This window comes from Durio zibethinus, chromosome 17, assembly GCF_047325235.1.
Source record: "Durio zibethinus cultivar Kanyao isolate XHJ-2024 chromosome 17, ASM4732523v1, whole genome shotgun sequence".
Taxonomy (NCBI): Eukaryota; Viridiplantae; Streptophyta; class Magnoliopsida; order Malvales; family Malvaceae; genus Durio; species Durio zibethinus.
This window is the reverse complement of record NC_143178.1, coordinates 5456936-5597987: the sequence shown is the minus strand read 5'-3', so window position 1 is coordinate 5597987 and position 141052 is coordinate 5456936. Positions and strand designations below refer to the sequence as shown.

General features: G+C 31.3%; 14 protein-coding genes and 3 pseudogenes across 31 annotated transcripts; 8 read left to right on the top strand and 9 right to left on the bottom strand.

Annotated features, from left to right (window-relative positions):
* Window positions 1–3329: 3329 nt before the first annotated feature.
* LOC111279526 (B3 domain-containing transcription factor NGA1-like) lies at window positions 3330–5831 on the bottom strand. 2 transcript variants are annotated; one of them, XM_089746245.1, is made up of 2 exons: window positions 5149–5831; window positions 3330–5069 (listed from the first exon to the last, which is right to left on the bottom strand). In XM_089746245.1, the coding sequence occupies exon 2, from the start codon at window positions 5015–5017 to the stop codon at window positions 3953–3955; it is 1065 nt and encodes a 354-aa protein (XP_089602371.1). In that variant the 5' UTR covers window positions 5018–5069; window positions 5149–5831; the 3' UTR covers window positions 3330–3952. The 2 variants fall into 2 exon arrangements, with proteins under 2 accessions (XP_089602371.1, XP_022722210.1); XM_022866475.2 differs by having other exon boundaries at window positions 3330–5803.
* Window positions 5832–29600: 23769 nt separating this feature from the next.
* Window positions 29601–31156, top strand: LOC111279515 (mitochondrial import inner membrane translocase subunit Tim13-like). The gene is made up of 2 exons (XM_022866467.2): window positions 29601–29796; window positions 30712–31156. The coding sequence occupies exons 1-2, from the start codon at window positions 29680–29682 to the stop codon at window positions 30859–30861; spliced, it is 267 nt and encodes an 88-aa protein (XP_022722202.1). The 5' UTR covers window positions 29601–29679; the 3' UTR covers window positions 30862–31156.
* Window positions 31157–31174: 18 nt separating this feature from the next.
* Window positions 31175–33307, bottom strand: LOC111279504 (putative F-box protein At2g36090; annotated as a pseudogene).
* Window positions 33308–53904: 20597 nt separating this feature from the next.
* On the bottom strand, window positions 53905–54531 carry LOC111274082 (nascent polypeptide-associated complex subunit alpha-like protein 4 pseudogene; annotated as a pseudogene).
* A 2834-nt stretch (window positions 54532–57365) lies between these two features.
* On the top strand, window positions 57366–60051 carry LOC111279482 (protein DMR6-LIKE OXYGENASE 2-like). The gene is made up of 4 exons (XM_022866449.2): window positions 57366–58274; window positions 58364–58611; window positions 58718–59039; window positions 59755–60051. The coding sequence occupies exons 1-4, from the start codon at window positions 58056–58058 to the stop codon at window positions 60004–60006; spliced, it is 1041 nt and encodes a 346-aa protein (XP_022722184.1). The 5' UTR covers window positions 57366–58055; the 3' UTR covers window positions 60007–60051.
* Window positions 60052–60195: 144 nt separating this feature from the next.
* LOC111279472 (caffeic acid 3-O-methyltransferase 1-like) lies at window positions 60196–62270 on the top strand. Its single transcript, XM_022866444.2, has 4 exons — window positions 60196–60927; window positions 61022–61332; window positions 61729–61793; window positions 61926–62270. The coding sequence occupies exons 1-4, from the start codon at window positions 60416–60418 to the stop codon at window positions 62226–62228; spliced, it is 1191 nt and encodes a 396-aa protein (XP_022722179.1). The 5' UTR covers window positions 60196–60415; the 3' UTR covers window positions 62229–62270.
* A 73-nt stretch (window positions 62271–62343) lies between these two features.
* Window positions 62344–65662, bottom strand: LOC111279455 (metal tolerance protein A2 pseudogene; annotated as a pseudogene). 2 transcript variants are annotated; one of them, XR_016329108.1, is made up of 3 exons: window positions 65425–65662; window positions 65047–65111; window positions 62344–63865 (listed from the first exon to the last, which is right to left on the bottom strand). The product of XR_016329108.1 is annotated as a metal tolerance protein A2 pseudogene, transcript variant X2 (transcript). The 2 variants fall into 2 exon arrangements; XR_016329107.1 differs by having other exon boundaries at window positions 65047–65116; window positions 65425–65661.
* A 1250-nt stretch (window positions 65663–66912) lies between these two features.
* PRPL11 (plastid ribosomal protein l11) lies at window positions 66913–69481 on the bottom strand. Its single transcript, XM_022866455.2, has 4 exons — window positions 69189–69481; window positions 68924–69096; window positions 68781–68844; window positions 66913–67259 (listed from the first exon to the last, which is right to left on the bottom strand). Exons 1-4 carry the CDS (start codon window positions 69421–69423, stop codon window positions 67051–67053), a joined length of 681 nt encoding a protein of 226 aa, XP_022722190.1. The 5' UTR covers window positions 69424–69481; the 3' UTR covers window positions 66913–67050.
* A 1916-nt stretch (window positions 69482–71397) lies between these two features.
* On the top strand, window positions 71398–76141 carry LOC111287507 (beta-1,6-galactosyltransferase GALT31A-like). 2 transcript variants are annotated; one of them, XM_022878120.2, is made up of 11 exons: window positions 71398–71917; window positions 73063–73162; window positions 73255–73301; window positions 73487–73698; window positions 73783–73846; window positions 73947–74019; window positions 74578–74698; window positions 74794–74881; window positions 74965–75090; window positions 75171–75280; window positions 75811–76141. In XM_022878120.2, the coding sequence occupies exons 1-11, from the start codon at window positions 71814–71816 to the stop codon at window positions 75957–75959; spliced, it is 1194 nt and encodes a 397-aa protein (XP_022733855.2). In that variant the 5' UTR covers window positions 71398–71813; the 3' UTR covers window positions 75960–76141. The 2 variants fall into 2 exon arrangements, with proteins under 2 accessions (XP_022733855.2, XP_089602369.1); XM_089746243.1 differs by having other exon boundaries at window positions 71666–71917; window positions 73063–73166; window positions 73259–73301.
* Window positions 76142–85720: 9579 nt separating this feature from the next.
* Window positions 85721–89037, top strand: LOC111279443 (uncharacterized). The gene is made up of 6 exons (XM_022866424.2): window positions 85721–86667; window positions 86920–87082; window positions 87246–87422; window positions 87542–87625; window positions 88110–88191; window positions 88459–89037. The coding sequence occupies exons 1-6, from the start codon at window positions 86345–86347 to the stop codon at window positions 88971–88973; spliced, it is 1344 nt and encodes a 447-aa protein (XP_022722159.2). The 5' UTR covers window positions 85721–86344; the 3' UTR covers window positions 88974–89037.
* A 2728-nt stretch (window positions 89038–91765) lies between these two features.
* LOC149513983 (uncharacterized) lies at window positions 91766–92306 on the bottom strand. The gene has a single exon (XM_089746242.1). It carries the CDS (start codon window positions 92171–92173, stop codon window positions 91919–91921), a length of 255 nt encoding a protein of 84 aa, XP_089602368.1. The 5' UTR covers window positions 92174–92306; the 3' UTR covers window positions 91766–91918.
* A 2938-nt stretch (window positions 92307–95244) lies between these two features.
* LOC111287497 (granule-bound starch synthase 1, chloroplastic/amyloplastic-like) lies at window positions 95245–99422 on the top strand. The gene is made up of 13 exons (XM_022878109.2): window positions 95245–95700; window positions 95883–95963; window positions 96095–96193; window positions 96305–96394; window positions 97016–97079; window positions 97172–97272; window positions 97370–97479; window positions 97593–97836; window positions 97916–98092; window positions 98183–98374; window positions 98513–98599; window positions 98712–98840; window positions 98985–99422. Exons 1-13 carry the CDS (start codon window positions 95353–95355, stop codon window positions 99099–99101), a joined length of 1839 nt encoding a protein of 612 aa, XP_022733844.1. The 5' UTR covers window positions 95245–95352; the 3' UTR covers window positions 99102–99422.
* Window positions 99423–101005: 1583 nt separating this feature from the next.
* Window positions 101006–103218, top strand: LOC111287487 (glucan endo-1,3-beta-glucosidase 11-like). 4 transcript variants are annotated; one of them, XR_016329106.1, is made up of 4 exons: window positions 101006–101163; window positions 101266–102371; window positions 102572–102746; window positions 103017–103218. XR_016329106.1 is itself a non-coding variant. In XM_022878096.2 (3 exons), the coding sequence occupies exons 1-3, from the start codon at window positions 101112–101114 to the stop codon at window positions 102635–102637; spliced, it is 1224 nt and encodes a 407-aa protein (XP_022733831.2). In that variant the 5' UTR covers window positions 101006–101111; the 3' UTR covers window positions 102638–103218. The 4 variants fall into 4 exon arrangements, 2 of the variants coding, with proteins under 2 accessions (XP_022733831.2, XP_022733823.2); XR_016329105.1 differs by having other exon boundaries at window positions 102569–102746; XM_022878096.2 differs by having other exon boundaries at window positions 102572–103218.
* A 1687-nt stretch (window positions 103219–104905) lies between these two features.
* On the bottom strand, window positions 104906–111925 carry LOC111279399 (ubiquitin carboxyl-terminal hydrolase 9-like). 6 transcript variants are annotated; one of them, XM_022866398.2, is made up of 15 exons: window positions 111727–111883; window positions 111280–111445; window positions 111067–111087; window positions 110827–110977; window positions 110265–110409; window positions 109872–109931; window positions 109663–109758; window positions 109185–109580; window positions 108923–109063; window positions 108198–108368; window positions 107505–107762; window positions 107263–107411; window positions 106175–106711; window positions 105791–106061; window positions 104906–105582 (listed from the first exon to the last, which is right to left on the bottom strand). In XM_022866398.2, the coding sequence occupies exons 1-15, from the start codon at window positions 111814–111816 to the stop codon at window positions 105418–105420; spliced, it is 2817 nt and encodes a 938-aa protein (XP_022722133.2). In that variant the 5' UTR covers window positions 111817–111883; the 3' UTR covers window positions 104906–105417. The 6 variants fall into 6 exon arrangements, with proteins under 6 accessions (XP_022722133.2, XP_022722128.2, XP_022722125.2 ...); XM_022866393.2 differs by having other exon boundaries at window positions 108207–108368; window positions 110827–111087; window positions 111276–111445; window positions 111727–111925; XM_022866390.2 differs by having other exon boundaries at window positions 110827–111087; window positions 111276–111445; window positions 111727–111907.
* A 722-nt stretch (window positions 111926–112647) lies between these two features.
* On the bottom strand, window positions 112648–119121 carry LOC111279374 (uncharacterized). Of its 5 annotated transcripts, none has more exons than XM_089746237.1 (9): window positions 118983–119121; window positions 117954–118829; window positions 117354–117730; window positions 115303–116430; window positions 115012–115170; window positions 114567–114882; window positions 114382–114452; window positions 114047–114257; window positions 112648–113425 (listed from the first exon to the last, which is right to left on the bottom strand). In XM_089746237.1, exons 1-8 carry the CDS (start codon window positions 118990–118992, stop codon window positions 114123–114125), a joined length of 3072 nt encoding a protein of 1023 aa, XP_089602363.1. In that variant the 5' UTR covers window positions 118993–119121; the 3' UTR covers window positions 112648–113425; window positions 114047–114122. The 5 variants fall into 5 exon arrangements, with proteins under 5 accessions (XP_089602363.1, XP_022722105.2, XP_022722110.2 ...); XM_022866370.2 differs by having other exon boundaries at window positions 112648–113428; window positions 114135–114257; XM_022866375.2 differs by having other exon boundaries at window positions 114135–114257.
* Window positions 119122–125592: 6471 nt separating this feature from the next.
* On the top strand, window positions 125593–130133 carry LOC111279323 (polyadenylate-binding protein-interacting protein 11-like). 2 transcript variants are annotated; one of them, XR_016329104.1, is made up of 12 exons: window positions 125593–125755; window positions 126013–126486; window positions 127197–127304; window positions 127421–127465; window positions 127543–127615; window positions 127720–127832; window positions 127953–128012; window positions 128090–128137; window positions 128235–128303; window positions 128529–128574; window positions 129583–129644; window positions 129782–130133. XR_016329104.1 is itself a non-coding variant. In XM_022866350.2 (11 exons), exons 2-11 carry the CDS (start codon window positions 126073–126075, stop codon window positions 129837–129839), a joined length of 1050 nt encoding a protein of 349 aa, XP_022722085.2. In that variant the 5' UTR covers window positions 125599–125755; window positions 126013–126072; the 3' UTR covers window positions 129840–130133. The 2 variants fall into 2 exon arrangements, 1 of the variants encoding a protein (XP_022722085.2); XM_022866350.2 differs by lacking the exon at window positions 128529–128574 and having other exon boundaries at window positions 125599–125755.
* A 254-nt stretch (window positions 130134–130387) lies between these two features.
* LOC111279313 (alcohol dehydrogenase-like 4) lies at window positions 130388–133731 on the bottom strand. Its single transcript, XM_022866340.2, has 10 exons — window positions 133453–133731; window positions 133225–133361; window positions 133076–133125; window positions 132647–132975; window positions 132456–132538; window positions 131909–131984; window positions 131431–131492; window positions 131246–131341; window positions 130918–131079; window positions 130388–130823 (listed from the first exon to the last, which is right to left on the bottom strand). The coding sequence occupies exons 1-10, from the start codon at window positions 133532–133534 to the stop codon at window positions 130713–130715; spliced, it is 1188 nt and encodes a 395-aa protein (XP_022722075.2). The 5' UTR covers window positions 133535–133731; the 3' UTR covers window positions 130388–130712.
* Window positions 133732–141052: the final 7321 nt, after the last annotated feature.

The following is a 141052-nucleotide window of genomic DNA, read 5'->3' as shown; positions in this document are numbered from 1 at the left end:
ATAATTATTTTTAAAAATTAATTTTAATTTTAATAAAATTTAAATTTTAACATCCTAACTTTTTTTATATCTCATATTAATTTTTTTATAAAAAAATTATAAAAAGTTCATTTTCTTGGATTCAGGGCTGCATTTGGGTCTCATCACGGCAATTATGACGTATGATTAAGCCTCTTTTTTTCTACAATTGCACCGTAGCTATCCATTTGGGTGGCAACATCATGATCTAATTGAGCTGGTGTGGCATCGGTGGGAAGGAGAATTTTTATTGAGGGGAAGGGGAGTGAGCCAATGCCGCTCATTTTTTACATTTTTGTCTTCTTAATTTTCTTTTAAACCAATTTTATCCCTATATTTAAATTATTAATATTAAAACAATTTTAATAGATTTTAAAAAATAACATCCTATTCTTATTGACATTATTTTTTTTCTCTCTAAGCAATTAATTTTTGAATATTTTAAACGTTAAATAAAATTAAAATATGTATCAAAATAAATTTTACTTTATTTTTAAATTAATACTTCCTCTGTTTTAACATATTTTTCATATATTAATTTTCACAGAGTTTAAGAAAAAAATTTTAACTTTAATATATTCAATATTTAAATTTACAATTTTTTTATAAATTTAAAGTTCCATAATTTTTAATGTTAAAAAGTAAAAAAAAAAAATTAAATAATTTAAAATTAAAAAAAAAGTTTTAGATGTTCAAAAAATAATATATAATTTTGAGACATCTCAAAAAAAAAAAAAAAAACCTAAAAAAATGAGATAGATGGAGTATCTTTAATGATATTTTTTATTTGTATTTCATCGATTGTTTTTACATTTAAATATATATTTTATTATTAAATTTAATCTTACCACTATAACATTCAATTTTATCATCATCTTCATTTTTAATCTTGTCAAAATCAATCTCCCATCCATCCAAATGATACTTAATCTATAAGCAACTGGCTGGCTCATTTCCATTAAAAAAAAAATTGGGAAGTAGTATCCAATTCAAATCAAGGAGTTTAAATAGAAATGTTTTTAATGGCTTGTTGACTAATGAACTGGAGACAACAAAATTAAATTTCTGTCTTTTCATTTCATTTCAAAAACCACAATTTTTCTTGTGTCCATCTGCTATTTTCAAATTTGCTTTGCGTTCGAGACTGTCCTACTCCTACATTTCCTTTCAGTCAAGTGATAACAGCAAAACCACCCATCAAGGGTTCGGGCAGTGAAAGGATTAATGTTCAAAACCAAACGATTAACCCACCAAGAAATAGATAGTAAGTTTATAGTGCCATATGCAGATTTTTTAAAAATCATTTACATGAATGATCATGCAGAAAAAAAGGTCAAATTAATAAATCATCCAATATAATGTATAGAAAGTATAAATGCAAACAAATATTCATGTACATGAACGGGTATATGAATGTAAAGATAACCATGTAGAGGCATTCTTTAGTCCTTGTTAACCGGTGAATTGTAATCAAAGATTGTAGCTGATAGCAAGTGTTGCTTTCCACTAGGTCTAGGGCAAGTAGAAACAAAAATTTTCTACAGATTTATAGTATGATATTAAGAGATTTTTCTCTCTCTTTTTTAATTTAATAAATGACAAAACCAACAAGAAAAACAGGATGTAATGCATGTGTAATTTAATTTGCAAGTCCAAGGGTAATTAACATAATAGAGCTTTATATGCAATGCATGTCCTAGGCTAATTGTACAAGAAAAACAGGATGCAAATGAAATTTGATCAAAAACTGTTGTCAGGCTGCTGGAACAAAGTTCTAGTTAAGGTGACCGATGAACAAAGATATGATGTTAGCACAGAATTACGAATTGGAACCTTATTCATCTTCATGTTTGTGTGTGTGTGTGTCCATATGATCAGTAATAGTTCATGTTTCATCTAGGGTTTTGATGTTGAGAAAAATAAAAGGAGCAATAGTCTGGAAAATCTTATAAACTATCAATAAATGAAATGGGAAAGTGGAGATGTACTAGATACAGGTCAACATCCTCTCCTAGGAAACTAAAATCAGTACTCTGAAGTCTGAACAAGTAAAATTGTTTTGAGAAAGGTTTAGTTGTTCAAAAGCTTATCATAACCAATTGGTGATAGCTTTAACTATTAAAGATTAATCATGTATTTCTTTTTTTTTTTTGTTTAGCACATATGAGGACTGATGATGAATTTTTTTTCTTTTATTGAGGAAAAGGACTAATGATGAACTTTGAAATCTATATTCAAAGTATAAACTTTCTTCAGTCTCCTGAAAGTATAATAGACCAAATTGAAAAAGTTTTTTGTTCCCATGCTGCACAGCGTTTGATTCACAGGTCATGTTTTTGGCCTTGGATCTAAGATTTCAAGCTATATATAGCAAACAAATAGGCAAACTGTAGTGAGGTCACTAACAGCTTCAAACAGTTATTGCTGCCAATATGCAACTTGCAGCGAAGGAATATCAAATCTAATATCTATAATTTTTTTCAAATGACTACACAGATAGTCAATAAGACACTATGACATAGTATTGCAAAATTACTATCTATGCTTCACAATCTTAAAAAATAGATTGGAAATAATACTTGTTGGTGGGAAAAAAATAGAAAAGCTACAACATTTTCAAAGTTGGAGGCCATTAATTTTGTTTTGGTAACTTTTGAAGGATTATAGGTATAAGTTCTTGCAAAAAGGCGAAAACATGTGGCTAAACTGAAAGATAAAGGTCCTGTTCTCTACTTCAGCTGACGCAATACATGGGATGGAAATTAATGATATGTTCAATACATGGGATGGAAATTAAAAAAAAAAAATTGTTGGTGCAAACAGTTTCATCTAAAAGAAAATGCAGTGCAAGCTAACCAGATAACTACTACAAAAGGAATAAAATAAATTTATATTTATGATGGCATCTGCATTCTCCGAGAGAGTTAACAGTATGTATCTATGTGGTGAATTGAAATGATCGAGGAAACGAGCAAATTAGAGATATGGGGAACATTCAATCTTGAAAAGAACAAAAAGGAAACATATTAATGTGTAAGGGGATAAACAAGTGAGAAAGAATTAATATATATAAACAAAAGGGTCCAAGAAAATTGAGATGAATCCTACCTTTTAAAAGCCCTGCAAATTTCTCTGCACAACTTGCGGGCGTGCCCAACGAAGCAGCGACAAGAACAACAACCTACCAAGGTAAAAACAAAAGAGAGCAAAAACTTGGATTACATCAGTTAGCTAGCACTCTGCTCAGTTACTGAGGAGTCAGGAAAGGTTGTTATTAACTAAACAACAGTGGAGAGAGAGTGAGAGAAAGATAAAGAAAGAGGAAGAGCAGTTACGAGCCAAAGGGGATAAAGATACTTGGGAACTAATTCAGTGGAAACAATGGGATGGATACCTTTAGGAGAGACCAGGCCCTACAAAAAGCATACATGAAATCTCGGGCCTGATGGATCTATGTCTTATATAACTATCTATGTGTAACACTTATATTTTATACACAAGTTAAAAGTAAAAGACTCTTGGTTTATAGTTGTGGTCATGTCATCTCTAACTAAACCTTCACAGGCACCCAAACCTTGAACTACCCTTCTATTCTAATTAAGCTGTAGAACAACAACATTGAAATGTGAAACTTTTTCCACTCAAATACTCATCAATATTCTTCCTTCCCTTTTTATTAAGCATAGATAAGGATATGATCATAAACCAGCATTGTATATTTCAACAGCTGAGTCTTCTCCCTCATAAGAATCAAGAAGAGATAAATTGAAAAAAGAAGCGGATTAGCTGCTAGCCTTGCTCTTCTTCTAGCCTTATCTTCACGCATATTGTTGTTGTTTGATGGTGGCGACGGTGGTGGCAGGCACTGTCGATTGTGGCAAAGGTAATTAATTTGGTCGTTGAATATACTGTAAGCCAAATCAATTTCTTATGGTCACATATCCAAATCCAAGGACATGGAAGCCTTCCCTTTGTTGGCATTAAGAAAGTCAGTGGGGGGCAGTGGGGTGCCATTGTAGAGCCTTAATTGGAGAGGATACTGGGACGATGAAGAAATTTGAGGAGGCTGCGATGCCATTGTAGCATTTGCTATGGTAGTTGTAGATAACATCTCACAATCAACCGACTCCGTTATGGGACATTCCATGTTCACCCCGAAAAGCCTTAACCTCTTGACTGCAGCCTTGCCTTGGACCACCGGCACCGAATCAAACACAATTGGCTCTACAACTCCACCTTGCTGTTGCCATTCCATCATTCCCGTTCCCATGTTAGGGGCTGCTGCAGCCACTGCTGATCTAAAATAAAATACTGATCCCATTGTACTTCCTGGATTCACCACATTGCTTCCAGTTGGATAACTACCGTAGTAGCTATTTCTGTTTAGAGGGTTTATCTGGGACAAGTGCAAGTGATCTCTTCCTGTTTTTGGTGGCAGCATAAGCATTGGATTCCATGGGATTGAGCGGTGCAAAGACAAGTGGTGTTGATGTGGATGAAAAGAAACCGGGTCTGGTGCATCAGGTCTCCGCCTCCAATCAATAAAAAGACGATCTTTACCCAACTGACCTACTCCTCTTTGGAAAGAAACAATATCGCCAGCATCAAGTTTCTTATCCTTGACAAAACGGCTCCAGCCTTTGGTCATAACATAGCTTTGGCTGCTATTCCAATAAGAGTACCTGAATCTCCACGGCTTCCCATTTCTGTCCTCGAAATTCAACAGAAGACCTTTCTCGTTCATGGAAGAATCCAACGGGAAATACTTCTCAGCGTGTTGTTTTGGAATAACAAGTCGATTGAGTTTCCCCACATCGCTTGGAGTGACTACTTTGTTGAACATGTGTTCTTTCTCGATGTTGGCACTTGCACTACTCCTGAGTTCAAGGGTTGAATCTGAGTCTACGCGTTTGGAATCAGCTTCACTTGCAGTTGCTGTGGCAGTTGGTTCGTTATCTTCTTCAGGTCCATACCTGTTGCCTAACCAGTTGGAACTCATTTGGTGGTGGCTGTCGTAAATCTGATGAGGCTGCTGCTCCCGTCGAGAGTTGCTAAGAGGAGGCAGCAGGGTTTTGTGTTGAGAAGAAGGTGAAGGAGAAGAAGAGGAAGAGTATTGAAAAGGGAGCTTACCTTTACCCATCTGTTCTTCTTCACTAAACCCTTCCCTGCCTGAGGACACAAAATCCATGGTTTCTTTAGCACCAATTGTGACTTTTCGTGGGGGATCTAAACGATAGAGATGAGGAAGAAAAATCAACCAGACAAACCTAACAAGAAAGGAAGAAAAGTGGGGACTAGTTGGGCTAGTTGAAATTAAAAAAAACAAACAAACAGACAAACGAAAAGCACAAGAAACTGTGCCATGTTTTTACTTGTTATACTTTTCTTGGTTTTGCTAGGGTTGAAGACTATTGGGAGCTAGGGGAGTACCAGGAGAAGCAGGAAGGGGGTTAGCTTAAGCTATCTCTCACCATCTCAGTACAATCAGAAAGTCGGTGCTTTGTTCTTTTGACCAGCAAGACCCAAACACGAAAACTAGAATTGGACAACAATAAACCCGCCCATCATGGACGTTTCAAGGAAATACAATGCAACTTCATCTAGTTGTTGACCTTGAAAGAAGAGAATGAAAGAGAAAGAAAAAGAGGTTTATTTGGTGTGATTTTATTTCCAGGAGAGCGCCTCCCTCGAACCTTCTCCTGTGCGACAATAGCAGTTTATTTCTTTTCCTTTTCCTTTTTCCTTGAATAAATTCTCTCTTCAATTTCTCTTAGCCTAGCTTCTATCTTTCTTTGTTGAGAGTTGAGAATATTAAGTTTATAGTAGGGACCCCATGTATTATCTGGTTGGGCTCATGTGAACTTGTCACTGTCATCATCCTGGGTGCTATGCATTTTTTTTAGTATTTTTGTAGGAAATATAAACTACTATAAGCCAGCTGTTTTTTAGAGCACGACACGACCTTGTTATATATTCTAACATTATTAATTCTATGCTATCTTTATTTTTCAGATTTTGTTAATTTTTACTGTAACAAAACACCAATATTTATTCTAGTTCCATTTCTGTCTTAATTTTGTAACTGGCCACGTTTATCTCCTTCTTGGTTCTTTTTTGGACTTTTGCTGTAAAAAATCGTGATTAATAACCCTAATTATTATTATTATTACTAGTAGTAGTAAATTTGCTTTCTAATTAAACAAACTCAAAAATAAGAATTTTAAAAAAAATAATGTTCTATAAGTATTAAATTTAGATTGATTATTTCAACACCAATAATTTTTATATTTTCATATCATGATTTTTTATAAAAAAAAATAACCCACAAAATAAAATAAGGAGCTGACTAACTTCTTTTTTCAAGGGCATAAAAGAAAAAAGCGGTGTAAATATTATCTAACCGGAACAGGGGTTAGGGTTTTGACTTGAAAAGCCTTTCAATTTGATCCTTACGGGGCACTCTGCCGTGGTGGCCAACCAGATGGAAAAGGATATCTTCGGTCTCTCAAAGGCAAGTTACAAATATAAAGGAAAAACAAGAGAAGGAAAATTGGTGTCTTTTTTTTTTCCCATGGGAATGCAGCACATGCAAGTCCCAAATGGACCCATCTATTTGCCATGCTTTTTCTATTTTGTTCGCAATTAATTTGCTTCGCCTCTTCAACCCAAACCTAGGTCTAAGTCTAACCAATCTCTCTAAACCTCAAAAGTAATCCTTTTTAACTTTTGTCATTATGCGTCGCAATTTTTCTGCTCATATTTTGGATGATGCGGCTTTAATTTTGGACCCCTGAATTAGCCCAACCTGGTCACAGTCCATCGCTGGTCCAGCACCCACGTTTCCCTGCTTCTTCTTTGCATCCTCCACACATAATGTCAGCAAAATTCATCCCCTTTTCTGCTCTTAATTTATTTATAAAATAAAAAAATGCCACTGCTCTTAATTCATCCTCTTATCCGTTATATTTTATTAAAAAGTACTACTAATTATTGCTTTTTCAAAATTGTTTACCAGAATTATAAGTGTTACTTAAGAAATGACGGTACACCTCATGTTGGAAGAAGTATGGGCAATGGAACAGTAGCATTATTATATTATATTTATAAGGTTCAGATATTTATTAGATCATATAAAATTTGTAATAATGAGAACTACTACGGTCCAATCATTTTAAAGTCACAATTTGTTCAGAAATTAAAAAGAAAAAGGAGAGAGACAATTGCTGCTCCAATTGTAAAGAATAACGGGTTGGGGCCAGTCCAGCGCGTAGCCAATTAGGGAACCCCAACTCACAAGCCGCTAATTGATGAAGATCACCTACTCAAATTGCGCAGATAGAGATATTCCTCGCTTCATTTCTTACGTCTCCACCCTTCAGTTTCCCGGAAATCTACTGTCTAAAACTCCTAATTCTATGATAATTTTGATACATTAATTTTAATTTTACTATTAATTACTGCCATAATATAAGCATTAAAAATTGAATAGATAGATAAATAGGGTGGAAATAATAAATAAAAATATATTGAATCTTGTAATACTAAACACTGTCTGTCTTGTGGTTGGCTCACCCTGCCACATGGTTTCATAAATGTAAAATCCATGGTGTAAGACCCAATTTCCTAAATTTTAGTATTACATTACTTAATTGTTTATTATATTTAATATTGGAGTAAGGTTTTCAGTTCAAGGGTATGCTTTCGTCACCTAACCTGATTACAGTGACGTTTAAGATTAAACAAATCAACGCTGGAATCAGTTGTTATGATTGACTAATTTTTCTATATAGAATTTCTCTTTGACTTTTTATCAAAATGGGGCCAGATTGCCTCCCCCTATTTTCTTCCCCCCTCCCCAACTTGCAACCCCCTCTCTCGGATTCCAAAACGCCCCCCACTGTGTTTTTTGAGCCATCCAACCATGCTCCTTCCTCCTACCATAATTTTACACGTTCCCTCAAAACGAAGCTTTTCCCAAGGTAACCATGTTGAATTTATGATTATGACACAACTATTGAGGATTTTGGGGCTGTTTAATTGTAACTAGCTAGGCATATGCACCAACTTCCTAGAACTATAAACCTCTGTTGCGTGCCTATCTCATTAAGCATCCTTCTGAAGTTACTACTACTTACAATAACGACAATATTGTCTTTGGCAACTTGCTATATATATATATATATATATATTAAACCCACACTACTTAAAGCTAAAGTTTAATTAGCTTTACTTCTTGTGTTATTCTATTCCGTCATATTGACCAATTTTTGTTCTTTATCTCTTCTTAAACTAATCAGAATGAGGAATGGAAGAAAAAACTCGACAAGTAATCCAAAATTTATGTTCATTTGATGTCAGAATCTCTCAAAATCAGCTAGCATGTGCCCTAATTAATGTTAACCCTTTAGCCTCAGAGCATGCATTAACATATTTTATTACCTTTGGACTAATGAAAAAAAAAAAAAAGAAGAAAAAACTGGATGTTAATTTGTGATTAGGTATATGTATGTCTTTGATGTAGCATGTGATGATGATGTACTTCAAAACGGAATTCCTTGAAGTTAACTTTTTGTGTTTCTCCTATTGTCTTTATTTAAGTTTCGCAGCCATGTGAAATATATCAAGAATAGCATGTACATCCAGCTGAGCCGCAACACAATCTATGGTATATCTCCCTCCCTTGCCTCACTGTCCTTCTGTCTTTAATATAAAAGTATTCAAACGATTTGTGGGGGTGGGGAATGGATGGCGTGGTGGGACAATATGTGAATTTGGGTAACAGCATTTGTCATGGAAGAATCAAAGATGATGATGATGATGATGATGATCAGTTGCAAAATGCAAAGATTAAGCCAACAACGTACTACCTGCCAAACCAAGTCCGCAATAGCCACTAATCAAACCTTTAATATATTCTAATTATCAAAGATTTTCATTAATTTCTAATGAAAGTTGTGTGAACCCGTCTAGTTAGACCATAATTCAACCAAATTTTTAAATCGCAGGATGGCACACAAAACTAATGGTTCTGGTTCAAATCAAACCAATAGTTTTCCTACCCCATTAATATAGGCCATCTGATACTTATGTTCTTAACTTTTTTTAATAATATAGAAGTTTAATTTTAGGATTCAAAATCAAATTGTTAGGTTAATGTCTAATAGCATGAAAGACACAAATTTATGAGAATAATTTCATTGTTTCTGTGTAGAATTATTTATAGTAATATATTTACATTATAGTATGAGCAAACATGTGAGCTACCAACATATATTATCAAGACACGTGATCATTTTCTTTTGATTTTGAGTTAAAATTAAAATATATGCAAGAGTGGAAACAAAAATAGTCGACATTTCAATCTGAACAAATTATCAAAATGAGAATCACACATGCTATTTCACATTAAAATTAACACAAAATTTTCCTATTTCTATTCTAATCAAATCCATTAACGTCGCGCCTTAGATTTCCGAGCTAAAGATAGGAACTTTCCGTCAACCTCCAGTCCACGCCTTTTGAACAATTTATTAGATATTCTTGGACTTTAATTCCAATCTAACAATATATAGCTGTTCTTTCCGAGAGATAAGGGAAGAACTGGGTGACCGCGTTAATGATCTTGAAAAAATAGGTAGGAATTGAAAAGCCATATGGACCCAAGAGTACAAATGTTGTCTAGAATTTTATTCAAAGTTGAACTGAACTATGAATATCGGAAAGAAGAAGATGAGAGATGAAATCGCAAAGACTGTTGCGTGAAACAGTGGCTAGTTAGCTAGCCTAGCAAACATCCATGAATCAAATAAATGTATCAAGGATTTGGAGAGCAGAATATGATGTTTAACCGATTGAAATTATTAGCCCTTTGTTAACATCGAGATGTTTGGCTTTGATAAAGGTTCAGGCCTTCTTTAAGCTTAGCAGGACATTCATTTGCATCCCTTTTGCTGTCTCCCCCAGGAGCCCTACCCCCTATAGGCTACGTGGGTTTTTAGGTTGTGCTCATGGAGAAATAGGGTCGCCAATGACCCCCAGTCTCTCTTGGCCATTATTACAGGAAAATGATAGTGATAAACCAGACGAATATATATGGTTTTATTGGGATGGATCTTTTGACAAGCCCATCTCTCCGGTCTCCATTCCAGATTAACCATAAAAGAATTCTTGACACGGTAGCTCTAGCACCTAATGAGCTTGGACCATATAGAATTGGTGTGGAGATGGGGAATATATTTCAAGAAACCGAAAAGGTGGAACAGCTATGCAATGTTTTTATATTTGTTATTTACTATTTAGTGTTATCGACTGCTTAATTATATATTTCATATGGTTCTGATAAAAGGTTTTAGAGCATTTGGTGGGAAAAAAATTAAAAAAAATGGAAAAGAAAAGAAAATGAAGACAGTTGATTGGTTACATCTTGGTCCATGTTGTTATAGAGCTGTAGGCATAGGACCACAGCTTCCAAACTCAACTGGACCATTGAGGGCTCTCTTACCTTCCAGTTGGCAGCCGCTATGTCTTGTTTCATGCTTCCATTGTCGGCTTCTTTGTCTTTCAGCCTCTCTCTCTCTTTCTCTCCTTTTCCTCTCTCTATATCGGGAGGGACTGTAAAGTGAGCTGTAACAATACGTAGCCCAGGGTTCTCCTGATCTAAGGATGATTGGTTAACTAGATTTTATTGGGGCCTAGATGATCATCCTGACATTGAAGGCATTTCCTCAATATTAAAGACATGATAAGACCCCAGGAGCTGCATTATCTTCTCAGAGCAATTCAATTCCTTGTTTGTTACTTCCTGTTTCCGTCACTTTAGTAATCGCATCATTTATGTTGTCAGAACTTAATAACCAGTTCATGAATCGTGTTGTATCCTGCCAAGCTAAGATGGAGGGACAGCGGGGAAAATTAATTAATTAAGAAATAAGAAATTAGAAGGAAAAAATGCCCCATGAAACTGTGTACAATTTTTTAACTTAATTTCTCGGTCAATGTTCATGGACTAAATATGCTATTTGTTTGGGCTCAATGCAATTGCAGGCCATGACTAAGTTTAAACTATTAGTTGATGCAACACACAGCACGGGCCGTTTGTTGAAGGTTCAAAAAGTAAAACCAGCCTTCTTGTATGCATCCAGCAGCTTCTCAGAACCTTACATTTAGTGTCGACACGATCTTTTATAGACTTTGTCTTCAGAATTTGGATTGCAATTTGAAAAACTAATTAAGACTTAACCCAGTCTGATTCTATTCTAGATTGACTACTACTTGACCACGTGTACGTGTAAATAGAAATATATATAATTAGCTTGCTCTATCACTCGGATTATGTTTATTTTATTTAAATTTAAATAAAAGTATAAATTAATATTATTAAATTATTTACATATTCAAAATATATGTAACATATAAATTATATAATTAAAATATTAAATCATAATAAAAATAAATTTTTTTTTTTTTAATTTTGCTGAAAGCTATATGAAATTCTCTGTTTCATAATTGCATAGTTATCATAGGATTTATATCTTTATTTTTAGAAATCTTGGTTAAAACTTTTATAGTTTTGAGATTTTTTAAAACTAAAATATAAATAAATTTGAAATTATTACTACTGATAAGATTATCCCTGAATTATTTCTTTTTAATTTTATTTTTTTATAAAAAGTAATCTCCTGATTTGAAATTATGTTACATGTTTTACAATGAGAATATGAGTTAAGAAATTATTTTCTCTTTGATTGTACAATTAGTACATAAGTTTCTGTTTAGGGCACATAACTCTATTATATTAATTAATCAAAGCATCATTTTTATTTTATACGAATGAGAAATATTGATTAAAAAATCAATTAAAAGACAAAATATATTACTTAGTTGAGTGAAGAATCCTCAAAAAAATAAAAAGTTTGTAAACAACACCGATAAAAATATAAGAATATATACGTTTTTGTAGTTTTTTTTTTAAATATTACAACTGATTTGAAAAAAAAACATCTTACTTGATGGAGTGAATAGTATATTTAGTGAAATAGTACCTATCATCAGAAAAAGCATGTTAGTTCCTATAGCAAGAATAAACTAATAAAAAGAAAGACTAAATTAATAGTAGAGAAAAATATATTTAGCTCAGTGGGACATTAAGAAAGCTATATAATTAAGAACTACTAACAATGAGAGCTTTACTGAAGTTGTTCTTGTATTTTTGTTTTTCACATTTTTTTGTGAAATATATTTAAAAGCTAAAGATAATACAATGATTATTTGTAAAAAAATATTAAAGATATTAAATAATATTTTTAAAAGTTGTGATAAATTTAAATACTCTTGTTAATTGCAGATAAATTGGAAAAGATAAATTACTTTAAATTTGGTTTTAAATTAAGATGAGTTGATGTATATGAGAAACTTTTTTGAAGTTGTTTTGGTATTTATATATATTTTTCACATTGCCTTTATGAAATATATTTAAAACTTGAAGATAATGTAAGGATTATTTATACAAAATATTAAAAATATTAAATAATATTTTTAAAAGTTGTGATAAATTTAAATATTCATATTAATTGTAGATAAATTAGAAAAGATAAATTACTTTAAAATTAATTTTAAATTAAGATGAGGATATGTATAGTTGAAACTTTCCTGAAGTTGTTTTGGTATTTATATTTTTTTTTATATTTCCTTTGTGAAATATATTTAAAAGCTAAAAATAATGCAAGGATTATTTATCAAAAATATTAAAAATATTAAATAATATTTTTAAAAGTTGTGACAAATTTAAATACTCATGTTAACTCTAGATAAATTGAAAAAGATAAATTACTTTAAAATTGGTTTTAAATTAAGATGAGTTGATATACAGGACAAAGAAATTTCATTAAAATTAAAATTTATTTTTTATTAAAGTTTAAAATTTTAGATAATTTAATAATTTTAAAAATATATTTATTATAAATAATTTAAAATTAATAAATATTTTATGTGTCATTATAATAATAAGTTTTAAGAATTATCTTACATGTTAAAAAAAAAATTGTCCACGTAAGTGTCCATATCAACAATTGTTATATGGTAACTATGTATGTTGTAATATAATATATATATATATATGATAAGCGACAAATATATGAAGTAGTTGTCATACTGTCATAATGATTATTTGTCCAAAAGAGTCGATTGTTAGATTTGGTGATAATTTTTAGAAGTCACCACAAATTTTTTGTGTAGGGTGTAATTGGTCACCCAAAAATATCATTTTTTAATAAAAATTTTAAAATTAATTAAGATTTACTAAAAGACGTTTAAGTTTACAAAATTAAGATTGGATTTAAGAGTACGGTTACGAGTGAGAAAGATATTAACACCCTCATATCGTTCGTTCAAAGAATGGTACCAATTAAAAATGTGTAATCCTTTAATCTTGATGATACAGTCTTTTTTATATTTAAATTTAATTTTTTAAATTTTATTTATGAAAAACATTTTTTTATGAAATTAGTATAATTATTGTTTCGTATTTTATAAATTCTTTAACGCTTTGATGAAATTTATAAAAAATCTTTATTTAAAAAATATTTTGAAAAAATTGACCATTTACAAAATTCTTGAAATTTTGTCATAGGATAGTTTATTTATTTATTTAAAATGATTTTAGGTATATCCCGATTCTTTGGTGAGATCATAACATTTATTAAGCAAATTTTAGGATTATTCTAACTCTTCGGTGAAATTCTAAAATTTTAAACAGATTTTGGAATCATCTTAACTTTTTGATGAGATCCTCAATAAAATCATTTTTTATGATAATGAAAGGATTTAATTAATTAATTAATTTTTATTGTGATTATTTTAATTTTTTTGCTATTATTTGCTGTTTATTATTTTTATCTTTTTTATTATTTAAATGAATAATTTATTTAGTAAATAAATTCTTTTTTTTTTTTTAGTTTTGGATTATCCTAACTCTTTAGTGAAATCTAAAAATATATTTTTGAATAATTAAGGGATTCATTTAAAAGAAGCACTTTTATTTATTTTTAATATTATTTTTTATTGTTTACATAAATCTTTATTCTAGTAAAAATAATTTTAGATTATTCCAACTCTATGAAGAAATCCAAAAATTTATTTTTACTTACAATAATTAAAGAGAATAAACTCTTTTAATTTTCTTTAAAAATGACATTTCAAAGATTAACTTAAACAATTCCTTAGTTATTTTATTTTATTTTATTATTTTTTGGTAAAAAATATTTTTTTTAAATTATTCCAACACCTTGGTGAAATTTAAGCAACATTTTGCTCAAAAAAATTTCAAATTTCAATTTTCATTAAATTATTATTATTATTATTATTATTATTATTATTATTTATTTTTTTAGATTTATGCATATTATTTTTTTTACCAAACCTACATTGTATTTTAACCTTTTTTATTTTTACTCATTTCTAATAACAATAATAATAATAATAATAATAATAATAATAATATTTTTTTTTATTATTATTATTATTATTATCATCATCCTCATTATCATCATCATCATCATCATCATCATCATCATCATCATAACAACTAAAATAAAAATAAAAAATCAACATAAAATAAATAAAAATAAAACAAAAAATAAAAAATAAAAAGATAAAGAAAAAAAAAGAAAAAACCTGCCAATTGAGCGAGTCACCTAGCAGGTCACGCATAGGTCAATAGGTCAAAGGCTCATAAAATAGTGTTGTTTTGTGACGCCAATAAAAGGCCTATTTCTATTTTTTTAATTTTTTTCCTCTCTCTAAAAACTCAGAGCCTTTATCTCTAAAAAATGCCTTCCCTACCAGTCGCAATGCAATCATAGTTTTCAGTTGGTCACCACCATTCAGTTATTGAAAATTTTAACCAATGCTGAAAAATTCAAACATAACCCAGATTTCGATGGGTTTCCCAGTTTTCGGTGGTCGAAAACTTTAATCGATCGTCAAAAAATTCAAATTTTTTTAGATTTCGATGACCAAAGAAAAAGTGAAAAAAATTTTAAATTAGTCCTTTTTATTTTCTAAAGATTCTTTCAAAATCAAATTTTTCAAAAAAAAAAAATAAACCTCATAGATCAAGAATTTCATTCTCAGAGGTTTTGTTATTTCTAATTTTTCTTTTTATGTTTGCTGCTTGTTCCTCTTATGAAGCTATGATGTTTGATATTTTGTTTTATTTTTTATGCTTGTGCGTGCCTCTTTGTGTAGGGTTTTTTTATCTTGCAAAGATTGACTTTATTTATAAAGTCATTTGAAGATCAAATACCAGATTGACTAGGACTTTTGTGAGATTCATGGAAAAAATAAATATTTGTTCGATGACTTTTAGTCACGAATTTCATGCTACCAAGTTAGGCAATGCAAACAAATTTTTAGTGCATTAAATGCACTGTGATTTTGTGTAGAAGATGAAGAAAATATGTCAAAAAAAAAGAAAAAAAATAAAAAAAAGTGTCCAAAGAAATGAAAATATAATAATAATAATAATAATAATAATAATAATAATAATAATAATAATAATAATAATGAAATGAGAAGAAACCAGACAAATAGTGTCTATAGCTGCCATTCTTTTCACATTACTAAGAATTAAAAATAGGTAAAAAATTGAAAAAACAACAACTTTGTTTGGGCAATTTTTTTTAAAGAAAATTTGGAAGGCTCATCTAAGCAGAGACTTGATAACATTTAAAAATTTAAAAGCTTCTTTAAGCAGAAGCTCGACAACTTCTGAAAATTTTAAAAGCTTCTCTAAGTAAAAGTGATGAAACTTTAAATTCAAAAGATTCATCTAATCAAAGTCAATGAAACTTTAAATGTTAAAAGGCTTTTTTAATCAGAGGTAATGAAACTTTAAATGGCTCTTTTGAATAGAGGCAATGAAACTTTAAATTTAAAAGGCTAATCTAATTAGAGGTTGTGAAATTTTAAATGACATTTCTAAGCAGAAGCAATAAAACTTTAAATTTAAAATGCTCTTCTAACCAGAAGTAATGAAACTTTAAATTTTAAATTTAAGAGGTTTTATAGATTATGCCTTTTGATCTTACAAATCATGTTTAATTTTGATGGAGTCTTTTGACTAGAAGTTATGAAACTTTTGGCTCCTCTAACTAGAGACAATGACATTTTAAAGAAAACTCCTCTAATAAGAGGCAATGAAACTTTAAATTTAAAAATTTGAGAAGTAATAATATTTGAAAGATTCCTCTAAATAAAGGGTTTACATTTTTCTATTTTAGACTTTTACTTTTGTTAGTCTTGGATTATTCTTAGACCAGTATATCTATTATATCAAATACGTGCATGAATGATATTTTCATGCTTTTGCAATGTCATGTGATAAATGATGATCAAGATGTAAATGCATTTATGATGCAAATGAAAAGGCCATCTTCTTTCTTTTTCATTTTATTTTAATCCTTGAAATCTCTTATTGTTTTTTTCTTTTTTCTTTTTGAATCCTATACATTTCAATAGCTGATTAAGTTCAGATAATAAATTTTCTCTCTTTGTTTTTCATAGTTAATATCTACCACTTTTATGACTTATAAGATTTTCTTCTCATTAACTTTAGTTTCTTACTATTTTGCTTATCATTTTAAATCTTTTTCAAAATAATTTATGTGTCTTTCATGGTAATTATTGTTCATTCATCATCTTTTGAATTTCATGACAATTATAACACATTACACATTTTTCTTTTTTAATAAAAGGGATAAAAGAAAGATAAATAAAAGTTATTTTATTTCAGTAAAAGAATGAAGTGTTTCAATAAAAGAAGGAAGTGTTTCATACATTATCCAAAAAGAAATAACAAGGAAGCAAAGACTATAAGTAATCACATAACGAATATTTAAATCGTCATGAACTAATTCATCATGGATTCTTTTTTAAAAACTCTTGATTGATGTGCCTTGACTTTTAAAAAACGTAGCAAACCAAGCTAGCCTAAAACCAATAAGATCTTTTGGCATATATTGAGAGTTGCCCCACTCCATTCAATGTTTCTTTATTTAAGTTACCCTTTTAGGTTTTCAACTCAAATGTCTTTTGGGTTCATTTTACTTTTTTATCTTTTTTTAAGTATAGTACTTGTTTACTGCATCGATATTAACTGAATTTGGTAGATCATCTTTATCCATTCTTGTTAAGATCAATGCCCTACCAAAAAAGACTTTTCTCACCATATATGGGTATTTCCAATTAGGAATCCATTTTCCCTTAAAATTCTATTGGTTGGGGAAAATCTTTTTCAATATTAATTTTTCTTCTCGAAATTATCGAAAGTGAACTTTTTTGTTATAAGCTTGCATCATTTTTTTTTGATACAATTGACCATGAAAAAGTGCAATTAGTCTCTTTTCTTCTATGAGATTTAACTGTTCATAATGAGTGCGAACCCATTCAACTTTTTCTAACTTGATTTTTATGAGAACACGTAAAGAAAGAATTTCAACTTCAATGGGTAACACTGCCTCTATCCCATAAACTAATGAAAATGGTATAACTCTTGTAGATGTGCAAATCAAAATTCGATAAGCATGAAATGCAAATTATAACTTTTCACACCAATTTTTATACACATCTATCATTTTTTCAGTAATTCTCTTTATGTTCTTATTGGTCATTTTAATTGCCCAATTCATCTTCAGATGATAAGGCACCAATTTATGGTATTTGATTTTGAACTAAACACATACCTCATTCATCATTTTGTTATTAAATTAAGAGTATTATTCGAAATGATCTTTTTTGAAAGTTTATATTGGTACATGATCTCTTTCTATTCTTTCGATAACGAAGGTTTTTCAAAAATGTACTTGATTAGATCCAGCTTTGCAATGAGTCAAGTGGTATGATACAACATGAACTATTTGAGCAGATGAGTTGTCCAAGCTAATGCATTACACATATTTTTCAATGGTGAATACTTGGACTCATAATTGGTAAACTTTTTGTTTAGGTAGTAAATGGCTTGTTCTTTCCTTTCTATTTCATTGTGTTGCCCTAAAACGTATCCCGTTGATTTTTTATGCATAATCAAATACAAGGTAAAAGGTCTTTTAGGGACGGATGTCATTAATACTAGTTAGTTTGATAAGTATTCTTTAACTTTTTCAAACTTCATTTGGCAATCTTCATCATATTCCCCTGACCCATATTTTTTAAGAATCCTGAATATGAGGTTATATTTGGCTATAGGTTGAAAAATAAAACGAGCAATATAATTCAATTTTCCTAAAAATCTCTTTATTTCTTTTTACGTGTGTAAAGGTGGTAGCTCTTATACGATGTGTATTTTATTTGGATCCATCTCAATTCTTTTTTTGCTAACAATAAATCTTAATAATTTTCTTGAAGTCACAAAAAAAGTGCATTTAGTTGGATTGAGCTTTAGCTAAAACTTTTTTAATCTTTCTAATATTTTTATGAGATTAGCCATATGATTTTCTTCTTCACAAGGTTTGACAATCATGTCATTCGTATACATTTATATTTTTTATGCATCATATCATGGAATAGAATTACCATGACTTTCTGGTAAGTTATCCTAATTTTTTTCAAACTGAAGGGCATGACTTTAAAACAGAAAGTTCTCCATAATGCTGTAAAAGTAATTTTTTTGATATCTTTTTATGCCATCTTGATTTGATTGTAGCTTGAAAACTCATCCATGAATGAAAATAGGGAATGCTTAGCGATATTATCCACTAAGGTGTTAATGTGGGGTAATGGGAAGTTATCTTTTGAACTCACTTTATTTAGATCTTGATAATCAACACAGATCCTTACTTTGCCATCTTTCTTGGGTACGAAACTATATTTGCTACCTATTCGAGATATTTGGCCATTTTTAAGAATTTCGCATCAAATTATTTTTTCATTTTTTTCTTTATTTTCAACAACATTTCAAGTTTCATCATTTTCAATTTCTGTTTAATTAGTTTGTATTCTAACTTCAGAGGTAGCTTATGCATAACAATTTCAATATCTAACCTTAGCATATCTTGGTACAATCAAGCAAATACATCTACATATTCATATAGTAACTTTATTAGCTTCTACTTTATTTATGATGGCATTGAAGTACCAATCTTAACCTCCTTTTTAGTTTTTTCATCCTCGAAATTGATAACTTTGGTGGCTTCTTGATGACGCATGATTTACTTTTCTTTTTATTCCATTAATCTTAACAATTCTAGGGATATTGAATCATTTTTCATATTCTCTTTATCATCAAGTTCACCAATATAAATAAAATTTTCAAAAATAATTCTCGAAATATTATCATGATGATCTTTACATTATTATTTGGTTACCTAAAAATAAGTGAAATGGACAAAATGTAAAGAGATGTATAGCAATGCAAGGAATTGAAATGAAATGGGCAAAAGGAATGTGACAAATACGCTATGCTTGTCATTTATTCAAATGAAAATAAAGAAACAAACACACCTAAGACACTTAATGCTTTTAATAAAAGCATTTAGATTAAGTTTAACATATTATTTTGAAGAAAATTTAAAGACAATAGGAAGCTCATCAGCATGTAAATTCTTCAATTCTGCATGATAAAGAGTAGGATACACCCATGGACTTCTTGGATCTTCGTTCACATTTTTTTCACCTACCATCTATATTGAAAATTCAGCAAAGATATCTTTTAATAATGGTGTAGTCTCCTTCTTTATGTTTTTTGCTATATCTAGATAGATATAATCAGTTGAGATGAAAATCTCATAGAGGGAAAAAATATAGGCTTTTAGGTTTTACATCTTGCCTTAAAAAAGAAGCCAACCTCATTTCTCTTTTTTATTTTATGAACTTCATCATTCCTTATCGAGTAGGCTTGTATCACAAACCAAACCAATTATCTTTTTTAGGTATCATCTATGGTCATTTTATCCCCTGTAAGTCAACCCATATTTGTTGTCATTTTTTTTTCACTTCTTTAAATGCTATCTTGGAAGCTTTGAATAGACATGGAATATGCACTTTTGATCATTCACCCATATAGGTTGCATTAACGAATTTAAAAGATTTGAAAGAACATTCTAAAGCTTATTCAGCTGTTTTAATATATAATACATTAGATAGTTGAGTCACTAGCAGATTTTTTTTGCCAATGATAATGAGTACCTTTTCATTAATTATGAAATTTATCCTTTGATGTAGAGTGGAAAGGATAACTATTACCAAGTGAATCCATGGCTTTCCTAAAAGATAGCTATAGGAAGAAGCGATATCTATGAGTTGGAAGACTATATCAAAAGTACATAGACCAATTTTGATTGATAACTCGATATTGTCTATCACTTCACAATGAGTCCCGTCAAAAGCTCTCATTATCATATGATATGACTCGTATTCATGTAAGACATGTTAACTGACAATCTAGATAGTGTAGTTATAGGCATGACGTTCAAAGAGGATCCATTATCAATGAGTACTTTGATCAGTGTGTGATCTTTATATTTTGTGGAGATATACAAGGCCTCAGCATCGTCCTTTTTACTAAGTGAAATCTCATCATTGCTAAATGATATAAAATTTCTCACTGTGATACTTTTCACTATGCAATCAAGTTTTTCTACAGATGTATTGTGAGCTACACAAGTCTCATTAAGTACTTTGAGCAATGTATTTTTATGAGACTCAAAATTTAACAATAATAAAAGCATGAAAATTTAAGCTGATAAGCAATTCAATTGCTCTGTCACACTATACTTATTGTGCTTAATAAGTTTTAAGAACTTGCAAGCTTTTTTTTTCATAATTGGATTCTTACATTCCTAGTTTAAGATTAGGGTTGGGTGAGTCTCTTAATCGTTGGGTGGTCTACCTTTTATTTTTAAACTCATCTCTTTTTTTTTTTATTTTTTCTTTTCATGCTCTCTCAAGTGCTTCTGAGATATAACATTGCCCACTTCGAGTTACATCCTTACACCAGTTATGTTTGCTGTGCTTACATTACATAAACCAAATTGAATGGATCCATTGTCCAAACCTTGTGATATGATATTACAATTATATTTTCAAAGAACTGTCTTATCAATTTTATATGAGAATGGGCTAAAGACCTCAATTGTCACCTTTGGTATAGTCTTACAAACTTTTTAGTACTCAATTTTTTATCATAAAAGATGATGACAAACTCAATATTCATATAAACTGGCTTATCAACCTTAACATGTTATTTCTCTTCATAAAATTTGGTAATGGGCTTAAAATTCATTCAATAAGGCTTATTTTTTGATGAATCTCTAGTTACAACATTCATTGAATTCCTTTTGTGTTCCTCATAAAATTCAAGTAGGAAAGAATCCATCATCCTTCGTAATTTTCGTCTAAAGACTTTATAATCCTAAAGCGAATGACCAACTACTCCCATATAAAATTCATAAATTTAATTAAGATTATAAGTAAAATTCTCATTTTTTGAGTTTTTAGGTACTGGATGAATCATATTGGCTTTCATTAGGGTAGCAAATATTTGATATATAAAGGTTCTAATCTCGTATACTTTTCTTTTAATGTTTTAAATTGTCTCACTACTTAGAGTATTTACTAATCCTTCACATGATTAAGTAACAGATTGACCTTCACACTTGGTCTGACCTTTGTTGTGAAATTTAAATTTTGTTATCAATCAAGCTTTGCACCTTAAGTTTGAAAGCTGTATAATTTTTTAGAAAATGGCCCTGAATCTTATAATAATAATCATAGAAAGCTCGTAGATCATATCACTTTGGATATTGAGGTTTTAAAAGCTTTATGGGTTGTCGGGCCATTAAGTGTTTTTAAAATAAATGAGGGAACAATTTCGTGCAAGTCATAGGAATTGGATTAAATCATTCTTGCTCTTGATTATTTTAAGTTTCCTTTTATTAAAATTTATGGTGTTTGATTAAGGGGATGATCGTGGTGAAGGTGCTCAGGGATGAATATTGATTTGAAAGGTAATTATCTGGGTTTACACTGGTTAGTAATGGTATAGGTTTTGGAAAATGTTGGAAATGGTTTGGTAAGAAGGTTGGCATGCAGGATATGAGTGGTATGGAGTAAAAAGTCTTAGTTTTGGTTTTTCAGTGGTGATAGCTTGCACTTCTACTTCTTTCTTCTTAAGTGGTCATTCTGGTTTTGATCCTAAAACATCACTTCCTTCGATCTTTGCATTCTTAATGGCGTTTTCTATTATCTCACCCATAATCAATATATCAACAAAGTTTCTCTTGGCATGACCAATGAGCCTATCATAGTACGATATTTGAAAGGTATTGATGAATAGAATAATTATTTCTTTCTCGGTGAAAGTAGGTTGAACTTAGGGAATAACATTTCACCATCTCTGAGCATATTCTTTAAAGTTTTCGTTAGCCTTCTTTTTCATGTTTTGTAACGAAAATCTATTTGAAGTCATATCTGTAACATGCTTGTATTAAGTAATAAATTCTTTGGCTAAATTTTTTCGTAAATAAATATAACTCTTATCTAATTGAATGTACCATCTGGCAGTAAATTTAGTAAAGCTATCCTAAAAATAATGGATGAGTAACTTGTTGTTGTATGTATGCTTAGTCATTTTTTTATAAAACATGGTGATATATGTTGGGGGGTATTTAGTTCCATCATATTTTTTAAATTTTGATACTTTAAACTTTGGTGAGTTACCATATTTGATACAAATTGAGTTCATTGGCATCAATTATACCAAAAATATTTACACCTTCAACAGCTTGCAGCCTTTCTTCCAAAAGATCTAATTTTTATTATGCTTTTATATTCTTAGATTGTTCAAACGTAACTTTTTTTAATTTTTCTTATTCTCTTGGATCATCTAGATCTGAGACCATAATGGGCTTAATATGACTTGCCCCAAATGTTTAGACCAATGTGTTTTTGACTATGTGGTTGAACCATGAAAGGAGATAAATTAAACTGAGCATGTGACTGCCTTTCAAGTTGTGTCATTTGTGGATACACTTGATAAGAGGCTTGAACAAAAGTGAAGTAAACCCTAGTGGATATAATTGATCTTTTTGGTCACTGGTATTTTCTTGGGCTTGAGGCTCTTTCTCAATGTTCACTTCTTCAGCTACCCCTTTTTCTTTAGTCATTTTTGTTATCATGTCCATCATTGCAGCCATTTCTTTTTTAGTCTCTTTTTGAGACCTAGTCATTTATTCTATCAACTCTTATTGAGACCTAATCATCTGCTCCTACATATCAAACTAAACTTTCTCCATCATTTTCATTCTAGATGCTTGCTCATTTTTCATGATTCTGACTTATGAGCAAGTGTTGTAACGATGATGAATGATCTGATCTATGTTTTCTCATAGCCTAACTAATTTTACACCTAGTTAAGGAAAACTCTTTGAGATTTGTTATTTCAAGGCCTCTTTCTTTTAATTATGATTTTTTTTAATTTAACATTGGATGAAACATACGTATGATGCATGAATGCATGAATGAAAAAGAATTGCTTGTTATGTATCAATATTTACAAAAGATTTTAAGTGTAAACTTGAACCACCATATCACAATGTCACATTACTCAAATTGTAATATTACAACTTTTTGTTTGCCACACTATCATAATATTACAATATTAAACTTTCAAAAGAAGCATTCTATATGCTTGTACTGTTTATAAGTGTTATCTAGAAAATTGGTCAAACTTTGGCTATGCTATCTTAGGTAGACTTCTTTCTTTACTTGTTTAGCTTCTTAGGTCATGTCACTTGCTTTGAAATTGACTTCTCTAATCTATTTTATCAAGTGAGTGGCTTGAGATTCCTTCAGCAGACATTCTTATTTCTAGTACTATGCTTTATGTTTAAATTGATCTCGTTCTACTCTTAAAACTTGAATGGCTTCACGTCAATAGTGCATTTACTATTTCAAGTCATTTATAAGACTTTATAGTATCTTTTTTTTTCCACAGATTGACTAAGTTTTTCTTTCTTAGACAACAAATTGAAGCAGAGCTGTTCTACATTCTTTCTGAATTCTTCAAACTCTATAGTCATTGAAATAATGGCTCTATGCCAACTTTCAGAAATCTCTTCTTATTTTCTTTCAAGCCTTCAAGAATTTACTTCACACTTATCAGTTTTATCTTTTCACTCATTAGGCTCATGCTGAAGCCTTTTTTTTTTCAAGCTCTTAAATTTTTTTTCTTTAAATTTATGCTTCATAATCTTCATGTCTTAAGGGACCTCTTTATGATTGGCATTTTTTTTATAGCATTGTCTTTTTCTTTTATGAGCAACTTTGCTTTTGATGCATTGCCTCTTTCATATTAGATATTCAGGTGTGATTTTATTTATATACCCTTTATGATATACTCTTCAGATATGCTTCCATTTTTTGATAATCTCTTTCATCTTTCTCATAAATCATGGTTCCTTGAAAGAGAACTCTAATTTTTGAAGGTCATAAGTCATCGGAATGAATTACTCTTATCTCAATTATCGATGAACCATTGCTAGAGCATAGCTTATATCTCTCCACGATCCTAAGAATGGTACCCATGGCTTGTTACCACACTTGTACAACATAGCTTCTTGTGGCATCCATAAAGCTCTCTATATAACTTGAGTACTTATGAGATTTTATAAAATCAATACCTATTTTTCCTTAGACTTTGATTTTGGCCATTCAAAATTATAGCATTCTTTAATTGGCCTACTTTTATTACTATAAATAGGATAAAATTTACCTATAAGATGCTGAAGATGACTTTTTTCCCAAATGTAGAGTAACTATGCACATCTTATGAAGCGTCATTCTCTTTTTTGACAATGATTTAATGATTTAAAAGTTTCTACTGATATAAAAGAAACAAGATTGATTTTGTTATCTACTTGCTCGAGGAAGTCAATTACTAATAACTCAATATGCCTCAAGACCTTCGAGAAAATAATCAAGCCATAAATTGCTAAAGCTATCATTCTTATACCTAGTTCATCACTTAAGTGTTTGACAATATAATCATACAAGACTTTTCACGAGATATAATCACTTTTACTTTTTGTTTAGATATATAAGTTCACATTCTAAATGGGGACCTCTATTATACAAGTAAGTTTCTTTTCAAGATCTAAGTTTTTGACCTCTTTAATATATTTTATTTAGATTTGAAAGATACAACCATAGCAATATAGTATACTCTTCGATCATCAAGGTCATGTCTATCTCATTGAATTATAAGTCCAAAATTGAACTAGAGTTTTTAGCAACTGATTTTCTGTAGGCACTTTAAGGAGTGAAGCAATATGACCATATTTTTTTCTCAAAAGCTATCTTCCTAGGAGTTGTTACACAATGCCAAATCTCGACTAACTTAAAGATATCATTTTATTAAAGCCCTAGTTTGATATTTTCAGGTAAAATTTCCTGTTTAGATTCCTTCAGATAGTTTCCCATTCTGCTTTGGGCTTCTAATGATAGAGTTATCACCACATTAGTCTCTTCACACATATTGGGCTTAATAGCTGAAAACATCATGGTGATGTTTCTAAAGCAAGATCGAAAATCTTCTAACTGATATTGGCACATTAAAAAGCACATCCTATATACATTTGTTTATGATGATGCATGATCATAAAACAAAAGGACAGCAAAACAAATTAAGGTTAGTAATTGTATTAAAATAAATATTCCTCATGTGTCCTAATTTATGGTATAATTTACAAAAATGGTATGATTTATTTAAGGTTAGTTTTTTAAGGTACACTATATGCATGGTTTGATTTTTAACAAAGGCTAAAAAGGTTTTCAAATTGATCTTCACTGTCATCCACTTCGTATTAGTAAGGCACCCTATCCTCACTTATAACGAGCTGCCGATGAAAATGGTTCAACTTGAGTGAAAGTATTTTGATAACCCAAGTAGAGATATTATAACTTCATAAAATTGTAGATATTCTACTCATTTCTACAAAGGGATAGATTTGGGAGTCGGGGTATAGAGCTCATGCATAAATGCAAATGTGCATGTGTGAGAGGGAATGTAACAATTATTAATTAAAATAAAATCAAACAATATAATTAGCAATAATATAAGACAAATAAAATAACATAATAAAACTAAATGAAACCATAAAAAATTTAACTTTTTTATTTTAATTTTATTTTTATTCTAAAATGAGATAAGAAATTAAAATTAAATATTGAAAAGACCATAAAATCAAAGTTTATATGACAATTATTTCAATTTTGGCTTGACTCTCTGGCGTCCCTAGATGAGTCACCAAGTTATCATAACGATTATTCGTCTAAGGGACTCAATCGTTAGACTTGATGATAATTTTTTAGAGTCACCATCAATTTTTTTTGTAGGGTGTGATTGGCCACCCAAAAATATCATTTTTTAAAAAAAATCTTAAAATTAATTAACATTTACTAAAAGACGTTTAGGTTTGTGCAATTAGGGTTTGGTCCAAGAGTACAATTACGAGTGAGAAAGGTATTAGCACCCTCATGTCACCCAGTCAAAGAACAGCACCAATTAAACATGTGTAATTCTTTAATCTGGATAATATGTTTTTTGTATATTTAAATTTAATTTCTTAAAATTTATTTATGAAAAACATTTTTTTTTATGAAATCAGTATTATTATTATTTCATATTCTATAAATTCTCTAACGTTTTGTGGGAATTTATAAACAATCTTTATTTAGAAAATATTTTGAGAAAATTGATCATTTACAAAATTCTCGAAATTTTACCATGAAAAATTTTATTTATTTATTTATTTAAAATGATTTTAGATATATTTCGATTATTTGGTAAGATCACAACATTTATTAAGTAGATTTTAGGATTATCCTAATTCTTTGGTGAAATCCAAAAGTTTTAAACAGATTTTAGAATCATTACAACATTCTGACTAGATCCTAAATAAAATTATTTTTTAATGATAATTAAGGGATTTAATTAATTAATTTTTATTGTGATATTTTAATTTTTTTTGCTATTATTTACTATTTATTATTTAAATTATCTAAAAATATTTTTTTAATAATTAAAAGATTCATTTAAAAAAAGCACTTTATTTATTTTTAATATTATTTTTTATTGTTTAAATAAATCTTTATTCTAGTTAAAATAATTTTATATTATCCTAACTTTATGGAAAAATCTAAAAATTTATTTTTACTTGCAATAATTAAAAAAAATCAAACTTTTTAAATTTTCTTTGAAAATGACATTTAAAATATTAACTTAAACAATTTCTTAGTTTTTATTTTTTATTTTATTATTTTTTAGCAAAAATTATTTTTTAAATTATCCTAATACTTTAGTGAAATTTAAGCAACATTTTGCTCAAAAAATTTTTCAATTTGTCTTAAATAATTATGATTATTTATTTTTTTAGATATATGCATATTATTTTTTTATTTTATCAAATCTACATTTTATTTTAACCTTTTTTATTTTTACTCATTTCTAAAAATGAATAATAATAATAATAATAATAATAATATTATTATTATTATTATTATTATTATTATTATCATCATCATCATCATCATTATCAAAATATTATTATTATTATTATTATTATTATTATTATTATTATTATTATTATCATCATCATCATCATCATTATCAAAACAACAAAAATAAAAATAAAAAATCAACATAAAATAGAAAATAGGAAAGAAAAAGAAAAGGAAAAAGGGAAAACTTGCCAATAGGGTCGAGTCACTTGGTGGGTCACACGCGAGTCAACAGGTCGATTCATTGGTCAAAAGCTCCTAAAACGGTGTCGTTTTGTGACACCTATAAAAGGTCTGTTTCTATTTTTTTTTTTCCATTCTATCCCTAAAAACCTAGAACCTCTCTCTTTGAAAAATACCTTCCTCGTTGGCCACCATGCAATCCCAGTTTTTGATCGATCGTTATCGTGTTGTCGTTGAAATCTTCAATCAACATCAAAAAATTCAAATGCAACCTAGATTCCGGTAGGTTTTCCAACTTTCGGTGGCCAGAAACTTCAAATGGTTATTAGAAAATTTAAATTTTTCTAGATTCTGGCGACCTAAGAAAAATTTTTAAAAATCTCAAAAAATTTTATATCACTCATTTTTATTTTCTAAACACTCTTTCAAAATCAGATTTTTCAAAAAACAAAAAGACTCAAACCTTTTAGATCGAAAATTTCATTCTTGGGGTTTTTTTTTGTTTTTGAAAATTTTTTTGTTTGCTACTTGTTCCTCTTACGAGGATATGTTATTTTGTGTTTTGTTTTGTTTTTTTGTGCTTGAATGCCTTTTTGTGTTTTTTTTTTTTTTTTTGCTTACAGAGATTGGCTCTATTATAGAGCCATTTGAAAAACAAATCTCAGATTGTCTGAGACTTTTGTGGGATTCTTTATGGAAAAAATAAAGATTTGTACGGTGACTTTTCGTAACTAGATTTCATACTGTTAAGTTAGACAATGCAAATAAATTTTCAGTGCAAGAAATGCACTGTGATTTTGTGTAGAAGATGAAGAAAAGATGTCAGAAAGAAAAGAACATATAAAAAAAGTTTTCAAAGAAATAATAATAATAATAATAATAATAATATTGAAATGAGAAGAAATTGGACAAATGGTTTCCACACATACATCAAACTTATGATATTTTTAAATGAAATTTTGTATATTTCCAACTCAATGATTTCCATTTGAAACATGTAAGTTAAGATGAAATGAAACTAGGAGAGTTTACATACAAAGAGATTTCGTTTTTGATGTACCCTCCATGAAAATTTTTTAACTTATCGCAAAGTAAGGTTAAGATGTCAATATATGTCTCATTTTTTAATTAAGTTTTATCTATTTATAAGTATACTTTAAGGTGTCTTAATTATCCTAATATCTCTATTTGTAGGGTCTTAAAACTTTACTAACAAAAAATAAAATAATTTCTCATAAAAATATATATATCAATTTCAAAGATGTTGTGGGTTGTCCTTCGTAGATTTTTTTTTTTTACTCTTCAAATTATAAAATAGGGTATAATTATAAATATTAAATAAATATTTATAAAATAAGTTATACTTTATAATCTTTAATTTTAAGTTCAATTTTAAACTCTAACTAGTTTTACACTATCAAAAAAATATTGAAAAAACATTTCACCCATCTCCAAAAAAAAAAAAAATCAACACTATGTAAATATATATATATATATATAATCAATCCTTTTTATACAGCTAAGTTAAAAAATGGATCTTCCAATTAAGAAGTCTTACTTTTTAATATCATAAAATTTCCTCAACCAAGAAATTTTATTTCCCTTTTCTTAAAAAAAAACACAGAATAAATATGATTAACTAAATCCAATTGAAATTGACCTTAAATTTACAAGCCCGTAATAAGTAGTGGGCCTTTGTTTAAATCCAACGCAAACGGATATAATCCTAAGCTGTGAAAGACCCAACCAACTGGACCATTAGGTGGGCCAACCACTCTTCTGGGGCTTGGATCCATTTGCTTATGACTGATTACTTGTAGGGTTAGGGTTTATGTTTGTATATTTGTATTCTTTGTTTTGAGTTTTGCAAAGGTTGGCTTTGGGGTAGAGAGAGTTTCACAGCCGAAAGAAGGAACGGAGAGCTAAAAAATGGATTCTTTCTCATCAGGTTCAACTGGAGCAGGATCGCCCCAAATTTCAACAGATGAATTAATGGACCAGATGAAGGTTCAATTTGCCCAGGCTTATGCTCAGGAGTTTCTTGAGGTTAACCTCTCTTACTCTTTCTTATTTTTGCTTCTGGGTTTTTCATATCTATATGTGAACTGTAAACATCTTGAACATAAGAAACTTTTTTTTTTTTTTAACGGCCATTGTAGATCATGCGTCATTAACTGGTCATCAAAGTATGCCATTTTCAATGCATTTTTTGGAACATGATCTGTATATGTATGTTCCTCATCATCTGCTTCCCTCCCAGGCTTGAAAATTTCTACGGAATTGGAAGATTTTGAAAGTTGTCTTTTTAATGTACCAAAATGGGCGCAACGTTGGATTTTCTTCAAGGCTTTAATTTTTAAGATAGTTTCCTGTTGTTTAGATGGCATCAACACACTGACAAGCAGCCACAATTCTTAAATTGCTTTAAGTTGCTTAAACCCATCAACGTCATTTGACTTGGTAGGTCTCAAAGGTTCAGGAGGATATTATAAATGTTAATGCTAGAAAATCTTTTTTTTTGCAACATTTACAATTTGGAATGCCTAATAAACTATACTCCTGCTATGGATATTCTTCTTTTGTGTTTTGTTTGTTCTACTAAGCGCACATGATAGAAGTTTGTTGACTTAAGTTGTCACTGATTAACATGGTTTGAAGAAGATTTGTTAATAGTTCTTAGCTTATTTGTATGTTTTCTTATATGCTTAGATATTTTGCCTGATTCAAGTTCTTTAGTTCTTTTATATTAACATAATGCAACTAGTCAATGGACATCTCACCTTTAGGCTTGGCTGTTGCTTGCTAAATGTTGACTTTCTGAGAATGGGAGTTGGGGAGTGGGGTGTCTGTTATTTGGTTGCAGTGGCAGAAATTTCATCATGCTTTTGTGGTGCTATATGGGGCTAAATGCATAAATCTCTACTTTAGCTATCTCTCAATTGTTATTTACTTGTCATACAGACTGTGAGGGGGAAGTGCTTTGACAAGTGTATCACAAAGCCAGGATCAAGTCTGAGTGGAAGCGAGAGTAGTTGCATCTCTAGATGTGTGGATCGCTATATTGAGGCCACGGGTATTGTTGGCAAAGCTCTTTTCAGTGCATCACGCTGAAATTTGAAACCGGAAAATTGTTCTTGAAGAATAAGTAAGCTTATTCCAAAATTTGGACAAATCTAGAATTCGAGGATGAGTGAATTTTGTACTTAATTTTGCTATCACATTTCTGAATTTATCCTGGGGACATTGTACTCCACATAAATTTTTGAATTTGTATTTGTCACTCATGCCAACCTCTGACCTCTGGCAATTTACATGGTTACTACCCTAAGCTTATTGTATGTTCCTTAAGTTGTTCTTTTTGACCATAATGATATTTGAGCTGCCCCAGCAACGAGAATTCAAGCCTTGATTGGGTGTTAGAATGCTAAACGGGTAAAATATAGTACCCCAAAAGTTATGAAGATTGCAAGTTCAATAGATAGAAAAAGCCAATCAGCTATTGTTTCTTTGAGCTTCTTTTTCCTTATCATCTCTTGCTTTCGCCCCTCAAATTGTTGATGGCCCTTTTCAACCACGAGGCGGTTATTACTTCGTAAGCAATATAGAGCCTGATTCATAATGCTTAAACTCTTGCCTCCGTCTATATATGCTCCTGTATTGTCCTCAAAGTGCATGCTTATCTCCTTCCATCTCAGATACCCTTCTTCTTCCGCTATGTTGCATTTCGCCAATATAAGGCACTTGGCTAGCTTGTGAGGCAGTACGCTCTCCTGTACAGGTACAATGCACCCAAAATGTATAACATAATCACCATCAGTGGCCCAGATCTTCTTCGCTAACAGTGGTTTCCAGCTTGAGAGATTCACTGCCCTCCCTCTCTTCTTGTCCAACAGCACCCAACTTAATTTAAGGCCCTCGACCAGCTTATTGCAGTGATCTGGTGATTTGCCCATCTGCTCAAGGGACATGAAGGAGCGAGCTATTATATGATTATAACCATATGCGTCATTGGCAGACCGGAGTTCATTACCATCTCCAGTGCCTTCATCATGATCAACATTCAAGAGAACCAGTTTGAATGGACAGTTCAATAACCATCTCATAAGGTCAGTTGTCTCACTATCTTCATCAACATCAGCTGCCCTTGTTATGCCATCTAAAACACTGGACAGAATGCATTTATCACTATAGTAGACATCTACAAATGAAGCAAAATTGGACGGGGAGATGTGGGTTTGCATAGGAAAGTCATTGGCATCTTTGCCATGCAAAATAAGAGGATAAGAATCAGCATAGAATCTGTCAAAACCATCCATCGCCGATAACGAAATGAGGTGTTGGGCTTCCTCGAGTGCAGTAGAAGGCCATGTCGAGTGACACAACTGTTTCCATAAGCTCTGGTCTCGAGCTATACCTTGGAGGTCAGAACAGGTACAGGTAACTGAGGCCAGGGTTGAACCATCTACTCGAACCAAGATATCTGCTAGGAGGTCCCTGCTTAAGCACGTCAAATGACATTGCAAATGCTCCATTTTCCCTCTCTCTGTTTCCCTGCAACTGGAACTGGGTTTGTTACTTTAGATACGCTCGAGAACCCGCTTATTTATATAAAAGAATATCATTAGATTCACATAGATTGATGTTCAACCATAAAAGTTACAACAACATTGATCAGTGTGATTAAAGTCACTAGCCGCATTTCAGAAGGATCAACCTCTTCCATAAGCGCTGTAGCAATTAGGCCAGTGATAGCGAACTGCCAACTACATGGTTAGCGTGCCATCTTTTCAACTCTGGCAACTGCCAAGTTTTTTATGAGCAAGGCCATTAGGATTGTCCTAGCTAACAAGCTCTAACCTCTAAAATAGACTGCCTGAGCCATTAGAGTTGAAATGTCATCATTAAATTAAATGAAGATAATTAAGAAACTTTTATTCGACACGCTGCCACTCATCTCTGTTACTAGCCATATTGTTCATCATGAGTCACGAGTTCTGATGTATAGTTTTTAATCCGGTTCAGTTTGAAAAATAATATCCCAAGACAAAAACTGATTTAATATTGGAATGGAACATCCTGCTGGCTGAGCCCCCAGCTTATTTTCGTTACCCAATTTATGAGGCTATTCCATTGGTTATTTCTCAACACACCTGGTGCTGGTAGTTTCTACTCAGCAAACTTGGTAAGAGTAGTTTCATGATATATGTCATACGCTATGGCAAAATTAAGGCCAAACAACAGTTTGCCCATCCCTCACTGTACGATTCCATTGATTTATGTTATTAGGGTTGAGAGAATGGGGGCACACATTCTTGGTTGCTTAGAACTTCAACATGCCACAAACCAGGTCGAATGGCTATAGAAGGTACTTGAAAGGGAAAGTTGCCAAACATTTTTGCATTCATTAGATAAAAGGGGAAGCTATCTATACTTAGACAAGATTTATTAAACATAAACCAACTTCACTGGGACAAGCGGAAGTCTTCCTCACCCACTTGGCCACTTTTGTCCTTTTTTTGGTGGAACAGTTATCCTTTTCCCCTTCGTAAAAATTGGCGGCATACGCAAGGAAACATAAAACGTGAAAGCTACGGCTAAAATTTGTTGAAAATCACCAACTATGTTAGGGGTAATGCATTAATTTCACGTAGGATGTACATGGGCCCTATATTCTGTTGAGTAATCAACCTTCGAAATATTCTTCTCCTCCGAGTCATGTGTCATGGTGTGCTAGAAAAAGTAAATAAGAATAAAAATAATAATAAAATTTTTTATTTTAAAGGATAAAAGAATTTTTTTAAAAAGCAATTATGTCGCAAAAATAATAAAAATAATTATACTAAAAAATTTATTTATAATAAATAAATAAATATAAATTTTATTCAAATGATTATGACTTTTTGTATAATCATTACCGTTATAAATAATAATCTATTTATATTCAAATAGTTATGACTGTTTCTATTCAAATATAATTATCTAAAATATGAATAAAATTAATATAAAAAATAATTTTATTAATCAATAATTAAATATTTCTATCCAATATGAAATACATTACATTTTAAACTACCAACAGTCTCCTACTAATTTAAAATATTGGTGCTTAATTTTTAACTTTTCACATAAATAAATATTATAAATACAAAAAAGCATCTCTCGATTTAAACCTTCAATTAGCTTATATATCTTAGAATTTTAACGAAATTTATGGTGTCTGCTGATTAAAATGATGACTTGAAGAGTGAAAAATAATATTATTTCTAGGGTTGTAAAATACATATATATACAAATGCATAAATAAGTTTAAAGCCTATGAGATATCTTAAAAAAAAAAAAAAAAACCTAACCTTATAAGTCAATTAAACATAATATACATTTTAACAGCCCCTCAAACTGAAGATGATTCGAAATGAAACATGTGGAGTTTGAAAACTAAATAACAAAAACGTGAACTTGAAAGAGACTTTGTAAAAAGATCCACCACTTGTGATTCGAAATAAATAAATAAACAAATAAAACCATAAATAAAAAACAAATAAATAAAAACTAAATGAAATACCAAATAAAAGGAAATCGACTTGGCTTTAGCAGCTTAATAGATTAGGCTGCAGGAACAAAAGAGTGGCTTAAACGACTGGTAGTGCATTTCATATTGGAACAAAAGAGCTGAGCTCAGCTCGACTCACAGGTGTGTGGAGGAATTGAATAACAATCCAGGTCATGACTGAGTTGGACTCGTAAGTGGTAAAATGCGCAGGTCGACCAAGTTAATAAACCTTCAAATGACATCATTTCTAAGTGATATAAAATCCTAAAATTTGTTTATTCTCCCTTAGAATCCTTCTACACTTTCTTTCTACTTTTTTTTCTCTTTCCCTCTCTTTCTATAACCTATGAACAACTGGATGAACATTCACCAATTTCTAGAATTGGTTGCTGAAAACTGGATACCTTCGTCGATTTTTAAATTTTTTGTTGGAATACCATCAAAAAATTTAATCTTCATTTGGAATCTTCAACCGGATTCTAAAAATTTCTAGGATTCCCTAGAAATTCTAAAAAATTAAAAATAAAAACGTTAATTTCACCCTTCAACCCTTCAAATTCTTCTTTCAACCTAGTCAAACTCACAATTACACAAAAGCTTCCCAAAAATCTCTGACAGAAACATTGTATTCCTTTCAAAATTTTCCTACTTACTTCTTAACTATTTTTGTATTTTTTTTTACTGATTTTTTTGTATGATTCTTATTGCTGATATTGCTTGCTCTTAAATGGTTGTTTATGTATGGGTTTATGGTGGTAATAGGGGAGGCTTGGGTTGGGTATTAGATAGCAATGGGCTATTTTGGTGATGGAGTAATAGCTTGGTGGATTAGTGTGAAAAATTGAGTGAAGATGGTGGTAAAAGTGGAAAATTGTCTAATTTTTTATATGCTGTTATTTTTTGTGTATATTGGAACCAATTTATAGATGAGAATCCAAGTTCAGACAATGTTTCAACTATGATTAAACTCTTTAAGGAGTTTATCTGATATTTAGATTAAAACTGAATTTTATTTTTTAAAAAAACTTTTTATCCAACCGATTAATCTTTTTTCAACCAAGTCTCTACTATTTTTTTATCGAAAAGATAAATAAACAATAAATAAAATAAAATAAATTTTAAACCCTGGATAAAATAGGGTGTCTACATAAGTAATCCTATACCACACAACCACGAGAGTGAAAAATGACATTAAGACCTTGATCGCATAATTGACCAACATATAGCAAATTCATGGAAAGTGATGGAACCAAAAGAACATTATCAAAAGAAACATTTTGAGAACATAAAACAGAGCTAATATGAGTAGTAGACATATTCGAACCATTAGTAATATGAATAGAAGGTGAACAAGTAATAAGACTTGAAAAATTAAATATATAGTTATCAAACGTCATATGATTAAAGCTCCAAAATAAATGATCCAATCCTTAGAATTAGTACCTGGAATAGTTGCCAATGCAGATGTAGGTTACCCATAGAGTTGTTGCTTATACTGGAAATAATTTATCAAATAATCTCTTGAGTTTGATCTGTAATGGAGTAACAGTTAACATTAAAAGTTTCTATAGACGACGTCATAGCAATAACTCGCTCCATTTTACACAAGCCAAATTTCTTTTTCAATTCTATGCAATTATGCTTTGTATATCCCAACTTGTGACAACAGTAACATTCAATCTTAGAAAAATCATTTCATTGATATGAGCCAAATGAATTAGAGATAAAATTTTTCAAATGTATAATAGCTATTAAAATAGTATCATCCTCTATTTTAGATTGATTGAGGATGCCTCTTCTAGTTTCTTTAGCCATCAATTTTGACAAAATAGCATCAACAAAATAGAAGAGATACGATGTAGAATAGAAGCATGAATGGATTCAAAATCTTTTTGAAATACCCTCATGAATTATGCAAGACAACTTTTTTCTCTATATCGATAATATAATTCTGCATCAATAGTCTATTTAGGTTCCATAAGAGCTAATTAATCCCAAACAATTGACATTTCATAATGAAAATAAAAAATTGATTGTCCCTTTCTTTGTTTCAAAGTAACAAGATCTATCTCAAGTTTATATCTTCAAGCAAAATCAGTTTGAACATAATTTTTTCAAGAAAATCCCAAACCTCTTTAGCAATGTCAAATTTCCCAAGTTGCATACTAATTGAAAGAGTAACAATATTAGCAATCCAAGAAACAATTTTGCTATTATTAATCTCCCATTGTTCATATTCATACACAAAATTTTCCAATCCATTAAGAGCTCTCGAACAATTTTTTATCTCCTATAAAATATTTTCAAAGTCCTTTTCCTTTTAAAAAATTTCATATCAAATAAGACCAATAAGTGTAGTATGTTCCATCTAATTTTACTGTAATAGGTTGTGATGATTCCAAGAGAGCCATAAGAGAAAAACAATTCAAAGCCAATACACTAATTAACCCATAACAAGCCAATAAATTAATCAATTTGTAACAAGTGAAACAGACAAGCCAATTACACAAGTGAACAATCCAAAATCAATAAAGTATTTAGTCAACTCGTAACCAGTGAATAAAAATAAGAAAAGACAAAGGCAATTCCAATTTCATAAAACTCAAGCTGTAGTCAATGGCACAAAAACCAATTCCACCCAATTTCACAAAATGAAAGAAACAAAAAAAAAATACAAATGCAACAACCACCTATTAACGAAAAAAAAAAAAAAGAAAGGTCAAACAATAGCAAATCAAAGTGACTTGATACAAAGAGAAATAGCAGTCACCAAAAGCTCTGTTACCATGATAACTTGAAGAGTGAAAAATAATAATGTTTCTAGGGTTGTAAAATACATATATATATATATGCAAATGTATAAATGAGTTTAAAGCCCACAAGATATATATAAAAATAAAGCCCAACTTTATAAGTCAACTAAATATAATATACATTTTAACATAAACCTCAACTCCTAGTGTTAGAATTGAAGATATAACACACATAATACTTATTTATTCTTTTATTAGATGTTTATAACCACTTTAGCATTATTATAGCCATGTTCTTATCCTATTCATAAACAATTAAAAGAGAGACCCTAATTTTTCTTATTGAAGTGACACCACTTCTATGTTTATATAGGTTGAGTTTTCATTATATCTCTATTGCTTTAAACATTTAAATAATAAACTCTATTAAGAGTATAAAAACACATTCTCCTCACACAATAAACCACACTTGTTTTTAAAATTTGAATGAATTTTACTAATGCTTAACAGACACATAACAGTAAGTTATTTTTACCTATTAAACTTTGTAATTAGAGATTATTAATTCAAAGTGAGGCTTTCATTATTGGTGTCTAATAGTAAGGGTTTAAATTCATTCTACTTGTAGTGCTACTAACAAAATATCTTGAAATTCAATTTTTTTATGATAATTACCCTCACTTAAGATTGACTATTTAATATAATCACTTCAGGCTAATATGTCTAAACTTTTTATTTTACATATTATTTATATGCTCTAGACATTGTTGCTTCGTTTTTTTCATTTTAAGAAATAAATGATATTGGTTATGGCCACAACTCTATACTCATTAATATAAAATTTCAACCATTCTATTTCTACACTTTTATCTATTTTAATACAATTATTCTTCTATTATAATTGAATAAACTTAATGAATAAATGAAGCCATTTTAGTCCTTTGAAGATATTTAAGAACTTTTTATGATTTTACTTTAATAAGTTGTACTAAAATTATTAGCTTGTATAATTTGCTCATAAAATTATATTAAAATCTTATAACACCATGATGGTAATTTCTTTTGATTCTTATCACCCTTACCATGTGCAAATTTGCATTCTTTTATTAAAGAATGTCTCATTAAATTATCAAAATATCACATATATTTAATCAAGTTGCTATTTTATTTATCTTTTCACTATTTTAAGGTTTTTTTTTTTTAAGTAAGAGACCTCTAAATTCACCCTTAATGAAAGATAACTAGTAAATATTATATATCTTAATATTTCTTTTTCATAAAAGTTTTAAAATTTTTATTTCAAATCAATATAAGATTATGCATCAATAAGTATAATGCCAAATATAATCACCCTCAAAACTAGTAAACTCATGCTTTCCATTGTTTCTTTTTGAAACTATCATTCCAACTCTTGAATATTTAAAAATTATTTGATTATAAACACCAAAGCCATATCCACCAAAGTCATATCATTAAAAACAGTCAAAATTTTATGTATAACCACATAATACTATCAATTTTGTGTCCAAATTATAAAATACATGAATTTTTTTTACCCAACAGATATAAAGCATTTTAACTAGTTATTGTAGCACCTAATTTTGTCCTATCAATTTGAGCTTGTTCTATTTCTACACATAATTCAAACATTTTGATTTAAGGCCCAAATTTATTTTTATATATATTTTAGATTTAATTACTTTTATTAATTTATCAATAACAAAAATAATAAAACAAAAAAAAAGACTAAAGCTGGTTTGCCAGCTTGGTTGGATTCTTCCACCCTAAATTTCGTTGACCTTTCTTTTTTCTTGCGTCAATTTTAGCTTTTCAATTTTCACCTTTTGCTTTTACCTCCAACCCAACATATATTCATGAATGATCCACTGTCCCAAAAGTTAGCAGGCTTCACTACCTAAAAGTCAGATGGTTCTCCACCCAATTCAATTAAACTTAAAAAACTAGTCCCAAGGCTAAGCACCAGTAACGAGGATGGGAAACAAGGCTCCACAACCAGAAAAAGGGAACACCAATTGGCACTAAGAATAGAACCCCCATTCCCATTTTTTTCTAGCATTTTTTTCATCGAACCCTCAATAGCAAGTGAAATCCTAGTCTAACGGCTTGTGACCTCCAACAGCAAGAATAACGCCTACTTTCACACCCAACCCACACTCCAACGAAAAATCATACAAACCATCAGAACCCATGCACCCAAATCTGGCCCAATCACTAACCATCAGGCCATTACCATACCCAAATCACTCTCACACCCAAGCCATATTAAAAAATTGAAACCCTCACTCACCTAGCCCCTAACAAAATGACCACTAAGCACCAAGCCACCTTGTCATCTTTCTCAACTAACCTCTCACCGCCCTTCACCTAACCTTATTCAAGATCGAAACCAGTCGCACTTGGACTCTATAAAAAAAAAAAAACCACCAACAGTAAAAGAAGCTAGTTAAAAATAATCATTTTTCTCTCGATTCCAAAAACCTCAAAGCAAAAAACCAAAACAAACCATAGTCCTCACATAATCGATAAAGAAACCAACGCCAAGCTTCCACCTAATAAAAAAAAGAGTCAGAATGAGTTTCACAAAAAAAACCCATTTATCAAAAAAAAAAAAAAGATGGGGTATTGGTGGCACCATCAGTAGCAGGTGACTAAGAGAAAGCTTCAGCTTCGACAAAAAAAAATGACAATTGAAGATCTTATAGAGGAAGAGAAGAAAAAAAAAGAGGAACTTGCGACTAGAAAATTCAACAAACAGGAAAAAAAAAAGAAATGAAGGAGAGGAATAAAAAAAAAGAATCTAGCATGTAAAACCAATAAGAAAGAAAGGGAAAAAAAAGAGAATAAAAAAAAGAAGAAGAAAAAACATCAACAAACGGTGTTGACGATGAAAGGGCAATAACAATGATTGTGGATCACTGAAAAACTAGGTTGTAGAAGGCCTGAAGATTCTTAGCTTTTTTGTGAAGAAAATGAAGTTTAAAAAAAAAAACAAATGAGAAAATGAATTAAAATTTTTTTTATATTTGTAATATTTAAAAAAAAGGGTTGACAGGGTCAAACTCGACCCAAAATTTAGATCTGATTATACCTGACTTGACCAACCCAACCTATGATCCAACTTTCCTAGATCTAACCTATTCATTTAATCCGATCCACCTACTCAACCTAGGCCTGATTCAAATCCAACAAATTGGGCTCCTCTTTTGTTTTGGATCATATTAGGTTTAAGTCTAAGAGGCTTTATTTTGGGTTTTTTTTTTTCATTTTTTATTATATTATTACATGCATTTGTTTAATGTTGTACACTATTAAAAATAACTTGTTTATGGATAATTGAAATTGATAAAAAAAAAATTTGTATAAATTTTTAAATAAAAATAAATTGAAATGACTTTGCACGTTTAAAATGTATTTTGAAAAAAAAAAGTTTTAGGAATAAAATAGAACAATATTTATACAAAATAAAATTTTAAAAAAATAATTTTGAAAACCCTGTCTAGATATTGGAGGGATTTCAAAAATCGTATTTTAAAATTTTAATTCTACTTAAATGTTAGAGAATTAAAGAATAAAAAATATATTAAAAAATTTAATTAAGTTAGGTTAAATTGAAATTTAAAAGTATAAAGTAAAATTTTCACAACTAAATTAAATAACAAAACCATTATTTCACTTCTAATCATGAAAAGGAAATGGTAACAAGTAAATAGGAATAGAATATATATAAAAATTGATTAAATTGATTATTCTAATTTTTGGCTTTCATTTGCATAATTTATCTGCTTCATGTTGCATCGATATAACATTGTTAAAGAAATAGAAGAATTATGAAAACTGAACTTATTTCGAAAGTCTTCCTAGGTGTTGGGGATGATTGAGAAAGTTCGAGTTATCGATCATTTTCATTTTTCCATAGAAAAAAAAACCTTAAACCTCGAAACTTTAAAATCTGAAACCCTAAAACTCTGAAACCTTAAAATGGGACCCTAAATCCTAAAAATCCACTAAGACCTTAACCAAACCCTAAATTCAACTCGTAACCCCAAATCATCACCCAAAAATCATTCCAACCCTAAAAACCTTGACCTAAGCCCACACCTAGAATCATCCAAAAATTCTAAGGGGTACGTATTAAAATCTCACATAAAATAATTTATTCCTGAATGTTGCCTAAAAGATTAGGTATTTAAAAAATTTTATTTCATCAAGTTTTTCATACAAGCCCTTAACCTGTAATAATAATGATTAAATAAAAGAAAAAATAAAAAATAAGATATTAAATATAAATACTCACACCTAAACTTTACCTAAAGGTTGAGCAGTTGGGGTGGTCTCACTACATTTAAAAACCTAATTTTTGAAATGACAATTTATCATCATGCATATCATCCATTGGCATATATACATCTATTTATTATTACTTGCATTCATTCCACATGTTTATGTCTTTTATTATTATTTCTTAGTTAATTGTAGCATCACCATTTTTTTTTGCATAAAACATTTTTTATGAAAAGTATTATTCAAAAAATAGATTTTTAAATAAAACTAAATTAACATTTTAAGGGAAATAATTCTTGCTACTTTGCCTAAATATTAGAGAGTCACAAACAATTATCATCTATAATGAATGTTGTTTTCATTTTGAAGAATATTATAGCAAATCTTAGGTAAAAAAAGTTATCCATAAATTTTATCTAGATATTTGAGAATTTTAAAATAATTCTTTAACTTAAAAATTTTCTTGATATTTCTGAATAAAGAATTTTTAATAAAATTAATTTTTTCAAAAAAAATGAAAAGAATTATTATTAAATTTTAAGTTGAAACTATTTTACACAACATAAAAAATAACGCATGATTAATAGATATCAATTTTTATGAGTACTGTGAAGGTGTTAATCATTCCCCACGCATAACCGACTCTTAAACCCAATTCTGTTTTTATAGATCGAAATTATCTTTTTGATAAACTTTAAACCCATTTTATTGTTTACTAAAAAGATAAACCTTATTAGGTGACCAATCACACCCTAAAAAAATATTGGTAGTGGCTTTCTCTATTTTTTATTATTTTAAAATCTTAAGCGTCTAACGGTCCCAAAGCTGTTATAATAACTTGGTGATTCCATTAGGGAAGTTGTTGAGAGTCAAACCAAAAAATTAATCATGCGTTATCTGAATTTTTGGATTTTATGGTTTTAGTTGATATTTAATTTTAATTCCTTTTATTTTAATCCTTTTGAAAAATAGTGCATGTTAGTTACATCCATATTTTGATTTCATCATTTTATTTTTCCTTTACTTATATTGTTTTATTTGTTATATTTCCCTACACACTTTGCATAGGCACTCATATGTATAAGCTCTAGACCTGAGCTCAATCTCTATTAAGAGCAAGTTAAGTAGTTACACTATCGTGAAGTGATAACCTCTGTATTTGCTAGCAAAATATTTTTACTTAAATTGAATCATTTTCATTTGTAGCCTCTAATGGGTAGGGATCGGAGTGGCTTATTAGTCTATAATAAACAATGATATGAGAAACAATCTAAGTATCTTTAGACACCTAAATCTGAACCAAGTATGTCGTAAACCTTAAGAGACCAGTTTTAGTTAAAGCTATGTCAACCTTTTATGTAAAAATTACCTGAATTAGGATACATATGAAACACTTTGATACAATCTATATTTAAAGGTAATAATAATACAAGTAAAATCAAATTTTCAAAATAAATAAATAAAAAGAAGAAAATAAACATCTTATTAATAAATTTTCTTTTAACAATTAATTCAAGTCATTTAATGATTGTCTAAAATTTAAATTTAAAAAAAAAGTTTTCTTAAAAAAATAGTGATTTTTAAGTATTTTCCAATAAAAAAAGAAAAAAAACAAAAACAAACCAAAAATTTTCAAACAAAGAGAATTTTTCTTAATTTCTTTGTTTATTAGCTAAATAAAGGCATAAGCATGAGAAATTTTTGAATCTTGGGCATTTTATGTGCTTGCTTTTCTATAGGAAATATTTTCTTGAGTTTTAATCTCTTTCTACAAAAAGAAAGGTTAGAAGAAAAAGAAACTTTTTACTTTTATATGATTTTTTTATGATTGTACATATATTTCATTTTATGCATAAATATCTAAATAGTAATGTCAATCTCATTGGATTTGCATCCGTGCATCACACTTCATGAAAGCATACAAAATGTTAGTGCATTGCATTACATATAATGGTGTTTCAAAAATCATATGCATAAATCTCATTACTCATGTGATATGTCATTGTGTTTCATGTATAAGGATTCATGAAAAATATGATTTGAATAAAATTTGTATTGTACAAATTGGTTTTTATGTGAGCACATTTCACCATCCTTACAATAAGATATTATGTCTCTTGCATGTATATTTACAAGTGATATGATTTTTGCCATTCATCCCTTGCACATATGAATACCCATTGTCTTAAGCATATTTGAATTTTACAATGTTGTTTTGCATTAATTATTATGGTATCATACATCCATAGACATATCATGCAAGTTCAATCTAATTGAAATTTTTTTATTTTATGTTATTTTATATTTATTTTTTTTAAATTTCATAAAAGGGTGCTTAGGTTCATATCAAAAATTGAAAATAGAGAATTAATTGAAGACATGAATTAGTGCTCTGGAACACAATCAAGAGGAATTTGGATATAATATTCAAGAAATGAAACAACAGCTCCCCAAGTTGATGAAAATGATTGAGGGATTCATAGAACTTAATTTGGTTTATCCTCAAAGGTCCTTACCAGTTTCAGGCCAATCAAGTCTCAAAAGCTCATAAAGTCATAATTAATTGATTTTTGCTCGATCTAACACTTTTTCTAAGCATACTAAGGCTATTTGTGATTCAAGCAACTATCAAAGTTTGGACAAGGTTATGAAGGGAATGAATAATTTGATCGCATAAATAACTGAGGTCAAAGGTTTAATTTCCAAGATGGAGCCACCAAGTCTCATACAAGCCTCATAGACTATTTTAAATCCAAATCTGCACTCAAACCCTCTTTATGTTTACTTTTAGCCTTTTTTCAAGTGCTTAGGGCTAGGCTTCCAAGCTTTATGCGATCCTCAAGAAATTCACATCTGAATTCGTATCCTCAACCTATCATTTTCCAACCATCTGTTCGATCAATTTTTTCAATCTGAACCTTTACACCACCATCAAGTACTTGTGGTTTCAGCTAATTTGTTACCCAAAAACCACTAAAAAAAAAAAAAGCATACATAGTTAGATCCTATTCTCATCCCATATAGAGAACTTTTTTCTCATTTAATTCAAGAACAACTTGTTGTCCCCGTGCCTTCAAAGTCTCCATACCCTAGATGGTATAATCCAAATGAAAGATGTGAATACCATGGGGGAAACACTAGGCATTCCATTAAGAATTGCGAGGCTTTCAATACAAGGTGCAAGCCCTAATAATGCAAAATGGTTGGATTTAGTGATAATAACGGGTTAGAGATCTAAAGATGATAGGAAATGGTTGGCGTGATGGTGAATGTTGATGGAATTTAAAAGATCTTCAATAGTATATTGCTAGGGGCATGAAATGTTTTGTAAAAATATAGTCCTTAAATTCTTCTATTTTATGGATATTTAAGAAGAATGATCTTTTATTTTAAATATGGTGTTGTTCTTTCAAATTTAGACATATGGATTATGATCTTGAATTTTTTTAACTCTTATCTCTATTCCCATTTATGCGCATTTTATTAGAGACTTTATCATTCATTTATTCATATATTCGCATATTCACTCAATAAAATCCAATTTATATAAGCCCTAGAGAGAAAAAAAAGTTTCTTTGGGATTAATTTTGACGATTTTTTTATAGGATCAAAAGAATATCAAATTGATATGAGTTATATAGCTTGGATAGATGAAATTGAATGAGAACAAAATAAGATGTCACATAAGACAAAAGGTATAAGGTGAATAAAATAACTATGAAATAACATTTTCAAAGACAGGTTTTCAATGTGACTTATTTACAATCATGTTCGACTCAAAGGATAAATTCTTTTGATTTTACTGGCATTCGTAATTCAAGACTCTTAGAGAAGAACCCATTAAAATGACATGCAATCCAAATGCACAAAGAAGGTATAGTTTATTAGAAAAAAGGATTAAAGGTGTTGAAGGTTGGGGTAAATCTTACAATGCAAAAAAACTTTGTTTGGTTTTAAATGTGATCATTCCACCTAAGTTTAAGGTTTCAATGTTTAAAAAATATGATAGAACTGAATGCCCTAAAACTCATTTAGCTCGATACTATCACAAAATGATTGGGTATACCCATAATGAAAATTTACTCATTCATGTTTTTTAAGAAAGTTTGACTAAGACAGCAACCGATTGGTATTATAGGTTAGAAAGTGATCATATTCACACTTAAAGAGATTTATCTCGAGCATTTTTAAAGCAATACTAATATATGTTGGAGATGCTTCCAGACCAATTGACCCTTCAAAGCATGAAAAAAAGTTCCACTAAAAGCAAAAAAAAGTATGCTGCTAGATGAAAGGAGATTGCATTATAATTATGACTACTTCTTACCAATAGAAAACTGAATTTTTTGTTTATGGATATCCTTTTTTTTCTCCCTATTATGGTAAGTTAATTAGTAATATTTCATCAAAGTTAAAAGATTTATTATTTGTTATGGTAGAATTGAAGATGGGATAACAAGGGAAAGAATTATGAATGCTAATGCTGAAATGAGGGGAGATATTTTTTGTGAACAAGCCCAAAAAATAATTGTTGAAGGGCAAAGTGAAGGAAGCCTTCATGTGATGTAAAAACACTCATTTTCATTGGTCACCATATGTCAATAGTCTATCCCAACTTTTTTATGACTTGACACCTCATTCTGGTAACTTTTTTCAATAATGTTATCCTTATGTCTCAAAGTCTTTTTCTCAGATTATTTCACCACAGAGGTTCACAAAACAAAAGATCAACCCAAGTTGTCCACAAAGCTGAAGAATAAAGAGAGTTAAAACATACCATTCACTTTCAATGTCTTATACAGAGCTTTTCCATATACTTGTCAATAGTTATATGATTTTCACTATTCTTACAAAGCCTAGAAAGCCTCTTTACCCAAATGGATACGATCTCAATGCTAAAAGTAAATACCATAATGAGGTAAAAAGAAATTTGATAAAAAATTGCATTGCTTTCAAAGAGACAATTCAATTTTTGATCAATATAGATCCTGTGAAATTTAAAAAGCTAGTTGGTGGATGATTTAAGGTGGTGGAATTAAATGCTAAAATCCTAAGGCCAGACGCCAAATAGGGGAATCTTTTTACTTGTATATCATTTTAAGAGCACTATTGATTATATGAATTTTGAATTAGCTTGAATGTTTACTTTGAATGAATGGATACAATGCAACATATTGTCTCATAACTTTGTGAATATTGTTATTTGAATTTTTTTCAAGTTTTGGATGGTTTAAGATTTTTTTTCTAGAAGAAAAATAGTAATTTTTTTTATTTGAATAAAGCCCCACATCATTGAATTCCAAAGCAATAAAAAAAAAGTGCCTTTAAAGAAATAAAATGTGAGCAAATTTCCTTTCGAGTGACAATAGTTCCGAAGAGATTGGGGATTACGATTAGAAATGAACTCATCCAATACTTATACCCTTTTTGAATACTCTCATGTTCCAAACTATTTGAATAATTTTACTCATCAATCATATCCCTTTAAAAGGCATGAACTTAAATTCGTAAGCCTTGTTTTCACTCAACTATACTGTAATATAAAATGGTGATATTTTTTTCCTAGGTAATGAACAATGAAACAGCTAATTTGAAAAATTAAGGAAAAGATTTTTTTGGATTTCTTAAAAATTAAGTATACATGACATTTCCTTTAAGAATTGGATGTTGATAATTTGATGTGTCAAGATTATTCTACTACCTCAAGTATGCCAAAAGCAAAATTATCCAAATTTTATTAAACTTTTTTGCAAGCCCACAAAGGTCTAATTTTTACCCTATCTTATCCTATGTTTTAAGGGCAAGTTGACCAAAAGAGCAAAATCACCCATTGCTTTTAAGACAACTTAATTTGCGCCATAATCCTTCATTTTTTTGAATTACATGAACCATTTGATACCTATTGTGAACTCATCGACATAATGGGACGTTTTCCATGAATTACATGTTTGGCAAAGTCAGTTGATGTGTGAGTTATAGGAGCATGAAAAAAACAAAAAAAAAAAAGAATAAATAATGATTGTAACATAATGCACATAGGAAATTCAAACAAATCCAAGCAAAGACTTGACAAGCCTAAAAAACAAAAAAATAATAATAAATTTTTTTGAAAGAAACTAGGAAAAAAAACAAAGAACTCAAAATGAAAAAAGATGGTAAAACAAAAAAAAAAATTCTTTGAAAAGCCTTTCTTTTAAATTCAATTTTTTTCAAATAGATTGCTTTTTAACTTAAATTATCGTGCTTGAGATGACAAATGATCATATTTCATCATCCTTTCACAACAAAGAAAATTATTTCTTTGTTACCCCTTTAAGCTCGATGAATTTTTTCTCAATGAACCCTGATTAAGGATCACCCTTCACACTAGAGCCTAACAAAGTGGTATATTCAGAAATCACATATGGTGAGGTTTTATTCCAGATATAACACACAACCCTACATGCTAATGGGCAAATGCCTAAAAAAAGAGTTTCTAAAAATTCTTGAACTCACAAAATTAGAGGTGAATGTGTTTAAAGAAAAATAATGAAAAGTAAAAAGAAAAGGCAAGAAAAAAAAACAAAGCAAAAATAAACAAAAGAAAAAGAAAAAATGATTAAATAGCAAGTATGGAAAAAGAAAAAAAAAGTCCCAAAATGAATTCTATATATGTGAGAAATGATCATTAGTTTGATCACCCTTAAAACACATTTTAGGCCTATTTATTCTTTTCTTTGACAACCCCAAACTTTGGCCTAGCTATATTATATTCTTAAAAAGTCCAATTAGATCAAGCATAAATGCTTAAATTAAGAAGCTCTTCTTTGAGAAACCATCATAAAACTTGTGAATCATTTGCTCTTTTTCATTACCAAGATACCTATTTGATTTGTCAACTCATTTTGAGATAAAATTGGAATTCTAAAGTGCATAGTGGAATGATCAAAAATAAAATAAAATAAAATAAAAGTAATAAGGCTTTAGAATGAATACCCTAAAAAAAGGTAGTCTAAAGCAAGTTTAAAAGCTATGAAACCAACCTTGTGCATAGGAAGTAAGAAAAGCCAATGTGAAGTCATGCAGATTTTTGAAAGATCTAAGAATGTCAATGCACTGGAAGTTTGAAATCCATTAAGGGATTAATTTTGAAAATGTGAGCTTTTTTTCCTAAATGACCTTTCAAAATTTTGAGCTTACCATAGCTAACTTTGACATTGATTAAAATGCTACACTTGAAGACTAAAGAAAGTATCAAAATGTTTGGTTTTCAAAGGATTCCTACTTTTAAAAAAATTTATGTCTCATTTGTAAGCCCAAGCGAAAAGTATACATCTTTTTTATTCCATTTAAGTAGTTAACCTTTCTTGAATAAACTGAAACCTTGATATGCTAAACTATTCAATCTATCATCATCTTTTTCATTTCTAATAGGGAACACTAATTTTCAAAAGACTCTAAAGTTACATTTGTTTGGATATTTCATTATATGGGCTAATTTTGCTCATCATTTTGAAAATTTTTAAATGATTACTCACGTATTTTTGTGAAAAATTAAAAAAAAAACCATGTTTGGGTTGTAAAAGAAATTTTTTGAATGATGTGAACCTTCAAATTGGTTTGGATTCAAGAAAAAAAATGTTTTCATTGAAAAATTAAGAAAAAAAAGATTTTTTTTAGAAGGAATGTGATAGTTTGTCTTTTTGATTTTATGATCAAATCCCAAATACATGTTGCATGTTCTATGAAAAAGGAAATAACTAGGAAAATGTGTAGAAATATAAAAGAAAAATTGATAAAGCATGTTTGAAAAGCAAAGAAAGCAAAAATTAGTGAGGAAACAAGATGAAAATAGGTGAAAAATAGGAAAAGATTAAGTTGGAATCCTTTTAGAAAGAAGTTGAAAAACCTAATTTGATTGATAACAAAGAACAAATAGAATTGAAAAAAAAATTGGAGATGGATATTTTTAGCATTTGCATCTTTTGATATACATTTGCATCACCATCATTATACATTGGTGTTTGCATCTAGGTTTTGGCATATGCATCCTAAAAGTCTTTACATTTGCATTAGCATTTTTAAAATGGAATTTTATAATTGCGAGCAACATTCACATTATTGAAAAAAAAAAATAGCTGAATTTGTAAATTTACATTCATACCTTTAAGGCATTTGTATTATACATGAACATTTGCATTTGTATTGGTAAGGGGCACTGAAATATGAAAATTTGTTATTGTATTTTTCCCAGATATATTTGTATCATGAAAAAATTTACATCATTTTACAAGCGTCTACATTAAAGAATATTGACATCTGCATTACAAGGAAAAGTTTGACGTTCGTATCTTTGTCAGATATGTTTACACCGTAGAAGTCATTTGCATTGCAATCACAAAAAAAAATTGCACCTATGATTATTTGCATTGGTGTAGAGATATTTACATTTTCACCATCTATTTTAGGTTTAGACATTTGCATCATAACTTCATTTGTCAATTTTGCAAATAGTAAGAAAAGTAACATGGATATTCTTTTTAGTTTTGGAAAAAAGAAAGAAAAAAAATTATCAAGGAAAAAATCAGTTAAAAAAAAAGCAAAAGGAAAAATGAGTCTATCATGAAAAAAAAAAAAAGAGAAATAAGACGAAGAGAAAATAGTTTGACAAGAAACCAAAATATCAAAAGGGTTTGAAGAGTAGAAAAAAAGGGATTTGCAAAAACTGGATGGGTTGTTGAACAATGATTGAAAAGATGAGATACAAAGCAAGATAAGATTTAAGTGCAGTTTAGCTAACACTTAATTTTAAGCCCAATTTACTTGGCACCAATAAAAATTTAAATCCAGTTTAGCTAGGATCAAATGAAATTTAAACCCAATTTAGCTGGCACTTAGATTTTAAGCTCTGTTTAACTGACACCTAAAAAATTAAAAACTCAGTTTAGCTAGCACTTAGATTTTAAGCCTAATTTAGCTGACATTTTAAGCCTAGATTAACTGGCACTTTAAACTCAGTTTAGCTAGCACCTAGATTTTAAGCCTAATAAAATTGGCACCATTTAAAAAAAATATTGTGATCAAGTTTTCTTCAAAATTATTCAATGGTGATATCTGAATCAATTTGCATCTTTATTCGGTAGTGATATCTAAGCATTTATGTTTGCATATCATTAAATTTTTTTTTGTGGTGATATCTGAGTAATCATGTTTAATTATCATTTATATATTCACTCGATGCTGATATTTAAGTTTCTTTCACTGATGATGCCTTAAATTCAAAAAGTCTTAAAGATTCGAATGTTTCATTTTTTTAAAAAAAAATTTGTAAGTCCTCCAAACATAATATTTTAAATTTTAAAGTTTCAAAGCCTTTTTTTAGAAGAATACTTACAGATATTGAGATTTGTAAGCCCTCCGGGCAGATATTTTAAATTTTAAAAGTTTCAAGGCTTCTTTTTAAAAGAGCATTTATGGATATTAAGATTTGTAAGACCTCCAAACGTTATTTCTAAATCATTTGGATAGGATTTATAAAACCTTCGAATATGATTTTTAAAAATTTTTAAAATTACAGAGTCTCTATCTAATTAAACATTTGTAAAATTAACGTAAAAAAAAACAAAAAACTTTTAAAGAATCTTCTATTTGGCTTCGGACAAAATTATTGTCTATGTCTTTGCCTCATTCATGATTTTTAGTAATATGCAAAAATAAGTAACTATAGATATCTAATTTTGTCTGATTAATTGAACTTGTTTGATTTTTACACATGATTCGAACATTTTGATTTAAGGTCTTAATTTATTTGTATATAAATTTTAGATTTACTTACTTTTATTAATTGATAAATAACAAAAACAAAAAAAAAAAGACTAAAGCTGGTCTACTAGCTTGGCCAAATTCCTCCACCCCAAAATCTATTGACACTACTTTTTCTTGTGCCATTTTTAACTTTTCAATTTTCACCTCCTGCTTTTACCTCTAATCCAATACAAATTCATGAATGATCCACTGTTCCAAAAGCCAGCAAGCTCCACCACCTCAAGAGTCAAATGGTTCTCTGCCTAATTCAACTAAACTTTAAAAAACTAGTCCCAAGGCTAAGCCTCGAGAGTAAAGATGGGAAATAAGGCTCCACAACTAGAAAAAAGATAGCACTAATTGGCACCAAGAACAATACCCTCATTCTTATTTTTTTCCAACATTTTTTTCATCAAACCTTTTATAGTAAGCGACATCACAATCCCACGGTTCATGACCTCCATCAGTAAGAACAGCCCATGCCTCCACAATTGAACCACACTCCAACCAAAAACCATACCAACCATCAAACCCACGAACCTAAAATTGACCCTATCACTAACCATCAGGCCATCACCATACCCAAATCATTCTCACACCTGAGCCATACCAGAAAATTGAAACCTTCACTCTTTTGGCCTGTAACAGAATGACCATCAAGCACCAAGCTACATGGCCATCTTTTTTAACTAGTCTTCCACTTCCTTTCACCTAGCCTCATTCAAGATTGAAACCAACCATACCTGGACTCCACCCAAAAAAAAAAATAAAAATAGCCACCAACAACAAAAAAAGCTAGTAAAAAAATATTTTTCCTCTAGTTCCAAAAACCTCAAAACAAAAAACCAAAACAAACCATATCCTTATCAATCCCAATAAGGAACCCAACACCAAGCTTTTACCTAACAAAAAGAAAAGTCGTATTGAGTTTCAAAAAAGAAAAACTCATTTAGCAAAAAAAAAAAAAAAAAAGGTAGGACGTTGGTGGCACCATCGACAGCAAATGATTGAAAGAACGTTTAGGTCTCAACAAAAAAGAACTGATGACTAGAAGATCTTGCAAAGGAAGAAAAAAAAAAGAAAACAGTGACTAAAAGATTCAACGAGAAAGAAATGAAAAAAAAAAAAAAAAGGATCCGACGTTTGGAACCAAAGGGAAGGAAATGAAAGAAAATAAGAGAAAAAAAAAAGAAAAAGAGAAGAGAAGACACTGACCTATGGCATAAGCAACAGAAAAATAGCAACGATGGTGGTGGATTGTCAAAAACTAGGTTGTGAGAGGCCTAGAAGATTCTTGGGTTTTTTGTGAAGAAAGATGATTTTATATATATATATATAGAAAGGAAAGAGAAAATGAATTTCAAAAAAAATTATATTTGTAGTGTTTTAAAAAAAAAAAAGGTTGACTAGGTTAAACACAACCCAAGACCCAGATCCAACCAACTTGACTCGTGACCTAACTTCCATAGATCCTACCTATTTACTTGATTCGGTCCATTTGTTCAACTAAGACCTGATCAAATCTACCATATTGTGCTTATATCTTATTTTGGATCATATTGGGTTTAAGCTCAAGAGAATTTATTTTGGGTGTATTTTTTTCCCTCATTTTTTATTATATTATTGCATGTATTTATTTAATTTTGTACACCATTAAAAGCAACTTGTTTGTAAATGACCGAGATTGATAAAAAAATTTTTGTATAGATTCTTAAATAAAAATAAATTGAAATGACTTTGCACTTTTAAAATGTCTTTTAAAAAAGGAAGTTTTAGGAATAAAATAGAATAATATTTATACAAAATAAAATTTAAAAAAAAATGATTTTGAAAACCTTACCTAGATATTAAAGAGAATTCAAAAATTTTATTTTAACAATTTAATTCTACCTAGATATTAGGGAATTAAAGAATAAAAATATAAAAAAAATTATAATTAATTTAGGTAAAAAGAGATGTTCCATGATATTGAAGGATAGGTTAGAATTTGTAAAAACTAATTACTTAGGTTTGTGATAATTTGTAAAATACATATGTTTGTGAGAGGGAGGATAAGTCACAAAAAGCTTTTGCATTTTTATTTCTAATATTACAAAGTGAGTTTTTTATAGTTGAAATAAAATGAGTTGTATTTTTATTTGGTTTATTATTTCTTTCTTGATTTGCTTCATTATCATAAATGAATTTCTCAGTCACTTTGTTTTTTTTTTTATTCAAGAAAAAGTTATGCATTGGGTCTTAGAATATTAATGATATATTTAATGATATATAGAAAAATATCTATGTATATCTTTTTAATAAAAAAACTTTATATAAAAATAAAATTTATGGATTAATCGAATATTTCTTCTTTTTAATATGTTTCAAAATTTTTTTGGTGATTCTAATATTTTATCCGAATAACTTATTTTGTTAGAACTAATATTTATTTCTTGAGTTAAAAATTCGTTTTTCTTGTCTTTTATAATTTTTTTAGTTGATTTTTTATTGTGTTTATTCTCTCAGTCAAAACTTTTGTCTTTTTTTCTATTAATGAATAATTTATCCACTCCATAGATTGAATTTGAAGGGATGATTCGTCAATCATTTTATTACTAATTATCGAATCGTTTTTAATTTCGTCCAAATCTTTTTTAAGTTCTGATTAATGAACTTGTTTTATCGTTTTGCTAAAAAAATAAATTTTTTTAGATAATCAATCATACTCAAAAAAAAAAAATTAATGACAACTTTTTTCATTTTTCTCAATTTTAAAATTTTAAACGTCTACCATATATCTTGAGGCATCACCAATTAATCAATGTCTCGTGGCTTTACTCCATTCTCATCAACATCCTCCTCTTCCTCGTCAGCTTGAGCAGCTGCAGCAGCTGCAGATATCTCCAACTTGGGCATTAAAGATGCCATGTCAGGTAGCTTAGATTTTTGAGCAGCCAGTGTTTGCAGCTGAGAGCTTAACCTCAATCTTCGCCTCCCAAAAGATAACATAAGGTTTTCAGAGTTGGGGCTCTTGAACACATCTGGTTTTGACAGGACAAAAAAATCTGACAGATACAGAAAAATATGCGGTGATTAATATATCAGTCACTGCATAATGTTAACTATAGTGACATTATATATTGAAACAATATTACATTTTTATCCTCTTAAAAATGACTCGGCTGACCCCTAAAGCAGACTTCATCCCAAGCTTTAGCATTGCCTTAACGGCTTTTCTTATCACTTCTGCTCTGCTTAAAGCTCTCATTCCCACGACCACCTGTTCAGTTGCCAACAGATTTCAAGAACTGGAGATATGAATGAATTTGCCATATCAAAAGAAACAGAACCATTAACATTACAGAAATGCACAAGGAAAAACAACTGCAAGCATAAACATGCGAAAACTCCCATCCTCGTATAATGTTCCGACGACATCAAAATAAAACAATTAATGTGACTCCATAATCCATAAGTTTAATGGGAAAACCTCAATTTTTTGCTACTCCATGATGGAGTTGAGTTGTTGTTGTTGCCGGCCGTCGTATTGGACAATTGGGTATCAACCCAAATAGCAAGCTCCGGTCGAACAAAATTAGCTCATTCCAAGTAAGGCCCAAAGCAATAACCCAAACAACAACCCAAGGGCTAGACAAAACTTATCACCATTTTTTCTATTATTTTTCTAGTAAATAATGTAGACAAAGATCCATGCATGAGCGGAATAAATAAATAAATAGATAGCAAGAGGGAGAGAGTTTTCAGTTTTCTTTGAGATTTTTTTTTTGTTTGTGTTAAGGCATGAAAAAGTGGTTACTTTGGGAAAACTGACTGATTGGATTCTAAAATCATGTCAACAAAAGCAATGCTAAAATATCATGCAAAAAATAATCCCTTCTATGATTTGACAACCAAAAGTAATGCAAAAATATCTTCCAAAGTTGTTGAATTTTCAAGGAATTCCTTCTATGAAGATTTTCCTTCACCAAATACTATTCTACCTATATAGACTATAGCAATAAATATTGTGCTCATGGCATCTTTTTGTTCTTGATTTTTCTGTCACAACTGAATAAAGTTGGACTTTATATTTTAGCTACACTTTCGTTTCTTTATTTCACATATAATTTCTTATTTTTCCTTTTAAGAAAATATAACATCAAAACTTCAATTATCTTGATTTAGTTTATAACTATCTTCACCACAGAAAAATAACTTATAAATTTAAAATTTAATTCAATTCATTTATATACTTATTTTTAAAATATGTTATTTAATAAATTTAAAATTTAAAATTTATTATTTTAATTTTTTTATTTTTTAATTGAGATTTTAAAAAATAAATAAACAAGTTGCAAAAGAAATCACGTTCAATTAGCTCAAGTAATCTCTTTGAACTGATCGATCAAAATTGTGGCAGGCAAAGACCAGATTGAGGTTCAAAATGTTTCAGAGGGAGGAACAGGAACTGCTAGAATCTTCAATGCAGCTAGATTTTCAAAATATCTTGATTTTTTTTTTTTAAATGGACAATGGGGTACAGATAAGCACCTGACAGTGTTTATATTTGTCCGTGAACATTTATTGACATAATAATTAAAGTTCGAATGGATTATTATTTTTAAAATATCAGGGAAGCAAACATTGATGTAAGACATCCATTCAAATAATTCTGGCCACCAATTATTAATATAAATGATTCAAGGATTAATCAAAGCTTTCATTCAATTAATTAAAGCTTAAGTCCACTAGGTTTTTCTCAAATGATTTCCTCATTTTTTTTAAAAGTATATTTTTTTTCTAAAATTAATATTTGAATTTCAGTAAATATAAATTTTTATACTTTAATTATTAAAAAAAAATTATTTTTATGTAAAGAAAATTATACATTGATAATAAAAAATTATAAATATTAAAATTTAAAATTTTAATTTAATGGATATCCTATTTAAAAAATAATTGTGTAAATTAATTAAATTAAAAAATTTAACATTTTAAATGTTAAAGTAAATTATCTCACATTTAATGAATATCAAATATTTTATTATCTTATATTTAGGTTGGATCATTTCACTTATTATTTAAGTATTTAAGTTAAAATCAATTGACTATAAGTGAAGAGATTCAATTAAAATATAAGATTATATGATATTTGATCAATTGACTACAAATGAAAGGATCCAACCTAAATATAAGATTATAAGATATTAGATATTTATTAAATGTAGGATAACATCACACTAATATAGACTCCCATCATATGTAGGTGAAAATAAAAAAAAATTTAATACGTGATAAATTTGAAAAAGATAATATAACAAAAAAGAAATCATGGTTCTAATACCATATTAAGCATTCAACTTATTAACAATAAAAAAAAATTCTGACTCTAACAAAAAAAAATCTCGATTTTAATACCATATTAAACATTCAACGAAATTTTGAATCTAACAAATTTACTATCAATTGGATGTAAATGAAGCATTAGATATGAGATAATTCATTTTAATAAATTTTTATTACGTGTAGACAAAAATAAAAAAAATCTTATTATGTGAAAAAATTTTAAAAAATAATTTAAAAAATCTTGATTTTGATATTAAACAGTATTTTCAGCTTCAAACTCTTTTTTGCATGCTTTTTATCCCTTTAATTAGTCGGGGCGATTGGCAGGGATGAATACTTTGAATTTTATACACCAAAATTGATAGAATGGGCATTTATGTGATACCAGGTGCATGTTATATTAGAAAAAATAACTGACATGTAATGTAATTTAAACAAATTTGATTTTTTTATATATCTTTTTATTTTTTTTCATTGGGTAGGAAATAGCAAATAAATATGATATTCTCTCTGTTTTATTTTTTTATTCATATTTTATTTTTTTGAGATATTTCAAAATTATATAATTTTTTTTAATTTTTAATATTAAAAATCATAAAATATTAAATTTAATATTAAATATATTAAAATAAAAAAATTTTAATTTCATAAAAATGAATACATAATAAATATTTTAAAATAAATGAAATATGATTCAAATTGTCAATTTTTATACATTTTTAATCATTTGACAAAACCTGAGGACATATATAATTCTTAGTTCAAATCAAATACACAAATTGGTTTTCAAATTCAATGCTGATGGTAACCTACCGAATAAACAAAATCAAAACAAATCTACGTCTGCAAGCACTTTTTTTTTTTTTTTAGGCTTCGTTACTAACAATGTACTGATTTTGTTTGAAGGTAGCAGCGCCACGACCGACATAGCTGAGAGCCTGAGATTATTTTCAGCGACGTATCAAAACGTGGCACAATACTTACCTTGCAACTAGATGGCTTTGATTTGATGAGACATATGAATATCAAATGAAGATTCCATCCAAACACATTCTGCTGAATTAATTGGCAGGTTGACAGCCAATGTTCTTGCCAAGTTGTTGGTGGCTAGCATTGAATTCGTGCATCCACCACCCATTTCTACAAAGAATAAATCTTTTTATCCCTTTTCTCGAGGTCGGCCTCCATGATTTTCCTGGATTATTGTGCAAAAATTGTCGCCACGCTTGATTTTTTTCCTTGAGAAGATTCCTCTTTCCAAATATATCATCAACCTAACTGCAATTATAGCACAAAGAGTTGGGGGCTACTAAATCAAACGGTTTGCTTACTAACATTTGTACCTGCCTCTGCTAAAGCTGTAAGATCATTGTCGGATTCTGGAGAAAAAAAAATACTAATATAGTACTGATAGCTCACAGTGAAATCGCTAGGGTCCCGAAATTAAAAGATGACGTAAGTCTCGTGATGTCAACAGGCAATGTCATCATCCTCGTTTAATTATCATTGTTAAATGTGTGCATAAATAAGTGCAGAAACTCTAAAGCTCTTCAAAGGAAGAAAATCAAAGATCACTGAACAGTCTATTTTCCATGGCCGCCAACAAGCTATTACTGACAGACATAGCACCTACAGTTAAACAGGTGCCTACAAATTACATCAGACCAATCTCCGACCGTCCAAATCTCTCTGATGTTCAGGTATCAGATGTTTCCATTCCTGTGATTGACCTCAAGGACCTCTATGGTCCCAACCGCTCCGATGTTCTTAAACAGATTGCCCTAGCATGCCAACTTGATGGTTTCTTTCAGGTACCAGCAAATTCCATTATTTGCATCGACTGTAATTATTGCTTGCTACCAATCTCGGTCTTATAGGTTCAGTAATTTACTGTTATCAGGTGAAGAACCATGGGATTTCAGAATCTATGTTCAATAACATGCTGAGTTTAGCTAGAGAATTCTTTCATTTACCGGAGACTGAGAGGTTGAAGAATTACTCTGACGATCCTTCCAAGGCTAACCGATTGTCAACTAGTTTCAATGTCAAGACGGAGAAGGTTACCAACTGGAGAGATTTTCTGAGACTCCACTGCTACCCTCTCGAAGATCACGTACACGAATGGCCTTCAAATCCCCCATCCTTCAGGTAAATAACCATGACAGACCTATCTAGTTATTATAGAGTTTATAAACCAATATTTTCATCGTTTCAACTATGATATTTGAATTTGTCAACATTTGCTTCTTGACAGGGAAGACGTGGCTGAGTATTGCACTAGTGTTAGAGGTTTAGTGCTAAGACTACTTGAGGCCATATCAGAGAGCTTAGGCCTGAAGAGGGACCACATAGATAAGACATTAAGCAAGCATGGGCAACACATGGCTTTAAACTACTATCCTCCATGTCCAGAGCCAGAACTTACATATGGGTTGCCTAGCCATACCGATTCTAGTTTAATAACCATTCTTCTTCAGGATGAAGTACCAGGACTACAGGTTTTAAGGAATGGCAAGTGGATAGCCGTCAATCCTATACCCAACACCTTTGTTGTCAACCTCGGTGATCAAATGCAGGTGAATTTTACATGGCTTTGCCAAAATTGGATTAGTTAAGTGATTACTAATGGAAAAGATAAAGATTGATTATTATAATGATAAGATTAAAATTAATTATTAAAATATATATTGGAAATCAAAATGAAATAAATTATAGTGAAAAAAACATCATTAAGGATAAATATATATTTATATGCAATAAAAATACATTAGTGGGTGACTTGGTTGGAAACCAATCCCTCATATCCTCTTTCAATTTTCTTAATCCCTAGGTTAAGAAATTGAAGACAATAATAACCTCATTTTTAATTAAAATATTTGAAATTTTAAAAAATTGAAATAATAACATAGATGATATTTATGTTGAATAAGCGTCTTTTATTTCAATAATAGATTATGTTTATTCAAAACAAATTTGGTCTATGTTATTTTCATAATTTTATAGTTTTAACAGAGTTATAATTTTTTAAATTAAAAAGAAAAAAAAGAAGACAGTCAATTGCTCTCTAGAGAACAATCAAATAATCAACCGTCCAGGATAAAACTGAAAAAAAAAAAAAAAAAAAAAAAACCCTCTGCTAGACCGGAACGATTGAAGCGAAAAAGTGGCCCTCGCCGCACGAAAGTGAGAATTCGGTGGAATGCAAACGGAATCTTACATAATATAATGCTGATAGCGACTGCCGCCGTGGAAGAGCATAAAGTACTAACGAAGTTCCAATCATTGTAACAGGTAATTAGCAATGATCGTTACAAAAGTGTGCTCCATCGGGCTGTTGTGAACTGCAATAAAGAACGGATATCCATCCCTACCTTCTACTGTCCATCACCTGATGCTTTGATAGGTCCGGCTATGGAGCTGATCGACGACGAGCACCCTGCAGTCTATAGAAGTTTTACCTATGGAGAGTATTATGAGAAATTTTGGAAGGGGGGACTTTTTACAGAATGCTGCCTGGACATGTTCAAAACTTCAATAAGTTAATCTAATGTCAATATTTCATATTTCACATTAAATTTCAGATTCGAACGGGTTGTCTTTGTTGTTTTTGAACTTTCAAGATAACATTTGCTGAAGCGTCTTTAATTAAATTAGATGCTGACACTCCAGCATTTGGTATACATTATACAATATCCAGATCCAATGAATTAGCGACAGGTCATGGTTAAAATCTGTTTAGATGTAGCTCCATGACAAAAGCACCTTTGTTAGAGAAAAGTCAGGCAGCCACCCTGAACGTGCTCTTGAATTGACAATTTAAAATTCAAAATTGGACACAAGAAGGTTATTTTATATCACTGAGAGTCCGAGCCAAAATTTCAACATTTGTGATAAAACAAAAACAACCAAAGTTGACTCTTACTCTGAAAGCAAATAATAAAGCTGAAACTGGATGCAAAAGAGAGTTAACTTCGGCCAAAACAGATCTTCAACTGCCATTTTTCGATCCTTCTACTGTTTGAATTCAAGGTACACAATGAATTTTAAGGAAAGCCAACAAGCGAGAACCTCTATTGATGAAGAAGACAAACACGCCCAACAATATGCCATGCAACTGGTTAGCGCATCGGTGATGCCCATGGTGTTGAAAGCAGCTGTTCAACTTGGTGTATTTGATATCATAGAGAGGGCTGGTCCTGTTGCGCTGCTCTCTGCTTCCCAGATTGCATCCCAACTTCCGACTCAAAATAATCCAGATGCCCCTGTGATCCTTGATCGTATCCTCCGGCTTCTAGCTAGCCACTCTATCCTCACTTTCTCTCTTGCAACTAACGACCAGGATCGCGGGGTTGTTAGACTCTATGGTTTGGCACCTGTCGCCAAATACTTCATTAGGAGCCCAAGTGGAGGATCTTTGTCTCCTTTGTTAGACTTGTATCAGGACAAAGCCATTATAGATGTCTGGTAAAACACTTTGAGAATGCTATTGCCTTCATTTTCATCACTACTTAACATGTGATTTCATTTTTCCAAAAATTTCATGTTGAAATCAAAACAGGTACCAATTGAAAGATGCAGTACTGGAAGGGGGGCTTCTATTTAACAGGGCACATGGGATTAGTGCCGTTGAGTATGTGGGCAAGGATGCGAGGTTTGGAGAAATCTTCAAGGACTCTATGATTGATTACAACAATTTGTTTGTGGAAGAGATGTTGAAAAGCTACATGGGTTTTGATGGCTTGAATTGCTTGGTAGATTTAGGCGGTGGAAATGGTTCCATACTCCACAGGATCGTTTCCAAGTACCCTGCCATTAAGGGTATTAATTTTGATTTGCCACACATTATTGAGAAGTCACCCTCCTATCCTGGTATGAATACGATCATTATACAAGTTACAAATAGTGATATTAGCATAGAGCAAATAATATTTAGCCTTGGTCTGAACTGCTTCTTTCCCTTTGCGGAACTCTGTTGAAAACATTTAATTGCTTCTTTATACTTCATCATTTCCCTGGTTATTTATATATATGCCTTGTGTATGCCACATCTAGTTCCCTTAAAGAAGTACGAGGCGCCGGGTTGAGCTCCTTAACACTTTAATTTACTTGGCTGTGAGTCGAGCTATAGGAATTTAAAAAGAAAAACAGAGTAATACTTACTATTAAAATTAACAATTCATAGCTCCTAATGAGTCATTTGCTAAAATTGTCGACTTCTAAATTGTTCTATATGTTTGGCATTCATAAATTTAAATTGTGTTGTAGGAATTGAGCATGTGGCAGGAGATATGTTCAAGAGTGTACCAAAAGGAGACGCCATTTTCATGAAGGTTAGGCTTGATGTGTCTTTGCCCTTCACTTCCACCGTACTTCACAATACTAAAGCTCTCTCGATTGATGTCACTTTTAGCAATCCTAGGGGTTATTGACTAACACCGGGTCTTTGGTGGTAAAAAATGCAGTGGATACTCCATGGATTGGATGATAAGCGATGCGTAGAGTTACTAAAGAACTGCTATGAAGCATTACCGGTTAATGGCAAAGTGATAATAGTTGATTTGGTAATCCCTGAAAGCCCTGATACCAACCTCTTAGTTCAAAGCGCGTATCAGTTTGATTTGTTCATGATGCACGTCAATGAAAGCGGAAAGGAAAGGAGAGAAAAAGAATTCGAGAGCTTGGCAAAAGGAGCAGGCTTTTCTCGTATTCGAGTGGCATGCTATGCCTACAGTTTGTCGGTAGTGGAGTTCTACAAAAACGTGTAACATTTGATTGGAAAAATAATGTTGATTGTGAGTTGTTACTAACTAACCGGCGTGAATGGCTAGAATTAATTCGACTTTACACATCCACTACAAAACGCTCATCATACATCCTATATTATTGAATCTCAAGCATCAGCCCTATTCGATTCGAATTTATTCTTTTCTGTGAAAGAGTATATCTAAAACAAAAGGGTTCAAGCAGACAAAAAAACAAATATTGGCAGAATAAGCCATAGGGGAAAATATAACCAATTCCTAGGTGGTGGGAAATTTGCAAACACAAGCAGCACAGCAAGGTTGGGTAGAAATCTTAAAAATAAACCTGCCAACAGTAAAATTACAGAACTTACTGCGCCATGGATTTACTGGCGCTCTATCTGAATGGTCACATGACTAATATTGTATTCTCTCCTGATATAATCTATAACCTTGTTCAATATCGTGTCAGCATCAGCTTCACGCTTAATTAAGACATGGCAAGCTAATAACACCTTACCAACAGTTATGGCCCAAATGTGCAGTTCATGTATGGCAACAACGTCATCCATCTCACATAAACCCTTCTCAAGCCTTGTGGCATCAATTTCTCGGGGTGTACTCTCCATAAGAACTTCCAAAATGTTTCGCAGCATCCTGATGGTTGTTCCCAGCACAATAACGGAAAACACAAGGGTGCATATCAGATCAATTATTTTCCACCCAGGCTTGTACCAAATAATTGCTCCACCAATCATTACTCCAATACTCTGAATGGAATCCCCTAGGACATGAAGATAAGCCCCTTGTACATTTATGTTTCTCTCCTTCCGACGTGCTCCACTTTCTGGTTTTGTTTCACGATCTGAGTAGGTCTTAAGCAAAGGCTCTAGGTGGTCAGCTTCATGAGTATGATGATGCTCATCATCTACTTTGTAATTCGAACCATGATGATGGTGGTGGTGGTGGTACTGCTGCTGATGTTGATGGTGAGAAGTTATACTTAATCCATGATTATGCGGTTCACTGTCATGACTATGACTGTGGTCATGGAGGTCGTGATCATTCACAGCATGCCCATGATTATGGTCATGGCCATGGTGATGCCCGTGATCATGACCCAACAAGAGAGCCATAGCAACATTAACCACTAGACCAAATGCAGAAACAACGAACATGAGAAAGCCTTGAACTTCACCTGTATCATGGATAAGTCTAGCTATGGCTTCATAAACAAGTATGCCAGCTAGAAGCCATATCAGCTGGATGGAAACAAGGGCACCAAGAATTTCAATCCTGAAGAATCCATAAGATTGACGTGGATTTGCCTCCCACCCTGATGCCCAAAGGGAGAACAAGGAGATTGCAAATGCTGCAACATCTGACAAGAGATGAGCTGCATCAGTTAAGATTGCAAGACTGTTGGCTTTAATTCCTCCAGCTACTTCTACACTCATAAAGACAATGCAAAGCACTACTGCCATCAAAAGTTTCTGCATAGAGGTTGCACGTTCCTTTGCATCTTTATAACTGGTTTGAGCATCAGAAAACCCACATGCTGCGCCTCCACAAATCGTACTTCCACCCAGGCTTGTCTCTGCAGCTGGCACATCCCCACGTATTTCAATCATATGCCCTTGTTCAGAATTTTGCACTTCCATCTGAAAACAATATAAACAACCACAAGTATTAACATATATATATATATATATATTTTTTTTAAATTCACAAACAGTAGGACAAGAAAAAACAACATGAGGAGTGAATCAGCAAAGTAATTAAGACAGATTAAAAGTTTTTTGTCAACAAAATACTAAATAATTTTCACTTTTACAAAATCATTCCCTATCTCTGTTCTGTCTCTGGCCAAAATAAACATTTCCTATCTCCGGTCAACCCGCCATTTTCTCTTTGCCTTCTCCTCTCCCTCCCACTCTTTCCCATCAAATGATCAAATGGCTCCTTGACCGCAACTTATAGATGCCTAGTTAAAGTTTCACCACGTTATCTTTAACCGAAATGCACCTACATCAACCTTAGATTACCTAAATCCTTTATTATGCTTCTGATATGTATTGCTTCAGTGTAAGAATTTCCAACACACATCTCAAAACAATTTCATTAAAAAGTGGCAAAAATTGCAATCCTAGCTAGTGATTAATGAGTTTAGAGGAATCAAGAAACAGCAAATCACCACCTTCAGCAACAAGTCGTTGTAAAGACTAAAATTGGCAGGGAAGATTGTAGAGATGCAGGTGAAAGGCAAAAAGGGCACCATTGATAGGAGAGTTGGATGTTGCAAAGCACATAATTTTTTATCATGGAGATTACTTTAAAACTCTATCTGATTCGATACGTATTGGCATTGCATAGTTATGTCTCCTTTCACTAAAAAGACAGCCATTCATATTTAGCCTTAAAAGCCTTCTATTAAAACAGGGGACAAAATAAGAGGAAAGAAAGGCTTCATTTAAGTATCAAGATTCTAGAATAATACAGATTCAAAAAAAAACTAACCAACATATATTACAATTACAGCCCATATCTTATTTGGATTAGCAAAAACTTCACAAGGCAATTTACTACACATATTTTTACATATATGCATGCATACATACCCCCAGAAATATACTTGTATGTATTATGTATACATACATATTCCTGTATATATGTGATTGGAGCAGTTTTAAAATTCTAGAATCAAACAAAGATAAAGAGAAACACCAAAGGTGATTATTCAGAATCAATTTCAACAAAAATTTACTCATTACTGCATTAAAATTAAAATTAAAATTTTTCAAATGAATCAGTTATGTTATTAAATAAAAGAAGATAGAATTACCTTCTGTAGTCGTTCTTCGTTCTCGATTTCGATTACTTCAACCTTCTCCGAATTCTAATCAATCCCTAAACTAAAGGTAAAAACGTCATATTTCTGTCCTTTTTTTATTCTTATTACAGAGATACGATAATGATGAGAAGGTTTCAAGAGAAACCATAAAAAAAAATTTATTATGCAGTTTTTATAATGTGTTCTAAAAGAAACCTGTTTATCCGGATATTTCCAAAAAAAAAAAAAAAAACACCTACCTTTAATGCAATGGCATTTTTTTTTCAGGATATGAGAAAAGTGGGGAAAAAAAAAGAAACAGATTCCAGACATATTCGAAGGAATAAGAACAAACTTAGAAAAAGAAAAAGAAAAGGAAAAAAGAAGCACCTTTAATTGGATGAATCGTTCAGGTTTTGAGAGTAGCAGTAGCAATGGCACCACCAGATTAAGAGGTTAACTGCAATACAAACAAAAAGAAGAATGCAATGCAATAAATATATTTATATATACCCTGCCTGTTTATCTGTCAGTCTGTCTCTCTCTTTAGGGTTTTACGATAAAAGAAATTGCTACTGAATCCATGATTAAGATTGAGTCTGTGGTATTGAAACCTTCTGTTTTGTAGTCATTTGTTGCCAATCATGAACTTTGCAATTTTTATCTTTTTACCCCTTCCTGTGCCGCCTTTTCCCTCGTTTCTTCTTGGGATTTTTTTGGTAATGCAAGTTGTAATTTCCTTGTTGTTTTTTACTATTTATTTTATATATGAGAATGTACTACTGTGTATTTTTTAGGCAGTAAGTGAAGTTTAATTTTAAGTAATATTTTAAAGTTTTTTAATTAAATAAATAAATTATGAATATTGTAAAAAAATTTTATTTAATTTATTTACATTTGAGATGTAAATAAATAAAACATTCAATGAATAGTTTATGAATAATTTTAATTTTTGTTTATTTATATTTATTTATTAAATTTAATAAATAATCATGAATAATATTTTAAATTTTATTAATTAAATGAATAGATAATAAATATGATAAAATTTTTTATATAATTTTTTTACATCTTTGATCTTTTATTATTTTGAGTATAGTAATTTAAGTCAACTAATTTAATCAGGTTATCATAATAAAAATTTTCAAATTACAAGTTATTCAAATGAGAGATTTTAATTTTTTAATTTTTCTAAAATTCAATCCAAGACCAAACTTTGGCTTTGGACATTCAAATTTCTTCAAATTTGATTGAAAAAAAAAAGGTACAAATTGGGGTTCCTATCAAAGAAAGTGGTCCTGTTAATAAATAATAAGGGGAGGAAAAGTATCAATGTCGGGTCAGAATAAAGAAATACCAAACGTTAACAAGATAAGATATACAGTGCAGAAAAATTGAAGCAAACCAAAATAGGACAAATTTGAAGCTTTTTGGCTAATGGTGGCTGGCAAAGTGACAACAGCCACGATAAGCGGTCTTCAATTCAGAAAATGCTTTTTCAGGAAAAATGGTCCACCTTTTTTTTTGTCACATTCCCACGTGTCTTTAATGGTCCGTCAACTTTCGATTGCACGACATTGGTCAATATCCCCATTGATGGGGTGCGTTAAAAGTTCTAATTCCACTGTGTAAGATATTTATTTCAGTTATTGAGCGAAAGTGCCGCAGAAATAGTGGAAACGTGGTGGGTGGTGCCTGGTGCCCGATACAAGTTACATAACCGGTGGCAACTGACATCGAGGTCACTGTTGGGCTGATGGCATGGCTGAGCTTATAACATCAAACGGATCTTATCTCGTTTGTTTAATAAAATAGACTCGAGCCCGCGGAAATTTGGCCCGCAAGTTATGGAAGAGATTTATCAATAAGTCACTAAACTTGTGTACCCAAGCGGATCAAAATTGAATGTATAAATATTAAACAACAGGGTTTTCAAAATGAATTTCTAAAAATAGGTAGAGTGAGATGGAACAACATAGTCCTAGTAAATATTGGTACAGAAGACAAAGTACGCAACTATAACAGTTCCTTCTTTTTTGGTTCAAGAACAGGTGGGTCGATATCGATTCCCATGTTAGCAGCTGTCCCGGCTATAATTCTCATAGCTGATTCAATGGTCGTACAATTCAGGTCAGGTAGCTTTTCAGTTGCAATTGCACGTACTTGGTCAATGGTGACCTTCCCCACTTTCTCTTGTTTCGGGTCTTTAGAACCTTTCTCCACTCCTAGAACACCACACGGTATAATCAAACTGCATTATTACTCCAAGAATGATTATCCTTTTTCCAAATGGTAGCAAATCGTCGATAGAAATTATTTTCCTATGTTTTCCATCAATCACAATTTGATTCTAACATACTCATTTCTATGAACAAGTTGCTTAGGCATGTGATCACTTATGTACTACTACAGTAACCATTTCAAGACAAGATTGTTAAAAACTTTCCTTCATCTTGATCAAATGCTACCTACCTAAGATGATCAACCGAAATGTACCATGTTTGTATGACTTACAACTTGTAAACTAATCATAAATTTAATGGCCATACGGATCATAGAATGAAGATATATCCATTGACAAGAATCAACACTTTTGACAAGGTCTATGTGCATACAATCAATTCATATTAATATCAAACCAAGTTTAGTTTCCCTCTAATGGAGCAGAATTTACTTCAATAGAAGATTATGCTCTGATTTGGAATCAAAACAAAATACCTACAGTTTCTAATTTTACTTTTATTTGGACACGATCCAAGATTGCATTTATTACTTAGATTCTTAGAACAATCAACACAAAGCCAATAAGTGTGTTAGACTGCCAGTGTATATCAATATGCAAGGACAAAAAGGAACAAGGTTTACTTAGAGGGACAATACTGGTGATATCTACACAAGGCATTATCTCTGAGAATCGGCAACAATGTGAAAAATCTTTACACAAACAGCAAAAAATAGTCCAGCAAATGGCACAATATATTTTTGACTCCAAGATGCAAACAAATCTAGCTGCACATACATGAGGACTGAATTATAAATGTTATCATATTGACAACTGACATCTACACATTTGAACTTTTCAACACATTTGAACGTACAAAATCTCTATTGTTATCTAAAATTTATTCAATTTCTGTTTCTTTGACATTCCATGAACTTTTTTTCTTTTTTTGAAGTCAATCCATGAACCTAAATTCTCTACAAATCTACTAATGTTATTCAACTTAGTGCAGTGAATTGAATGTCCAACAACCATGCACAACACAAAGTTTGGTTGCAGTTAACCATTTTGTCAGAAGACAAAGGTTTCAATTTGCATATCGTAAACAACCACCATTTTTTTGCCAAATGCATTTTAATCTGTGGATGTACTAACAAGAATATGATCACATACTTGCAACAAAGGGTATTTAACTTTCCCAAAATGCAATAGTACAAATCACAGTGTAGAGTCATTGTTAACAACTTGCTACACAAATAAATATAGAAATATTTTAGCTTCCGGACCATTCAAAATATCGTTCCATTCCAACCGATTAAAGAACAAACTTGCCACAATACTTCAATTTAACTATTTTATCGAGAACAAGAATTTAAATTCAAGCATGACATATCAAAAAAGCCAATGCTGAACTAGAAGACATGGAATCATCCCTCATATAAAAAATCCAATGACCTCATGTATAAAGAAGATGTTAAGTAATAAATTTAATTACTAATGAGTAAGTGGTAACAAAGAAGCATACCAGCTGCCTTAAGTAACAGAACAGAAGCAGGAGGCGTCTTTAGAATGAAGGTGAAGCTTCTATCCTGGAAAGGAATAAACAAAAGAAATCAGGCATATGTTTAGCAGAAGCTCAAAATTGAAGAAGTGAAGAAAGAAACCCACATCGAAGACAGTAATTTCGACAGGGATAACGTAACCAGCTTTATCAGCAGTTCTAGCATTGTAATCCTTACAAAAGGCCATAATATTCACACCCTTTGCTCCAAGTGCTGGTCCAACTGGCGGCGCCGGTGTCGCCTTACCTGCCTCCAGAGCCAACTTTACCACTCCAACCACTGCAAAACACATAGAAAAATAGCAAGAAATGTCAGGAAATACAGAATTGGGTATCCAATATAATGAAAGACGTATACGAATTCGAATAAACCTTTCTTGGCTTTTCCACCGGGTTTAGGAGGAGCCATGGCAATGACCGATAAGAATCTTGGAGTTGAAGAGAGGAGGGGGTTTTGTTTTCTGTTGAGGAATTGGAGAGAAATGCTGGGGTTTGACGACAAGTTGAAGGGTGAAGGACAAAGAGAAGAGGAAAGCTTGGCATTATCTATGTTTCTTAGACAAATGGAAGAGCTGCGATGATGGAAAGTGGATAAAGAGGATGCCATCGAGAGGGGGAGGATAGAGAGAACAGAAAGAAGAAGATCAAAGAAATTTTTTGGATAAAACCCAGAATTCTATCTTCAAAAACTTCAACCTATCTCCAATTGGGCTTCAGTTTGAGTTTGAGTTAGAGCTGGATTTTCACTCAGACCAAACTAGGCTTTTGGGCTCATTTCTTTTTCTTTTTTGTACTTTTACGTTTGGATTATCTTCAAAATTTTGATGTTCATAATCTTGGAAATAATTGGATAATTATTGATAAAATTTTGATAATTTATGATACAATTTTGATAAATTTTTATATATTTTGATAATTTATGATATAATTTTGGTAAACTTCAACAAAATTTTAGTAATTTTTATATAATTTTAATAAATTTTTATACAATTATAATAATTTATGATATAACTTTTATAATTTTTATAACAGTTAATATAATTTTGGTAAGTTTCTTATATAATTTTAATAACTATTAATATAATTTTAATTTTGATAATTTTATTATAATTTGATTACTTTAGATATAATTTTGATAACTTTTGGTATTTTTATATAATTTTTATAACTTTGGATATAATTTTTATTTTAAAAATCTTAGATGTAATTTGATAACTATTGTTAGAAATTCGATAAGTTTTGATAAAATTTTAATAATTTTTTGTACTTTTATATTATTAATATATGATTTAGGCAACCTAATTTTATGAATATTTAAATAATATAATATTTGAATCTTAATTTTAAAAAGTAAATTAAGAGTATATTAATTTTGTAAAATTAGAAGTAAATTAGTTTATTGTTATATTAATAGAAAATAATTTCCTCTACTTTTTGCTGTATTTACCTCGCCTTTTTCCTTACAACCTACCTTGGGCCTTTTCTATTTTCGGCCACAACTTAAATTGGGCCATAGTAGCCTTTCTATTTTAAATTTTGAATTTTCCCCGTATAGCTATGCTTTAGGACAACCTATGTTTAACTGTTTCTGTTTGGACCAAACTGTCCTCTTCTCAGCCCTTTGTAGCTTTTGTATTTGGAAAAAAAAAAAAATTTAACCTTCCCCAAAGACATTCTCAATGTTGCAGTGGTGATAATATTTTTTTTTATTATTATTTTAACTTTTTTTATAAAATCTAATAAATATTTTTATTTAAAAGACTTAAGAGATTCATGCATTTATAAAATCATTAATAATTAAGACATACATGTGTCTTAAACTAATGATGGTGCATCATTGCCCCTAGTTATAGATATTTTTTACTATCAATTTATTCTTCCAAAGCCACATAGTATAATTTATGTGGACCACTTCAACATGCAAACATATGCTATGACATAGATGTTCTAATATCAAATTACTCTTTTTTTTTCCCCTATTGCTCTGGCTCTAGCATATATGATTTAACTTGAATTACTAACATCCTAACAATTTGAATTTGTGGTTCAATTTAGATTATTTTTAGGAGACAAATTCTTAACGTTTGCAAATTTTATTTATTTATTTTTTAAATTACACTTATAATATTTTTTTGTTTGAGATCTTTCAATATTCGATAAATATTTTGAACTTTGATTAATCCAAAATTAAGTTGGATAACATTTCATAAGAGAGAAATTTTTTAAAACTTTTTTTTTTATTCACGATACTCAAAATCAAAACTTTACTTAAAAAAAAAAAAAATTTATCACTCGAATCACACAATTTGAGTCACTTATAATTAAATATTATATTTATATAATCAATTAATAAATTATAACTTAATTAAACAATTAAATTCATACACAATAAAATTTAAACTTAGACTTTTAAAGTTTCAGTGCAAATCAAGGCTCTATCGTCAATTTTAATTTTTTTTATGGCTTAAGTTTGAGTAAAAATATTCTTATATGCTTAGTAGTTAAGCATTTAGAAGCTGGGTATTCTAGATTTGGACTAATACCAACAAGTTAACAAGAATACTTTAAGCAAGGAGTAGTTGAAAGTTTTTTTTTTATGGATTACTTGTTAAGATAAAACCCAACATTTCAGTGGTCTTTTTTTTTTTTTTTCCTGTTGAAAAGTTGTTATTGAATCTATAAAAAAAGAATTTAAATACTAGAATAGAAGTTTTGCAAAAAAAAAAAAACCTCGAGTAGATACTACCAGGCCGAGTAGATGTGAACTGACCTTGTCCATTGTTGCCAAATTTGAACACAAATCCAATTGAATTGTTGCTGTTTAAGTTTCCAGGAATTATTATGTTCTTGATGGTTGTTGTTAATAGTGCCTGTTTCTGTTAAGCCTTTCTCTTCTATCTTGACGGGTTCTTCCCCGTGACACAAAGTCTTGAGAAGAAAAAAAAAAAAAAAAAGGAGGAAGTTGCCTTGACGATTTAGGTCTTTAGGAGTTTTGCAATGGGTTTGAGTAGACCTCAAAAGCCTGGCAATGGAGTTTCTACCAGATGGGTTTCTCTCTTTTGCATTGCCAGCTTCTTCTTGGGTGTACTTGTTGTCAACAGGTTTCTCTCTCTCTAAGTGGAATGTCCAATAATTAAGATCTTGTTTTGAAGTGACAAACCTTAATATTTTCTGTTCCTTTTTACTGGGTTTTAAAATTTTTAAGCTTTAACTATTGTTTCATTTCTCTGCCATTTTGTTCCTGTACATCTTGTTCTTTTTTAAATATTGTACATGTTGGAGGATCTTTCTAATTGGTGCAGAATTATCGAGCAAAATGTCTCCCTATGGATAGATTTACCTCTTAGGTTGCTGGATTTGTGATTCCAATTGTTGAAATAAGTGTTCAATATTATGTTTTTGGTATTAGGTGGATCATGCGAATGATTTTCCATGGTTTTTAACTTTTCCACGGGTTGTATTTGGTATTATGGTTGATAGGAAGATGAATGAATCTGTAAGACCTCTCGTTGATCTTGACTCTAGCTAGATTTTGAGGTCTTTGTTATGCTTCCTATACGGGTTCCATTGTTCTGTAGTAGCTCATGAAGGCTGGAGCGGATTTAGTAATGCATGACTATGGGACATAGTGCGTTTAATCTCTTTGAATTTGGGTTTATAACTTCTGCTGCATGAGGAGTTTGCACTTTGTATTTGAGCGCTGGATTGTCTAAATAGTTGATTTTGTACACTGGATCAAAAGCTAGGAGCTTGCTGATGGGAATGAAACTAATTGTGATACTAATATTTGGTAGATTTCAAAAAGATAATGAATGTAGATTTTAGCAAGCTGGTGGCAGCTAGTGAAAGAGATATCCCTGAAAATGGAAAACTGCTTTTGGAGGATAGGAGAAAGTGGTTCTTGAACTCTGATAAGTCGGGATATCACCTATAAACTTGAGCATTAAGTTGTCATGTAATGTTAACACATTTATGAGTTGTCACTTTACTAAGGTTGTCCTTTTGTATCATTTCTTTTCTTAAGGCATCAAACTTTGATCTCATGAATTGCATGATATCAATGCTGTTGTTTGTTGGAAGGAATCTGCCTCTTCAGTTAAATCCTTAGTGAAGGTGGGATTCACTCCTAGGTTCCCTTTCATTACTGGTCTGCATTTCTTAATTCTTTATGTTGTTGCATTTGTTTATTAATGATAGTTTTGTATGCAAGTGTGCATTGACTATTGGTGTATGGCACTTTTTACAGATTTTCGGCTATTCCTGATCCAGTTAAAATGGATGAGGAGGCTTCTTCTGTACAGAAACATCTGGGAAAAGAAGTTCATCCCATGGTTAATTGTGATAAGGCAAGTTTAGATTACAAAGTTGTCATAAGCTATATTGCATGCAAAGAATCTTGATGATATTGTGTATATTATAACTGGATGCTTCTGTTCAGGCAGGTGATATTCTTTCTCAAGTTTCACAAACTCATGATGTAATTATGTAAGTTTGTATGTCTTGCTGAAGGATTTTTTTATAAGTTCCGGATTACTTTTCCACTTTATAACTCAATTATTATGTTTGTTTTGGTCTTATTTTTGAATTTTTGAAGTGAATGCCCAAAGTAAGTCTTGGGTATCTAAAATTTATTTAGAACTTAAGATGGTCCGCATGATACATACTTTCAGGACATTAGACAAAACAATCTCCTCACTAGAAGTGCAGCTAGCTGCAGCTAGAGCTGCCAGAGCAGATAGTGAGGAAAGGTCTCCAATGACTACAAAATCAGTAACTGAGAACTTGAAGGATCGCCAGAAAATTTTCTTTGTTATGGGAATTATTACTGCATTCAGCAGTAGAAAACGAAGGGACTCAATCAGGGAAACTTGGATGCCTCAAGGTTTGATTCAATACTCTTTTGGCATTCCATCAGGCATTCACTAGGATCTTGTCAATTGTTTTACTTTGAGGTTATTGTTCTTAGGGGAGGAATTAAAGAGGTTGGAGAAAGAGAAGGGAATTATAATGCGATTTGTCATAGGACACAGGTAAATTCAATTGAAAGTTTGAAGCATTTAACTTTCACATGCTAGTTAGCTTTCTGAGAATGATAGTTTTGATGAAACGTGTTGCATCTGTGGCTCTCAGCGCAACCCCAGGTGGTGTTCTGGATCGTGCTCTTGGTGCTGAAGAAGAGCAACACAAGGATTTTTTGCGCTTGGTATGCTCCTCTTACATGCCTTGGACCAAGCTGATGAATTATCTTCTTTAATTTTGGTTTGTAAAGCACGATAATGGTTACATTGTCTTACAAAGAGAAGAGCCAATATTTGTAAAGCTTTTCTTTCCCCCCCTCCCCCCCCCCCCCCCAAAAAAAAAATGTATTTATATAACTAGAGTATGGTTTTAAACCAGGTGGAATGTGGGAGAAAAATTAATCTAGTTCCCAAGTAGTTAGGGTTTAAGACTTAGTTGACTTAAGTAGTCACCTGTACACCACTTACTCTCACCTCTTTGCCTAGACCCTGTTTAAAAACTTCTACATGCCTTTTCTTGTTCTTTGCTTATAAAATATTTGAAGTAGTTCCAAAAGTTATCTTGATGACTACTTCATAAGTTGGATAGTTAAATTAGTGTTTAAACATTGAAGCTGGACTTAGTGGTTTTGAAACTAGGACTGCATTCTCAAGAAATTTGTTGGATGCTAAATCATAGACAAAACAAAAGTTATATATAGTTTCTTTGAAGCTTACATAGTATTGCCTTTTTTGTTTGGCAGAATCACATAGAAGGTTACCATGAATTGTCATCAAAAACGCAAATGTACTTTTCCACAGCTGTTGCTAAGTGGGATGCTGACTTCTATATTAAAGTCGACGATGATGTACATGTAAATCTAGGTTAGTGCTGCCACATTAAGTTTCCAAGACCTGCATTTCTTCTTCATGAACAGATTTGTATCAGGTTTGCTAAATAGATATGGAATATTCTACAGGTATGGTGGGTTCTACACTGGCCCGTCACAGATCAAAACCCCGTGTTTATATTGGCTGCATGAAGTCTGGACCTGTTCTGGCGCGGAAGTAAGGATTAAATTTTGTGAATTTCCCCAATTGTCATTTTTGCTTTCTTTACCACCATAATTACGTCTTGCTCTTATGTACAGAGCGGATAAGTATCATGAGCCAGAATATTGGAAATTTGGTGAGGAGGGAAACAAGTATTTTAGGCATGCAACTGGACAAATATATGCAATCTCCAAAGACTTGGCCACCTATATCTCAGTCAATCGGTAAAGCCTTTTTCAGTAATATCTTTCTATTCATGCTTTTCTTCATGATTCTGTTGATTATATGCTTGCTTTCTATCTAGGCACATACTTCATAGATATGCAAATGAAGACGTCTCTTTGGGTTCCTGGTTTATTGGTCTTGATGTTGAGCATATAGATGATAGAAGTCTCTGCTGTGGTACTCCCCCCGGTAAGATGGTTGCCATTATGCTTTCTTATGGTCAGCTTGGCTATTTTCATCATTTGATAGTTTTAGCTTTTTACAATTGCTCTGCTGAATCAAAATCAATTTGTTAGCTTTGTAATCTTCATTCTTTATTCATTGCTGAAATTATCTAGCAATTTGACATAGGTGATCTCTGCTTTCTACTACCTATAAGGTTTATGTGTCTGACCCTTGAAATCATCCTGATGAATTCTGGCAGCAGTCTAAATTGTTATCCATGATTCTGAAAACTTTGGGCTCTTTCTTAGTCCAAGCCGTAATTTGCTCTTAAACAAGATAATTATCAATTAAAAAAACTTAAAGAAGAAAAAAAATAATGGCAAAATTGTACAGTTCCTTCATTCTTTCCAATTGAGTATCTTCATGGTTAAATACTCAAATATTAATTTCCTAAACTTGTGTATTACGTTTACTCTGTATTCTCAATGCTTTCCTGCCATTGGGAGTGCAATGGAAATAACCTTTTCGTGACAATGTTTAAATTTCTTTGATAGATTGTGAGTGGAAAGCACAAGCTGGGAATCCCTGTGCAGCATCATTTGATTGGAGCTGCAGTGGCATTTGCAAGTCTGTTGAGAGAATGGAGGAGGTGCACCAGCGTTGTGGGGAGGGTGATGAAGCCATCTGGCATACCAGTTTCTGAAAGCATACCACTAACCTGGTTGTAATATATTTGTATAAGTTTGATCAACGCTATGCATCAAACAACACCGTCTATCCCAAATTTTGCCTATCAATATCTAGGGACAACTGGTACAGGATTAAATTAATTACTGCACATATTCTCATTTTCAGGGAAAAGAATGAAAGTCTTTTAGTTTTAAAGTGTCATTCTCGTTAACTGAAATTGACGGACAGCAGGTTGGCTTTGTTTTTAATGTATTTGAATCATTGGAAGGTTAGATCAAAACTATTTAAACAGGTTGATGTAGGCTTAGGGATGTTGACATGACCAGGTCTATAGAGCTTGTTGATCAATCAAAAGGGAAGATAGTAGTCGACAGAGTAGATGCATTGGCAGGATTCTTCAGTGTCAATAGGGAACACTCCATTTTTTTCTTTTCCTTTTTTTTGGTTCTGTGGTTAATATTTAAATTGAATCAAGCACATGCCATAGATTGTTCATAGTTATGACCTTCCCTTTATGATAGGATGTTATATCTTGATAAGATCGCCCCATCTCTCAAATTCATGAGTCCTCAAAGAAGACTTTCTGATGCTGATTAGCTTGAAACTTGTAATGAATGAAATCTGGATCAGTTTCTAATAGGTAAATTTTTAAGAAAAGTAACCCTTAAAGCGACAGTAGAAATTACTAACTTTTCCCAAAATTATTTTGAAAAATATCCACTTTTTCCTTGATATCCCTAAGAACAACAAAATTTTCCCATTTAGATGAATATATTTGGGATAACATATTATAAAAAGTGAAATCCGAAGAAAAAAATTATATAGTAGTGCTCTTTTAATTAGACTTACACAATATATGTATATATTATAAACATGTTGAATATTATCTTTTTAAAATAATTATATGAATAAATTTAGCTTTACCTACATTAATCAGTCATTTTGTAGGTAAGAACCAAATATCAGGTAGGATCACAACCATAAAATATATTAAGATGACCTTGAAAATCAATGCAATTTTGCACAAAACAAACATGGCCTAACAGGAATGCAATTCTATACATCACAAATTTATGTTGGATCTGCGTTTCCATGTGTTAAATTTTGATTCGTGTATCCAACCAAAAGTCTGAACAACCCATTAAACGTTTACATCGCGTTGTAGTCCTGGAAAATGAAGTGTGATTTTGAGGTCAGTGACAGCCGAAATTGAACTCAAGATACTTAGAAATCTCGAGAGATTTTATGGTAAGATTCAAATAAACATGCCATCCAGATAACACCACTGTTTTCACATTCGAATTGTGGATCTTGTCTGACCCCTATTTAGTCATGCTCAGATAGCTTTTTCTCCGTCCTAAAATTGCAATTCCTCAAAGTCGAACAAACATTTATTTGATTTGTGAGGGAAAAAAAGAAAAAGTATAAAACATTGATGTATTCCACTTGATGGATCAAACTTCTCAAATTGAGGCCGTGCGGCTGTTCATACCTAACTTCATATTCTATATTATTTTTAAAGTGACTATGCATCTAAAAATTTAATTAAGTTTATTTATATAATTATTTTTAACAAATAATATTTAATAATTTTAATAATTGTAATTTTTTATTTTTAAATTGTGATCTATTATTTATATATATATATATATAAGGACAATGTTATAATGAACAATGTGACCGTGGTCCCATCGGAAAAGGGTTAAGACCATATTTTGCTTTTTGAATCTGGGAACCAATGTCCCAAACCCAATTTCAGTCCCATGAGAAGTACACAATTTGCATGTGAAAGGTATGGGTCGTTTTTTAGTGTTTTGATTAAACCTACTACCGTCGGAGTCATTTGTCTCGTGGCTAAAAGGCCTCTAGCCGCTCTCACGTCGTCAAAAGAGGAGAGTCCCACTTTCCAAGCCAACCGATGCCTTGACATCAAAACAGAAAAGCATATGCAGTCGGTGAATTGACAACAATGCCGAGAGTTCCGTGGTTGTCGGTTTCCATAATTGGGATCTTAATTTTTAGGCTAAACTATGCAATGTATGAATTATTTTATTTTATTTATATTTAAATAAATATATGTTAATATTATTTAATTATTTAATATATATAATATAAATAATATAATTAAAATATCAAATTAAAATAAAAATAAAATTTTAATTAAAAATTGATAAAATTTTAAAATATGATAAATAATATTAGAGAAAAAAATTATAAAGATATTGTAAATAATATTATAAAATACACTAACAAAATATTAAAATAAAAACTAAAAGTTTTATCATTCAAATTAACTTTAATCAATTTCTATCTTCTCCGTTTTTTTTTCATTTTTATACACCTATAAATTTATGTAATTTTAAAATATATTTTATTTATGTAAAAGAAATAATGATTTTAAATATTAAAATAAGGTAAATGATAATTTACTTGCATGTATATATTTTTTTTAAGATTTTCAGTAATATCTCGATTTTCAATTTCTGTATGACTTATTAAATTCTTCAACTTTATTTTTCAATTTTATTAGAAAGTGGACTTGTTCGTTGGTTGGATGATAGATCGAATTTATGATTTTATACATAATTTTTTTAAATATGGATTCAAAATATTATTATATTAAAAAATTTTATTTAATTTCAAATTTAAAATATATTTAATATTATAAAATTTTTAGCATTTTAATAATAAATATAAATTGAATAGATGGTTTGAGTTCGACTTGAAACAAAATCTAAAACTTGTAAATGTGAACAATGAAACGCAACCAAAGTCAATGACAAATTTTTATTTTTTTAAATTTACATTGGATGTTTAAAAAAATATCAAATGCTTAATGAATGATATTTGATATGAAAATTAAAAAAAAAATCAAATTGAATATCAATCTATCCTAATTTTATATAAATAAAAAAAGTGTTATGACTTTGAAGAGTAATGAGCATAGAAAATTACAAATCTTTATACAAAATAATAATTGATGGACGGTTTATATTATATATAATATGATTTTTAAATATTCTAATTAGTTCATGTTATTTGTAATAATGTTTTGACATAAATGGCAAGTTTAAATCATTATAATCAAGCATACTAATAATGAAAATCTCTTTGTATATTGCAAGAAAATTGAATTAAGAGAAAAAATAATACATAATTGAGTGAAGAGTCAAAAGTAAAGATAAACTTACAAAATATAAAAATAAATGTTTATGTAATGTTGCATCGTATAATATATGAAAAAAAAATATATTATTTGATTAAGTAAAGTGTCAAAAATAAAAATAAAAGGTTTACAGGTAACACCAATAAAAATATAAGAATACATGTATTTTTATAATTTTACACATTATAATATATAAAAAAAAGACAAAATTAAACCCAAAGAATTTATCATAATCATCTAGAAAAAAAAAAATGCTTCTATAACTTTCACTTTGTAATGTAGAAAGAAAAGAAAGTCCACTTAAAAGTGGAGAACAATGCCAAAAAAAAATCAAATTGATGTTAAGAAAGATGCTAAGTAATCATTTATAAATTATTAAGAGATTACTTTTTATTTTTTAAAATAATAAAAAATTAGCATAAAATCTATTAAGATAAAATCATTTGATATTTTTAAATTTCAAAAGATATAATCAAAATTATTAAAAAATTAAATTTAAAAAATATATAATTACCTTGATTATTATAAAATAAAAATAAGTAGTGCATATTTATCTTGAAATTTTGATGATTGTTTTTAAGAATAAATTATTTAATTAATAAATGAACATATAATAATAATAATAATAATAATAATAATAATAATAATAATAATAATAATAATAATAATAATAATAATAATATAAATCCACTTTGATTTAGATTAATAAAAAAAATTATCTTTAATTAAGCTAGACTTACTAGTTATTCTGAGCAGCTCTTTTATGGATTCAGGCAAGATTATCAACTTTTCAAGTTGTCAACTTATGCTATTGCTCTGCAACTGCATGTGAACACTAACTTTTTCCTTGGTCGGTGTTCTAACCTTTCTCTAACTTGACGAATTGACAAAATTTTGGGCCCCACTTGTAATCCAACTTAATTTATATTAGTTTTATTTGATTGCTTTATTTATTACTAATTTTTAGTGTGAATATATGTTATGTTGAAAATATTTGACTGTATTTATAATTTTTACTTGTAATACAACATTTAAGATATATTTAAAAGCATATATGATAGATAAAGATGGTTTTTTTTTTTGTTGAAAGAAAAACTTTGAATAATTAAAATTTTCAAATATATATATATCTTAAAAAGATTTGGATAACCAATGATTTTTTAAATACATTTATTTAATCCATAAATAAAAAAAGAATTAATTTTACTTATTTAAATAAAAATCTTACCAAAAAATAATAATTTTATCTATTTAATTTTTTGAATTTAAATTGGTTTTTCATTTAAATGTTGAATCTTTTGGATAATTCAATAATTTTTAAAATATATATTTTTAAATAGTTTAAAATTAGAAAATATCTTATGTGTTATTATAAAAAAAAAATTTAAGAATTTTTTTATACGTCAAAAAGAGAAACTATTCACATAAGCATCTATATCAGTAAATATTAACTAATAACTATAATATAATACTAGATTTAAGTATGTGCAATACATGTGATGACAATTTCAATTTATAATAATTTTTTAAAATAAAACAAAGATAACAATATAAAAAGAGTTTGAGAAAAATTAAATTGCATACATGTTAAACGATAACTTTAAATTTTTTATAACCAAAAAAATAAATAAATCTAATAAAAGTTTACTAATTATCAATGCTATAATTTAACTAATTAAAGAAAAATAAAAAATAAATAGTTGAACAATTAAAATGTAACAATAATTTAATCACACTAAAAAGCTATTATGAAATTCAACTTTATAAAAATTCTATGTAATGAAGAAAAAAAATCAATTAATAAAAAATAATTATAGAAAAATTTTTAAATGGCGTTTTACCATTAAATTTTTTCAGGAAAAAAAAAATAAATGTTATAAACTTTTTTATTCTTGAAAATTTATGTCATTTTTTCATTCAATAAAAAAAACCCACATATGTTAATAAATGCAAACACTCGTACTTTTATGAGGTACCTTTATTAACCATGAAGTTGGAGTTTAAAATTGAAAATTTACAATCCAATATTATTTTCTTTATTAGTTGAATTTTTATTAAAATTTTGAAGTTAAAAATTGATTAAAAGAAAATGCATAAAAAATAATTGCATCCTTAATAAAATAATTGCATCATAAAAAACTTATGTTGGGGAATAACTAAATTTATCAGCACCACAAAAGACTTGAAACAAAATTATTAAAAAAATAAGATGAGAAATTTGTTAATACATTAAAAATTGGATTTGTTAATTGATTCTAAAATAAAAAAATTAATAAATCAAAATAAATATTTATGTAACATAATGAATAATAGCATTTCAATCGATCAACAGAATTTAATAAAAAAAAAAAACTATGTATTTAAATAAAGTAAGGAAAATAATTGTATTGTATAAATGTACTCACAAACATGCATTATATGAATCAAATAAGATATAACAATAATTGATTAAGGGAAATGGCAACTAAGAAAATACCAATAAAAGTTTGAAATTTTAAGTTAAAATAAAATAGTTAGTAAAGTTTGTAGGTGATAGGAATAACACTAACTAGGTAGGATGTGTGTACTCTTGATGTAAAGTTTTTTACTTTGATGCAAAGGTGAAGGTGGATAATTGTTAGCAAATATAACAATATGTTGGCTAAGATTTCTGCAGCAAGAGAAAGCCTCAAACATGTTATAGTCAACTATGTAAAAGACGGATACAAAATTCTAGTTGATTTTGTAAAGCAAGTTAATTCTAGTGGTCATCCTTATTTATCACATTAAATTTTATTTAATTTTTCATTAGTAATTGGAATATATGGAAATATATTAATGAGTAATTAGCTTTTTATTTAGTTTCTATTTTTATTTGTATTATTGACAAAATTAATCTTAACTTATTCATATAAGGTAAAAATATTGCATATTTAAAAGATAATAAATGTAATTAATTTAGTGTAACTAATTATTTTTTAAGTAATAAAAATGTTACTATAAAATATAATAAAAAAGTATTAAAAAAATAAAATGCATTTATTAAAGAACACATGATGATTTTTTAAATCCATCCATATGTAAAAAAATGTAAGCTATCCACATTGGACTATTTCCATTTTTATTAAAAACTTTAGTTTTTATATATTTATATAATATTATTAAAGAAAAAAATTATATTAAAATATATAGTTGATAAAATTGCTATTCTAAAAATAAAACATAATAATTGCACAAACAAAAATGAGTAAAACCTTGATAAATTTACAAAAGAATAGCAAGCAAGATTACAAAATAATTTTTTTCTAAGAAAATGGTGACAAAATTGCAGAAAAACAAAGTTAAAAAATAATCAAATTCAATTTATTTAAAATTATTTTTCAAAGAATATTTGTATTTATATTACTATCAAAATATATTATCGTAAATATATTAAAGAGTTACTATTATTAATCGTATAATATAAAAGCAATAAAATACATAGAATTAATGTGATTTTTTTTCAAAATTACAAAATTTGAATTCTTGCCTAATCTGTATTTAAAAAAAAAACAAAACAAAATCTTCCATAATTTAGTGATATTATTATCAACCCGTTATATGGCTAATTTCTCTTTCTTTATCTACTATATTAAATTTCATTTAATTTTTAATAAGTAATTAGAAAATATGGAAATATATTCATGAGTAATTAATTTTTCATTTAATTTTTATTTTTATTTGTATTATTGACAAAATTTTATGTTAACTTATTCATATAAGGTAAAAATATTGGATATTTAAAAGGTAATAAATGTAATTAATTTAGTGTAACTGATTATTTTTTAAGTAATAAAAATGTTTCTATAAAAATAATAAAAATGCTTTAAATAAATAAAATGCATTTATTAGAGAATAAATGGTGATTTTTAAACCCATTCACATGTAAAAAATGTAAGTTATCCACATTGGACTATTTTCTTTTTTATCAAGAGTTTTGGCTTATATATATATATGATTAGGGAGCTATTACTAGTTTTTTTGGATTTTTTTTTCTTGGAAAGGTATTTTTGGATAATTTTAAATCAATATTTTTTATATAAACTTTGTATAAAAACCGCAAGCTTGTTATTAAACGGTTATGTAATCTTATTAAAATATCACCTAAGCATCTAGAATTTAATTTAAATGGTTCGTTCGTGATGCATTTCACTTATAAATTTTTTTATTATAATCAATGACTGAGTTAAAATTTTATATAAAGCGGGTCAAGTGAAATACATGTACATATACAAATATAAATATATATGTATACACATATTTATATTAATACGTACATGCACATATATATTTAATTAATTTACTTAAGTACATAAAATTGAGACATCAATGATCAAAATTCTTAATATATATTTGAAACATATAATAAGAGTTTTTGTTTTAATGATATTTTATATGAACATTTATCATACAAATTTGTTGGTACGTAAAATTATCATAAAATTAAAATTAATAACTTATTAAAATACAAGAAATTAAATTAAAGCCTCCTATTTATATTTTTATGGAATTTTAAGAATCACTAAAAATATGATACTAAATAAAAAATTAAGCACTAAATCATTAGGATCCAGGTAAAAAGAAAACAGAGCTTTTCTACGAAATCTTTGTTTTTACCAATTCATCTTACTGGTATTCATTATTATTAAAATTTATATACATTGTCATTTATTTACTATACAAGTGTTTACATTGTTTAATAACATTATGAGTAAATTATTTTATTAAAAAAAAACTTCACACTTTACATGTATATTCATTTATACTATTCTTTTTATTTTAGAAAAAACAAAGTTTAAATTTGAAAAAATAATGCTCCTAAAATTTTAAAAAGATTTAATAAATTAAAGATTTAAAATAAAAAAAAGGGAGACAATTATATTATTTTGAGGGACCATCCATTTATTTTGATAGATATATTTTAAAAATTAATACATAACATTATATACATCCAAATTATAATAAAAAACTATATAAGAGTTTATCATTTATAAGTGAGTTTTATATAAACTTTTAACAAAATTCGTATAATTTTAAATTATAATTGATTAATTAAAATGTAATAATTATAAGTGATATGCTTTTATTTCTTTATCTTTTTAAGAGATGAATCCGATAAAATTGAAATTCGATCATAATTTTGAGATTTCTCAAGGTTCAAACCATATTCAACGGCTTAACAAATTAGGATTTTTTCATGAGATATCTTGTAAAATGAGTGCTGCTTAAAGCTGAAAAAGTCTTGATAAAAAAAAAAACTAAGAATTAAAACAATAAGAAAGAAAGAGGTGATTGTTTTTCCTATACAATAGAAGGTACTATAATTTGGATTTTTACCCAAATTTCACTCCAACATCTAGTAAAGGAAAAAAAATATTGTTAAGAGAACAAAGGCCTAAAGCAAGTTCAAATATCTTTCCCTTCCATGCCCCAACTACTCAAAAACATATTATAAAATATGTAAAAGCATGATTAAGTAACTTGCTTAATTCATTTATTAGAAAGTTTCAACTCAATTTTGTTGAAAGTTGAAACCTTCTTTTTTCGTTCAAAACTCAACCAATCGACCAAAAACAAGTCATAATGACCAAGTTAAACCAAACCATCGGAAGTCTTTATTGTTATTATTTTTTTTTTTTTAATTTTTTTGGGTTGATGGTCGGTCAGAAATTGGCAACACTTTAATCCGTGTTCAATTGATTAGTTCAAGTATCGAAGTCAATTTTTTTTTATTCAAATGGTATAGTGTTGACATAAATGAATCAAATTAAAGGGTTTACCAAACTTTCCCTTGAAAGTTTAGCCCTTTCATGTCCATTGTCGGTGGCTACAAACTTACTACTAATATAAAAATATGTTCTCATTTTCCTTTAGGTTCGAATTTCTTTGTTTTAAGTTTTAGTAACACAAATTTGAACCAAATATCTCATTTTAAAACTACTTACATGAATTGTTTAATGATTTATTTTTAATTTATGTTTTTTTTGCTAAAAAAAAATTATGGCAGGACTTAAAAAGTTGTTTGGGCTTATGTATATTTGAGTTTATTTCTTATATTTTAATTTTTTTATGCATTTGAATATTTAATATTGTTAATTAATATATAATTTTTATTAAAAAATGGGTTAAGAATTCTTCTTCTTTATGTAAAAAATCATTTTCCTCCCAACTTTAAAATGAAAAAATATTATTTATAGATATAATATTTTATTATAATTATTATTATATTAATAATTATATAAATAAAATCACAAGAACTGTTAATAAAATATTAAATTTATAATTTCATTAATCAAAATTTATATTCTAATCATTTCAAATATATAAAAAAATAGTATACATAAAAATAGAAGGAATAATCACAAAATACATACAAAGTAAAAATAATGCTAACTATATTATAATGTTGAAAAAGTAAAAAGTAAAACCGAGTGTTGGACCGTAGAAAAGACAAAGAAAAGAAGTGGTCAGCTCAGCTAGCAAATGTGAAAAACGAGGAACGCGGTGACCACCAACTTGTCGTCATATCAAAAGACAAGAGATGCCCGAGTTTTAAGCCAATAAATAGAGAGAACAAAATCACATGACTCATCACCAAGAGAGCATCACCAGCCGAATCAACTCATCCATCAACAAACTAGAACGCAGTTTTATCCCTTTTTGCCCATTCGTTTACCCAATATTTGCTGATTCTTTTCCTATTTGTCTCTAGGCTTTAGCCAAAGTTCAGAAACACCTCGGTCGAAACAAGGTTAAAGAAGAAGGATCGTAGTAGAAAAGTAAATAAAATCTTTAATATGTAAGAATATTGTTATAGTAATAGTAATTGGCTTTAGCTTGTCCCGGAGAATATCAAAATAAATAAATTATAGTAGTAGTAGTCTGATCTTGTTTCTTTTATGGGCGTCCAGTAAATCCAGAGAACACGCCTCTCTACCTTTGCACGAAATCCTTATCCGTGATCTCTACATAACCTCTTGTCTTGTTTCTCCTTTGCAATTCCCATATCTTTATGTCTTCAATCTAATCATTTCTTCTTCTCTGATTCTTCATCCCTCTTGTTTTTTTTTTTTGAAATCCCTCTCAGCTTAAATTCTGTGGTTTTCTTTGGTCTGGTTTTAGGGTTTTTTTTCATCTCTTTAAACAAACCCTCGAGTAATCTCTGCGCTTAAAGCTTACTCTTTCGATTCCATCGACGGTTGTTCTTTTTTGAGATGGGCTTGGCTTCAGTTTTTATGGAGATTTTAAGAAAACCCACACTTGGGGATGTGTTGAGCGAGTTAATGATGTTTATAGCTCCTTTATGGGTTGCTGTGATTGTTGGGGTTTTTGTTGGATGGGCTTGGAAGCCAAAGTGGGCAAATTTAGGCAGAGATTCAACTCCCGCATCTTCAGAGTATGCTTCTGCTGGTCTTGGTTCTATTTCAAGCTTGAATTTGATCAAGTTTCAGTTGCCGAGTTGCATCTCTTCGGTTACAGATGATGGAACTCAAAAGGATTCTTTTTCTTTGCCACCTACCCTTGATTCCAATTGCAGGTTTGCAACTTTATCACTTGTTATCTCTTTTTTTTTTTTCCAAAAAAAAAATTGCTTTTTTTTATTGGATAACGATTGGGATTGAAAACGGTGAAGTTGAGAGCTGAAAATTTACTCAAACTGAATGGTTTTAAAAAGTTAGTTTGGGGACTATGTTATTTGTAGTTGTAAATGGTATATGAGATGGAAGTATAATGGGAATTGGGATTGTATTTGATTTTGCTAATAGCTAATATTTTTGTAATTGGGCAGTTCATCACAGATTGGGAAGGAACAAACCGGTTTTGTGACAGATGAGGATTTAGAGCATTTGTATAAATTAGTTGAAGAAAAAGATGGAGGTCCTGCTTGGATTCAGATGATGGATCGCTCTACGCCAACTATGGGCTATCAGGCTTGGCTAAGAGATCCTGAGGTATGTTTTTCCTTGTATGCAAAATATATTAGAACCAGTAAAATCAAAACTAATTTACAAATGACTAGTTGGTTCTGTGCTCTATGTAAGATTGTTTATATTTGTTTTGCATCTACTCTGTAATTCATTTGATTGATCGAATTATGCTTTTATTGTTCTTTAGACTGGTCCTCCACAATATCGTCATCGGACTGTTTTTGAGGATGCTACCCCTGAGATGGTGAGGGATTTCTTTTGGGATGATGAATTTCGACCGAAGTGGGATGACATGCTTGTTTGTGCTGCAACCATGGAGGAGTGCCCCAGCACAGGGACAATGGTGGTCCACTGGGTTCGCAAGGTTCACAAAGAATTTCTATGGATTTCTTGTTTTGGTTAATTTTCGATTTCTTGTTTTGGTTAATTTTCATTGTAGTGTAACTATATTTTCTCAAATGTACTTTTTTTTTCTTTTTACAGTTTCCCGTCTTCTGTAGCGACAGAGAATATGTGATAGGTCGTCGGATTTGGGAGTCTGGGCAATCCTATTACTGTGTTACTAAGGTAAGCTGCTTATTCCATTCTGTGGTTTTCAGCTATGATTAGAAAGTCCAGAAGTTAACAAGCCATTCCTATTTTTGCTCTCCAGGCTAGGGGATCAGCCCCCAATGTTATTCTGTTCTTACGCATTTATAATGAGAAATAACTTGGTTGCCACCAATGTTTAGATCATATACTAGTGTGCATATCTATCTGCACCTTTTTCGTTTTTAAGATTTTTATGTTTGGCAATGAAAAATGAACATGTTTCTAACCTCATTAGTGAAAGAAATTTTGTGAGATTGTTTCCTAAGCTTTGAGTTGCATTAATCTGATAATTGCTTGGATGAATTTACTTTCTTTTATGAATTTTATGGCTCAATTCAACTGAGTCTAGTCAGATGACTATAACACTTCATGCCATGGCAGCATCATGTTGTCCAACTCTGTTTTGTCTAGTTTTTGAAGTGCATAAGTTAACTTCTTAGCATGTGTCTTCACATTTCAGGGAGTACCATATGCCTCTGTGCCAAGAAAAAACAGTCCTAGGCGCGTTGATTTATACTATTCAAGTTGGTGTATCCGTGCAGGTATTGGAGTTCACATCATGTATTTTAGTTTTAAATTATTTTTCTTTTTTCCCTGTGCTGTTAGGAAGTTGGAAACTTCCATTTTCCTAGAATATGAGAAAATTGGTTTAAGTTTGGTACCAAGCATAAAGAAAAGAGAGATGATCTAACTCTTCCTTTAGATTAATTTCCTAGGAATGTCATAGACTATTTATGTTTCGTTCAAGTCTCGAACACACTGTAATGTAAATTCCGGCCAATGATTTGTACGAACTTCATTTCAAACAGTTGAATCAAGGAAAGGAGATGGTCAGCTGACTGCATGTGAGGTGCTACTTTTTCATCATGAAGATATGGGTATACCATGGACAATTGCAAAGCTTGGAGTCAGGCAAGGTATGTGGGGAACCGTCAAGAAGATTGACCCTGGCTTACGTGCTTATCAGAAGGAGAGAGCATCCAGAGTGGCCCTATCCCGTTGTGCTTTCATGGCTCAGATAAACTCTAAAGTAAGTGCAGACTACCTGAGATCTTTGGAAAGCAACAGTAATGATTCATCAGAGCTTGAAACACACAAATCATCTGGGAAACCGTACCTGAGATCCTTGAAAAGCAAGAGTAATGATTCATCAGAGTTTGAAACACGTACTTCATCTGAGAAACCGTTGGGGAACAACATTCCCAAACTTTTAGTTGTTGGTGGGGCTATTGCCCTTGCTTGTACTCTGGATCGAGGGCTCTTGACCAAAGCCGCTATATTTGGCATAGCCCGAAGGTTTGCTAAAATTGGAAGGAGGTTGTAAATCATAATATTTTGGGTAAATTACATATATACATATATATATATATATATTTCCCTTTTTTAAATTTTTTTTATCTTTTTCATCTTAAATTTATTTTCTCTCTCTACAATTAATATTCTCCCTTTAAAAACAGATGAATTCTCTCTCTAAACAACTAAATCCAAAACCATCCAAAAACTCTTCTTCACAAATCCAAAAAAAGTAATTTCAAACCAAGATCCAAAATTTTGATTTTGCTCTTAGATGTTCCTTTTAATGATGTTTTTTTGGTTGTGTTGATTATTTTTGGTCGAAATTTTAAATTTTTTTGCTTAACTGTTTGCATGCAAATATTAGATTTTGTATTTTTTTAGAATGAAATTTTTGCTTTAAGAATTGTATAAAGTATTAAACAAACAACAAATTTTCATGGGTAGCCATATCAATTTCCTAAGTACAACATCAACAAACCCAATACCCATAAGAAAACCTCACAAAATTTGAATCTATCATGAATTATTCACATACAGTAAATTTACAAAATAATCATAAATCTACGTAATAGTCACAACAATTCATCAAAAATGATTATTTTTTTTGGTTTTGGTTTGAATTTTTTTGAAAATTTTTAAAATTTTAAAACAAAAACGAAAAGAAAAGAAGGAGAAGATCAACGGAATGTACACATCATAATAGTATATTTTTTCAATATTTGATTCCTTATTAAATATTGTGAAAATTCATACTTTCGATTTTTTTTTTTGACGAAAGAGTTAAGATTTATTGATTAAGTGCGTTAATGAAAATTAACAGAATATCACTAATATACAGTTTTAAGGTGGTTAAATATTAGTTTTTAAATATTAAGAGATAAACTCAAATCATATTAAAATTTACATAATATTTATATAATTTACCCTAATATTTTTGTCCTCATTTCAAGGATGCAAATTGCCGCTACAATGAAGTGAGACGTTATCCATGGATGAAGCTTCTCACTTGCCTGCTTTTAAAGGATCGAAGATTGAAGGTTGTATTATTATTATTTTTTCCATGTCTGGGCCATCATTCAACTTCAGACCCGTCGAAATAAAGATCAGATAGTTGAATCTTTTTAGAAGGCCATGTCAACAAAGAATCTCATGCTGCAAAAATAACAGAAATCGAGTTTCCTTGTTCAATTGCTTATTTATCTTAATTTTTTTTTCTCGCTTGATTATAGCCCGCAAAAATATTTTCTGGAAGCATGGAATGCAAGGTGAAACGCTTGATAATGATTTACATAAGTAGCTTGCCATATCCTTAAGGAAAGCTAATGATGAAAAAGACAAACCATTCTTTCTTCCATCGGAGATTAGTTATGTCTTATGACTACTGAGTGGAGGATATTTATCCATCCATTAGGTGCCATGGATTATGTTAGGTTGGCATTAGAGTTGGTTCCGACCGAGTCGGGTTTGGGGTGGATTTTATTCGTCTCAAATCCGATTCAACTTTATGTGCTATCAAATTCAAATTTAATTTTATTCGAATTTTTTTTTATTTTTTTATATTTGATTTCGACCCGATATTATATAAATCGTACTCGACCTAACTCAAATTAAAATTAATAAAATATTATTTTAAAATATAAATATTTAAAAATATTATTATATAAATATATATAAATAAAAAATTAAATAATTAATTAAAATATAATTTTTTTATATAATATCATGTCGGTGTGATGAAAATATTTGTAGGCGTTCTTGCAAGCTGGTAAATCTTTATTACTAATGAATTAAGATTGTCTTGTTTGTACCTTTGGTAAACTAACACATTCGTTTATAATTGAACCGTTGGTAAAACTGGACTATTCAGTGATGGGTTTCCCTACCCGGGTTATGTGCTGAGCCTGGCATTCGATGATAAATAGGGTTTTTACACAAAATCATTGAATGAAATTATGAAAATCAAAGTGGGGTGGTAGGACTGAGCAAAGTCAACAGGTTTGATTTTTATTATCAGCAATACTTATATTTTTTAAGTCCAATATATGTTTTCAAAAGAGACATAGGCATGTATTGATCTTGAAATGGCTAATCTTTTCTCGTCTTCAACGTTTATGCATCAACAAAAAAGACAGATCAAATCTCACCAGAAGAAAAATGCTCAAATGTCTAAGTAATAGACAGATTCATTATACTACTAGTGCTACTAGTACACTACGGTAGCTTAAAAGCATAACCAGTGATCCTCGTGTAAGTAAAACTTAATGCTGTTTATTTCTTCAAGATCGTGATGAAATGATGATGGTAAGAGTGTAGGACCCTTAAGAGGCTTCTGAATATGCTCAACCGCAATGCTTATATGCAATTTTGGAAGAGTTTTCAGATGCCAATCGTCAAGCTCATTTCCAGGCCGTTCTCATTTTACCCCTGTTTTTCTGCTTGCTTTTGAACCTCAAAGGCACAAAGAAGGTTGTTGCCCATCGCTCAAGTTTATCTATACGCGACAATTCCTCTGTAAGGGAGATCAACAGAAATCTCAAAAAGTAAAGAGATTCTCAATCGTTATTCCTCGTTTGGTCTCCAATTATCTTTCTCCATGTTGAATTGGGAAAACGATGAGGTATAATTCGATTTCTTTTTTTTTTACCTTTTTTTTTGCCGGGAGTGGTACGATCGGCAAGTAAGCAGAAAGATAATGAATTTCGTCCAAAATTGTTGTTTGCCAGTACTGCTAATCCATGTAAAGATCGGTCGAATTTGAGCCCAAACGGGGCAAAGGAATAAGTCAATTTTGTTCGATCATATCAAAGCCGATTTCCGGTATGAATATAATTAAAGATTATCAATTAATCAACTAAAGTCCCAAATTTGTACATTCACAGTATGAATTAGTTAGTACTTACAAAAAAACTTCCCTGTTTCAGACTCCAACTTGTATTAATTCAATCCCAACGTAACAGAAGCGCCTGAATGCCACTAGTAGGAAACAAGGGTGTCAAAGCAGTTAAGCCCGTCCAGCTCTGATGCGAATCGGGGAGCCCGCTGTTGCTTCTTCTCAACGTTTCCTTCTTGCTTTTTCTTCATGTTTTCAGTCATCTTATTCGTTAACCCTCGGCTACTAAGGAGGAAGCTGGTACCATCTTTATTTTTTGTACAAGGAAAGGAGGGCCTGACTGCCTGTCCCAAGAACTCAGCACATAAAGCATCAAAGGAACTGAAGATTGAGTTCATGATGACGATTCACTAAGAAATCCCAAAAAAGCCTTTTTATTTTTCTGCTAATTTTTGATGGATTGCGGACAACCTGGAAGAGGTTTTAAGTTTTGTTGAAGATGTTCGATTGTTGAGAAACGAAGGCTTATATTTATATATAGAGAGGAATCAGGGCTTGTTTAAGTATGAAAGATAGGGAAAATTGGCCTTGGCTGCCAAGTTGTTTCATTCTTTATTTCTTCTTCTTCTTTTAGTAGGATTAGGACTTCTTTCGCATGGATGCTCCTTCCTTCAATAGCGTGTAAGTAGGCTCTTAGTGGGACCTGGGATCTTCTTGGTTAACTGAATCCGCAAACCGAACCTACAACTGGCAACCTTCTTTAACTAGCTCAACGTTGGAAGAGCTTTCAAAGAGTCTCAATTGACTTTGTCTCCGACTTCTTTTTCAGTTTCCTCTAGCCTCGCCTTTTCCTCCATGAAAATGATTTTTTAGGTATTACAAATAGTTGGATAGTTTGATAGAATTGTACTGGCTAGTAACAAATTCATGAATATTTATTTGTTTTATCAGAATGCACACCATTTGTTAATTTAGAATATTAACACAAAATTTAAATTTTTATCTTTATCATCTAATCTCGTTTAATCTAATCAGTTATCAAAATTTCGAAGATATATTTTTTTCCAGAGACTTGGCCGATGGGACGATTTAAAAAAATGAAAGTTTTTCTTATTTTATCCAATGATAAATAATATATTTTCAATTAAATTTAAGATTAATATTTATTAAAATTATTTTTTAAATTAAATTTTATTTAATTTAAAATTATTACAATTTTAATATATTATTCATCTTTAAATAAAATTATAAATTTTTTATTACTTTTTTTTAAAATTATAAGTACAAGAGAAATTATAATTATAATCAAGTATTTATATTTATAAAAATTACTGAATAATTAATTAATAAATTATAATATAACTAAATAAATTTAACATAAAGTTGACCAAATTTATGCACAATAAAACTTAAATCTAAAAGCTCAAAATTCTAGGTTAAATAATTTTGGTTAAAATAATAAAAATTTTTGAATTTTATAACTTTATTTAGATAAATCATTATATTTGTATTACATTTAAATAAATTTTTAATATTTAATTTGCATCCAAATAAATTTTTAATTTTTAATTTGTATTTAAATAAATTCTTAAATTTTTAATTTGTAACTAAATTAACTTTTAACATAAATAATTTTTTATTTGAAATAAAAGCTTATTTAGATACAAATCAAAATATAATAATTTATTTTAATATAATAAAATTATAAAAATTTATTTAAAAATAAAATAATTTAATGATTTTTAAATATTTTTACCTAATAATTTTTAAACAATAATTACTCGCCGAATGAACCCTTGGCCCATAAGGTTTTCTACACGGAAGTGTTTCATTTATGCTTTAGATGTTTCTAAAATTGTAAGCCCATAGAACATGGACTCCATGCAGAATCAACGCTCGTGGACTGACAGACTCCGACTCGAATGGCATCGAGCTTAAGCAAACACCATCACCCATTTTTCAAAAACGCGACCCTGCCCTGCGCCCTCTCTAGAGTCCGGTACCTATCTATCTGTTTCATTTTGATAAAAAAAAAAAAAAAATCATAAAAAAATAAATTATTAAATTATTCGCTTTCTTTTTTTTTCAAGTATCTTAAATTATGTTTTTTTTTAATATCAAAATTCTTATATTTTTATATTTGAAAATTATTTTTATAAATTTTTTTTACTTTTTGATATTAAATATTATGAAATTTTAATTTATAAAAAAATTTTAAAATTAATATTAAGTATATTAAAATTAATTTTTTTTATAAAATTAATATATGATAAATATTTTGAAACTTAATTAATTAATTTTTAACAATTAAAAAATATAAAATAAAGAAAAGAATTAAATTCTAATTAAAATGTAAATTTGTAGGATCCGGGCCACCATAAAAAATGTATCATTGGCTGCCGTCGCTCTCGTCATACCGCGCTGACAGGCCAAGTACACGCGGCCTTTTCCTACCGGCTAGAGGGACTTGGGGATGTCGTGGAGCAGTGACGCTACAGACTACAATGCCACATAGGATTTTTTTCTCAGAAAAGAAAATCGGACTCGAGTAAATTTAAATTCCATTAATTGAAGAAGCGCAGAAGCTTTGGCAAATGCAGAAAATATAAATCGTCCAGCCACGAGGGAAGATAAAATGAATTTACGGAAATCGAGAGAAAAGAAAAAGAGAAAGCAGGTGTTCGGCATCCGGCAAGGTTCGTCGGATTTCGCTCATTTCTAATCGGAGCTTCGAAAGAAAACTCCCTCAATCTGAGTGTTAATTGCAGAAATAGAAAGGAATCAGAAAATGAAGGAATCTGGACCTCTTGTTGCGACTGTGCTTGCTGCTTCCACAGTGGCTCTCACATCATCTTCATCCTCCGGCCTCCATGATAAAAGTAGAGCAGAAATACAGCATTTCCGTAGACCTTCTATTCAACGTGAACACAATAAAAGAAAAAGAAAAAATCTCTCTTTAAGCTCACATTTTCTTTTAAATTTCTTAGTCTACATTTATTTTTTTTTTTATATGGCTGAAAAAGATTACATTCATAAAATCTAACTCTAAAGCTGATTAGAAGACCGAAGAATGGCCTCTAATTTCTAGCACATTCCAATCCTACCGACACTACGGACCCCACTTTACTCGTGGGAAGCAGATCTTGGGGCGCTTTTACAGTGGAGACTCAACAATTTTTGTAAAGCCACGTGTTATGGCGGGGTCAATCACTACAAATTGGCGATCCTCGGCGAAACTACTGAAATTATAAGTGACCACTTCAACTCATCTCCCTACGTAGTCCGAACCAAACTCAACGACGTGGCTTGCTTTCAATATAGGATCTGAGACACTTGAAGTTTCTGTGCATGGATTTGCTAACTGATATTGAGAGATTCACTGAATCAGTTACGCAAGTTTCTGTTTATTTGATCATTGTACGATTCAAATTTGAGACATTTTCGAGTTGTTGTTTCGTTTTTTTTTTTTACGTAATAAAAATTTCTTTGTTTTTTTTTGTTAGTTAAAAGGTTTTGGGACTTGGGTTAAATTGCTTAGTTCATTCTCAGCTTCTTACTACTTGCAAGTATCCGAGCAATGGCAACAGTGATAGCCTCACACTTTGTTTCAAAAAGTTCAAATGTGAACGGCCGTGGAGCAGAAACTAAAGTCAATTTTACACAGATTGGCATGAGGAATCAAGCCATGACTCACAACGGTTTGAGGTCTTTGAACAAGGTAGATAGGTTGCAGATGAGAACCAACGCAAAGGCTGGGGCCAGGAAAGCTGTGAAAGAGGGACACCCCACTGCAAATCACAAGCCTTCCTGGAAAATTATTTGCGGAACTGGGATGAACCTAGTTTTTGTGGGAGCTGAGGTTGGTCCATGGAGCAAAACTGGTGGACTTGGTGATGTCCTTGGTGGACTTCCTCCCGCAATGGCTGTAAGTAAAAAATATTTATGAGCAATAGTGCGTTGAATCATGACCCAACCCAGTTCTTTTTCTATCTAAAAACTGGTACGAGTATTATATAGTGTTTCACTTCATATGCAAAATTTGGCTTAATTTTGCCTTGTGAAGTATCAAGTATGAGATACTTAGCACTATTGCTTAACATTGAATAGGCCAACGGACACCGTGTTATGACTGTGACTCCTCGCTATGATCAGTACAAGGATGCATGGGACACCAATGTAGTAGTTAAGGTAAGCTGGTTTCTGAATTCTGATCCTGTAATATTCAGGACAAATCATATTTTCTTCCTTTTATACTGCAAATTCAATTTAAGTGAGTTCTGTTTGGATTGTATTCTTAAAGATCAGCTCCTAATATGCAGATAAAAGTCGGTGACAAATTTGAGACCGTTCGGTTCTTCCACTGCTACAAACGTGCTGTTGATCGTGTTTTTGTTGATCACCCCATATTCCTTGAGAAGGTTTGGAATTGTCATTTCCTTGATTTAGTGTTCCTGTATAAATGATTCAATTAATTCTGTTTTCTTTTATTCTTCCGTTTCTTTTTTTTTCCTATTCTGATGATGATTCAGGTATGGGGCAAAACGGGATCAAAAATCTATGGTCCCACGACTGGTGTGGACTACAAAGACAATCAATTGCGGTTCAGCTTATTTTGCCAGGTAACAATTGTAATGGTCCTCAGTCTGACTATGATATCGTCTCTTTCAAGTTATTTGCTTACCTTGAAAATAATTGAAAGAAGGGAAGCTTGTTTTTTCAAAGAATTATGTGACCATCTTCATAGAAATAATTGAAAGCTGCAATGCTGGCTTGTGTAAAAGGTTAGGTGATCGTGGTAGATAAAACAGAATTCCTCTGTAGCTGCAAGAATTATAAAAGTTGAACCATAGTTTATCACATCCCGCTTAAACTCCTGGGATGTCAGTTTTTTTTTTTTGGCCAGTGTGCTGTCGGTTAAAGCTTTGATGTTTAGCTGTGAAAACAGAAACAAGCTGAACTTTCTGCCTGGTTTTCTTGTGTTGAACTTCCAAAGGCATCTAGTATTAGATGTTTTGTGTGTATAAACTAAAGGCAAATTAATTAGTATTGTTCTACAAATTGTACTGTTGCTTGTTGGACAACAACTATGGTAACTGAAATTTTACTACATATTAATGCCCTTCTTACTGACGGTTCATGATTTCTAATTGTGGCCTAGCGGTTTGATCAAACTCAAAGTTGCACTTTTTATGTCTCCATTATATAAGTCAATTTAATTTAGTATAACTTTTTGTTTGCAGGCTGCCCTGGAGGCACCTAGGGTTCTGAATTTAAATAGCAGCAAATCTTTCTCAGGACCATATGGTATGGACTCTTCCTCTTTAGTCCTAACCTTGACAGTTTAACAGTTTTTTCATGAAATGGTTTAGGCTAATGTGCTTCACCATCTTCTGCAGAGGAGGATGTTGTCTTTATTGCCAATGATTGGCACACTGCTCTTCTCCCATGCTATTTGAAAAGCATGTACCAGTCAAGGGGCATCTACATGAATGCCAAGGTATGGTTGGTGGCCTCTTGTTGAAGTGAATGAGGGTTCTAGTTAATTTGGGCATGCAGAACATTGAAACTTACATTGTGCTTGATAAATATGGCAGGTTGCATTTTGCATCCACAACATAGCCTATCAGGGAAGATTTGCCTTTTCAGATTTCTCACTTCTCAATTTGCCTGATCGTTTCAAGAGTTCATTTGACTTCTTTGATGGGTATGAAACCATTAGTGCTGCTGATGTTTTTTCTTGTTACTAGGAATCTATGCTTGATAATGCTTTGATGGAGTATTTTCTTTGGCCAAGGACTTAAAGGTTTTGTTTGTCAGGTGTGAAAAGCCTGTCAAGGGAAGGAAAATTAATTGGATGAAGGCTGGAATTTTGGAATCAGATAGAGTCTTGACTGTAAGCCCATACTATGCGCAGGAGCTTGTATCTGGCAATGACAAAGGTGTTGAACTTGATAATGTCATTTGTAAAACTGGCATCACAGGCATTGTGAATGGCATGGATGTTCAAGAATGGAATCCTGCCACTGACAAATACATCAGTGTCAATTATGATGCAACGACTGTAAGTGCTTTCTATAACTTCCAATTTCTTGGTAGTTTGTGGAATTAGAAGACTTGTTCTGTAACAAGTGCCAATGCAGGTAATGGATGCAAAGCCATTATTAAAGGAAGCTCTTCAAGCAGAAGTTGGGTTGCCTTGTGACAGGGATGTTCCAGTGATTGGCTTCATTGGTAGGCTAGAAGAGCAGAAAGGTTCAGATATTTTGGCGGCAGCTATTCCAAAATTCATTGGAGAAAATTGTCAGATTGTAGTCCTTGTTAGTGTCAAAGTTTAAAATGCTTCCCCTCCCTTCTGTGGTTGCTAGTGTTGCAGAAAAGGAAAATAATGGGATCTATTTTCCTTTCAGGGAACTGGCAAAAAGGCCATGGAGAAGCAGATTCAGGAGCTAGAGACCCAACATCCTGACAAGGCCAGAGGAGTAGCCAAATTCAATGCCCCATTGGCTCATATGATTATTGCTGGTGCTGATTACATTTTGGTCCCTAGTAGATTTGAACCATGTGGTCTCATTCAGCTGCATGCTATGCGATATGGAACAGTAAATGCTTTTGACCATTCCTTTTCGGCAACCAACTGAATTGACTTCATGAATTTGCATAAGCACTAGGTTATGTTAATCTTGCTCTCATAATACTGAATCTATTAACCTCATATGCTATTTGTCTGAGCTATACAGGTGCCAATAGTTGCCTCTACTGGTGGACTCGTTGACACTGTCAAAGAAGGATTCACAGGGTTCCAAATGGGAGCCTTTAGTGTTGAAGTAAGTAGTAAAAATGATTGTCTTAGTGTGAAGTGTAATGAATGACTTATGTTTTTCTTTTCTACCTATTATATATGGGAAGATCATTAATCTCTATGGTATGTTTTTGCAGTGTGATGTAGTGGATAAAAGTGATGTAGATAAGGTGGCAACAACTGTCAAGAGAGCTCTTGCAACATATGGCAATGAAGCCCTGAAAGAAATGATCCAGATTTGTATGGCACAAGATCTTTCATGGAAGGTTAGTACCTCATAGAGCGAGTAGGAAGCTTGTCATGCTTATTGTTGTTGCACCAAAATTTGAGCTTTATTAGGAAGAATGAATTCGAATTAAATGTTTCTCTAGTTCATTTGGGTTGAACTGGAAATTTGTTGATTTACGTAGGGACCATCAATGTTGTGGGAGAAGTTGTTGTTGAGCCTAGGAGTCGCTGGCAGTGAACCTGGTACTGAAGGAGAGGAGATTGCTCCTCTTGCCATGGAAAATATTGCCACTCCCTGAGCCTGAAGTAACAATTATTTTGCATGTTCCTTGGTATTGACTTGAGTAAGCAAATGCAAAACCAATTAAGTACCTTTTTCCTCTAATTCAACCAAGCGCCAGTCAACAGTGGACAGCCATTTGCTGTTTGACCGGTGGAAAAAAAACTCCCCTGCCCTGCAGCAGTCAATACTATTTTTGAGGGTGAAGAGTTAGGAGATTGTATAAAGATATATATGGTGTAGCAGCTAATAACAGGGGCTGTTGATGTTCTCAAGACTGAATAAATGGTGAACCAATTTCTCTGGCATTGCTTTTTATTAAGATTCAACTTCTGATCAATGTGCCTTTCTTAGGTGAATGCTTGCATCATATTTGAGCTTGATATTTAATTAGTGTACTGCTTAGTTTGAGTTATATATGTCCTTTGTTCTTGGCAGAAAATGCACAACAGTGGAAACCACTTAAAAAACACTAATTTCAGGCTTTGATCATGAAGATTGTTATCAATAGCTTGGTTTATTGGCTGCAAAGTTGAGAGTTGAGAATAATTTAGTTGAAGAATTCATTTTTCTTAAAAACTTTTTCTCAATCTTAAAACTTTTATATTTTCAAGTTTCATGGATTAATTAAATGGCTTCTATTTACCTTTTAGTCTCTAGTTTCATGGATTAAAAGTCTTAGTGTTAAGCAAAAGAAACAAGGGTTTAGATGCTTAATCTTTCTACAGTATTATGTAAAAATGCTTAATGTTATAATTAAGGTAGATAACAATTTGATTCGGCTTGATTCTAAAAAATAATTCGGTTAACAAATAATATTTTATCTTTTCAAAAATCAAATCCAATAAATAGAGAAATAAACTCCAACTAAAATTCCATTAGTTCGGTTATCATTTTTCAGAATTTAAATTATTTTTAATTTATTTACTTAAATTTATAAATAAAAATATATTTGATTCTATAAAAATTAATAAAAATTATAATTTAATTTGAATAATTTTAATTTTTTATTATAAATTAAAAACCAAACCAAATAGACATCTTCTAATTCGAGTTGAAATTGAATTGAATATAACAAAATCTGAATTAAATACTACCGCTCGATTTGATTTTTGATTTTCTAGCCCTGGCGATACCCGTCTTAACCCAACCCATCTGCAAATGACATTGAAAAAGAATGGGCCCTTTATTAAAATAAAATATTTTAACGGCAGAGATCAGCCCATCAGGGACGAATAAAGTAACGCGACTGAAAGTATCTCCCAATCACTTTGCTTTGCATCGATGCCACGTATCCAACGCTGTTTCTCTGTCGTCTTCTTATATATCACTCTCGTAAAGCTAACAGCACCCAATAAAATACTAATTTCGTAAACGAATTTTAAGTGAAAAAGTTTTGTTCATAATACCTAAAAGAAAGTGAAAGCTGACCCATGTGAAGATTGTCGGAGAAGAAACCTTTACCCCACAAAAACAACAACGACACAGTCATCCTTCATGAAATAATAAATCAAATCCTCACCTTTGATAACGAATGATAAGATTAATCACCGTCGCCAAAAATCTTAATCAATACTCAATAAAAACTGCCGCTTCCAAGAATCTCCTCCTATCAAGCTATTAGAATTTCGGCGCAGGCTCTGAAAACTACAGCTAAACAAAAAAGGTCCTTTTCTAACAATGACCTCTTTTTTGTTTCCCTTCTTTTAAGCAAAGCGCCCCATTGCTTTCAAGGTTTGCGTGACGACATAGCACAATTGTGTGCGTGAGAGAGAGAGAGCTAGGACTTTCGCTCACTCGTTGCTGTACTACTCTTATCCACTTTCGCACTAGCTCATGACAGTTGTCGTTCTAAGGTTGTAGGATCGATACTAAAAAATCCTGAATAATTTCTTGTTTGGTTGTCTTATTCAACGCTTTTGGCGACCAAATTTGCGTGTCCATTCACAGCTTTTACCTTAAAAATAGTGCTTATAAGCCATCTTGCCCTGCATACTCACTCACTCACTCTACCTACTGCTCTGTTCTCATGGAGTTCCCTAGATTCTTCTGCTATGCTTCAATTATTCTTTCAATTTCAGGTACCGGATAACTAACTCTCTAGTTTTATCTACTTGGATTGATTTGCAATGAATGAATTTGCTAATTTTGTTTGCTTTTTTTTTTTTTTTTGGTTATTGCAGCTTGTTTGTTTCCAATTATGGTTAATTCAGTTGGTATCAACTATGGACAAATAGCAAACAATCTTCCAACCCCAGAAAACGTAGTGCCACTAGTAAAATCAATTGGAGCAACAAAAGTTAAACTCTACGATGCAGATCCAAGAGTCCTTAGCGCATTCGCAAACACCGGCGTCGAATTCATCGTTGGCTTAGGCAACGAGTACTTAGACAAGATGCGAGATCCGAACAAAGCCCAAGCTTGGGTCCAACAAAACGTTCAAGCCCACTTGCCAGCCACAAAAATCACCTGCATCTTTGTCGGAAACGAGGTTCTCACTTTCAACGACACTTCTCTCTCGGACAACCTTCTGCCGGCGATGCAAAGCGTTCACACTGCACTGGTTAACCTCGGACTCGACAAACAAGTGACTGTTACGACAGCACATTCCTTAGCCATTCTCCAAACGTCGTATCCGCCTTCAGCTGGAGCATTCCGTGAAGATCTGATCGATTGTTTAGGCGAAACTTTGAGTTTTCATCAAAAAACTGGGTCTCCTTTTTTGATCAATGCGTATCCCTACTTCGCTTATAAGGGAAATCCCAAGCAAATTCCGTTGGATTTTGTTCTTTTTCAGCCAAACCAAGGAGTTATCGATCCAGGCACGAATTTACATTACGACAACATGTTATACGCTCAAATCGACGCCGTTTACTCTGCTTTAGCTTCTTTAGGTTACAAGAAACTCCCAGTTCATATATCGGAAACTGGGTGGCCTTCAAAGGGAGATGAAGACGAGGTTGGAGCTACATCTGATAATGCGAAGAAATACAATGGGAATTTGATTAAATTGATGGCGAAAAAAACAGGAACTCCAATGAGGCCGAATTCGGATCTTAATATTTATGTTTTTGCTTTGTTTAATGAGAATATGAAACCAGGTCCCACTTCAGAGAGGAATTACGGGTTGTTTAAGCCTGATGGAACGCCGGCTTATCATCTTGGTATAAGTAATACCAACGTCGTCGGAAGTAATACGACCGCCGCTGGAGGTATTGGAAATGCCGTGAGGACGCCATCTTCTCCGACGAGTTCTTCCACTGGTTATTTGTCTATTTCTTCCGCAACGGTAAGTTATTGGTAGAAGTTTGGAGTTTTCACATTTTAACCGTTAAACTTCCGCTTTTCATTGCGGATATTCCGTTATCTTGATAAGATTTAAGAGATTTAAATTGCACACCTTTCATTGGATTCTTCTGCCTGGGTCTGATAATGACAAACTTTGAAATGGTGACATTATCGTTTTTTCAATTTTTTGGTTGATAGCAGGAAAGATATCAAATCGTCGGTCATGTGCTGCTGGCGTCATTGTTATTGACTAAAACGTTGGTGTAGAGACGAATTCAAAGCTCTTTTTATTAGATTTAAGAGAAAACTTAAAAAAAAAGGGCAACGGAGAGGGAGATATAAAGAGAATAAGAGGCAGCTTCGTTGTAAGGGAAAGGTAAATTCTGTTTCTTTGCTTGTACGGTTCTAAGAGTGTTCAATGGAATATCAACTTTACCTTTGACTGTTGTCCCAAAAATGCATAAGTGCATGTAAAATATCCAACGAGAGCCCTACTCTGTCAACTTTCTTTTTTTTTTGTTTTTGGGCAATTGGGTGATGGTGGGTGGCGTAAGGCCTGACTTGGTATTTTGAACCCAAATCATTTGGGTTGCTTTTGATCTTTTTAGTTAGCAATCAAGTGATCTTTTTTCACTTTTTGTTGCAGGGTGTTAGGTTTGCTGATTGAGAGAGTTTGGTAGAGAGAGGGACCGCATCTCACATTTACTAGTCTAGTCGATGATTGTTAATTTGCTACATTTGATTCTTCTTTTTTATCTCCATTCTGGTTGTAGTGGCCAGGAGGATGTACAATTATTATTCAGATTTTTTATATATCCATTTAGCATTGATGAACAAACACGAACAAACACTAACAAAGACACACGAACAAACACGAACAAAGACACTCGAACAAACGCAAACACCAACAATAATAGTAACAAACTAGATATTTAAAATATTGGTAGAAATTTACAATAGAGGAGGGTAAAAGACTAGTAGTGATGATGAAAGTGTGGCTAGTAGGCAGGGAGAGTAAGCTGCTTCAAGACCCTCTGCCTTAACCCTTTCAGAGTCTATATAGAGACAAAAACTAACCATAGTTGTTTAAACATGGTTAGGAAACCGTACCAATCAAAATACTGTAATATCAATACTGTTTTTTTTTACTGTACATCTTTTGCTATGGTTGTCTGCTATCTTTTCAGCTGTTTGCTATAGTTGTTTTGTCGGAGACCAAGCCCACTTTCGGCTGTCTGCTACAGTAATTGGGATAAACTTGGATTAGCTTATCTTTCTTAAATATTATCCAGGTTTAGCAGCTCTTCGTCTTCAAGATTAAAAGATTATGAAAAATCTCTTTTAGATTTATTTCACATTTGTCAACTTTCTTGGTATTAAAAGAAAAGACTTTTGAGGGTGATCAATGTGTGTAGCAGTTCTACTGCTTCAAGATCAGAAAATAATTCAGAATTACTGCCTGCTTCATAGGCTCCATAATATTTTCAAACAAAAATTGATATCTTCAAAATAATCACAAAAATTCAAAAAATTATTTATTTCTTGGATTATTAATTGATTTTCTTCAAAATAATCAATATCTCGTTATTTTAGCAGGTATAAAAAAAAGGAGATTGTCGAAAACCATTTGATCAAAAAGTTATTTTGCATTAATTTATTTAGCTAAAAATTCAGCTAATTTAATCATCTATTTTTTGAATTGTGATTTTTTTTGAGAGATGGTATTTTTAAATATTGTTAAGTATCTTATAGATGTCAACAGGGAGTCCTGGATCATAAAAATCTCTTATTTCTATAGTTTTCATTTTTGTATCTTTCAATAGGTTTTCTGTTGAAGATATAATTTCAGAATAAGAAATTGAAGTTCATTGATTTGGATCTTATGCAAATTGAGAATAATAGGAGGGCTGAATTGGAATTTGATGAGGCAGATACCCATGAGGAGTATGAATAAAAATTCCTGGGTTAGAAATTGGTGCCGATGGAGGAAATGTAGGAGAAGAAGTCAGAACTTTTTAGTTTGCTTCTTTTGTATTGTTCTCCATGCAAGGGTTATTTACCCTTAACTATAATCTGCAAGAATATTTTTACCACCGTTAATAAATTCAATAGTAAAGCTATATTGACCGAAAAATTTGTACAATCTAATCCGTTTTGAATTAATTTCTATTTTTCTATTTTTAAGGAATTCTTTCACAGATTGGTTATCAGTTCGAATAGTAAAGTGTTTTGGCCAGCAACCTGATTCCGTCCTTTCAAACATTGGGATATCATTAGAAAACAGAAGAGACAAAGAACAGTAGTAGACGGAGAAGAAAAAGACATGAAAAATAAAGGGTCATAGCGGTTGGGTCCTCATTTTACTAAACTAATATGGTATTATGTTTGAGAATTCGGCTGAAAGTTGGTAGAGATAATTTTGATGGTTTCCAGGTCACTTGTTCCCCCCTCGAATCTTTTCTTCCTTTACAAGATAAAATTCCCAGACAGAAAAAGTCGGTCACTCCCCTCTCTTCGTGCAATGGGAAGAAAGGATAAAATAAAATGGAATTTACTGTTGCACTCAATTCTAAAATCTTTTAATATTTACATGCATCGCTGTCAATAATGTCTAATGACATTGTTAAAAGACTAAATCATCTTCGAGTTCAATGGCTAACTGACTAGCAGTCAGGTGACAGACACTTCTGTAGAAAAAGGTTACAATCAATAGATAGCTATTGGCTATCATCACTTGCTCATAATACAAATTAGGCACCTATAAGCGGCAAACCTAGTACTCTGCCCAAAATTTTTTTAAAAAAAATTTAAATAATAATTGAACTAATATTCGCCCCCACCTTTTAACTGTATCACCCTTTCGCTATTGGTCCAGTGCTAGGGTCACCTATCTTCTATAACATGTGGGGCTGATCCGCTTCCTCAGCCAAGTAAATCATCAGTTCATCACATGGTATAATAGTGACTGTCGCAGATGAACCCAGCCTCACCTCAAATGGAGGCAGCTCCAGAAGCAACAGTATCGCAAAATGCACTCAACCAGGGCCTTAAGAGATGAAATGACTATGCGATGCCTCTCCTGTCTCCACCTTGGATTCAGTTCTAACTCTTTTATAGAACAACAGATAAGCAGCTGAGGTCTTGACGTCAGATTCGTTGACTGGAGAAACATGACTATCATCGAAATGATACCATCTATTCTCATCAACCAACTGCAAAAGTGGAAAAATAAAGCATCTTAGATATGAATTGAATCAATATCCCGTATGAAAGGCAATTCCACAGAACCATCAAGTCATAAATGATATTGAAGATGGTCACAAGTTAAAAATTATGAGTAAGGTGCGTAAGTATTATCCATGAGAGATGGCTATCGGGATAGACTAATAAAAGTGCTAATCAGCTAGATTAGTACTTTACCTTAGCATAGGCAGTGTAGTGGCCACCACCTAGACCACCATAATGGTTGCTGATGGCATATAGCTCATATACACAAGATTGCCCATCTTTGTTCATCACATATTTGCTCAAATCAAGATTGTGAATTGGGAAATTCACAAAAGTGTCAATCTTGTTCTTTAGGTATCTGCCGTAAGTGAAGCGTTTCAAGTGAAAAACAATAATCTCTGGTAGCATCCACAAGTCTAGCTTCTTTATAGCTTGCCTGTGTTCCTTGCATCGAGGACAATACCTGCATAGATAATTTAAGTCATAACATTAAGGCATCAATACTTGCTTACAGCAAAGTGAGTATCTGCAACTTTTATCATCTGAAATCTATTTAAACGTGTTTCAAGCACTTACCACATATCATCAGGCCCTAGAGGCTCTTCCATCAAGAAAGCATCCAAACATGAAGATAGAGAGATGGCTTCCTGCCGGGTCTTTTTTGCTGCAAACCCTGCTTTATGAATCTCTGGGATGTCCTTCAAGTAGTTGGCATCATATAGCTCCTGTTCTTTGTCAGTCCAATCTAGCACAACCCTTAAGATTTTCCCGGACTCAAAGAGGGTATCCTTCTTAAAAGCCTTGAAGTTCATAAAGCTATCATCAGTCAAAAGGAGTGGAAGTGATAAGTCTGTGCTTGATGTACCCTCAAGTTCTGCATTTGCAACTGACAGAGCATCAGAACTGCCGCATTGTTCATCAAGACCATCCGAAAGAAAGCCATTTTCCTTGCCAATATGTGCCTTAGCTGAAGGATATGTTCTTTTGAAAGGTGACAGTACTTTAGAAACAGCGGTTTCAATATTAGCTCCACTTGGTTGGTCTTCTCCCAAATAAGTAACCAGTGGAGTTCCAAAAAGCCCTGTGCCAATCCTAAGATAATCTGTTGTGAATCTGGAAAGCACAGTATATTGGTCCAATATCTTAAGCAAAGAAAAAGAAGTGAAGAAGAAGACAGCTTATTCAACAAATTCATATGTGACTCTCCCGCCCTAAAAAAATTTTAACCAAAAACTAAGAAGAAATATCCATCCCCTCTCTCTCTCTCTCTCTCTCTCTCTCTCTCTCTCTCTCTCTCTCAGCTTATTAACAGAATATGAGACTACTTTCTCGCCCCCTCCAAAAACTTAAGCCAAATATAAGAAGCCAAAAAAGTCCATTCCTCATTTCCTAGTAAACTGCAAAAGAAATTAACCCTTCTGCAGATTTTCTTAACCAAATTCATAACAAATGGTAAGCACAGTCAACAGATGAACCGTGTGACACAAATGATTGCTATTTAGAAAAACAATAATAATCACAAGACAATTGCAATGATAGATGAAATTATGAACCCTTAGTTTTCCAAAATATTAAAGTGTCTGCAGATAGTAAACCCAATTACAACAATATAATTCGATTGGGCAAAATTCCAATAGCTAGAGAGACAAAGGAAGTAAACTTACTTTTCCTGCCATCGATGAAAAATTACTAGCTTAGTTTTACCCATCCCTTTTTTTTGAAATCGGAAGGCCACAATACGTTCATCATCCTTTATCGAAATCAATGGCTCCAAAGGCGACTCCAAAAATTTGTAAATCTTGTTTCCATAGACCTGATATAGAAGATTTACTACTTTAGCCAATCAGGGTAATCTATTATTTAAACAGCTAAAAATAAATTAAGAATCAACTCAAGATAAATTTACCTCTGCAAGTACGAGACTCTCATCACTCCTCAAGCAACATGCAGTACCTAATGCCAAAAGGAGATCTTTGCAGAAACCATTTTTCAGCACAGAGACAGCATATGGCATTGGGAGACAACTTCCATCACCATAAAACACCGTCACTGTCATTGTCCTGGTGATAGTTGAAGGTAGCGGCAATGATAGATACATGAAGGGATCAAAAGTAATTGAAATTTTGCTGCAAACTGGGCAAACCAGTGTTGACTTATATTGACCCTGAGAGGCAAGAGCATTATCAACAATATTCCAATTGTTAGTAACATGAGGGAAAATCAGCCTAATTTTCGTGCTTAGAAACTTGAAGTTGTGTATTATTGACATGCAAGATGAATGAAAACAGTTACATAAGCGTAGGACATATCAAAGATGAAACCACAAAAGCACTAGACACCTATAGTCTGAGAAATGCCCAAATCTTAAAGAACGGAAACAGCCAATTAATGGCAAAATTGCAAAATGGAACTTCTAAGTATGCTCAGAAAAATGCAATTGGTCATGAAACCATTTAAAGTGACACTGAAAACAAATCTTAGATGAGTAATTGTATTTGCCATGTAATAAAACCCTGATACCACTCTTAACTCAACATAACGTTAAGGATGGCTATCATATGCAGCTCTAAATCAAAGGCAAAATAAGAAAATTTCTCACTTGGCATACATCCACAATAACTGAGTCATTCCTGGCCTTGTGATTTTTCCAACACTCAGCTGCAACTTCCTCATCAGGACGACCGTCTGAATCCTTCATTTCAATATAAGGTTTTTGTTTAACCCGATTCAAGTCTTCATGCAGCCCATCCAGTAAGAAAGCCAGAAGTTCCTAAACAAAAGATGCTCCATCATTAGAGAAAGCATAAATATGATAAAAAAATAGATGTAACACCTAAAAGTTATACCTAGAGATACCATTTAAACAACATTCTAAGTCATTCTTAAAGTTGTTTTTAAAGTATAACAAAAAAGGTCCGTGCTAAGCCTTAGAGTAAAAATTATAAGTCCAAGATTAAAGCTTAGGATCCTCTCAACATACATTACCCTCTTATTACAGTTAAAGACTTAAATATCTTTAGTCCTCCATACTGCAGCATCACCAGAATTTTGAGAACATACGATGTTTTGCTAAACAATCATACAATCACTAACCGCGCTTGCCTTCTTAGGAGTAATTTAAAGTATTAAAATTGTAACTGTAAAGTCAAACTAAGCATCCTATTTGCTACTTTTCAAGATTTTAGCATTCATTGCTTTCTTTCCAACTTAATATTGTTGTGGTAAACATACTCGAAAAAAATAATGCCCACACTAATTTATACAAGTTACCCAATTGCCAACATTGCAGAAGAACAGAGCATTCAGTCATCACAAAATACTTACTTGAGAATCATGCTGGTTGTAACCACTAAACTGTGGTGCAAACCGAGCAAGTTTTCCCTTAAATACACGTGGAGCTATTGCAGTTCGCCCTGAGGACCATGATTTTCGTAACAACTCACCAAATGCAAGTGCAAGCTCCCCCTGCACAAGTTCAACTTATATTAGAGATTTTGTGAAGCGCTCAAGAATAGGTGTCAAAATGTGCAAATGAACAATCAATATTAAACTCAAAAACAAAATGGTTGATAGCACCACAACTTACATGCATTCCTAAAGGATTTTCTGTGTTGATCTCATCACTGTAATCTTTCAAGAAGTACTCAACAAGAGGGGGTGTGTGCACTAAACATTGAAGAGCACTATTCATAAAACAAGTATTTCCTAGGTTCTGCAATCCAGCCAAACCGCCCTTCTCTCCTTTTCTAACAGAGTTATAAGCATCAAAACCATCATCCATATCTGTTAATCCTGAGCTTAAGGAACTTCCAGGATACAGATTTGATCTGTAACCTGAGGAGTGACCATTGGACAAGGTTGGCCCCCTAGCAATTGTCAAGGGTGATCTTGAAGGTTCCAAGGAAACCAAAGCTAGTTCATTTCCTGTAGAATCCATGCCAAATCTTGAAGAATGACATCCATCAACTTCCTCCAGAAGAATCTGTAAAGTTTCATCAAACATGCAGGTAAATCAAAACCAAATAGAAATGGAAACAGGGAAAGACAAACAAAAAGATACTCACATCTTGATCCATCTGCAAGTTTGCCTCCTCTAGGCTTTTATTTGAAACAATCAACCGTGCATGCTTTCTCTTATTGAAGTAATCCCAAATGCAAGCCTAGCAATATATAATGAACCAAAACACATAATTGAAGTTTACTTATATTAAACAAATTTACTTCTAAAATAATTATATTAAAGAATATATACTTAAAAAAATGACATGCTCACCTTATCCCGCTCTATTCCTCTAAGCGCACAGACCTTTTGGAAAAGCTCAGTTACAGAAGCCTAAACATACCATCCAACCAAAAGAATAGAAGTGAGGAAAAAGGGGAGTTAGAACCTGCATGGTCTACAACAAAAATGCATATTTTCAAGGACACTAAAGACCTGAAAATAAGACCTTAGAAACCAAAAGGCAATTTCATATCACTTTAACAATTGGTTGGAATTGGAATAATTTCCGGTTTTGTCTAAGATTTCAAAACTTACAATGAACAAACATCAATACCAGAAGCCTGTGTTAACAAAATAACTTTATCACCATTATCTTCCATTTGGCCTAAGCAATATAACAAAAGAATGGACCAACCCCCAATCCATGCAGATCAAAAGCCATACCTTTCTGCTTAACCATATAATTGACTGACTATCGTCCCTGGAATCTATCAACTTAAGACAAAGTGGGTAAACCTCCACGTTATACTTTCTATGATAAAAACCCTGCAAAATCATCTTTCTTGGCAATGATGGCCCTCCTTTATACCTAAAAAGAAATACAAAGAGATATTAAAAAACATAAAAAAAATTTTAACTGATAGTTAATCGAATAAGTACAGCAAAGGTAGGTACATTCAGGTGTATTACTTATGATCAAGTCGCTCAAGTACACTGTTTTAACCTAGAGGTAAATGTTATTTGATCATGATGGCAGAAATGTGTCTACACATTTCTTTGTATGTTTATCCATTTTACAAACATAAACCACTAACTAAATCTCACAATTAACCTTGAGTAAACATCAAAATTATTACTACCAAAAAAGGCTAACAACTCTTTCAGAGAACTTCATCGTAGATCTTCACAAGTAGTTTGGTAACTCAATACACTATCAACATGACCAAAGCATATAGCATATACATTATAGATATCAATGTGAAAATAGCCAGAGGTGAAACATTACCATTCATAAAGCTTTTCCCAGACTCCTTGTGGTACCAAAACATAATCCTGCCCTTCCGTCAACATTCTCCGAAGCTGTATCTCATTGTCCTTACAATCGCAATCACTTCCATTTTCAACAATATCAGAGTTATCGATAGGACCCGGCCTTTCTGCCATGATCAAAGAAGCCCCATTCATATGCCGAAAATCAGAAGACTGGTTCCCAATCAAATTTTCATCAGCGTCTATCCCAACATACCTCTCCCACGTTCGAAACCACCTACAATAAAAAGGCCCAACTTGTACAGTCAATTAAAAATCCGATGTTAAAACTAGGTAATTAATTTAATTTTAATTGATTATTGGAAGAGAACTGGCACATTCAAAAACCAAATGCATTTTCGTTATAGATTTTCCAAACAACAACCAGCCAAAAAAAAAAAGGGTTAAAATTCGTTCAAAACGGACCTACTCGAAATAACGAAATACAAGTTGCCTTCTTTCAAGCTACGCTCGGATTCGTTTCTTAAATCAGTAACGATCTTTTTTTCTTCTTGGGGCGTGCACGGCAAGCAACTTACCCCATTCTCCATCATGAATCCGGAATCCGGAATCGTCATGATCGATGAATCACCACCCTACACATCAACCAAAACACAATTTCTTTAAAAAAAAAAAAAAAAGAATCATCAAGACTATCCAATTCAGAAATCAAGCAGATTAGGATCACCTATAGGAGATCAGAATCAAAGCAGATAATCGCTTGTCCGTCGATGAGGGAATGCACGAAAATTGGAAGAGAAAATAAAATTTAAAAAAGGGGAAAATGGAATAATCGGGGAACCCTAAACAGATAGGGGGAGAAGGAAGGGAGAGAGAAGGAGAAAGAGTTAATTGGACAAAGCAAACTTAAACTTACCGTCTTTTCAACGATCTTGTCTTTTCTTAACTTTGAGTCACGCACCTTTTTATAGGCGTTAACAATAAAATGGCAAATAACCCAAATCATAGATTAAATAAAAAAATCTTTTCTTTTCTTTTGTTCTTTTTATTTTTTTTCGTTTTTCATTTTTTTTTTTCAACCTGACCAGAGCTTGTCAAAGTCGGTTACTTTAAACGTAAACACCAGTTTTATTGGAAGGTTTTTCTTTTCAGTTGCAGCAATTCCTTACGTAAGAAGTAAGATTGTGACTCCTTTCCTTGACACAATTATATTTGGGTTAAAATTATTTTAACTTGTTCAACAAAATAAATAAAAAGAGTGAGAAAATATAATAAATTTTCACTTGCTAAATATAGAAAAATGACCATTCTTGATTGTTGTAACTTTTATGTATCTTTATTTATTTATTTATTTGGAATAGAATAAAAGAATATGTCTGAAATAAAAATAAATTTTGATTTCTCCTATTGACAGACAATTTGATGACTTAATTCGTTCCCTAAATTAATCTCTTAGAACATGAGCATGATTGAATATTCAGTTGGTCAAATAATAAATAATTTGATAATTTTATCCAACATGGCAGTCTATGATTATTATTTTATTATTATATACAAATAAAAGTCAGCCTTCGTTTCTTCTTGATCGTCAGTGCAATAAAAAATGGGAAGGCAAGGGGAGCAGTAACGACAATAATAACAATGCATATATTGGTATGACGATAGCCTTCGCATTTCCATCCCATATTTTCCTCTTTTTCAGGTAAGAATAAGAGAAAATTCATAATTATGTTATGAGGTGACCTAAGGACAAAATGGTTAGCAACCCCACGCACAAAAATGCACGGAGACTAAAACTTGCAATACTTGTAATAGTACTTGGTGGTTTGCTCATTGGTTATTACGAACGCAACCATTTGTAATATATATAATTGTGATGGTAGCTTTTACTTGTTCGTGTAAAATGTAATCTCAGATTACTAAGACTTTTCTTGAAACTTGTTGTAGGCACGTTATAGTACCAAAAAATAAGTCTATCCACACTAGTTTTACATTTACTAATCGGAGCACAAGAACAACCGGCACTACCACTCACTCAGCAGGCCTAGCAACTCTTCAAAGCCAATAGCGAATCGCTGGTTTGGTATTATTGACCCATTGCCGGACAAAAAGTGGAGTCACTGCATACAGAGAATCATCTCAAAAGATCCGCGCATGGAAGATGGACTCACTATCAGCAAACACAAGAAGACCACTGTCCAAATGTTAAAACTGAATCCATTTCCTCATCTCCGGAAATCAGTTGAAACCAAGAATCGATACGCCTCAAGTTACATGGTCTCATCTGAGCTGGCTGAGGCCTCGCTTCCCACGGGACAAGCTGTGCCACCTTGGATCTCATCCTCACTGAACATGCTCTCCTCACTGGAATTAGAGAAGGGCCCAGCATCATCATCACTGAAATCTGTCTTCCTTCTCCTTTGGACATCTTTTATTCCTCTTCCTTGCAAAGCCAGTCGCCTTCGCTTCCTTGCTTTCCGTTTGCCCTTGGGAAACTCTTCTTTCTGTGACTCGAGGCTTTTGCTTTCTACCTCCTTCCTACTTCTTCCCTTGCAGCATTCATTATCCTCTGATTCTTCAGGATCAGCCTTGCGCCTTTTCCTACTTGAATTAGTCTGCTATAGAATAATGTTATCGCAATCTTTAATTAAAATCCAACAAAAATAAAATTCATTAAAATTTTACAAGTCAATAACTGTGAAATTATGCAAAGGAAATAAAAAATAAAAACAAATTAAATGCTAACTCCGAGTAAAATGTACATGGTATAAAACAACTGAATTATAGTCCAGGTGCTATTAGACCACTGTGTGCCCTATAAAATTATTTTCCTTTGCCTTTGCTACTGTCCCTTTCTATCAGTTCCTGTTTATTTGTGCGCATCTTTTGGCTTCATATTATCACCAACAAGTGCTTAGGAATAATAGTGAACCTCATAAGAGAGGTTAAGCAAAAAAATTTGCGATACACCTTCGCAGCAATGCTGTCACCATGCCAATAGATGACGTAACTTGACAAAGATAATTCAAATATGTCACAAGGCCTCATCATAGGCATCTATTTCCTTACCTTTTTATTCACTAACATACAATTTTCATTAGCTAAACCAAAAAAGTGAAAGCAACAACAATCCACGTGGACAAAATTGTAAGACAGCAGCAAATAATGATTATTAATCAAAAAAGAAAGTCCACACCAGGCTGGTTTTGTGGTTTTGGGTCCCATAAGGAATTTACCGCTCAAACTTGCATCCCTTATTCCCTCAGCAGAATACAGTGCACAAACAAAGTAGCAAAGAGGCTCAGCCACAAGCTATGTGCATACCTTGGGGCCACGATCAACTAACTGAGCCCATTCTTGTCGATTTCTTAGGCAATCAAGAACAGCTTGAGAATGACTAGAATATGCATAGCGTTCTCCATTATGTTTCCTCAAGTTAGGCCAGTGCTAGAACAATAGCAGAAAAGAAAAGAATGAGAAGCAAATTTTTCCTCTAAAAGAACTACCAGGGGTAAAAAGAAAGATGTCATAAGGCAACCAGTAGGAACTCTGCCTGACAGAAGCAACATACCGGCAGCACTGAATTACAAAGTTCTTCATATGTCGTTCGCCTGCCTTTGCTCATAATCTCATTTATCAAGCCTGAAAACATGAAGAATATTACAAATGGTTAATTAAAGATTAAGCAAAAAAACATAAGATTGGTCCTAATTCAGGATATTTTTGGTAAATAAGACTTCTTGTAGAGGCAGTTACCAGGTAAAGTACGATGTATAGAACCAGGAATTGTGCCTGTGTCATCGTCAGTTAAATTCCTAGGTGAACTGCGAATAGATGACAAATTTTGATCATGAACTTCAGTGGAAGAAGAAGGGCCACTATTTGTGGTTGTGGTAGGCGCGGAAGATATGTTCTTGCAATCCCTTTTAGCAGAAGCATGAATGGCAGATCCAATATCTTTACCCTGATCAGGTGAAGATGGCACTTTATCAGTCCTTTTAGCCTCATGATCAAGATCACGAGAAACACGGGAGCCATCTTTAGATGCATCCTTATTTTTTCTTCTAGGAACCTACAAATGCAAGAAACACACATCAAAGCTGAACCCTGTTGAAAACCTCTGTTTACCGATGCAACTAATACTTGAAACAGGAATAGCTGGTTGGCACAAAAATGTTAGAAAAGGACGTGCACATATTACCAAACTGTGATCCTTTCCTCCGGAGCTAGATGCGCGCTTTATTAGCATGCTTGTTGCAGTAGCAGATGCCAGCTGAGGAAAGCTACCAGCATGCCACACACGTGGGACACGGGGTACTCTTGGTGAACTATTAAGTTCTTGATGCAAAAGTAAAGCAAGCTGAAATTGTAGAGGAAGAATAAAATTGTTAAAGGAAGCTCCTAGAAATAAAAAATTAAAAAAAAAGAGAGAGAGAGAGAAAGAGAAGGAATAATAAATTATCTTATTAGAAGATAGCACTTGATCTCACACCTCTTCATCACTCAGAGTAGGGGAAATGGATGGTGCAAAAGGATGCGCTGCTGATGCATGGGTAACCTTAGTACTTGACTGATTGAACTTCTCACTTTTCTGTGGGAAACATGAAGCTGATGTCTTATGTTGTTGGACATGCAAAGCAGACTGAATTTGCAGTGAGCCAGCAGACTCGCCAGAGACTGAGGTACCTGAAGTATTCTGCACCAAAGATGCCTTTAAAGATGAGTAAGGTACAGAATCTTTTGATTCAGATATGGTTCTTTTAGAAATGGAAGTATGTGAAATCCTGCTTTGGTGTGAGACTTTTGAAGTAGAACTAACAGAGGATTTTAGACGCTCTTTTACTGCCTTCCGAGATATGTCATGTCTTTCTTCATCCCTAGGTACATCACTTGCAGCATGATCATTCTTAATGCTCACATTATTATCAGGCATTACCCGCTGCTCCGTGCTAGGATTACAATTCTGAGTATCTGTACGTTTAGAGTTATCAGGAATAGATGACACGGGGATTATGGCAACAGATGAAGTAGAAGGTGACTTTCCAACACATACTACCATTTTACGCTGGATAGACTGTTCTTCAGAGGTTACAACATTTGCACTTGGTTTAGGCTCTTCAGCAGATCCAGGAACATGGTTGGATTCTGAAGAACTTTTCTGCACCAACTCAGGAACTTCTAAACCCTCCAAATCACGTTTTAGCATCGAACAATCACCAGACAACTTGTTAGCTTTATCAGAACCACAATCAGCAACAATATCTGACTCAATGACCTTCACCTTACTGTCAGAAAATTGTGAACTGCCTCCGACCGCATCATTCATTTGGGAAGTCTCTGATGTCTGATGGAAAGATGTCTCTATATTTTTAGTATCATCAGGAGGAGAAGGTTCAGCAGTTAAAACAACCTTAGAGTCATCATCATCATTCATTTCTCTTTTAACCTCGATATCAGGTTTAACAAAACTGTGAGACATGATGCAATTAGAATCTTTAAGAATCTGATTGCCCTGAACTCCCAGGGCAGTACTAGCCAAATTGTTAACCAGATACTCCTGAGGACTTCTTTTAGAACCTTCTACACCACCATCTCCTTTGTCAACTGCCATGCTATCACCCTATTCACAAAAATATGAAAAGTTAATTAAAATACCAAGTGAAACCAAAAGCATATCAGAAATGCTTGTTAAATCCTCCTTCTCTACTATTTTACACAGAAAGAAACATCAAGGATTGCATGCACCATTAATGTGCATGCAAATTGCACAGACTAGTTGTCAATGTCATAACTCACAATAGTTACATAAATTTGCAACATGTATCTAAGTAATGCTTTCAATGCAACATTTCAAAATTTTTACACAATATTCAATTTTAGAGAACAAGTATAGGTACAACTGCAACCTACTTGTGACAAAGCAAACTAAAAGTGTAACACAACAATTTTAGAACTAATACACTGAAGCTTTAACTGCTTTACATTTTGGAATTTTGTTTTTCATGTCAATATCTCTCAGCTTCAGTGTTTTAGATGAGATTTTGAAGTTTGCTTAGCATGGTACACTACAGTTCTTTGATCATTTCCAAGATAGGTATGCCTGCAATCCATGAATAGGTATAAATTCTGTAACCAACAAAAACCTTATGCAGTTAGTTTATTTTAGTAATTTGTGAAAGTCTCCTCTCTTGTATAATGAACTTGGCACCCTTTCTTGAGCAACTTGCCCGTTTCTATTATCATGGTGTCCCCTAGATCAAAAGCAAAACCTATTTACCAAAAAGCAGAAGTTTGGCCTACTACAACATTTTGAGACAATTGATTTTGATTTCACATGACCCAACAACATTATAGACTTGCTTCAAGAAGATTGAAGACTCTGGTGGTTGTGATGTAACATCAACTAATAGAGCTTCTTTTCTTCTGCTAGATAAAGTTTTTTTTTTAAAAGAGAAAAAAAACATTACAACAGACAGAACTACAAAAACAACAACAACAAAATTCATCCTTAATACCAATAAATGAAAGGCATAACAAAGATACCACTTCTTTATCAGGAGTTATCCCAAGATATTTGTGCTCTAATGGCAATGCAACAAGATCCTCAGATTTTGCGGAGGTCTTCATAGCCGTGGGAAATTGATGGTCAGCTTTCTCATCCTTTGCTTCAATTCTAATTGGACAATCATGTCCAGACATGCCAGGAATTGAGACCTCTGAGGTACACTCCCTTTCCCCTAGGTCGTTCTTAGGCCTTTCAACTACAAGGTTCAATGCAAGGCTACCATCTGATGTGTGTTCTTGAAGCAAATTGTCTTTCAAATTTTTGTTCTTTACACTTTGAACATGAGTCTTGAAAAACTTCGGACCTCTGTCTTCATAAAATTCCAATTGTTTTGCATCACTGCTGGGTCTAAACACTAGTAATAAGAACGCAAACAAACACAAGAACAACAAAAAGAGCCTGGGGTCAACATACATATGCCAACTTCTGTAAAGATGAGATTCACCATTACCATTCATTCCAATAATATGAAACACATATTTTTGAATAAATAACTACATTTCTCATAATGACAAGATAATTTGAATCTCTGATCTATGTATTTGTACAGCATTAAATTCAATTGCAAAGAAAGTAACCTGTCTTATGGGACTGTACAGCTCTCTTATTTTCGTAAGCTTCTTTCTCAGCAGCATTTCTAGCCTTCTTCTTTGCACTCTTATCTTTGGACCCCCCAAGGTCGTCTTTCTTCTGCTTACTGGAGGGTACCACAACAGGCTGAAGAACACCCTTGTCCTCCCTTGCCCCATTCTGCCAACGTTTTCCATCCAAATCCTCATCATCACTCTTCTTCCCTTCATTTAAAGCATCCTTATTCGGAGACATTGGAGCACCAAACACCCTCTCCTTGGACAAGGAAAACAGAACTCCAGCACCACCATCAACCAGATTCCCATTCTCAATCTCAATTTGCTTACCATTTTTACTATCATCTTCTTTTTTCTCATCCCAACATGGGAATTCCCTATACTGGAAATTAAACTTTTTAGGCACGTACCCTGTACATTTCCATAACTGCGGCGTAAAAACCCCAGACAACCCTCCAACCAAACCAGGTTCCCCTCCCGGAACCCCTTGAACATGAACACGCTCTTCCATGGGGATATCAGTCCAAAGCCTAAAGGGCCGTGGGGGAGGCACATGGCCCACATAACTACTCTCTATCCTAACCGTTTTTGTAGGCAGTTCAACCAGCAATTGTGCCACCTCCGTTTCCTCGGTGTCGTTACGGTTGCTCTTGCTCTTGCACTTGTCACAGGCAAACAATTCTTCTCCCTTGGTGTAACGCGAGCAACGCGTGTGCACCCATACACCGCACTCGTCGCACTTCACCATCTCTTCACCGTCATCGAAATTGACGCCGCAGATGCAGTCCACCGTCCATGAATCGTCTCCCCAGTCGTCGTGGGGATCAGCCCGATGAGTCCGGCCTTTCATAATTATTATCCTAAACCCTAATTACAACAAAAATTTAAAAGACCCAACCTAAAAATCTTAAATTCCTAACCCCCCCCAAATTCACATTGAACTAAAAGTGTTCCGCTAATTTAACAGTTTTTCCCCTAACCTTTTTTTCCGAAATTGATTTGAAATTGAAGAATGAGTACCTGAAAACATTATAATCCTTTGTTGATACGATGATCTGAAGGACTCTCTTGGCGTCCGCAGGGGTAAACGAAAATGGCATCTCCCTCGCACAGGGAAGGACCGGAACTGAAAGGAAATAAATTAAAAAACAAAAACTACGAATTCTTTTTCGCTTCTGTCTCTTTTCTTTCTCGTTCTTTCCTCTGAGGCTCGGCCTCAAAATATCCAAGCCCTTTTACGATTGGTGGCCCAAGCCCATTCCCCCCTGTCCCTGCGTCACTCCTAAAGCCCTTTTTTAAATGTTTCCTTAAATTTAGTATTTATTATTTAACCAAGGATTGCGTTGACCAAAAAAATTTTTTTTTTAATTTTCTTTCCTTTTTTAGATTTTGATCTGGTATGTATAAATATATTAAAGTCAAAAATTTTAATAAAAAAATGGTTTAATATGAATAGTTTACATTTTTTATGTATGAATGGGTTTAAAAAATTATCATGTATTTTCTAATAAATTATTTTATTTATTTAAAATAATTTTATACTAACATTTTTATTACTTAAAAAATAATTGTTAGACTAAATTAAATATATTTATTACCTTTTAAATATCTAATATTTTTAATAAGTTACAAATTATTTGGTCAATAACACAAATAAAAATAGAAACTAAATAAAAAATTAATTACTCATTAATATATTTTTTATGTTTTCTAACTATTTATGAAAAATTAAATGAAATTTAATATAGTAAATAAGGAAAGAGAAATTAGCCATTTAATGAATTGACAATAATGATATCATTAAATTAAAAAAACTTTTGTTTTTTTTTTAAATACAAATTAAGAAAGAATTCAAATTTTATAATTTTGAGGGAAAAATCATATTAATTTAATGTTTTTTATTATTTATTACATTATACAATTAATCTTATGTAAATATATAAAAGTCCAAGTCTTTAATTAAAAAAATAAATAGTTCAATATGAATAGTTACATATTTTATATATGAATGAGTTTAAAAAATTATCACGTGTTCTCTAATAAATACATTTTATTTATTTAAAATATTTTTTATAATAACACTTTTGTTACTTAAAAAATAATTAGTTAGACTAAATTAAATATATTTATTACCTTTTAAATATCCAATATTTGTATCTTATATGAATAAGTTACAAATTATTTGGTCAATAATACAAAAAAAAAAAGAAACTAAATAAAAAACTAATTACTAAGGAATATATTTCCATATCTTTTAACTACTCATAACAAATTAAATGAAACTTAATGCAGTAAATAAAGAAAGAAAAATAAGCCATTTAACGGGTTGACAAAAATGATATCATTAAATTATAAAATATATTTTTTTTTAAATACAGATTAAGTAAGAATTCAAAATTTATAATTTTGAAGGAAAATTTATATTAATTTCGTGTCTTTTATTATTTATTATTACATTATACAATTAATAATAATAACTTTTTAATACATTTATGATAATGTCTCTTAATAGCAATATAAATACAAATGTTCTTTAAAAAAAATCAAGCAAATCGAATTTGATAATTTTTTAATTTTGTTTTACTACAATTTTATCTCTATTATCTAATAAAAATTTTTTTTGTAGTTTTGCTTGCTATTCTTTTGTAAGTTTATTGATATTTTACTCGTATTTTTTTGTTCGTATAATTGTTAGGTTTTTATTTTTATAATAGCAATTTTATCAACAATATATTTTAGAATAATTTTTTTATACTCTATAATTTAAAGACAATTTTTTAATATTTTTAATATTATGTTTAATGTGATGTTGTTAGAGATTCTTTTCTTTTATGAGATATTAGTTAGCAAAGGCATAATGATTTTGTTTTATTTTGGGCAATTACTCAATAAAATTCTATTGATTTACAAAGCTTTACAATAAGATGCCAATGATGATTAATTAATTTGGACACTATCATACTTAGCCAATATGTATTGGTTGGGAGCCAAATCATAAGGATTTTCATATATTATATTGCAAGTGAAGTCAGACTTAAAATTATATAATTAATTATGACCCGGTTAAATATGTTTTAATTTCAATTAAAAATTGAGAAATTATTTTCTAAGAGTTCTTAGTAAATTAAGCTTTAGATAATGTAGAGGGTTTAATTTGTAAATTTTAATAATCTTATAAAAATGAAACAAATTCCTTAATTTTGTGAAATTTACCACTTATTTCATTTAACAAGTTTTAAAATATTGAAAATACTCAAATTACAATTGAAATACTTATACTCAATTTTCTATATTCTTCTATATTTTATTTTTTAGATAAACATTATTGATTCAATTTCTTTGTTAGATAGATAGACATTTGAAGATGTCATATTAATATTCCACTAATTCATAACTATAACAAACATACAATATTAAAATAAAAATGCCAATAGTTTAGTTTTGATGTAGGTTCAACTTCTTTAGAATATAAGATATATTTATTAATATAACTCCTTTACCCATTTGAATAAAACATACGTACAATTAAATTCTACATTTAATATATTAATATTACAAAAAAATGTCCTAAAATTAATATCAAAATTTATTTCTAAATTGATTTTTTAAAAACATGTTACTTTATCTAATTAATTATTTATATGTTCTCTTAAAATTAGGTAAATATAAATGGTATTTGATTTAAAGTGACAATTATATCTTAAATATTCAACGTATATTCATGAGCTTTGAAGGAGTGATGAGTTTTTAATTGTTAGAAGCAAAAATGGAAATGTTGATTTTGCCTATTCCTTTAAATAAGTAAAATAGTAAACTATATAGCTGATTCTTTAATAAAGATGGGAGTGAAAAAAACATAATTATTTTATTTCCATTGGTAATAGATTCAAAGGGGATTAGATTGTGTGTATTTTTTTTTTTTTTTGAGAAATTAGATTTTGTGTAACATTAAGTATTGTTACAATTGTTTTTTTGTATATGTCTTTGAGCATTCTTTAGTAAGATACTTAAGTTCTATAATTCTTTGGTTTTATGAATGAAATTATATTTTTAATTAAGAAAAAATATCTATATTATACTTTTTTTGTTTGTACATTTATAGCTTTATTTTTAATAATCAAATCAAGACTATTTATTATATTGTAAATAAAATAATGATAAAATTTTATTTAGGGTGACTTAAGTGATTTATCAATTGTTATCAATATATTTGTAATCATGAAAATAAAAATTAAATTGTTCTCTAAAATTATAATTATATTAAACTTTGAAATAATATTATATTACAAACACTATTATAAATACACTTGCCTCGAGTATAGCACAAATATAAACTTTTAAATAAGTAATATTTGACAATTAATTTTTTGAAATTAAAAATAATAGCAATTTTCTTTACCCTAATTTTTTAAAATTATGTAATATTCTTAAATATATAATAGAAATCAAAACTTAACTTTCCAATGTTATAAAAACAAAAGTGAGTATGTTAAATATAGTTATCTATTTATTATGCTAATATAAACCTTCCAATATTTTACTTAAACAATTATTTTAATGCTAATAATGTTATATATAACGAAAATTATAATAGTTTGCTTACTAATGCGTAACACAAGCTTAAAACTAGTAAACATATAAAAGTCGAACCATTTGGTTAAAAAAAGAGTTTAATGTGAAATTTATATTCTTTTGACATATATATAATTTTAAATAATTGCCATATATCCTGCATTTAATAATTATATATTCTTAATTTAACAAAAAATTTGTTTAAAAAATTAATTATAATTGTTCACTTATAAATAACTAATGTAATAAATAAATTACTATTAAATACGTTAAATTACTATCAATCAAATTAAATTAAATTAATTAGACAAGAAAAGCTTTCTTTATACTATAAGTTTTTAATTGATTATAAAATAAGATAATTTAAAGTACACCACATATATATATGTGTGGTAATATGTATATCTTATATATGGTAAGATGTAAATTTTTTGCGAAAGGAATCCGACAATGTGGGCTAACATTTATTTGCTTTTTTTTTTTTTCTATGAAAAACAATTAAAATTTTAATTTTTCACTCAAAATCATAAGGATTTTTCCTTTCCCTTTGACATCCTATAAAGGTGATTGTAGACATGGATCTTAAACTTTATCAACTAAATTTTTATTTTTTATGCAATAACCAACAGTTGTTAAAACATTTTGCTTTCATGTTCTTTTTTTAACATAATTTAATCATTATACTACCTTAATTTATCGGTTTGTAATTTATTTTATAGAATGCTTCATTGATTTTATATATTTTATGTTTTATTGATTCCTTTTATTATTAGTTTTTATATTATTTAAATTTAGCAAGTTATTAGATTATTTATATTACTTTGGATACCATACATTTTTTTTTTTGTAGGTCTATTGACATATCTTACTTTTTGATTAACTTATTTTAGTACTTAGTTTGTTTTATTATTAATATCTCTATAATAGTGTTATTATAAATGATTTTATTTTAAAATTTTATTATATCCTTTTCTTAATAGTTTTTTTTATGAATAAATGTATATAAATTGTTTTTGCATACAAATATTTATATTGGCTATAAAATCCTTTTGTATATTTGAATTTTGTAATTGAATTTTTATTTATTTATTATATTGAGTTAATAATTATATAGAAGTGAGTTATTCTTATAATTCTAATATATAGGTTTATTTTTTTTAAAAATATTAACTTATCTTAAATTGGAATAAATATAAACAATGCAAAATTAATGAAGCAATATTGAGTTAATCCAAATTTTTTTCTATAAGATATGTTTACTTTCTTTTCTTTTAACAATATTGCTCATTGAATATTTTAAAAGTTTTATTTTCTTAAATATCACATAAATATATGTATATATAAGATTTGTATTTTTTATTAAAAAAACTATTTACGTGTATAATTTTATATAAAAATATTAACATGTATATCGTATGGGTCATAAACTGTAAGTAATAAAAATAACATATTTTATTTTTTTGAAAATAGAAAAAAACAAAATTTACTTTTTATTATATTTATATTTTTGAAGTTTGTCAAAAATAAAATTTTGATAACTAAAACATCATTTAATAAATAAATAAATAAATAAATAAATAATTTAAATATACCGTATAATATATACATAAGTGAAGTTAAATGAAAATGGTACGATCACATTTACTAATTTTGATCATACTTTTTTTTTTCTTCACACAAAAATCATGCTAGACTAGATCTTAGACAAGTATCATACTAATACAAGATATTCCAAAAAAAAAAAAAAACTCATTAAATATACTAAACGCTATAACTATATCACTCACGAGATATAGATCATATAAATGTTCAATTATCTGGATCTAGGGGGTTATATGCAAAGAAAGCTTATTTTTGTGTACATAAATATTTTTTCGTGGAAGATTGTGTACATAAATATTTAATTCAATAATAAATGTATGTATATTTGAAAAAATTTTAATTCAAAACATCTTTTTCTAAATAAAATTAAAAAAACTCATCGTGATAATTCTAATAAGATCATAATTTTTAGTTTTAAATAATCCATTTTAAAAAATATTAGAGGTTATTTAAAGTAATTTTGATAAAAAATATTTTAAATAATAATTTAAAAAAAATTAAAGAGTATTATTTAAGGTGTTTTTGACAAAAACGTCTTAAATAATTTATTTTAAAAAGTATTAGAAATTATTTAAGAAGTTTTTGAACAAAAAATATTTTAAATAATTCTTTCATATTTTTTTAAATAGCATTTATTTAAAATGTTTTAAAACAAAAATACCTTAAATATTCTCTAATATTTTTTAATAATGATATTTTATAAATAAAAATAATAATAAAATAAAATATTTATTTTATTTTATTGTTAAAAGAATAATTTATATTTTGAGTACATATTATTAATAAAAATTAATAAAAAGTTATCATCATATGTATTAAAAAGGTTATTATAATTATTTAAATATTAATATATATGAATTATTTTTAATTAAACAAGTGAATTTGAATATGAAATATCTTGAAAATAAAATTTTTTTTTAAATATCATATATTTTTTAAAAATTATATATTTTTTTAAAATTTAAAATTTTATGAATCAAATGTAAAAAAAAAAAGTCTTATATGCAAAGTATCTTATTTTTACTTTATTTAGATAATGTTTTAAATTAGGAAGGGAATTCAAAATCAGAGGTACTTTCGTTCCCAAGCCAAAGTCAACAATATTTCCGTCACACCAAGGTTGCCGATTTGGCTACTAACTTCGACCATTTTAATTTACCAAAACGCCCCTCATCAGGCAGTCCAGTTGTCCTTGCTTTAAGAATACGGAGGTACAGTTAAAGCGGTAAAACCAGCGATAGTATGGTAAACAGTAAACACTCGTTAGCCAAATAGCCTAGCGGCACGTCATACTAGCGATGCATGATGAAGGTGAAGGAGCATCATTCATAGCACATACATGATCTGAATGTCATGTCATACATGGACATGCAAGAAAAAGAAATAATATGTTTTTTTTCAGTTTTTTTTTTTTTTTTTGCATACCAAGTTTTCAACGAACAAGCATTTTTTTTAAATTAATTTAAGCTCAGCGTTTCTTTGTTGTTACTTATTTAGGACGATGTGAAACAGATCCTCTTGGGTCTCTCTCTCCTCTCTGTTTTCATCTCTCAGATGATCACTGTGAAACAGTGGTAGAAAAAAAAAAGGACAAGGAAGGAGAAAAAATTACAGTCACCGTAAGAAATGAAAAATCTGGCCTTTTTTTTTTTACTACCATACTTTGTTTTCTGCTGTTATTTATTTCCATTTTGTTTTTTCCGTAGTGATCTCGAGGTGGGTTTGTATTCTTGTTCGTCATCAGTGGAGATGATTGTAAATTTATTAGTTTCCAAAAGGATTCTATCATTTTTATATTCCCAACATTTCAAAATTCGATTTTTTATTTTTTAAAATTTTTTCTCTATTTTTGATGTTTGGGGTGCATAAATTTCAGGTCTTTTTGTTGATCAGTTGATAAAAAAGGGAGCTTTCTTTTAGGAATAATCATCAGGCCATGGCGGTTGTTGAGAATGCTTCGAATCAGGATGCTGCTGCCGCAGCAGTAGCATCAAATGATCAGGATCAGTCAAAGCAAAACCATGTTCGGTCAAGAATCGATCCGAGCTTACACCAGAACGATCAAGGGTTGTACAACAAGATCGGTGGTCCCCATCCTCTATCCAACGGCGGAGATTTTCAGAGGAGCAATGTTGGTGGTGGAGATGAAGTTGGGGATAGCTTCAAGAGAGACATGAGAGAGTTGGAAGAACTGTTCTCTAAACTTAACCCTATGGCTGAAGAGTTCGTGCCTCACTCACTTGTTAACCAGGGACTTAATGGAGGGCTTTACACTAACTATATTTTTTTGCGTAACAACAATAACATCTCAAGGGATGGACATGCTCATGGCAATGGTGCTGGTAGGCGGGTATGCCCCCAAAAACCCAGTTTTTGATGTTTTGCTTCGTCTACTATTAAATGAAGACTATTAGTCATGTTGATGGAAAAATTTAGAAGCGAAGAAAATGAAACTGATTTGTTTGATGGGTATATCTGGGTTTTGGAGGATGAAGGTTTTCAAGTGTCAAGAAGTTCTTTTCTCTAGCTTTATGTTTTTGTTGTTGACTGGCTCGTGTGCATTCTGCATAAGGAAATTTTCAGTACTCCTGTCCTTTATGGTTTCAATCTTTGCTTTATTGCCTTCTGTTTTGTATGGTTGGTTCTTATGATAGGTTTTTTGGGGTTGCAAAAGTTCACCGGCTGATAACTTAAAAACTGAGTTATCTGAGTTTGTTTGATTGTCTCTACTATCCGGTATCCCAAGGTGGTGTTTGGATGTGCAGTAACTATATTAGTTGTCTGATTTCTCAAAAATGAAGATGAAGGAAAAAGAAAAAGAGAAAACAAAGGTTTCTATTCTTATGTTAGCATGTTTAGATGAAATGGGAATAATTACACAAAACCTGATTCTTTTTTTTTTTTGGTTAAGTTGAGTGGAGGTTATTGTTTATGTTCATTGTAAACCATATGAAATTTAAAATTCCAACTATTAGCAAATTTCTGTATACATCATCTCACTTGTGGAGAAGAGCATCATCTAGTCTCATGGATTCTGTTCTTTTATCTTGTCTTTCTCAGAAGAAAATTTTCAGTCAGGGGAAACGGAGATTGAACAGCAGGACAAGTATGGCCCAGAGGGAAGAGATTATCCGTAGAACTGTTTATGTTTCTGATGTTGACCAACAGGTATATATATTCAGCATTTTCAGCTTTGTTAGGATGCCACAATCAATTCTGCAGTTTCTGCTTTATCATCTCTATGGTATTTAGATTCATTTAGTCTCTTGCTTGTTGGGATGTAGGTCACTGAAGAGCAGCTTGCAGGTTTATTTGTGAGTTGTGGACAGGTGATATTGTTTTCATTGCTTGTCTTAACAGTTTTCATCAAAACAATGTATCTGAATGAACTTCTTTTCTTATGAAGGTGGTTGACTGCCGCATATGTGGTGATCCTACTTCTGTACTTCGTTTTGCCTTTATTGAGTTCACTGACGAAGGTGATGTTCAACTATGGTTATTTGATGCATGGTTTAGTGGATTGTCAATCTAACTGTAAATGTGATATTTACATACTTTGCTGCTTGATGGTTTGGCTGTGCAGAAGGTGCACGAACTGCTCTGAATCTGGCAGGGACTATGCTTGGATTCTACCCAGTTAAGGTGCTGCCTTCAAAAACAGCTATTGCACCAGTTAACCCAACATTTTTGCCGAGGGTGAGGCTTATTGTTGAAATTTATTATACTGGAACTCGTTGATAACTTGGAGTCTTTGATACATTTTCTTATTCTCTTAAACTATTCAGCCTGTTAAAACATTTGTTATTTCGATTTCAGAATGAAGATGAACGCCAAATGTGTGCAAGAACTATCTACTGTACTAACATTGACAAGAAGGTGAATGTTGATTATAAATAATGATCCTGATTGTAAATAATCCTGTACAATTTTTTACATGATTTTACTCTCTGCAGGTTACTCAAGCTGATGTTAAACTCTTTTTTGAAACAGTCTGTGGGGAGGTTTGTTGTTCCATTAACTCCAGAGATCTGTTTCTTCTATTTATTACAACAAAATCTTTGCGGGGATGCATTTAAAGGGACATCTTGTCTGATGTAGGTTTATCGCCTGAGGTTGCTGGGGGACTACCATCATTCAACTCGCATTGCTTTTGTCGAGTTTGTAATGGTAATTTTTTCTTCCTCTTCATTCGCGCAATTTTTTGAACATAGCTTAACAAGTTTTCTCTGGTTTCTGAAGGGTTTGATGAGGTAAATGAGGGTTTTATGTCTTTGCAAGACCTTACTTTATATCCCAAAATTTAGGCTAGCCAGTGAGTAGGACGATTGGGTTAAGTCTAGGATATTGGGTTTCTGATCCTTCTCTAAGCTAACATTTTGTAAGAAAGTTCAGGTGCATTTGATAGAAAGGAGGGGAAACAAGAAAGGGAGAAAGCAAGGTATGAAACTAAGGACTGTTCCATTGATTTGCATCTTGGGGAATGCCCAAAAAGATCCTCTTTCCCCCCTTATCTTAGGAAAAGTCCTTGTTAAAGTTAAGAGGGGAAAGTTTTAAGAAATTTTTTGGTGTTTATTCCTCTGGAATTTTTCTAAAAGAAGCTTGAAGGCTTTTAGCTTGTTCAATGGAGTTATTGAGGGGAAGCGTATTGTAGAAGCTTTTCTATTCAAATTCACCTTGGAGTTGCTTGAAGAACTAGCAACAGTCACTTACAACGAAATTGATCTGTTAGTTGTTGTAAACAATCTTCTTTCAACTGGTTTTTTGAATATAATGTGCAATTCACCAACTAAGAGAGGATTTTTATATCAGTTTAGCATTTCATCCACTAGTAGTCTACTAGTCTAGTAGGAAATTAAAACTACATTGCATTATAACTACAAGGCATGGCCTCTTGTACAGAGAACTTGCTTATCAATTATTATAGTCTGCTCTGGTGCTTCCTACATTAATAATGATGTGAAGATTTGCCATTCAGAGTGTTGGTTTCATTTGCACAGATTAAAGCCCAAAGGGAAGTAACCTTAAATTCTAGGATTTAGCTGTTGTATTCTAGTATGGTAGGTATTGCATAGCAATTGTAGTTATGCTTGTTAGATAACATAAGCTTTTGTTTGTAACCATGGAGTAGTTATTTGCTAAATACTGTAACTTTCTTGATAAGCTAAAAAATACTTTTGATCAACAAATGATAGGTATTTGTTACCATCGATGGAATTATTTAAAGTGATCTGGATCAGGACAAGAAGTTATATTTTGAATTATTTCTTGATTGTCTGCCTCTCTTTGGTTATTGAACCTACATTTGGTTATCTGAGATGTTGTCCAACTTTTGAAACAAGTTTAAAGTTTGCAAGTGACATGTAGCTCCTTTTTCATCATCTCGAGATTGGGTTGCTCCAGTGTTCATGAATGAATGTCTTTGTAATCTTCTCTTGTTCACATGCAGGCTGAAAGTGCAATTGCTGCTCTCAACTGTAGTGGTGTGGTTCTGGGATCATTGCCCATAAGGTCAGATTCCTGATTTTTCCATCATTTTTCAGAATGGTATTTTCTTTTGTTTTTTTGTTTTGCCATAAGTTCTCTAATAAGATTGATAGTGTTTATGTCCATTGTCTTTAAGTCAAGCTGTTGTTGTGTATGATCAGGGTAAGCCCATCAAAGACCCCAGTTCGGCCTCGCACTCCTCGCATTCCCATGCACTAAATCATCTTGGCGAACTGATTTTAGTACCAGTTTATATATATATATATATATATATATATATTTAAAATACATATACACACCCATGTAAAGATGTTTCCCATGTTGATGGTCTGCCTGGTTTATATATATTGTCCTCTGCTGCTGTGCTTGGGATCATTGTTACCATAGGAGTCATCTTTTGTTTATCCTTGCTACTTGCAATACATAAGAGTTGGATGGAACTTCGAGGCCTTGAAAGATGTTATGTTGGCTGTGTTTGTCCCAGAATTAAATTGCTCTTTGCATTTTCTGTGACTATGTGACTGATGAAATGGTTCTTCATTTCTTTTTGGTTACTGGTACCGGGCAAGCTTTGGCTAGATGACTAGTGGAGATGGCTTTTCCCGTTCCCCTCTTTAATCTTAAACCTGTTTATCTCGTTGGTTTTGAAACTCATGAAGATCCAAAAGAAAAACGATTAGAGGGGGCTACCATGCAATCTGCAAAGAATGACTGTAGTCGTATATTATCTAAGCATGTAAAAATTTTGTAAGGTTTCTATGAAAACGTTTGCGCAAAACATACACCCAGGGGAGATCATAATTCTCAAAAGGTAAACACAGAAAATACACGCAGTGAGGGAGAGAGTTTTTCTGGAAAAGCTCTCAATACTAATTTTCATTCGAAGCATATATGTAGGTTCAAAACAAAACAAAGCTATCCAAGTGGTATATTTAGTAGTGATCCAACAACTATATATTATTGTTGCTTCAGAGTTTATGATAATGAGCCAAAAGTCTTTATTTGTGTTTCTAATTGTCGCAAGCACAGCGCCAGTTATTTGCAAACCGTAGGTTGCCATGTTCAAAGGATGCCAGCATCTTGTGAAGGAGCTCAGAGGTGCAGAAGGCATCTAAGTGACTTCCCGTCAACTAGCAATTGAAAGGCTTCATTTATCTTATCGAAGGGAAGCTCATGCGTGATGAACTCGTCTAATTTCAGGATCTGGAATCAAATTCCAAGACAGATTCAGTTGCATTGGACTTAAAAAAACTCAACCATATACAAAGAAAGTACAAGGGCATGATCATTAACTTACCCCGCACATGCATTGTTTGGCAAACTCTGGTAGCTGGGTTTTGCCTTTGAAGCCTCCAAAGACCGATCCTACGATTTGACGCCCGTTAAATAACTCCATTGGATGGAGAGGTAGCAGCATTGGGCTTGGGTGAATCCCCAATAGTACAGTCAGTCCCCATCCCTGTATATCCAAAATGATACTCTTTAAATCCATTCATATACATTCTTGTACTCTTGTATGCAAGACTTGATTAAAGTTATGAGAAAGAGGGGAAGAAATTGACTTTTTTTATTGAAAAAAAAGAAACTGAAAAACCAGAGGCAGAGAGTAATAGAAAAGGACTTGCCATATGGGTAGACAAAAATGCCTGACGAAGAACTTCAAGGTTTCCTGCACACTCAAAACTGTAGTCTACACCTCCATCTGTCATAGCTCCAATTCTCTGCAGTCACCATTTTCATTAAGACCATTTTATATACTTGCGCCTTTTGAGCACAAAAAGTCCTCAGTGCTATAAGTGTTGGTACTAACCTCATTCACTGGCACTTCTAGATCCTTTGGATTTATGAATTCTGTAATTCCCACAGCTTTACCTGCTCGCATATATACCAAGAGACCGATCAGATCATAAAACTTCCTATATAATCCACTCATAAGTAGCTTAATTATGAAGATACTGCAACTGCCATGGCCAGTTGCATTTTATGATCTGCTGTTTTTTCTAATTTCATAGCTTAGCCCATTAATGGATTAGGAAACTGAACCAGTTGTTGAATCTGGATTCTGGAATTCAGTTAATAAAAACTTCAACACATTAACTTGAAATTCAAGAAACCATGCCTCATAGTACATAACTTGAAAATTTTTCCTGTCAGCAGGTTTTTGGAAAGGATATTGCTAATCCATTATTCTGAATTGCTTTGATCAGTATGTCTCCACAGCAACTGAATCGGAAGTAACTTATGCAGTACGGCCAATAATAATATTAATCTTACTAGGGAAAAAGTACCTTTGGAAAATTTGCTAGGGTTTATGTCAACGCCTATTATTTTGGATGCTCCTCTTACTCTTGCTCCTTCAGCTACCTGGTCAATTCCAACCAGCAAATTAGTTCATCAGAATCTTAATATCAGATACTATATAGTATATGATTTTGTTAAACAATCAGCAATCTGATTTTATGTTAGACTTAGAAAAAGCAAAAAGGTCAACTTCTACTTCAAGTGCCAAGGAAATCAGAGTTGTGCATATATATAGGTAATGCTACACATACATAAAAAAATACCCATATGTATGTATTTTTTTTTTCTATATAACCTCTCCCTATATTTAATTTTTTCCTGCTTATCCGCCAATGGTGCATTGCATAGTTTGAAAATATATATCAGAAACGTCTAAAAACAGTATTACTAATATTAGTAAAACATGAAGCTTCATAAGTAATCTTCATTTCATGGAACTTTGAATGGTTTGAAATATAGCAGAACGGTCCAAAAACTGTAATGGTAAAATTTGAACAAGCTTCATAATTTTCTGAGTCAGCGAAAGAGGCTTACCGCGAGTCCCACGGCACCCAAACCAAAGATTGCTACGCTTGATCCAGGTTGCACATTAGCTACATTCCAAGCGGCTCCAACTCCTTGATCAGGTCAGAAAATCATGTTCAGACAAGTTTATAGTCAGACAATAACACGAGTTCAATATCGTTTAAAAGACAAAAGATAAGGCGAGATTTTTTGGTATTTACCTGTGGAGACACCGCAACTCAAGAGGCTCATTTTCTCAAGAGGTGCCTCAGAGTCAATCTTGACAGCACAGGCTGAATCAAGAACGGTGTACTCACTGAAAGTGGAGGTGTTGAGAAAATGAAATATGGGATTCCCATCCTTGGTTGAAAACCTTGGCTTGCCATCATTTACCATCACACTCTTCAATGGATTCACTCCAAACCTTTGGCAGAGATTTGTTTTCTCATTTCTGCAGCAGATGCAGTTGCCACACTGTCCTTGGAAGATTGGAATGACATGGTCACCTTTTTTCATGTCCTCAACACCTTCACCAACGCTCTCAACAATCCTGGAACAGAGCATTATGATTCATTTCATTAATCTGCTTTCTAAGTATTTTCTAATTAGTGCTTTCAACTACAAAAAATGATTAATTTCTTGTCACATACCCTGCTGCTTCATGGCCGAGAATCCGAGGATATGCTCTTTGAGCTTCATTCTTTAAAATAAAACCACAATGGTCAGACTGAGTTGTAAAAGAAATTAATTAACTAATTAGAGAAGATCAAGAGCTAAAAACAATTTATCATTGGCTTACCTCGCCTTTCCAAGCACTGAGATCCGTGTGACAGATTGAAGTGAATAGAATCTTGACCCTGACCTCCATCTTGTGAGGGGGAGCAACTTGAACATCTTCAATGACAAGAGGCTGTCCAGGACCCCATGCTACAGCAGCTGCAACGATGGAAGATGACAATCAATCTTAGAAGGACATGCACAATCAAGGATTAGTCATGAGAGAGAATACAGAAATTCGGCTTGTTACCTTTGCAAGTGATGACTTTCCCCGCTGTGTCAACTGACTCAAACGAACTTTCAAAAGATTTATTATGGTAACCAACATCCATTTTCCTCTTACTGAAACTGCTGATGTTGTGTCAAGGTTGTATCAAACACGCTTGAAAGGCCAGGTTTGCGATGATTTTGCAACTTAATTAAGGATAGGGCTATTGAATTAGACTTGCACAAGGCGGGTGTTTGAAGCTTCATTCAAGTGCCTTATATAGAAGCTCAGACTATTAACCTCACACGGCGAAATGATTTAAAAAATATAGTTGTGAGTTGTGGCGAAATTTCTAATGAGTAACTGTTGTTTATTTTATTCTAAAGGCTTTAATATAGTTTAGAAAAAAGTAGTGTGTACAATTTAACTTGTGCTTTTGATCTTAAAATCTTTGGGTAATAAGACAAGAAAGAAATAAAAGAAAATGTGATTCTCATTCTCATGCAGGATTTCAAGCGGACAGAAGCATAAACCCATGAGTGCAGCCATAAGTTTAGGTTTAAAATTAGTAATTTTAAATATTTAAGATTGAAAATGAGAAAACATACAAACATGTAAGATTAAAAGAGTAATTTCTTTATTGTTTTTATTAGGGTCACTTACCAGTCATCTTTTTGTCCCTAGTTAAAATTTTACAGGTTCCAACCTCTTCTAGCATTGTTCTTTTCAAAAAAAAAAAAACTAAGAGAAAAAGGTTGCTTAAAGTGTAATATCAATTTTCAAACAGGACAACAACGGGATAGACTACAGAGTACTTAGATATTGTTGTCCGAAGATAAGAGTTTTCTCACAATTTGACACTAGAAAAAATCGGGAAATTAGGAAAAGGATTGATAGGACTGCAGTCTGGGGGCCAAATCCTACAAGTTGGCAATAGGCATAAGTTGATTCTTCAGGCTTAGACTTGACTTCATGATTGTATTGCTTGACCGAACTAAATGCAGATAACAGAAGCCAAGAAGAATGCGCAAACAGCATTTTCTTCGTGAGACGATAAGATTAAACATTTTAAATCAAAGTGCGGCAATTTTTATAACAGGACCAATTAATCTCTTTTCAACCAATGAACAAAATTTCCAATTTCCAAAGCATGCAAAGGAAACAATCGAGTACTTGTTTTTCTCGTGTAGTGGGCGACTTAGCGGTCACGGAGCCGTTAGTCAAAACCATGATTCACGAAAAACAAAAGCGAGTTCCCTACTTTATTACACTTTTTCTATTCCGTTTACCCGCTGTTTTAACTTTTTGACATTGAAGTTAACCCTTTTCCATGACGTTTTTTCCAATTTCCATGATTCATGAACCACAAAAGATGGCAAAGAAGTTAATGGTATCTTATCACGGGTGACCTCACCTGCATGGCGTAAGATGTAACAGTTCCAAGCCTTTTTCGACTTTCAAACTTCAAATCAACTTTTTTTTTTTTTCATGTGATTGGGTGATTGAAGTGGTTAAAACGTCTGTGGAAATCGAATGCTTGTACTAAATATCAACAACTCTGCTCCAAATGCTATGGTGTTACAAATCACTCCATCAAATACGAGGAAACTAAAAATTTTGTTTTTGTTTTTGTTTTTTTTTGGTTTGTTCTGAGGAAAAACTAACCTGATTTTGCCAGACCCAACCCCAAAGCTACTGGATGTACCTAAACATACGCCAATTTGTGCGGAAGAAAAAGCCCACAACTAGACTAGCTAGGAAAAATTTGTACCAAGAACAACTACTAGCTATAAACTATAGCCTGGCAGGGTTCCTTTGCAAAAACTAGCGTCATCCACACGATCACAGTTGAATTTTTTCTATAATACAAATTGATCCTTCTAATCAATCTTTATTGCTATACATATATTCTAATTAATTATAATAAAAAAAAACTAGTAGCACTAATTTGGAAATGAAATTCAAATCCCTGCAACAAAAATATGCTCCATATTTTTTAATAGTTGACTTTCGATTATCTATATTTAATTAATTCAAACATTTACTCAGGAACGAACCTAACGAGCCGACAGGGACATGACCCCCTTCCCCCCCCCCCCCCCCAGTTTTTATGATTTTACTGATTTCGTCTATGTATTTATCCAATTGCTTAACCCCTTTACTTTAATAAACAACGTAGCCTTGGCTCACAAGCACTCTGGCATTTTACTACTTTATCCTTTTATTTTAATTTGTATATATATTTCATAATTTCTAGTCTAGCTTATTCCAAGTAAAAATGCACCCAATAAAGTTTACTTTCAGCCTGCCACATGCATTTGATCAAGAAAGGCGGCGGTCAATTACTTATGTGAGAAAATAAAAATGAAAATAATGGAAGAAGAATTCGAGGCAAACACCCCTTTCTTCAACACCCTGCCTTATTCGGAAAAGTAATTTTCATTTGGAGTTGTTCTAATCAAGCTCTGTGACGCATGAGAGCCTGAAAGCATGAGCACGTCAAATACATTATGAAGCTCAACTCTTTTTAAATTAACTCAATTGATTTTTGTTATGTGAAATGGAATAACAACACTTACAATCTGTTTTTAATCTGACCTCTTATGTTAAAAAAAAAAAAAAAACCCAATCACGTCACTTGTCCTCTTAAAACGTCTCACAACACTGTAACTAACAAACAATATACCGGCTTTCATCTTTTTATTTTTACTGCCTTTTCATTTGAATTTCTCAACCAATCATGGGCAATTGCTTGCCTTCCCATGATCCTATGGAAGAAGTTTGCTCTAAGAAAGCTATGATCGAGCCTGGAAAGTTTTCAAGTCCTCTGGAAACAGATAGCCGAAGTTGTACTAGTTCACAGTACTGCAAAAGACATAAAGGACCTACCGTCAGTTCTGCTTATCCAGAGGACGCCACGAATGGTAGCATTAAGAAAATCAGACTCCTTGTAACAAAGCAAGAGCTTCGAGGATTGCTTTCCTGGAGGATTTCAGTAGAAGCAATACTTGCTCGAGTCCCTATAGAAGGACGGTATAGATTTGATTTTATTAGAAACTGGTCGCCTGTCGCGGTTCACGCCAAAAGACGGTATAGAGTTAATTGTTCGCTTTAATTTTGTTGAGTTATAAAATGCATATTACATGTTGAATATTATGTGATAACTTATATTTTAAAATAATTCTATTTCATACTTCTAAAATTATAATATCTTTTCTCATTTTAACAAAAATTTATTATTTTTGATGCTATACAGTTAAGTTTGTAAAATTGATTTTGATATTAAATATTAAAATTTCATTGATTTGTAAAATATTATTTACTTTAAACCTATTGAATTACATGATTTTTATCTAAAAAACATCTCACAGATTAAATATAATATAAATATTTATATCTCAAAATCAATTTTAATATACAATTAATAACATATTCATACTCCTTTCCAGGACATCACACCACCACTGCTTGAAACAATCACTGAGGGAAGTGACTAGCCCTTGATAATTTCAGTTTCTTTTTTCAGCGAATACATGAATAGTTCCTATTTATAAAAAATAAAAACATTTACCAAATGAAGCCTTCCATTTCATTCATAAACCTTCACACTGACAAAACTTTAATATTCGTTCAGTGGGAAAACACCCAGAATTATTTTTTATGCAATCCTGCTATTTCTTTGGGCTGTTTAAAGTTGATAATGTTTTAATGAACCCAGCAGATTGGATGTGATTCTGTCTCTTTCACATTTCACTGTAGTTCCAGAGCTGTCAAGTTAAGGGACGAAATTTTTGTAAAAAAAAAAAAAATGATAAAGAAGCTTGAATGGACTGGTCTTGTTCACAACCATGACTTTTTGCATCTCTGTAAATGGTTTAACTGAGCCATTGCCCTTTTTTATCATACAGCCATTTCCCATTTATATGCCAAATCTCTATCCAAATTGATCTTTAGGATTCTCCGGCTAGATAATGGGTGCCAAAGGATCGAAGAATTGGCTTAGCCGCTCCATTTTTTTTTCCTAGGAGCTGCTAGTTATACGATGACTGATAAGGCCTGCCGGTTTATTACCCATATTACGATACCAAATACTAATAATTAAAAAACCTTTCTTTCCGTGTATGAATATTTCTGTATTTGTAATAACTGCGCCTACTGGCTACGAGGATCGGCAAATATATCCTAACTCGTCCGTTTCGATCTGATATGATTTTATAAAATCAATGTTTTTTTTTTAAAATCGCGTATTGAACCATATAGGATTAATTTTTTTTTTTTAAAATGGGGATTGGATTTTAAAAAAAATCATCCTGATCCAATTCATTACATATATAAAATATATATTTTATTAATTATTTAATTAAATATTATATTAATAAAATTATTATGTAATATTGTAATTTAAAATATTAATTTAAAATAATATTATATTTATATATAATTAAAATATTATATAAAAAATAATATTTTATAAATATTATACTAAATTAAAATTATTAAATTATAATATAAAAAGTATTTTAAAATCAAATTAAATAATTATTTTATAAAATCGAATCGAAATCGTGACGTGTAAAAACCATCCCGATGCTACTGGTTACTGTTAGGGATGGTAACAGGTCGGGTCGAAGAGGTCGAACCCGACCTGACTTTAAACATGCAAAATTCGAACTTGACCCGATAATTTTTTATTATTTTTATATCCGAACCCGATCTAATTCGACATTGTATAAAATCATATCCGATCCGATCCGACCCGAAATTAATAAAATATTATTTTTAATATAAATATAAAATTAAATATATATAAAAATATATAAAAATAATTATAAAATTAAATAAATAATTAAAAAAATTATTTATATATATCGGGTCGGGTAGGGTCGGGTTTGCCTAAAACCCGACCCCAACTCGACCTCGATTTTTTCTTCATGCCACCCGACCCGACCCGATACCCAATTTAAAAAAAAAAAAATTTACCCTAAAAGGTCAAGTCGGGTTGGAACCCGTCAGTTTTAGGTTTTTTTTCCTTCTCTAGTTATTGCAAATGGTCGCATTTCTTTTCTCTTTTCTTTTTGCTTTTTCGAATTTGTATTATCAGCAGTTGGATTGAGGAAACTCTAAAGAAAGAATCTCGTCGAGGATATGTTGTCTCCCTCCAGAACTTTCCCTTCCTTTAATACTCTTCCATTTTACAATTACAAGGAGAAGTTATAGTTCTTTGGTTTTCTAGATTGTTGTATCACAAGAAGAGGGGGAACTGTCTGTTTGGAGGGTTGGGAGAAGCTGATGGAGTGATTAAAGCTATAATTTTGTTAGAGACATTTGATAGTTAAAGGGTATAGCGGTTTTTTTTTTTCTCTCAAAGCTTTTAGTAGATAACCAATGGTATTTTTGTTATTTATGTTGACTTATATGTTAGGTTGACCTAACATGGTTAGTGCCACCTCAATTCGATCCTTTTTTAATTATCTTTTTATGGTCTTCTTCAGCTTACCTATAAATATGAAGACTTAGGTGCCATGAAACTAGGTTTATCTGACTCGTTTTTTTTCTTTTTTTCTTATTTTCTTAGTTTTTTTTCGATCTCATCTTATTGACTTATGCGTTGGAGTACAAACGCAGGGAACACCCCTGGTCTTTACCTCTAATCATTCTTTCCTTCTGCATTCACAGAAATACCCTCAGGTTGGAGCTCGACACCAATATTTAGTGCGTCGGGTAAGGGACATCTCATATTAGCCGAGCACAAAACAATACCACTAAAAAAAAGAACCAAGAGGAAACAGAGGCAGTTGCCTCGACTAGAACAGAAACTCACCTTAGCCAGCATTTTTTCTGCCTAACTCAACCATTAGTGGGACCAACCATGAAATAATTTTAAGTTCTAACAGAACAAATACAAGCTCTCAAGCAGATGTTGCAAACTATAACCTCACCACAAGTCTCAAAAGTACTGGACTTAATCACATTTGGTTGAGAAGTCACTGTTGAACCTACGAAGAGGCGGAAGCCTCCTCTGCCTCTAAGGAAGAATAACATATAAACCTAACTTACCACTGTTCCAACCATAATTCCACCAATGCTACAACCCAAAATTCAAACAAACAGACTATGAATTCTAACACGAACAGAGATTTGAAAGCTCAGATGTAAGCCATGAAAAAAAAGCTAAAAACGAAGGTAATGGCATTTGAGGATGAACACAAGTTCTTGAAAACCTCACCTTTTACTGAAGAAATTGATAGAGCCATGCCTCTCAAAGAATTTAAAATGCCAACCTTGGAGACATATGACGGTACTTCTAACTCTTTGATCATTTGAAATTTTATAGAACTAACATGATGATATAATGAGTAAATGAGGTTCTAATGTGCAAAACTCTAGCCATTACATTGAAATATGCAACTTGATCTTGGTACAGCAATCTGGAGCTGAGGTTAATTACTACATTCAAGGAGTTTAACCACTCATTCCTATCTAGATTTGTGAATAGTCAAAAAACTAAAAAAATGACCCTAAGCTTGATGTCAATTCTCCAAGAGCGGAATGAAACTTTGTAAAGCTATGTCATGTATTTTAATGAAAAAGCTCTATAGGTTAAAAATTTGTAACAGATCGTTGTTACCAAACTGACAAGTGGACTCAACAATAAGTACCATTTAAAGTTGACATTATTTCTAAAATCGCTCAAAACTCTGGCTGATGTCTTGCTAATTGTAGAGAAATACATTAATGCTAAAGCTAAAATTAAAAAAAAAAAACTTGAGAGAAGCTCATCCATCTCTTTGACGATTGAGATAAAAGAGGCTCATCCCTCTTTCTCGATCATAAAAAAGATAAGAAAGTCTACGATTCTCCCTCAAGAGAGAGACAACATAGGGTTAAAAGGCCTAGTAGAGAAAGAAACTACATTGCACTAAATACCTCTCGTGAGAAGATTTTGATGCAAATTGAAAGAAATCCTGACCTCAAATGGCTTAAGCCATTGAAACAAAACAAAAATGGGATTTGATAAAAAATGTGCATTTCATATGGACATCGACCATAATACCAAAAATTGTGTTAACTTGAAAAATAAAATTAAAGCTCTGATAAGGTGAGGTTAGTTAAAGAGATTTATGAGACACAGAAGATAAGACCAACATAAAATGGACTGCAAATAAGACTATCGAGTGCCCATTTAGGGTAAAAAAGAAAGAGTAGAGCAGGAAAAAAGAGATGCTTGAAGAGAAAAATCAAATAAAAGAAAGGGTCGAGCTGACAATAATAGGCTAATCATCTAGGTGATTAATGTGATCATAGAAGGTAGCTCTATCTCGACGAAAAAAAAGTTTAACTCGGGCATGGTAATAGTATTAAGCACTTCGACAAAAAAACTAAAAAGACAAGCCAATCTTATTTAGCTCAAAAGACCTGAAAGAAATCCAATACCCACATGACGATGCCATAATGATTATATTCTTGGTGTATAACTATGTGGTCAAAAAAATCCTATTTGATAATGAGAGTTTGATTGACGTCATGTACTATGACTATTTGAAGAAAATGAGGATTGACGAAGATCGGTTGAAGTCAATCACCACTACATTAGTGGGGTTTGAGAATGGGCATATGTTTATAAGGGATTGAATCGAAAACA

What these genes read in the sequence shown, in the direction of transcription:
- LOC111279443 (XM_022866424.2), top strand. Translation starts at nt 86,345, where the DNA reads ATGGGCTTGGCTTCAGTTTTTATGGAGATTTTAAGAAAACCCACACTT. An exon ending in ACCCTTGATTCCAATTGCAG is followed by an intron (nt 86,668 to 86,919) that starts GTTTGCAACTTT and finishes GTAATTGGGCAG; the next exon opens with TTCATCACAGATTGGGAAGG. An exon ending in AAGTTGGTGTATCCGTGCAG is followed by an intron (nt 88,192 to 88,458) that starts GTATTGGAGTTC and finishes CATTTCAAACAG; the next exon opens with TTGAATCAAGGAAAGGAGAT.
- LOC111279323 (XM_022866350.2), top strand. Translation starts at nt 126,073, where the DNA reads ATGGCGGTTGTTGAGAATGCTTCGAATCAGGATGCTGCTGCCGCAGCA. An exon ending in ACCCAACATTTTTGCCGAGG is followed by an intron (nt 127,833 to 127,952) that starts GTGAGGCTTATT and finishes TTTCGATTTCAG; the next exon opens with AATGAAGATGAACGCCAAAT. An exon ending in CTGGGATCATTGCCCATAAG is followed by an intron (nt 129,645 to 129,781) that starts GTCAGATTCCTG and finishes GTGTATGATCAG; the next exon opens with GGTAAGCCCATCAAAGACCC.
- LOC111279399 (XM_022866390.2), bottom strand. Translation starts at nt 111,816, where the DNA reads ATGATTTGGGTTATTTGCCATTTTATTGTTAACGCCTATAAAAAGGTG. An exon ending in TATTTCGTTATTTCGAGTAG is followed by an intron (nt 111,088 to 111,275) that starts GTCCGTTTTGAA and finishes TTTTTATTGTAG; the next exon opens with GTGGTTTCGAACGTGGGAGA. An exon ending in ACTTGCAGATGGATCAAGAT is followed by an intron (nt 109,581 to 109,662) that starts GTGAGTATCTTT and finishes GAAACTTTACAG; the next exon opens with ATTCTTCTGGAGGAAGTTGA.
- LOC111279313 (XM_022866340.2), bottom strand. Translation starts at nt 133,534, where the DNA reads ATGGATGTTGGTTACCATAATAAATCTTTTGAAAGTTCGTTTGAGTCA. An exon ending in TGGGTGCCGTGGGACTCGCG is followed by an intron (nt 131,985 to 132,455) that starts GTAAGCCTCTTT and finishes GGAATTGACCAG; the next exon opens with GTAGCTGAAGGAGCAAGAGT. An exon ending in CCAAACAATGCATGTGCGGG is followed by an intron (nt 130,824 to 130,917) that starts GTAAGTTAATGA and finishes ATTTGATTCCAG; the next exon opens with ATCCTGAAATTAGACGAGTT.
- LOC111279482 (XM_022866449.2), top strand. Translation starts at nt 58,056, where the DNA reads ATGGCCGCCAACAAGCTATTACTGACAGACATAGCACCTACAGTTAAA. An exon ending in AACTTGATGGTTTCTTTCAG is followed by an intron (nt 58,275 to 58,363) that starts GTACCAGCAAAT and finishes TACTGTTATCAG; the next exon opens with GTGAAGAACCATGGGATTTC. An exon ending in TCAAATCCCCCATCCTTCAG is followed by an intron (nt 58,612 to 58,717) that starts GTAAATAACCAT and finishes GCTTCTTGACAG; the next exon opens with GGAAGACGTGGCTGAGTATT.
- LOC111279526 (XM_022866475.2), bottom strand. Translation starts at nt 5,206, where the DNA reads ATGGATTTTGTGTCCTCAGGCAGGGAAGGGTTTAGTGAAGAAGAACAG.
- LOC111287497 (XM_022878109.2), top strand. Translation starts at nt 95,353, where the DNA reads ATGGCAACAGTGATAGCCTCACACTTTGTTTCAAAAAGTTCAAATGTG. An exon ending in GACTTCCTCCCGCAATGGCT is followed by an intron (nt 95,701 to 95,882) that starts GTAAGTAAAAAA and finishes AACATTGAATAG; the next exon opens with GCCAACGGACACCGTGTTAT. An exon ending in GCATCTACATGAATGCCAAG is followed by an intron (nt 97,273 to 97,369) that starts GTATGGTTGGTG and finishes TAAATATGGCAG; the next exon opens with GTTGCATTTTGCATCCACAA.
- PRPL11 (XM_022866455.2), bottom strand. Translation starts at nt 69,423, where the DNA reads ATGGCATCCTCTTTATCCACTTTCCATCATCGCAGCTCTTCCATTTGT. An exon ending in TCGAAATTACTGTCTTCGAT is followed by an intron (nt 68,845 to 68,923) that starts GTGGGTTTCTTT and finishes ATTCCTTTCCAG; the next exon opens with GATAGAAGCTTCACCTTCAT. An exon ending in TCTGTTACTTAAGGCAGCTG is followed by an intron (nt 67,260 to 68,780) that starts GTATGCTTCTTT and finishes GTGGTGTTCTAG; the next exon opens with GAGTGGAGAAAGGTTCTAAA.
- LOC111279515 (XM_022866467.2), top strand. Translation starts at nt 29,680, where the DNA reads ATGGATTCTTTCTCATCAGGTTCAACTGGAGCAGGATCGCCCCAAATT. An exon ending in ATGCTCAGGAGTTTCTTGAG is followed by an intron (nt 29,797 to 30,711) that starts GTTAACCTCTCT and finishes CTTGTCATACAG; the next exon opens with ACTGTGAGGGGGAAGTGCTT.
- LOC111279472 (XM_022866444.2), top strand. Translation starts at nt 60,416, where the DNA reads ATGCAAAAGAGAGTTAACTTCGGCCAAAACAGATCTTCAACTGCCATT. An exon ending in AAAGCCATTATAGATGTCTG is followed by an intron (nt 60,928 to 61,021) that starts GTAAAACACTTT and finishes AAATCAAAACAG; the next exon opens with GTACCAATTGAAAGATGCAG. An exon ending in GAAGTCACCCTCCTATCCTG is followed by an intron (nt 61,333 to 61,728) that starts GTATGAATACGA and finishes ATTGTGTTGTAG; the next exon opens with GAATTGAGCATGTGGCAGGA.
- LOC111287507 (XM_022878120.2), top strand. Translation starts at nt 71,814, where the DNA reads ATGGGTTTGAGTAGACCTCAAAAGCCTGGCAATGGAGTTTCTACCAGA. An exon ending in GGAAACTTGGATGCCTCAAG is followed by an intron (nt 73,699 to 73,782) that starts GTTTGATTCAAT and finishes TATTGTTCTTAG; the next exon opens with GGGAGGAATTAAAGAGGTTG. An exon ending in ACCTATATCTCAGTCAATCG is followed by an intron (nt 75,091 to 75,170) that starts GTAAAGCCTTTT and finishes CTTTCTATCTAG; the next exon opens with GCACATACTTCATAGATATG.
- LOC111279374 (XM_022866370.2), bottom strand. An exon ending in TGTACAGTCCCATAAGACAG is followed by an intron (nt 117,731 to 117,953) that starts GTTACTTTCTTT and finishes TCTTATTACTAG; the next exon opens with TGTTTAGACCCAGCAGTGAT. An exon ending in TAGTTGATCGTGGCCCCAAG is followed by an intron (nt 113,429 to 114,134) that starts GTATGCACATAG and finishes ATTATTCTATAG; the next exon opens with CAGACTAATTCAAGTAGGAA.
- LOC149513983 (XM_089746242.1), bottom strand. Translation starts at nt 92,173, where the DNA reads ATGAACTCAATCTTCAGTTCCTTTGATGCTTTATGTGCTGAGTTCTTG.
- LOC111287487 (XM_022878088.2), top strand. Translation starts at nt 101,112, where the DNA reads ATGGAGTTCCCTAGATTCTTCTGCTATGCTTCAATTATTCTTTCAATT. An exon ending in AATTATTCTTTCAATTTCAG is followed by an intron (nt 101,164 to 101,265) that starts GTACCGGATAAC and finishes TGGTTATTGCAG; the next exon opens with CTTGTTTGTTTCCAATTATG. An exon ending in TGTCTATTTCTTCCGCAACG is followed by an intron (nt 102,372 to 102,568) that starts GTAAGTTATTGG and finishes TTTGGTTGATAG; the next exon opens with CAGGAAAGATATCAAATCGT.